At 38.0% G+C, this 125,015-nt stretch overlaps 5 protein-coding genes and 2 long non-coding RNA genes across 33 annotated transcripts; 3 read left to right on the top strand and 4 right to left on the bottom strand.

The window, feature by feature from the left end:
• Positions 1-8,712: 8,712 nt before the first annotated feature.
• On the bottom strand, positions 8,713-11,196 carry LOC119083747. Its single transcript, XR_005088925.1, has 3 exons — positions 10,978-11,196; positions 10,728-10,914; positions 8,713-8,881 (listed from the first exon to the last, which is right to left on the bottom strand). It is a non-coding gene; the product is annotated as an uncharacterized LOC119083747 (long non-coding RNA).
• A 6,868-nt stretch (positions 11,197-18,064) lies between these two features.
• Positions 18,065-19,677, top strand: LOC119083730. The gene is made up of 3 exons (XM_037193528.1): positions 18,065-18,344; positions 18,445-18,807; positions 19,406-19,677. The coding sequence occupies exons 1-3, from the start codon at positions 18,306-18,308 to the stop codon at positions 19,523-19,525; spliced, it is 522 nt and encodes a 173-aa protein (XP_037049423.1). The 5' UTR covers positions 18,065-18,305; the 3' UTR covers positions 19,526-19,677.
• A 2,180-nt stretch (positions 19,678-21,857) lies between these two features.
• LOC119083911 (deleted in azoospermia protein 2-like) lies at positions 21,858-22,583 on the bottom strand. Its single transcript, XM_037193723.1, has one exon. It carries the CDS (start codon positions 22,581-22,583, stop codon positions 21,858-21,860), a length of 726 nt encoding a protein of 241 aa, XP_037049618.1.
• Positions 22,584-39,873: 17,290 nt separating this feature from the next.
• LOC119083644 lies at positions 39,874-74,699 on the top strand. 23 transcript variants are annotated; one of them, XM_037193397.1, is made up of 11 exons: positions 39,874-40,170; positions 40,821-41,022; positions 57,540-57,653; positions 57,715-57,879; positions 57,947-58,377; positions 58,455-58,658; positions 61,147-61,620; positions 64,639-64,812; positions 65,131-65,255; positions 65,710-66,353; positions 66,387-74,699. In XM_037193397.1, exons 3-11 carry the CDS (start codon positions 57,552-57,554, stop codon positions 72,405-72,407), a joined length of 8,340 nt encoding a protein of 2,779 aa, XP_037049292.1. In that variant the 5' UTR covers positions 39,874-40,170; positions 40,821-41,022; positions 57,540-57,551; the 3' UTR covers positions 72,408-74,699. The 23 variants fall into 23 exon arrangements, with proteins under 23 accessions (XP_037049292.1, XP_037049294.1, XP_037049291.1 ...); XM_037193399.1 differs by having other exon boundaries at positions 65,710-66,419; positions 66,486-74,699; XM_037193396.1 differs by having other exon boundaries at positions 65,710-66,452; positions 66,486-74,699.
• Positions 74,700-79,709: 5,010 nt separating this feature from the next.
• On the bottom strand, positions 79,710-82,882 carry LOC119083741. Its single transcript, XR_005088919.1, has 3 exons — positions 82,634-82,882; positions 80,606-80,607; positions 79,710-79,720 (listed from the first exon to the last, which is right to left on the bottom strand). It is a non-coding gene; the product is annotated as an uncharacterized LOC119083741 (long non-coding RNA).
• A 3,490-nt stretch (positions 82,883-86,372) lies between these two features.
• Positions 86,373-109,090, bottom strand: LOC119083659 (major facilitator superfamily domain-containing protein 6). Of its 4 annotated transcripts, XM_037193438.1 has the most exons (13): positions 109,083-109,090; positions 96,471-96,474; positions 93,986-94,074; positions 93,758-93,896; positions 92,006-92,231; positions 91,740-91,923; positions 91,442-91,681; positions 91,181-91,368; positions 90,957-91,120; positions 90,586-90,889; positions 90,341-90,518; positions 88,829-88,885; positions 86,373-86,847 (listed from the first exon to the last, which is right to left on the bottom strand). In XM_037193438.1, exons 3-13 carry the CDS (start codon positions 94,047-94,049, stop codon positions 86,759-86,761), a joined length of 1,833 nt encoding a protein of 610 aa, XP_037049333.1. In that variant the 5' UTR covers positions 94,050-94,074; positions 96,471-96,474; positions 109,083-109,090; the 3' UTR covers positions 86,373-86,758. The 4 variants fall into 4 exon arrangements, with proteins under 4 accessions (XP_037049333.1, XP_037049332.1, XP_037049330.1 ...); XM_037193437.1 differs by lacking the exons at positions 96,471-96,474; positions 109,083-109,090 and adding an exon at positions 94,417-94,733 and having other exon boundaries at positions 93,986-94,300; XM_037193435.1 differs by lacking the exons at positions 96,471-96,474; positions 109,083-109,090 and having other exon boundaries at positions 93,986-94,733.
• LOC119083650 (importin-7) lies at positions 105,310-114,832 on the top strand. 2 transcript variants are annotated; one of them, XM_037193426.1, is made up of 12 exons: positions 105,311-105,539; positions 105,959-106,295; positions 106,363-106,936; positions 107,013-107,158; positions 107,229-108,026; positions 109,587-109,678; positions 109,925-110,056; positions 110,125-110,301; positions 110,506-110,982; positions 111,049-111,199; positions 111,282-111,425; positions 114,724-114,832. In XM_037193426.1, the coding sequence occupies exons 1-12, from the start codon at positions 105,450-105,452 to the stop codon at positions 114,777-114,779; spliced, it is 3,174 nt and encodes a 1,057-aa protein (XP_037049321.1). In that variant the 5' UTR covers positions 105,311-105,449; the 3' UTR covers positions 114,780-114,832. The 2 variants fall into 2 exon arrangements, with proteins under 2 accessions (XP_037049320.1, XP_037049321.1); XM_037193425.1 differs by having other exon boundaries at positions 105,310-105,539; positions 110,506-111,199.
• Positions 114,833-125,015: the final 10,183 nt, after the last annotated feature.

The raw sequence follows: 125,015 nt of genomic DNA, 5'->3' as shown, positions 1-125,015 counted from the left end.
GGCCTTTCTGCAGGCGTCCCGCTTGTCCGAAATGTCCGCAATTTTACACATTTGTCCGAAATTGTCCGAAATGTCCGAAATGTCCGAAATTTTCTTCAGAAATCTGACCGGATTTAAATATTGAAACTTATAAAAGACTCTACAAAAAAAAATCGCCTCGGCGCGCTTCATACATTTTTCAATTATAATTTCCATATACCAATTCTTTGTCTTAAAATTTATGAGGGAGTACATTAATTTACGTACATATGTACATATGTACAACCCTTTGAATATATTGTAATTAAGATTCGTCCATCAGTCAACAACAGTCATTCGCTAATTAAATAAGTGTTTTACTAAAAACGATTTTAATTTGATTAAATCGTTACTGAATTTGTTAAGGGCAGATTCCGCCAATAACGGTCTGTTGCGTTACAATTTTTAAGACTGAAAACTCTAGTTTCAAGAAAAAATCGTAGTTTTAGGCATTAGACTGATCCTTCTCTATTGCCTCAAAGTGTTAAAAATTTGATCTGAGGTAACTGGTCATACAAAACTATTGCAATTTGCGGAGGTCTGCATTTTCAAACCCTTATTCTACGGCGATCTCCGCTATCAAAATTTTTTTTCCGCCAACAACGGATTTGTTCCATAGTTTTTCACGCTCTATCGTCTAAAGCAAGTTTTTTTTCGTTCACCATAGAAACTCAGGCGTCCGCTGATAGACGATTTTACAGATTTTAAAATTTATCATCAGCGAACCGGCGAGCCGCCATTAACTTAAACTACTTTCATTTCACTCGTCACAATCCGAGCCTCCACATAGATATTTAATAATCGATGAGATAGACATGCTCTCCTGGTTCTTCAGGATAACTTTAACTTCTGAAGGCAGTCAAATTCAAAAAACTCTGCATCCCATATTGACAAATTTTTAAAGATTTTTTATTCAGTAAGGGAACTATCGATATTGTCGAATTTTTTAAGTTTCTTGGAACTAAATAAGAAATTTGCCTGCCTGTGGCGTATCGAGCTTCGAAAAGTAAAAATACGACTGATGTTTTGAAGGTCGACGTATTAGTAGGCATCTAGCACAAATTTGAAGTGCGAACAATAGTACATTACTAAACCAGTGTATAGTATGGCGTTTTACTTTACGAGCGAGGGAAAGGGTTTTCACTAGTGAGAGAAAGGCTACATTCCCTCACTAGTAAAGTAAAATACATTTCTAAGCATTAGTACAAAATTTTCGTGTTTTCAGTGACTTTCAAAATGATTTATAAAAAGTTTTAACTTTTTTTGGCATATGATACGAGACAAAGTGTCTTATAATTAGGTTCTCCATCGATAAAAATTTAAAAAAAAATTGTTTTTAACTCAATTGAAGTCGTCTGCGGTAAAAAAGTATGTTGCCTGGAAGTTCAACTAGTTTTATTTGAAGAAAGCCGTTCTAAAACTTTTTCTTTCTTTTTTAAATATTTTCAGCCAGGTTTCAGTTAACCCTCAAATTTAACAATACTTTTAGTAAAACATTTTTCAAGTCCTATATACCACTTAATGATCAATTCATGTCACGTCAAAATATACTCCAAACAAATTTTTGAGTTTAGAATTTGTCACCAAATTCTGCTGATATAAAACGTTGAAATTTGGTGAGGGAATGATTTTAAATGTCTCACAGACTATTCCTATTGCGATTCTTTAGTGAAAACTGGAAAACATTTGTCCGAAATTTTTTCTGGAAATGTCCGAAATTTTATACAAATTGTCCGAAATGTCCGAATTTCGGACAGGGCAAAATTTAGTGGGAGGCCTGCCTTTCTGTTAATTTTTCTTCGATTTAGAATCAAATTTCTTCTACTGAGGCCTTAAATCATTGAATCCATNTACGATGCCGTTCAGTTTTTACCATAGAATGAACGCGGTTTGGATTTAAATGCAGGAACAACGAATCATTACAAATCGACAGATAGTTAAGGCTGGAACAACGACAGAACGAAAATACATTGAAACTGAAGCGCCACTAACAGATTTTTATGGAAAATTATTAAATTCCGATTAAATGAATCAAACTGCTGTCGACACTCGTAAAAAAACCAATCGACCGAGAATGATTTGCGATAGTTTTGCCGTAAAATTGATCTTCTCATCTCTATCTCGAAGCTAGTATGCATATTATGAACAGCGCCTCATTGCCTAGATCGCCGCATTTTTCATTTCTCAACAACCTATTAAGATGTAGCACCGTTAAGCATCACTTATAAATCTTAAGTGAAGATTGTCCACTTAGGCAAAGAAGCGAAACAGGTGTACGATCGGTAAATGTAAATGACAGAATTATTACAATCAAAATCGACCTCAACGCCATTCCAGCAATTTAACAATAATCGCATACACAGCGTGTACACCGACGGTACACAGACGTAATAGAGTCATGTAATGATATATATGTGAATTCACACTGACTGAGTTGAATCATTTCGAATCGTTAACTAATTCACAAAATTATAATTTATTTCTGATGTTATGCATGCCCATAATTCCGACGCACATGTGGGCGGGTGTTTTTTTCTCGGTCGAACCGAAAAATATGGTCAATACGAATTTACATGCTAATAGCAAAACATTAGCTGAATCATGCAGATTAATGTTGTGCGACACATTTAATGAGTGACTGAGAAAATGCGTATTTATACACTCCATCGACTACACATTAAAAACATGACACACAAAAAAAAAACTAACAAATTAAATTACCAGAGACGTTTGCGCTCTGCATACCGACAATGTTCATCAAAATTTGGGGGCAGGCATGAGCGCCGCCGAAAATAAGCCGCCGATCAAGCCGCCGCCGGCCATTTTTGAGCAAGCCGCGCCGCAGCCGAGCCGGTGCCAAAAACACGGCTTGAAACGGCTGGAAAATGAAATAAAGATTTCGAAAGGTGAATGGGTGAAATAATTTTGAAAACCGAGATTCCTGTTGATCCTAAGCAGCTCAAGTACTTTTTGAATTTTTTTTTTCAAAATTAAGAAAATTTTGAAAATTTTCTTGAATTTTCATGAATTTTCCAGAATGGTATATTACGTCCTCGCTTCTAAGTTTGTTGTTTTGGCAAGTATGACCTTTGCGGAACGAGCCGAAGGCGCACAATCAGTTAATTCACAAATTTGAGAAAACTTTATCGATCTTTGCGAATTTTCTCGATTTTTTTTCTTTTCAATTTTTACTTGATTTTCGTGAGCTTTCGATTTCTTCTCGATAACCATTTTCTTAATGAGTTAAATGAGTGTACTGGAGCATGATTTTCCATTTAGTTCAAGTTTTGAGGCAATAAAACTTGACGTGTTAGTGAACCTTAGACTTAGAGACTTGCTTGTAACAAGACCAGTTCCACTTGCACTTTGAACAACCTAATCTACCTACATTTTCGCTTTCCGTACAATTTCATTTTCATGCTTACTAGTTCATTTTCCATGAATTTATCGAAACGTTTTTATTTTGAAAAAAAAAAGTTAAAAGGAACCTCCTGCTTGGTCGTTTCTTTACTTTAGTCGTTTTGTGTAAAAATTTCGCTTTTCTCCTCTCCATTTTGCTTACATTTTACTTTCAGTTTTCGTCGAAACGAGCAATAAAACTGTGAGAGATGAGTGAAGGTCAAGAACATTTTTTTTTTGCATTCCATACATTATCTTGATGCAAAACATTCACTTAACCACATGGATGATTGCATTGTAGCGCGTGAGAAGAGGTAAATGTGAATTTTAGTGAATATTAGTCATCAGTCAAAGACCCTTAAAAGAGTGAAAAGTGACGCAAGTCCCTGTGTGTATACTTCCAAAACAACTGACATCGTAGTAAGTGACGCAGTCCACGCTAGTACGCAAAAAGTTGTAACAAAAAAATTTAACACAAAAAATCAAAAAAAAAGTTTGCGTCACATGTGGCAGATGATTCATTCTCATAACATCTGCCACGCACATAAAGATATTCTCATATGGGGCTTTTATGGGAACTTTAAGGAGCCCTAGCTTCTAAACGAACACGGATACCACCATTTTATCTAGCATGTCTTAGAATGACGGCCAGAACCTACTCCCCGAATTTCAAAAAAATCCAATGAACTTTTAGGAGATCTGGTGTGCTTAACAGTTTTTCTTCATGAAACAAAAGCATCAATCTGTTCTGCAAAACAAAAACGGTTACGGTCTATATTCTCTCGTCTCATGTCAATGTCAATACAAGAGGAACGAAAATAGCAATTTTCTCCCCTGTACTGTCATCAGACAACGCGTCAACATGACGTCATCATCAAAATAAGGTTAATCACACCGAAAAAGAGTTGCTTCTGTGCTCAACACTTGTGTTACTTAAAACCAGAACATCAAAGTGACATACTGTCAAATCAGTATTAGCTTTCGAACTAGGAAAGTTGCAGCACAAAGGAAATTAAATCGAACGGGAAACAACGAAATGTATTGTACCGTAAACAGGTTGTAATCAAAATATTGCTTTAATATTAATGGGTAAAGTCTCTGTTAAAGCAGCTCGGACTGTATCTTGGATCAAGAATCAGTCAAAAACACTCAAAAGAGTAAAAGTGACGCAAGTCCCTGTGCATACTTCCAAAACAACTGATATCACTGGGAGTGACGCATTCTGCGCTTGTACGCAAAAACTGTAACAGCAAAAATTTGACCAAAGAAATTCTAGAAACAAAATTTTACCAAAAAAATTTTGCGTCACAAAGTGGCAGATGATTCGGACGTATTAGGACGTATTCTTGCCTATTTTAAAAAATTTCTTAAAAGTACTTTCCTCAACATCTGCCACTTGTGACGCAAAATTTTTTTGGTAAAATTTTGTTTCTAGAATTTCTTTGGTCAAATTTTTGCTGTTACAGTTTTTGCGTATAAGCGCAGAATGCGTCACTCCCAGTGATATCAGTCGTTTTGGAAGTATGCACAGGGACTTGCGTCACTTTTACTCTTTTGAGTGTTTTTGACTGATATCAGTTCTTTTGGAAGAATTAGTAGATTGAAAAGATAGAAAAATTTGAAAAATTTAAAAAATTTGAAAAATTTGAAAAATTTAAAAAATTTAAAAAATTTAAAAAATTTAGAAAAATTTAAAAAAATTTAAAAAATTTAGAAAAATCAAAAAAAATTTGAAAAATTTGAAAAATTTAGAAAAATTTAAAATAATTTAAAAAATTTAAAAAATTTAAAAAAATTTAAAAAATTTAAAAAATTTAAAGTCTCCGTTAAAGCAGCTGGGACTGTATCTTGGATCAAGAATCAGTCAAAAACACTCAAAAGAGTAAAAGTGACGCAAGTCCCTGTGCATACTTCCAAAACAACTGATATCACTGGGAGTGACGCATTCTGCGCTTGTACGCAAAAACTGTAACAGCAAAAATTTGACCAAAGAAATTCTAGAAACAAAATTTTACCAAAAAAATTTTGCGTCACAAAGTGGCAGATGATTCGGAAATTTTTTTGGTAAAATTTTGTTTCTAGAATTTCTTTGGTCAAATTTTTGCTGTTACAGTTTTTGCGTACAAGCGCAGAATGCGTCACTCCCAGTGATATCAGTTGTTTTGGAAGTATGCACAGGGACTTGCGTCACTTTTACTCTTTTGAGTGTTTTTGACTGATATCAGTTCTTTTGGAAGAATTAGTAGATTGAAAAGATAGAAAAATTTGAAAAATTTAAAAAATTTAAAAAATTTAGAAAAATCAAAAAAAAATTTGAAAAATTTAGAAAAATTTAAAATAATTTAAAAAATTTAAAAAATTTAAAAAATTTAAAAAATTTAAAAAATGTAAAAAATTTTGAAAAATTTAAAAAATTCTAAATTTAGGGAAAAAAATTGAGGCGAGCAGAGCTTACCAAAAGCGAACAAAGTACCACCATACAAATCCACACACACACACACACACACTAAAAGGTGTTCTTATATGGGGCCTATATGGGAACTTCGAGGAGCCCTAGCTCCGAAACGAGGCCGGTTCCCCCAAATTTTTTTTTCTGGAATGTCTTAGAATGACGACTAGAATCTACTCCCAAAATTTCAACAAAATCTAAAGAAGACTTTAGAAGATAGGAAACACGGACGGACGGACGGACTAACAAAGTAACGTAGGATTTTTTCATTTCGTTTAAAGTACTGAAATTGACCAAAATGTATGGAAATGGGGCTTCTTGGAAGATTTTTTGCGTGGCCAAATTTTAAGCTGCAAGAACGTGTGATAGCTCGTTGAACTCGTACGGACGCCTAGTTTTTTTTAATGGTAATTTGGAGTCATTTGTAGAACTTCAATATTTGCTGTATATATGGTTCTGCAGTCTACGACAAAAATTTTTTTTTTAAATTTTTTCTAGCAATAGGACTTGCGTCACGGGCGCTATGCTAACGCGCGCCCATGATATTAATTTTGATAAGCGATCCAGACTTTTTTTGTGTCTCTTTGCCGTTGTGAAAATGTTGGTTTACAGTTCATGGACTTGGACTACTCCTAGTGACCCTGATACTTCGATTGACAGTACACAACCAACATTTTTACACATTTGCTGAAATTGACTACAGCTTGACTACAAGCTCCAGTTAAAGAACGTTGCTAGTGCAGTTCAAATACGGAAAATGTCCGTGTCATTTACATTTACACCGGGACATGTATGGTAGCTCATCTTCGCAAAACAACATCTTCTCATAATTCGTTTTACACATCACATTCAATCATATTCGCACAGATCGGCTGACTATTAAAATTAATGGACACGAAAATAAAAACAGATTTAATCCGACGCTCCTAAATTAGTTACATTGAAAAATGTGAAAAAAATAATATTTTTTTGTGTACGACACTTCAGGTGTCGGTCGTGATTCTATTGATAAATTTGACTTGTATTTTGAATTTATCTGCACAAATATGGAGTGGAGGAATTGAGACAATTTCGAAATATTTTTATTTCTATTCCCAACAATTGACGGTATGTATAGACCGAGAGCGGAAAAGTTTGTTATGCCAGACAAGTTGCAAATTCAAAAATTTAAGTTGTACGCACGACAGAGCTCTGAACTTAAATTTATGATTTATAATTCATCCCATGGCCTTAATACGTTACGTGGCTGACATTTATACACTTTCGACAATCCCGGCGCTCTTGGAGCATTCCTCGTCCTATGATGGACTTAATGCAGTTAGAATATAATTGTGTCTCATTAAACAATTGTTTACAGGCCCGGTTTGAAATAAACAGAGACTAGAAGCCAAAGCTGTTTAAATAGAGTCTGCTGCAGATATGTGAAAGGACCGATGTCTTCCAAGCGCATACGACAATTTGCAAATATTCATGGCCATGAATAAATATGGTGATGACTTGTCGATTAGACACTGTCAGCGTGTATGGTTATACGATAAAAATTTCGTTTGCTAACAGAGAGAGTTGCGATGCATGATAAACAAATGAATTTGTCTACTCTCTGTAGACAGAAAACCTAAATGACATTGAAAAACCCATATTTAGTATTGCAAATAGTGAGATAAAGCACGAAGATGATTTGATGATGATGCCATTCAATTATCGCATTAGTCATGTCAGTTTTTCGTAACTGCATACAGGCAATCTTTGATGCTTTTTCTTAAGCAGCAGTGGTAGTAAGAGTTTATTCAGTTATTAGCCCCGTACGAAGTACAAAGGGGCTTTTGGGATTACGATGCCGTGTGTAATTGATGGAATTCGAAGCAGACGGTAAGGGCAAAGTGTTTGCCTACGTTCATAGATGACGAATCTGCAATAAAAATTTTGTCTGTCCGTCTGTCCGTCTGTCCGTCTGTCCGTCTGTCACGTCGATATCTTGAGTAAATCAAATCCGATTTCAAAAATTTTTTTTTCCCTGAAAGATAGTCGAAATAGTGAGGCTAAGTTCGAAGATGGGCATATTCGGGTCGGCCCTTCGTGAGTTAGGGCCACCTAAGTGATTTAAGGTCTTTTGGTGATATTTATGGCAAAATAAACGATGGAAATGTAAATGACACGGCAAATGATAGGTATTGTCAATACCAATCCAGGAAAAAAAAGTTTTTTAAAATCGGATGAGTGGACCGTGAGTTAGGGCCTTAGAAGTGAAATGCTACTAGGGCCCTATGTGTATTTTACATAGAACTCGAGTAAATTTCATTCGTTTTTCGTAATTTTTGTTTGATTTGGAAGGTAATCGAATGCCGAATAGAATGTTGTTGAAAAAAAATTAAATTTGGGTCCTTGGCCTAAGGCCGCTACTAGGGCCCTATGTGTATTTCACATCAGGGTTTCACTGATAAAAGTCCCCGTTTTTTTAAATGAAAGTCCACTATTATTATACATGTAAAAACAAAAAGAATGCAACCATTTTTAATATACGTTATGTTGGTTATTTTGCATGACTTGGGGCGATAAAAAATAGATTTGATTCCCTAAAAAATTCTTGATTGTGTTAAAATGACTATTCGTTATGAAGGCTCTTAATCTGCAACAATTCGTACAACTTAAAATGACTTTTTATCTGCAGTTCTCAAAGAGAAAAAAGATTCGAAAGAACGGTTTTATACGTTGTGGAGACTTATTAACTTTACATGGCATCTGAGGCACACCATTCACCTCCATCTTTTCGAAGCGGACAGGTAACCAACGCCATGCGAAAAACTTTTCGTTTTCAATTTCAACTCTACAATTTAAAGACAAACGGGTTGTAATTAAAGGTTTTTATTAATGTAAATGTCAGGAAAGGTGTATCGCCAGTAAAACCTGAGTCTTTTCTTCAATAACAATTAAATTAAAAAAAAATCAATTTAGTTTGTCTTCATGTTGTCCTGCTGTTGCCGTTTCCTTACGTCCGCAGTAAATAAATGCCAAAATCTAAAATAAAAGCGATTAAAATGGGAAAAACTGAGTAGAAAGGGGAAGGGACAAGACAAGTGATAGCTGTTATGGTATTCACGGGTTAATTTTTAATATGGACAATAACCAAAACCACAAGTCGTATTTTACCGTGAGCAACAACTACTGCCACGGATTGATTTCTAAAGTGGACTTCAATCAGATACCACGGTTGACAGTTGTTATTTTATGTGGTCAACAACTACTTCCACGGATTGATTTCTAAAGTGGACTTCAATCAGATACCACGGTTGACAGTTGTTATTTTATGTGGTCAACAACTACTTCCACGGATTGATTTCTAAAGTGGACTTCAATCAGATACCACGGTTGACAGTTGTTATTTTATGTGGTCAACAACTACTTCCACGGATTGATTTCTAAAGTGGACTTCAATCAGATACCACGGTTGACAGTTGTTATTTTATGTGGTCAACAACTACTTCCACGGATTGATTTCTAAAGTGGACTTCAATCAGATACCACGGTTGACAGTTGTTATTTTATGTGGTCAACAACTACTTCCACGGATTGATTTCTAAAGTGGACTTCAATCAGATACCACGGTTGACAGTCGTTATTTTATGTGGTCAACAACTACTTCCACGGATCGATTTATAAAGTGGACTTCAATCAGATACCACGGTTGACAGTTGTGATTTTATGTGGTCAACAACTACTTCCACGGATTGATTTCTAAAGTGGACTTCAATCAGATACCACGGTTGACAGTTGTTATTTTATGTGGCCAACAACTACTGCCACGGATTGATTTCTAAAGTGGACTTCAATCAAATACCACGGCTGGAAGTTGTTATTTTTTGTGGTCAACAACTACTTCCACGGATTGATTAATAAAGTGGACTTCAATCAGATACCACGGTTGACAGTTGCTATTTCATGTGGTCAGCAACAAACGCCACAGTCTAACGTGAATACAACAGCTATCACTTCAATTTAATAATAAAAGCAATTCGAATACGGGCGGGTTTAAGAAAAAGAAACTATTAAAATTTTAACAATAAACCACATATGACAATGGACGAAACGACCAACAAACAAAATTCCAGAATTCTGCGAATCCCACGGATCACGATGTGTGGTGTCCTACATTAAAGTAAATGTTGTAGAGACAAAATAGAAGTACACCTTTTAGTTGCTTACCGAGCCCAATTTTAAATATCGGTTGCGAGTTGTTAAGTCGTGATGCCAACAACTACTGCCTCGGATTTACTTCTAAAGTGAACTTCAATCAGATACCACGGCTGGAAGTTGCTATTTTATGTGGTCAACAACTACTTCCACGGATTGATTTATAAAGTGGACTTCAATCAGATACCACGGTCGGAAGTTGTTAATTCGTGTGGCCAACAACTACTGCCACGTATTGATTTCTAAAGTGGACTTCAATCAGATACCACGGTTAACAGTTGTCATTTTATGTGGTCAACAACAAATGCCACAGATTGATTTATAAAGTGGACTTCAAACAGATACCACGGTTGAAAGTTGCTAATTCGCGTGGCCAACAACACCTACCACGGATTGATTTCTAAAGTGGACTTCAAACAGATACCACGATTGAAAGTTGTTAATTCATGTGGCCAACAACTACTGCCACGGATTAATTTCTAAAGTGGACCTCAATCAGATACCACGGTTGAGCGTTGTTTTTCTAAGTGGTCGACTGCTGACGCTACTGACGCAAGTACTCCATCTAGTATTGAAGATCAACATTTTGTTCGTACCACAGATGAAAACTTTAACCATTGCAAGACGAGAAAGAAATTCAGTCTTTGACTGTGTTTAAAAGTTTGGTAATTACCTAGATTTAAGGAAATCACTGCGAAACTGATCGGATACAATGGAAGTGCAGTAGCGTCCCGAGCTCAGTCAAAGTGCAGTAGCGTCCCGAGCACAGTCACAGTCTGAACCAATCAATTCGACTTTCAGTTTTTCAATCTTCCCCAGGATAAGGACAGATTCCTATGTTGAAGTAAATGTCTTAGAGACTATAATCGAAGTACACGTTTAGTATAGCGATTCCATTGATTGCAAGACATCTTCATAATTACCAATCCATCTGAGAACGTGCGTCTAGGTGCTAAAAGTCTTAGATTTATGAGCGTGTCTGCGTCGTCTGCGTTTGACAATGACTTTTCACAATTTTTACGAAAGTTCAATTCTGGCTACTATGTTTCGAGATACCCGCATCCTATGTTTTTTTGAATTTAAAAACCAATAACATTTCACTGGTCTCAGGGTCAGCTGTCAACTATTCATGAATAAAAAAATTTGAGAGTTTAAATAACTTATAAATAAGTTTTATAACTCGAGTACATTTCATCCGTTTTTCGTAATTTTTGTTTCATTTGGAAGGTAATCAAAGGCCGAATAGAATGTTGTTGAAAAAAAAATTAAATTTGGGTCCTTGGACTAAGGCCACTACTAGGGCCTTATGTGTATTTTACATATAACTCGAGCAAATTTTATCCGTTTTTCGTAATTTTTGTTTCATTTGGGAGGTAATCAAAGGCCGAATAGAATGTAGTTGAAAAAAAATTAAATTTGGGTCCTTGGACTAAGGCCACTACTAGGGCCCTATGTGTATTTCACATATAACTCGAGTAAATTTTATCCGTTTTTCGTAATTTTTGTTTCATTTGGGAGGTAATCAAAGGCCGAATAGAATGTAGTTGAAAAAAAATTAAATTTGGGTCCTTGGACTAAGGCCACTACTAGGGCCCTATGTGTATTTCACATATAACTCGAGTAAATTTTATCCGTTTTTCGTAATTTTTGTTTCATTTGGGAGGTAATCAAAGGCCGAATAGAATGTTGTTGAAAAAAAAAATTAAATTTGGGTCCTCGGACTGAGGCCGATACTAGGGCCCTATGTGTATTTTACATATAACTCGAGCAAATTTCATCCGTTTTTCGTAATTTTTGTTTCATTTGGAAGGTAATCAAAGGCCGAATAGAATGTAGTTGAAAAAAATTTTAAATTTGGGTCCTCGGACTGAGGCCGCTACTAGGGCCCTATGTGTATTTCACATATAACTCGAGTAAATTTTATCCGTTTTTCGTAATTTTTGTTTCATTTGGGAGGTAATCAAAGGCCGAATAGAATGTAGTTGGAAAAAAATTAAATTTGGGTCCTTGGACTAAGGCCACTACTAGGGCCCTATGTGTATTTCACATATAACTCGAGTAAATTTTATCCGTTTTTCGTAATTTTTGTTTCATTTGGGAGGTAATCAAAGGCCGAATAGAATGTTGTTGAAAAAAAAAATTAAATTTGGGTCCTCGGACTGAGGCCGATACTAGGCCCTTCAAAAAAATAAAATTTTAGGGCGATTTGAAATTTTTGTTTCTTTTGAAAGGAACGTCGTACGGGGCTTCGTAATTGCGCTATGCGCAATTTGTAAGATGTACATATTACATAATAATTTTACTTTAACTACATTAACCGGCGCAATAGGCTTACGGTCAAAGTAGGGTGACAGACGCACTAGGGTCACGTACGCAATTGATATACGGGTTTGTACGGGGCTCAGTCGCAGCAAACGCTCCGACTGTTCTGATGGCTCGTTATAGATTGAAGATTGTAGATTTGTTCACCCGAGGGGAAAAAAGTGGAAATTTCATTTCGAGTGTGTTGTGTTTGTGGCCAGAGCGTAGCGAGGGCTACAATTCTCCGAGAAAATGAAATTTCCTACTTTTTCCCGATGCCAACACAAAGGCTCTAGAAATTTCAGCTGAGGTGAGAAAATTCCTGTTTTCTCACCTGCGTTGTCAATAAAGCAATAAACATATTGGGAGCATGTGTATAGTGAGGATTTATCAGAAACGATTACCGAATTACGAATATTACATCATCACGCTAAAAGTTCGTAACAGTCAGCGAATCTTTACAAAATGATAACTACAAAAAAGAGAAGGAATCCAATTCAGTTACCTCTCACAATGTTGTTGTGAGTTTCGCTGTAAGTGACCAGATAATTTTTAGCTTCAATTAAATATGCCGTAGCTGTGTGCCTTCAAGTGCAGTAAATTTTTACAAAATCCATTTCTAATCAGAGCTATTATCAATTGATAAACGAGCACTAAACATTTTTTTATTGCAGACGATATTATGATTTTTGCGTTGCGATAGTCGATAAATGCGGCTCATCAATCTTTATTGGCTGAGTTTGATTACAGTCGCATCCGTATTCGGGGAGGTTGAAATCTCGTTAAGAATATTTTCTCTTTGTTCGATAGTTCTAGTCGTACTCGACAAAATCTTATCGAGGTTTCATAAAAAAGCCAAATTAAACAATAGTTCACCGAGGGGAAACAAGTTGGAAATTTCATTTCGAAGGTGTCACTCGAAAAAATTAGATTTCACACTTTTTCTCGATGTCAACATCACATTATTCACAACAAAGGCTTACAAAGTTTTAGCGGAGGGGAGAAAATGAGTATTTTCTCGCCTGTGTTGTGAAATAGTTAATGGTTGACCTTCTCCTCTAGGTTAACAAATAACTATTTCACAACGCAGGCGATAAAATACTCATTTTCTCCTCTCCAATGAAACTTCGTAGTTTCCAACAAGAGTGAAGTTTGAAATTCTTTTTTTCTACCCGACATAAGGCATAAAAACCGTTTTTCTACACGAATTTGTTAATTTGTTACACCATTTTCGAAAACAAAAACAAAGACGACATTTCGGGGGGAGAAAATGGCTATTTTCTCCCCCGAAATGTCATCGGACAAAGCTTTAACAAAATGTCTTCAGAAAATGGCGCACGAATGAAAAATAGTTTGTCTCCTCAACACAGAAGAGTGAAGAGAGTTACAAAAAGGCTACGATGCTGTTGAGCCTTTTCACTGCTTTGCAACGTGTACTGACTACGGACCTGCCACAAAAATCAAACACAAAATGATTTATTCGTTCGAATTACGTTCACGATTTGTTCAACCAATAGATCCGAGGGATTAATAAAGCAATTAGAAATTTCGGTTAATGAATTCAAACTTGATTTTGACTCAAGGCTATGGAGTTCTAGAAACAAACAATTCAGCGGCTACCAACCATCAACAGTATGAACGTACTGAAACGACTATACAATGTACAGGAACAAGCACCGTTAATTAACTGATTTTGTAATTGATTTCACGGCAATGCAAAAATCACGACCATTTATGTTGCTGAACGAAAAATTAAAAAAATATTTTAAACTTGAACTATCGTTCGTGACTCATGTCATTTCTTTTACTGGTTCTGAGAACGCACAAATTATTAATGCCATGCATCCATTTAAATAATTCTCGCTGGTTTCGTCCATACAAAATGTTTACAAATATATTGCCAGCGAAAATAATAACTTCCGAAAGTAATCGAAAAAGTGATGATGTGTTCGAAATGTTAAATTGAATGTTTAACAATTTTAAGTAGCTAGTGTTCGACGTATTTTTTAATACGGGCAAAGAAGCATCGCTTGTATACGCAAGATAAAAATATTTTTATTGCAAACAGAAATGATGAAAGCCATCGACATAATTACTCGGGGATTAATTTCAATATTTTCCCTCTATGTCCCATGTCATGTTATAATCGACATTCATTTTATGCAACTCAGCATCATAATAGCAAAATTTGCTACGGCCACATAAAGTGCTTTGCGCTAGATGTCATAATCGTTATTTATGACATCGAGTGCAAAGTACTTTATTGGGCTCTAGATGTGTAACTTTGACACGAGAGCGCAGACAGTTGCAGACGAAAGCAATGAAAGTCTAGAACAGGTATGGTCAATCGGCGAATTCATCTTAAACACACTCACATTTTATGTGAAAATAATATGAAAATGAGTGCGTTTAAGTACCAAAATCAAATTTTTATGTCATCCGGGCGGGCAATGGACCATACCTAGGTATGGTCGATCAATAAAAGTGTAAACCAGGTATGGTATATTGTCCGCCCGGACCCGGAGGCACTTGTATTGAAACAATATGCTACGAACTTCAATTTTTCGTAAATATATCGAAAAATGTGTATAATTTGTGTATTTGCAACGAAATCGACTTATTACTACTATTCGTGGGTGAAATAACTAATTAAATCGATTATTTCTCGTTTTTCTCATAAATTTCACTTTATTCAGATTTTATAGTACAAAGTGTGCCACATCGACATCACAATTATTTTGTGAAAGAGTTCAGCTACTGTCATGGAATATTATGTATACTTATTGGTCAAGGTGTCCTCGACTCAACAGCACCGGTTGCAGTGTCTGCACTTGCTTCGTGGGCGACGTGGCCACTCTTAAAAATTCCATTCACAAATGTTATAAAAGTGATTTCAAGTGTATATCTGATCGGGACATGCCTAGTGTACTGGCAGTGCTCGACCTCCTCTACCACCTCATACCACAGGCTAAACAAAATCATTTGTCTCTCAGGAAATATAAGTTAAAAACCAAAAGGTCACATTTTCAATGTTAGACAATCTTGGCAGTGGTACCTTTTGGACCATCGGTTTCTTCGGTAGTTTTGTAGAGTTTTCAAAGCTCTACATTTCACTAGAACATTGTTTTCAAAAATGCTTTCAATTTTCCGAGTTATGACCATCGGAAACTTAAAGTCGTCCGGGGGGACTTCTTCCCGGGCTCCATCGGATCCATCAACCACATGCCCGGACACAGTTTTCAATGATTTACGTTTTCCGCACACAGGCTATGGCGGTCCTTAAAATTTGCAAAATTCGATACGCCCTAATGATCATGAGTTGCATAATTAACTATTTTGCACTTTAGTGACTGAATTCGATACTTATGCAGCATGCATCAGGCATGAGCGCCGACGGAGAAACCTCGGCGGCGGCTAGTCGAAAAAAATTTCTCGGCGGCGGCGAAAAAGTCGGCTTGAGCCGGCTTAAAACGGCTCGGCCGGAGGTGCCTTTTAACTTTTTTTTTTTAAATAAAAACGTTTAGATAAATTCATGGAAAATGAACTAGTAAGCATGAAAATGAAATTGTACGGAAAGCGAAAATGTAGGTAGATTAGGTTGTTCAAAGTGCAAGTGGAACTGGTCTTGTTACAAGCAAGTCTCTAAGTCTAAGGTTCACTAACACGTCAAGTTTTATTGCCTCAAAACTTGAACTAAATGGAAAATCATGCTCCGGTACACTCATTTAACTCATTAAGAAAATGGTTTTCGAGAAGAAATCGAAAGCTCACGAAAATCAAGTAAAAATTGAAAAGAAAAAAAAATCGAGAAAATTCGCAAAGATCGATAAAGTTTTCTCAAATTTGTGAATTAACTGATTGTGCGCCTTCGGCTCGTTCCGCAAAGGTCATACTTGCCAAAACAACAAACTTAGAAGCGAGGACGTAATATACCATTCTGGAAAATTCATCAAAATTCAAGAAAATTTTCAAAATTTTCTTAATTTTGAAAAAAAAAATTCAAAAAGTATTTGAGCTGCTTAGGATCAACAGGAATCTCGGTTTTCAAAATTATTTCACCCATTCACCTTTCGAAATCTTTATTTCATTTTCCAACCGTTTCAAGCCGGCTTGAGCCGTGTTTTTGGCACCGGCTCGGCTGCGGCGCGGCTTGCTCAAAAATGGCCGGCGGCGGCTTGATCGGCGGCTTATTTTCGGCGGCGCTCATGCCTGGCATGCATGTAATGTCGTTTGAACCGGTCCTCAAGAAAGAAGCCTTGCAAATCCTTTACCGCACTAGTGTGATAAAATACGTTCATATGACATTGCACACAGGCGGCGTAAGTATCGAATTAGCTCACTGAATTGCATGATACATTTTACGGAAGAATTAGGTAGTGAAACCTTTTTCGTGCATGTGCAGTGTGTGGTTGTATGAAATGTGTGTGTTGTAACACAATTTTTTAATTTGAAAACACCTAGTGACGAGAAGAATCCAATGTTTCCACCTATTTATTGCAAAAACAGAAATAACTTGAGCCATCAAAATGTATTTTAATCGCTTGAAGAATATTTTCGTTTATAATAGATTGCATATGGCATGGATGTTCCATATGGCATGCCATCGACAATCGAAGAAACGAATTCAACGCGACCGAGAAATTATTTTGAATTTCCAACTCTGTACATTGACAACTTGGTGAATGATTTTCGCTTGAGGCGACGATAATCAATTCAAATTGATGTGGTTGATGTGGTGCCTATTGAATTGCACATAAGATGTAAAAGAAAAGAAAAGTGTGAAGGAAACATAAATCGGATCTCTGAATTTTTGCAGATCATTTCGCATTAATTTGTTAGAGTGGAACCACTACTTGAGCGTGAAATTCGAGAAAAAACGTTTCACTTTCTTCGCTTTAATTTGGATGTTTTGTTTAGGTGATGAATATGTGATTCGCGCTAGCATAGCGAATATTACAATCGTAGTCAAAATTATTATTTATTTGTAATTCAATTGCTGGATTACGTATTGACGAAACTCTACTAGGAAAATTATGTTAGCAAAAGCTCTATTCACACCTGAAACAGAAGATTGTTTACGTACACCGGGGGATGTGCGTGCATTTGAGAAGTATACAAAGCAACTATTTTTAATGTATATCATACAGCGATAGGTGCGTTCGTGTTTATACACCGGAAATAGTACGTTACATTGGATGCTGCGAAAGTAATCCATTACATGAGGTAACAATTTTGTGATAAAAGCAAACACGCAAGCATAGAGGTAGACTACCTAGAGGAATTATGACCCGAAAATCATTAAAAAATTATATCACACACACCACTAACACGGAAACGTCAACTTTGCTTCTTTTGACGTTATGAGTCCCTTTACTTTTGACATTAATAGTCCCATTTTACTGTCTTTACACGAAGCTGTCACATTTAAATATATGATTTTTCATTTTAATTTGTCAGTTTGTTCTATTGAGATGGCCCTTGCTCTCAAGTGTGTTTTTGAGCTTCAGTAACTGTATTTTCGACTAATGTATAACTTCACGGCTATCAACTTGAAATTTGTAAATTTTGTTATGAATGTGCCTTATTTACAGTATTTGACATTGATTTTGTTAGTTTACAGTTTACACGAACTGTGTACTAGCCTTTATAATGATGTATTCATGATGCACATTATACACACTCGTTCAATCTTCAGTTCGATATAGTCTTTCGATTATGACGGGGTTCTTTTGTTCGAACTTATGGCGGGAAGTGTCAAATGATGGAGAAATTCTTTTGTGCAAACGTTTGACAGCTACCGCAATTTCTTCGTTCAAATTCAATTTTCCCTTCAAAACACTTCCCCGTCATAAAGGTCTATAGACTTACGTCAAAGGCAATTGCATTGAACCACCATTGTTGAATAGTTTTGTATTTATCAATTTACTATCAGTGTTATCCGTGTAAAGAAATGGCATTTCGAAAGATTAAAAACTATTTGGGGAAATGGGTAAGTGGAATCAAAGTACATTGTGTGTTTGTCCTTGCTCAATATAAATACGCGTGTCAGCACTTTTCACATTTTCTTTCAATTTGAATTATATTTCCAGATATATAGTCAGCACAATGACGACACCAACAAACTACAAACCGAGGTGGACGACCTTGGCATCCTTACCACCAACACCTTAGCCGATACCATTGACTGTAACACTGCAAACATCGAAGTTATGAAATCGATGCTGAATCGGTTCGAAACAGCCAACTCGGTGATGCAGCAGCAAATCGATGAACTGCAGGAAAAACTGAAAGACAGCTGCAACAAGGACAGCTGCAACAAGGACAGCTGCGCCAAAGTGCAAGAGGCGCTGACCGGACTAGAGACGAAGATCAAAGAGTCGCATTGTAATATTCTTTCGGTCCAACATCGGACAGTGATTGAGGAGGAGGCCTGCCTGATGCAAGAGAGATTTGTAAGTGGAATTCACATTGCATGTCGTTTGATGTTTTTCACTTGTACCAGGGTCGACTGTAAATTCTTTTTGTTGTTAGCTTCGTAAGTGGTCTTCACAGTGAGTGAAAGGGTCTGGCGTGTCACTTGATTGTTTGCTCGATTGATTGATCGAATAGGGCCCGTGCACGATCCCTAGAGATGCCGAATAAAGAAATTATTTCCCCATTGCCTGATTAAAAAATCGAAATTCAAATCGCAGTTGAACAAAGCTAGTAACGCCAATGAAAGTCTAGAACAGGTATGGTCGATCGGCGAATTCGTCTTAAACGCACTCACATTTTATGTCAAAATAACATGAAAATGAGTGCGTTTAAGTACGAAAATTAAATTTGTATGTCCTCCGGGCGGACAATAGACCTGTTTTACACTTTCATTGAGTAACGCAAGTGATTGTGGTCCTTAGGGGTGGCCGTTATATGTGGTCAATATCACTGCCGAAGTGAATTGATGTGACTCAAGTTGATATTCGTATTCTGCCACAAATCCATAAACATGTGAATATCTAAATGCGATAATTCTAATCTAATTCTGACTACTTTTTTCCTTTACTGAAATAGAAAACGCGCAACCCGAATTTGTTACGGAAGTGGACTGGTTTGATTTTATTTGCACTGATGTTTGGTTGGCTAGTCAAAAATAATTGTTTGATTGAAAAGATGAGCCCCAATGCCATTTAAAGTGTATTTTTTGTATACTCGGTGCTTGTTTTTATTATACCTTTGTTTAAAACTAGATTAGGATTTTTGGAGTGATCGGTGGATCGGTGATTCTTTGTACCGTTCTCCCGTTGCCTTTGTTGTAACGATAAAGAAATTACAAAATTTGTTTAAAACTGACTTATGTGTTCTTATTACACTTAACCTGCCCAAACTGTCTTCTCACTTTTCGGCCACAAAATTTCGAATTTGCCTTCACATGCTTAGTTTCCTTTTACCAAAAAAGTGTGAGAGACAAAATTGAATTTTTCCAATTTTTCCTTTGTTTATTTGACAGCTCGCTCTCTCACGGCTCTCTCACGGAGTACTTTTTGTTGAGTGGAATGGACACCGTGGTTTAAATATTTCATACGAAAGGTAAGGTAACAGGCATGAGCGCCGCCGAAAATAAGCCGCCGATCAAGCCGCCGCCGGCCATTTTTAAGCAAGCCGAGCCGAGCCGTGCCAAAAACACGTCTCAAGCCGGCTTGAAACGGCTGGAAAATGAAATAAAGATTTCGAAAGGTGAATGGGTGAAATAATTTTGAAAACCGAGATTCCTGTTGATCCTAAGCAGCTCAAGTACTTTTTGAATTTTTTTTTTTCAAAATTAAGAAAATTTTGAAAATTTTCTTGAATTTTCATGAATTTTCCAGAATGGTATATTACGTCCTCGCTTCTAAGTTTGTTGTTTTGGCAAGTATGACCTTTGCGGAACGAGCCGAAGGCGCACAATCAGTTAATTCACAAATTTGAGAAAACTTTATCGATCTTTGCGAATTTTCTCGATTTCAATTCTTTTCAATTTTTACTTGATTTTCGTGAGCTTTCGATTTCTTCTCGAAAACCATTTTCTTAATGAGTTAAATGAGTGTACCGGAGCATGATTTTCCATTTAGTTCAAGTTTTGAGGCAATAAAACTTGACGTGTTAGTGAACCTTAGACTTAGAGACTTGCTTGTAACAAGACCAGTTCCACTTGCACTTTGAACAACCTAATCTACCTACATTTTCGCTTTCCGTACAATTTCATTTTCATGCTTACTAGTTCATTTTCCATGAATTTATCTAAACGTTTTTATTTTAAAAAAAAGTTAAAAGGAACCTCCAGCCGAGCCGTTTTAAGCCGGCTCAAGCCGACTTTTTCGCCGCCGCCGAGAAATTTTTTTCGGCTAGCCGCCGCCGAGGTTTCTCCGTCGGCGCTCATGCCTGTAAGGTAAAATCTTAGAAATTGAAAGTAAATTGCGAACTTGCGCTGTATTGACACTCACTGATGTAAATTGATACTTGGTGTCAAATTTCACGGCAATTTCTTTTATAGAACTGCTGTGTTTCTTGTATTTTTTGCTAACTATTTTGCGGTCGCCGTGTAACCATAACTTGAATCGAAACAACGAAACAAGGCTTTGTATTACTGCGGATGTACGCGTTTCTTAAAAAATTCTTTTGATTTTCTATCGTATTGTCTGACGGTTGGAAGGACTGTGTGTGGCATGGCATATCGTGATTTGCACATTCAACAGATCGAAATTCTATGAACGCGAACGAGATGTTGATTCATCAGTTAACATTCGTTCGCCCAAATTTTTCTTTGATGAAAGAAGTAAATTACTCGTCACACGTGTACATTTTGCACGGCAGAAGAGACAATTATTATTGGAAAGTTTCTAATTAATTTAACAGTCCAAGCAAAAACCGATTGGCTTGACTTGATGTGTTTTTTCCCCCGAATTTCTTAACGATGTTGTTCAACTCTTCATCGTCGAATGTGCCGGTAATTAATTGATTGTTTCGTCATTGAACTAACGAATTACGGTTCAAGAATTCGCGATGTAAAAAAAAACATTCGCCTCATCGTCAGAGCATTAATTATCCACTTTCTACGCTCGAAAACTTTACAGCAATTTGGCTTTGTCAACAATTGATGCATACAAACTCGTCGTAATGTATGAGATGGATGGTAAAAGATGCAATACAGTCTTATGTAATGAAGTTTTGTGCGTAGTAGCACAACGCGCACATTTCGCAACAACCTCACAAGAATCTAACCTCACAGTTAACTTTGACAGATTTCACTGAGCGAAAAAAGTTACCGCCAGTGAAACAAATACAATTTCTGTACGTCCTCTAACATTCAATGAAATGCCCAAAAGTATGTGAAGTTAGTAAGACATCCGACCAATGTTTCGATCTGAGGTAAAATTAGGTTCGTCTTTCGACGTTTGTCATTAATATGCAGTTGAAAAATACCATCACACATCAGGGCATGGCAATGGGGTACTGGTTTGAATGTTCCGTTTGAATACTTCGTCTTTTACTTTAATGGTACTTGGTATGCCAATGGTACTTGGTATGCCAATGGTATTTGGTATGCCAATGGTACTTGGTATGCCAATGGTATTTGGTATGCCAATGGTACTTGGTATGCCAATGGTACTTGGTATGCCAATGGTACTTGGTATGCCAATGGTACTTGGTATGCCAATGGTACGTGGTATGCCAATGATACTTGGTATGCCAATGGTACTTGGTATGCCAATGGTACTTGGTATGCCAATGGTACTTGGTATGCCAATGGTACTTGGTATGCCAATGGTACTTGGTATGCCAATGGTACTTGGTATGCCAATGGTACTTGGTATGCCAATGATACTTGGTATGCCAATGATACTTGGTATGTCAATGGTACTTGGTATGCCAATGGTACTTGGTATGCCAATGATACTTGGTATGCCAATGATACTTGGTATGCCAATGATACTTGGTATGCCAATGATACTTGGTATGCCAATGATACTTGGTATGCCAATGATACTTGGTATGCCAATGATACTTGGTATGCCAATGATACTTGGTATGCCAATGGTACTTGGTATGCCAATGGTACTTGGTATGCCAATGGTACTTGGTATGCCAATGGTACTTGGTATGCCAATGATACTTGGTATGCCAATGATACTTGGTATGCCAATGATACTTGGTATGCCAATGATACTTGGTATGCCAATGATACTTGGTATGCCAATGGTATTTGGTACATTGCTCATATGTGAAGATACACTACGCTGAAGTCATATGGATTAGTAAGGAGACATAAGTCATTATATAGTACAACAATCGACGCACTAGGGCCTACTGAATCTAGATGTTGAACTAATGAAGGATTTCAGTCCATCGACTTTGCTTAGCTGTTTACTATCACGAATGTTGTGAATGCCTAACATTCATGAAATGAAAAGCTTGTAATACAATCAACAAGCGGCCTGTTAACTAAGTCGGCTGCAAATGAATCTGCTATCCAATTGTTCAGTACGTTCAGTACCAACAACAATGAAATAACAGCAACCAACTCTGTCGAATTGATATCACTTAAACAACATTGTCAGTGCTGCTGTATATTCCGACATGTCACGGTTCAGCAATCGCGTTGAACAAATCAAATTCGAATACATGTTGCACTTGTAATCTCTCTCTCTCTCTCTAGTTTTGTATACAAAGTGATTGATTAACAGCCAAACGTGCTAACATTTCGACGGGCAAAAACAACTGTATATCATGCAAATGACAATAACTCTTCTATTTTACACAATGACTCTCGTTTAGTTCCATATCAAAAATGAAACGATTTACACTCGTCTTCGTTGTACATTTGTGTACGTAACATGAACTTGTACCTATTATTATAGGAGTGAAAAGGTCAAGGACCTCGCGAATGTGTTAGCGCGAATCTGCAGAAGCAATGAAAGATACACAGAAGGCAAGTACTTTTTGTACTATCAACTTGATTAATGGAATTGGAATGTAGATAATTGGATGATAAAATCAGCGAAATACAAAGTTTTGCTCGGCTATATACACACACACCGCATATGTTACAACTTTCAACAATAAACGAACCTAATAACAACGGAAACCGCTAAACTTAACAAAATTAAATTAAAATTTCAAAGTTACTTTTCTGCCGTGATATAAATAGGAGAGCACATACACGGCCACTCTATTCTTATATCACTTGTATAGTCATTGTGTTCGAACATGTTAAACGAGCAAATTATCGATTATGTTTGCTGTTATTTAGAACAGCTAACCGTTTAACCTTTTAGAAACGGCAAGTGTACACCGCCGGAGAATCATTAAATGTGTTACTTCTGTTGTTCATAAAGTCGGCTAGTGTCTCCGACAATTTCTTTTCTGAACTGGTGTTAGAAGGCTTCGTAACCAATTCTTTCGCTAGGATCTTACCCTCAGGCTTAATCGTCATTTCCAAATTTCTAGTCATTTTCCCGCTTCTTTTCGTCTTTTCATTATTAATTTCTTCCAGCTAGGCTATTCCTGGGTATCGGGTTTTTCGGAAAAACAATTTCCCAGTTTCACACAAGAATACACATTTCCACACCCTGTCTCTGAGAATTAGGAATCTTCGTATTGGACAGTACTACAGCGCTGATCTAGAACTATTGACGATTGATGTCGTGGTGGTCCAAGCTGTACTAATTGAAAGAGTTAATAAGTGGATAGGGAAAATGTGAGCAAATTCAGAGTATCCGCAAAGCTTCTTGTCACTTTTCACGCTCATTGAGTTCTTATAGTCCCTCTGGTCAGCACCATGTTCTGCTTTATTAAATGTTTTCACTTGTCGCAGCCGTCGTGGCAAAGTCAACAATGGTTTTATGTTTGGCGAAGTTTTTGATTTTGTCTGAACTAAGTCGCACTCACACTGACAAAAAACGAATTGAAAATCTTACCTGCTGCAGGTAATTTTGTCTCCAGGTAACCTAAAATGGCTGCCACAACTGTACCTCATCATACAAAGAATACGGCCAAAGAACTTGTACAGACTGACCCATCTTCTATCAGTCTAAATAAGTTCTTTGAATGCGGACTGCAACAGACAACAAAGATTACTTGGAGACAAAGCTACCTGCTGTAGGTAAGATTTTCAACTCCTTTTGTCAGTGTACTTCTTATGTACATGGATAGTACGATACAACACTATGGAAAGCTTTCTCTGATCTGACTACACGAAAATTTGCTTCTGACCTCCTCTAACAATACGCGTTGATCATTCGTTTCGGTCAGCTTAAAATAATTCCATTTGCTTTCGTTATCTAGATGGAAGCGTTAACATTGGTGAAACTTATGGATTCTACATTTTCCACCAGTGAAACTGCAACCCCATATTTGGTGATATATACAGGCAGTTGCTGCCATTCATTTATAAAATGCAAAGACACTGTAGACCTAATGTAACGTTTTCTTATTTGTCAAACGAACCGGTCGCAAATGCATTTAAATGGAGTGGAAACCGCGTACGTTATCCATCATTAGATATGGATTTACAATGTAATCCGATCGAAACACACAGAACATTCAAGCGATTTTGGTGTTTTCGTTCGAATCAAAGCAAAGAAACATTTAATTGACTGGTTGTTGACTTATCAAAAGCGTTGCTATCACTGGTGTTGTCATGGTGTTAAGTCGTTCGTGTCATACATCAAATTCAATTAAATTTTTGTTTGTGTGAATGGAGAGTGTGGCTAGACAATATGAGCGCGGAGCTCTTATCAACGACAATTTCCCATAACATTTTGCTTAAATAACGAAATATATATTTTTCATCGCGCATCGGTCATTGTACTTCCAATAATTATATCCAAATGTTGTTATTTGTGCTTTTATACATACTGTCGTACCTACTGGTGTTATTATGATAATCGGTCGCTGTAATTTTGTTCAAAAAAAAAAACAATTTTTACTTTATACACTAGTTCGTTAATAGACGACGAACTCGTACAATTCGTGTTGAACTTGGCAACTTATGTATCTGTTCTCCATTTGGATGGATTTCAGAAGTTAATCCTTTGATAGGTTTATGTTTTCCTGCGGTATGTTACAACCTTAATCCACTTCTAGGTACTTCCTCTTTAAGCTACGCTTGTGTCAAGTGGAATTTTCGCTTGTTTTTAAGTGAACAAGTGAGGTCATTCACACCAGCAGCAGTTCGTTTATTTGATGAATTTGCAATTTTTGTAGATTGGTCATAAATAACACTAGGCCCCACCTTATGGGTGGGTCAGGTCCCTTGACTGTCTGACTGATATTTTCTCAATAGATTTTTGTAATTGTTACAAAAATATCACAGATTGATCTTGATATAAAGAAGCCCTTTGTCTTGTTTGGTCATAAATTGTTCGCTCCTTTTATTTTATTGAAAATCAAATTTCAGAATAAAACAAAGGGAGCTTATTTTCAAGGTTCTGAAACTTGCTTATTTCTACATTTTCAAACAAAACATAGCTAACGCCGACCCGTACGAAACACCTATTCGTATCAAAAGCCTTTACTGTGAAACTCGTCATTTCTTTTACTTCATTCTCTACTGAAATGCTATTCGCCCTTTAAAATCACTTACATTATCTTTCTTTGCCTTGTTAGCATATACAAATAAATTGCCGGAGGCAATATAGACAGCCCCGTACGAAGTCAACTTTCATAAATTCCTATTTAAACAGCTATATACCGCTATATTTACCTATATTTTCCTATAAATAAACATTTCACAGATGAATATGCTATTATATAGCTCTATATGCCTGTATATAGCTCAATATAGCTGTATATAGGTATATATAGATGTCCATATATGGAATCCATGAAACCCCTCACACTTAACACATTATTTCCATGTTAACAGAAACTCTCTAAGCATCATTTTTCCCACTTTATATCGTTTTACTAAAATCCAATATGGCCGCCGGCAGCCATTTTGTTAGGAGACCGGAAATAGTACCGACGCTTTACATTCGTTAATACCTTTCAAACAAAAAAAAATTCATGAAATTCGGTCAAAATTTTCTCGAGATATTGACAAAATACTCCACGTTCACTGTACGGCCGAGTAGCCAGATAAGAGCTCACTCCAAGAGACCTAGCTAACGCTCCGGAGAACATAATTTCAAAAACTTTTTTTCCCTGATTGGTACGGTCAATACCTATCTAATAAAGCTAAAACAGACGAAATATGTTCAAATGTGGCCGACCTACAAGCAAAAACTGCTTGCCGCCCTGTGCCTGTTCCACACCAAGGGGTCTAACTCACGAGTCGGTCATCCGATTTCCATAAACTTTTTTTTTATCGATCGGTATTGTAAATACCTTTTATTTGACGTATCACTTACAAGTGTAACGTTTGAATGTCCGGAGATATCTTCGAAAAACCGTAAAGCACTTATTGGGCCACAGCTCGGGAAGGGTCGATCCAAAATCACTCATCTTCGAACTTAGCCTGTCTTTTGACATTACCAAACGGGAAAAAAAAAAGAATTTTCAAAATCGGATGCGTTTTACTCAAGTTATCGTGCAGACGGACAGACGGACAGACGGACATTTTTTTTTCACTGATTTGGCATCTCTAGACAACCACAATAGGTTTCCCCTTACTCAGGGAGTCCAATTCGACGTGTTACGGACGTATGCGTAAACGCATAAGATCCCAGTACTTCGTACGGGTCTAAAGATGCTTCGATATTACTGTGTCTGCTAAAAGACGCTGTAATGAGGACGTATTTCTTGCTAAACTCCTGAATAAATTTAAACTCGTGTGAATACGGCCCTCGCTTCGCTCTGGCCGCAAAGCTCACACTCGTTGAAATTTTCTAGATTACAAGACTTTTTTAGCAAATAATTCCAATGGAATATTTACGTTCGACAAAGTTGTCGAATCAGCGTGGCTGAATGTTTCAAATGAAACGTCAAATATTTTCGATGTTCTACTGAAAATTGGCCCTATTTGCTTATGAATAAGGTATGCAACTCGTGTGATTACGGCCCTCGCTTCGCTCTGGCGGCAAAGTTCACACTCGTTCATTTTTTTTTTCTAGCATAGACAGCAAGTTTTTTCGGAATAAATCGCAGATTATTACTTCAGTATTTCGATTAACGAACTTAGCCCGAGTAATTTCAGTACAAACGTTTTTGGAAAGCTGTCTGGAAAATTACTCCGTATGATAAGTAGACTATATAGACAGATGATGATCTGGTTACCTTCACGAATTTCATTCGTAGTCGAATCGAGTCAAATAATATTTTTTTTAATCTGTTGAGGATTACTCAAGCTATCGTGCTATCAAGCGACGAGACAAAAATTCTTTCAAGAATATCTCTAAGATCATCTGTCCGCTATAGTCCATCTTCAAAATTAACTTCAGAAATTTAATTCCTCGTCGAATAAAAAAAAATGGAAATCTGTCGAAAACTACTCTAGCGACAAGACAAAAATTCTTTTGATAATATCTCTAAGATCAACCGTCTGTTATAGTCCAATTTCGAACTTAACCTAAAGGCTTTAATTCCTCGTCGATTAAAAAAAAGTTTTTGGAAATCCGTCGAAAACTACTCGAGTTATCGTGGCAACAAGCGGCGAAACAAATTTTTTTTTTTTGGAATATCTCTAAGATCATCGGTCCTTCATAGCCCATCTTCGAACTTAACCTCAGGAATTCAATTCCTCGTCGATTAAAAAAAAAGTTTTTGAAAATCCGTTGAGAATTAGTCAAGTTATCGTGTTAACAAGGAATGAACAAAGTGTGACAAACATTTTCTGCATTTAAGGTTTTTGGTCGTACATTCCATGTATTTTCAATCATAGTAGTGAACATTGTGTGACAAACATTTTAGAGTGTTTATCATTCGTAAGACCCATGACTTTCAGTCAAGGGAATAAGGGGAAGGAATGAAGCGATTGCCGATTGACGTGTCATGTAAACCGTAAAGAAAATTGATGGATGGGAGAGAGGTGACAGTGCTCCAGTTATAGTGTCATTTTTTTTTGTTCCATTGCTATGATGTTACCGTTTCTTCTCTGACTTCCCTTATTTCAAATGGCAAATGACAGAAGTCAGAGATAGAGCGGCTTAAATACGAAAGTGGGATTTATTACGTGTGCAAAACAGTAAAACCATTTTTTTTGTTTTTCTAGTGGTAGTAAGCCATTGGTAAGCCAGGAGTAAGCCAGTGAATAGTTTCATGCATGTAACGAAATGTAATTGATCTAGGGTAATTTTAGGCGGAAGGACCAGCAGTCTTTTGCCGGTTGATACACTAAAATAATGTAACAGATCGCAAGATAACGAGAACCGAATATTTTACTTGGGAAAAGACATGCAAGCACTTGAGGTGAGTATATGATTTGAGATCAATGACGACCAAAAGTGACAAAATAACGTAGAGGGAAAGGGAAGAGTGATAGAACCAACAGTGAGTTCTAGAATGGATTGCATCGCGTTTGATTATCAGTTGCACGTCATTCGCACAATTCGTATGTTAGGTAATCGAAAAGAAAAATGAAAAGAAAAACTGGCATTTCCACACAACAATTAGGTGTGTGTAATTTGCATTTTCAATTAGACCAGAGAAAAGTTATGGTCTTTGCCGCAACGGTAAAACAATTACGCGAAAAACTATATTGCAACCATTTGTGTAATATTCAAATCAGTTTTAACCGAACCGAAAAAAGAAACAATCTTCCGATAGTCGAAACGCTGAACATTTACATCATTTTTGTTATTTCCACGGTCCGTGCGATTTTTATGACCCGAATTTTCGAGCTGAGCCAATCGAAAGTGAAGTGACAACTGAGCGAACGAAACAGGTTTGCATTTCATTTCCATTCATAATTCAATCAGCACGACAATCTACACTGGCTGGTGGCTACACACACCGTGTGCCCAATGAGAGAGCATGGCAATATTGATTAATTGAACTATCACACAAGCGACCTGAATTAGGTAACGATTAAGCGATTTACGAAAAAAAAAATGTTTTTTTTCCCCATTGCGAGTACCGCGAGTACATGCAAAGACAGCGTAATAGCAGAAACAATGAAAATGTATAGAAAACATAAGTAATAATGCCGGTCGGTGTATAAATGATTTGCTTTACATTTCTGTTTCATAGAACACTTTCATTGTTCAACAGAATGGAACCGATCATTAAAAACATGACTGAGTGTGTACGGTGTGTACACAAGTGAGAAGTCGAGAATTTACATGGAATTTACACAGTTTTTTCATTGTTCTTCATTCAATGGACGGACAAATTACTTTTTAGTAAACATTTTCGGCACAATACTAATTTGGCTGAATTGTTGCAATATTTTTACTGAGATGTCTTTGGGGGTCGTCTTCAATACCATGTTCCCAAAAAAGAAGAAGTTTTCTTTTCGATTTTGCTATGAGCACATAACGCCTGACCTTAATTTTTCAAAATTGTATTTACACAGCCAGTCCACGCTCATGTTAGTTATATTATAAGTTCAAACCCTATGGCAGATACGTTTGTAAAATTCGGGCAAGGAATAAATACGGTATTCTATGGTAACATTGTTACCGGGAAATATTTTCGCAAAAAAACGAGCCATCAGAACAGTCGGAGCGTTTGCTGCGACTGAGCCTTGTACAAACCCGTATATCTATTGCCCCGTACGACGTTCCTTTCAAATGAAACAAAAATTTCAAATCGCCCTAAAATTTTATTTTTTTGAAGGGCCTAGTATTGGCCTCAGTCCGAGGACCCAAATTTAAAATTTTTTTCAACTACATTCTATTCGGCCTTTGATTACCTTCCAAATGAAACAAAAATTACGAAAAACGGATGAAATATACTCGAGTTATATGTGAAATACACACAGGGCCCTAGTAGCGGCCTTAGTCCAAGGACCCAAATTTAATTTTTTTTCAACAACATTGTATTCGGCCTTTGATTACCTTCCAAATGACACAAAAATTACGAAAAACGGATGAAATTTACTCGAGTTATATGTGAAATACACATAGGGCCCTAGTAGTGGCCTAAGTCCAAGGACCCAAATTTAAAATTTTTTTCAACTACATTCTATTCGGCCTTTGATTACCTTCGAAATGAAACAAAAATTACGAAAAACGGATGAAATTTGCTCGAGTTATATGTAAAGTACACATAGGGCCCTAGTATCGGCCTCAGTCCGAGGACCCAAATTTAAATTTTTTTTCAACTACATTCTATTCGGCCTTTGATTACCTTCCAAATGAAACAAAAATTACGAAAAACGGATGAAATTTGCTCGAGTTATATGTGAAATACACATAGGGCCCTAGTAGCGGCCTTAGGCCAAGGACCCAAATATAATTTTTTTCATCAACATTCTATTCGGCATTCGATTACCTTCCAAATCAAACAAAAATTACGAAAAACGAATGAAATTTACTCGAGTTCTATGTAAAATACACATAGGGCCCTAGTAGCATTTCACTTCTAAGGCCCTAACTCACGGTCCACTCACCCGAATTTTAAAAAACTTTTTTTTCCTGGATTGGTATTGACAATACCTATCATTTGCCGTGTCATTTACATTTCCATCGTTTATTTTGCCATAAATATCATCAAAAGACCTTAAATCACTTAGGTGGCCCTAACTCACGAAGGGCCGACCCGAATATGCCCATCTTCGAACTTAGCCTCACTATTTCGACTATCTTTCAGGGAAAAAAAATTTTGAAATCGGATTTGATTTACTCAAGATATCGACGTGACAGACGGACAGACAAAATTTTTATTGTGGATTCGTCATCTATGAACATAGGCAAACACTTTGCCCTTACCGTCTGCTTCGAATTCCATCAATTACACACGGCATCGTAATCCTATAAGCCCTTTGTACTTCGTACGGGGCTAAAAATTGGTTACCGAAAAATCAAACCTTTGCCAAACAAGCCACCGGGAAATATATGGACCGGGAAGTCCGTGTTACGTTTTTGGTTACCGGGAAAAACTTACTCAGTTACGGGGAACAAAACATTGTTTCCATGCCCGTCCAAAGGGTCTAAGAGTGTGTACCTCAGTCAGTGCCGCTTTTAGCTTTTGGGCGCCATAGGGCAATTGGAAAAGTAGGCGTCAATTTAGTAAGGCTAAATTTTTTTAAGGACATCGGGCGCCATTTTCTTTTGCTCCACTTCGGGCGCCACGGGCATTTGCCCATTTGGCCCATATGGAAAAGGCGGCACTGACCTCAGTGAAGCTTATTTACATTGTAGAGAAACCATCAAAACCAACAAAATTGGTGCCAAAGTAATCTCGTTCGTGGTACAGGGGATGTCAGTGAAATTTAGACAGGAATTTGCTTCAGCTGTTTTTGAACTGATCTACTCATAAAAATAAAAGTGTATTGTCAGGCAGGTGAGATGAATTCGGTTTCATACAAACTTAGCAGGTGCAACAACATGAGTCACAAGAAAACAAGACGAATGGCAAAAAACATAAATACAAACATAAATTTACCTGAAAGTCTGGTAATTTCCAGCGCCGGACTGGCTCAAAAAAGCCCTTCGTTCGTTGTATGAAGAAATTTTTGAAAAGGCTCTTCGTTGCGCTTTATCCATACAAAAACCAAAAGGTCATTCGGGAATCGCCTGGGGCCAGTTCGGTACTGGTAATTTATCTGATTCGCTGAGGGTTTTAATGCGTTTATAAATTTTGGGCACGAGAGGTCGCCACTAAAAAATTTATTTTTAATTTTTCTGTTCATGTGACAGCTATGGCAACTATGGCTTTATCATGAGTAATGGGCGACGGTTTTCAAACTAGGATAAAGTGGGTGAGACGAAAGGACCTTGGCCTTCAAGTCTTAGCAAAATGTTCTTCTATCACAATTTACCCAATCGGAACTCTCCTTTCATCCAGAATTGGTGAAGACGAAAGTACTTAGGTTAACTATGAAATTTGTGTGGACAACACAAGGTAGGTTCGACGTGAAAAAGAAAAATTATTTCGCAAAATTTTCTCGATTGCTACAAAACAAGAAAATCGAACGACGTTGCATCGCTGCATTTATTCAAATAAGAAATCAGCGCACGTAAGAGTCGGAATTCATGCATCAATAATAACATTAACAATACGAGAACGTAAACAACTCCAAAACGCTCATTTATTCATAACGAAATGCTGCTTAGCATATCACACAAACATGTGTGTAGCCGTCTCACAAAACTGTTTCAAGTGCTTCGCAAACAACTGAATGTGCACGGCATTGTATCAAATTTTCTCGTTTAATTTTATCTTTTTGAACGTTATTAAGAATGAATTGAGCCGTAGAGACGCATATTCGTTGTTTCTTTTTACAACAAATGAAAACGCAATAAAGCAATAAAAACGTCGCGCGAAAAAATTAGCAGACTTACACTGTTAAGGCTACAATGGGTGGAGGAAGAGAGATAGAGAGGATAATAATTGAACGATATAGTTCTTGGTTCGATTTGCTACACGTAATGCGACCATATAATGTTTCGTGTGGGCGCAATTTTTAAGGACAACCCGTAAATTCAGACGAAAATAAATAAAAGCATCGGAAACGAACGCAAAACCTTTATAAATATTTAACAGCAATAAATTCTCCGATTACTTTTATCATACATACACGCAACGTAAATATTCATTTTTATTTGCGGCACTAAGCCGGAGTCTTCAATCTTGTGCGTATGCTATACCCTGGGTAGGATTCACGTCATTATCATGTAGAAGAACAACAGAGTGAAATTGGAGATGCGTCTGTATCAACTTCCGAATACTGGCCAAGGTAAGGCATTTCACTTGCGTAGACGTTACTTTTACAAGTTTCACTTGTCGTTCGTTTCCAAGTCGTCCGAGATGTTTGGAGCGCACAGGGAGGTTGATTATAATGCTAAGATACCTAAGATTGTGCCACTTTTATGCGCCAGCTGGTCACTCTAATTAAAGTCTAAGAATTCGGCAACAGTGTGCTGTAGAATCTCGTGTGACTGAGAAGGTCATTCAAGACCATCCCATTAGTTATTTACGAAACAAGTTTCTTTCAACTTTTTTCGAAAATAGTTTTCGAATTCAAACCTTTTTCAGATGAGAGACGAGTAGCAAATAAGGTATTGTGTACGTTTAGGTAGCAACGCGAGTTTGAAATAAAATTCTTTTGTTTTCAGGCCTTTTCAATTGTTTTGGAATATATTGAGTTTTGACATTGCAAGTTGAATTGACAGCCGTCCGTTTTCCAAACCTTTTGATTCAGATACATGACATGACAGCTGGAAACTGAACAATGTAAAAGTTATCTAGATTACTCGATAAGGCACGGTGGGGTTGAACAAAACTTAAATAGTGTCGCCACCTCTGGTTTTTCTTCATGTTCTTATTGAGGGACTCGAGTATTATAAGGAAACACATTCCGTTCGCGGATCTATCCAGCCGTTACGGAGAACCGACACTCATGGCCGTGCGGGACGGACGAGTCAATTTGAATACAGATTGTTATCGCAACGGATAGAGGGACTAATTCTAAGCTAATTCGTGTTAAAATGGCTTCCCTCGACAACCTGACCACGTAACCACAGCCAGCTAAGGTCGAAATTTCGACATTTTTAAATCGTGATATGTCCAAGATGAAGAGAGTTTGAAACTCTTTGAATGGCGATATTGGTAGAGGATTCCATGCTCTATTAAACGCTGGGAATGGATTTTACAAAATTTGTCTGAATTGTGCAATTTTTAAAGAACAAAAATCCACAATCCTTGGCGAAACTTGGACTCCGCTGTAATAAACAGGTTGACCTTGTCTGCAACAAAAGAATAATGCCTGATCAGTCTGCAGTCTAAGCTTTACAACGATACCAGAGCTTGCCATACCAACCTCACAACAAGTGTATGCTACGGCATTTTGTTTGCAACAAGGTCACTCTACGACGAAATTTTCAATTTATCATTCATCTTCAAGTTCCCGTTCCTTTACGATGAGTGGAATTGTTATCCTTTCTTCATAGATTAGTGGTTTAAGTTATTTGAAGCAATTCTTACATTTATTACATGTGGTTCCTTATAGTACTCGAGTCCCTCAAGAAGAACATGAAGAAAAATCAGAGGTGGTATCGCGACTCTATTTAAGTTTTGGTCAACGTTCACTGGTGCCATCGTCAAGAGGATAATGACAGGTTTCAATAAGCCGTTTTTGTGGCTTTGCACCACCTTCAGTATTTATATACTTTGCCCTATACTACCCAACAACACATAACAAACTTAGTGCAAAAGGGATGAACGACTTTGTGAGAGAACTTCATTCGTTTACTCCTGCACCTCTTTTGCACTAAGTTTGTTATGGGTTGTTGGGTAGTATACTCGTTACTCGCAACTCGCTGGCATTTATACAGACAAAATTTAGGTTAGTAATTCAAAGGCAAAGTTCTGACACCATTTTCTGACGATATCGAAAGCGTCTAAAGGTTTAAAAAAACGATTAAGAAACCATAGTGTCAGTTGCATAGCGATTAGCGCGAGAAAAAGTCACACATTTTGCGCTAGCTGAAATTTCATTCGACTCTCCTCTCTCCTCTGACTAAAAAGGTCTAAAAAATCGCAAGAAACCCTAAAAATGAGAGTCTACACTGGCACCCGTTTTTCAAATGAATCACGACCAACGCTCCTTCGATGCAAAGTTAAAAGGATAAGAAGAGACAAACGACAGAACCAAAAATAATTTCTTTTTACAAGTTTGTGTCCTTGTTTATTACACTCGAATGGTATGTTTGTTATATGATGGTGGTTTATTACACCGTTCATTTTGAAGAGTCGATATTGAATAGGGCGTATCGAATTTTGAGAATTTTAAGGGTCGCGATAGCCTGTGTGCGGAAAACGTAGATCATTGAAAACTAATTCCAGGCATATGGTTGATGGATCCGAAGGTGCCCGGGAAGAAGTCCCCCCGGACGACTTTAACTTTCAAATGGTCATAACTCGGAAAGTTGAGAGTATTTTTGAAAACAATGTTCTAGCAGGATGTAGAGCGTTAAAAACTCTACAAAACTGCCAAAGAAACCGATGGTCCAAAAGGTGTGTCTGTCGAGGTTTTCTAACATCGAAAGTTCGACATTTTCGTTTTTGACTTTTATTTCCTGAGAGACAAATTATTAACTTTAGCTTTTGGCATGAGGTTGTAGAGGAGGTCGAGTACTACCAGTACACTAGGCATTGTCCCGGTCGGCGATCCATCCGAAACCACTTTTTCAACATTTTTGAATGGACTTTTTAAGTGTACCCACGTCGCCCACGAAGCCAGTGCAGACAATGTAACCGGTGTTGCTGAGTCGAGGTAACCTTGGCCAGTAAGTGCACATAATAGTCCATAACAGTAGGTGAACTCTTTTACAAAATATTTGGGATCTCGATGTAGCACATTTTGTACTACAAAATCTGAGAAAGTGAAATTTGTGAGAAAAACAACAAATAATCGTTTTAATTAGTTATTTGACCCACGAACAGTAGTAAGAAGTCGATTTCGTTGCAAATACACATTTTTCGATATTTTTACAAACGGTTGAACTTCGTGGTATACCGTGTCCATATAATGTGCAACATCGAGATCCCAAATATTTTGTAAAAGAGTTCACCTACTGTTATGGAATATTATGTGCACTTACTGGCCAAGTTTACCTCGACTCAGCAACACCCGTTACATTGTCTGCACTGGCTTCGTGGGCGACGTGGGTACACTTAAAAAGTCCATTCAAAAATGTTGAAAAAGTGGTTTCGGATGGATCGCCGACCGGGACAATGCCTAGTGTACTGGTAGTGCTCGACCTCCTCTACAACCTCATGCCAAAAGCTAAAGTTAATAATTTGTCTCTCAGGAAATAAAAGTCAAAAACGAAAATGTCGAACTTTCGATGTTAGAAAACCTTGACAGACACACCTTTTGGACCATCGGTTTCTTTGGCAGTTTTGTAGAGTTTTTAACGCTCTACATCCTGCTAGAACATTGTTTTCAGAAATACTCTCAACTTTCCGAGTTATGACCATTTGAAAGTTAAAGTCGTCCGGGGGGACTTCTTCCCGGGCACCTTCGGATCCATCAACCATATGCCTGGAATTAGTTTTCAATGATCTACGTTTTTCGCACACAGGCTATCGCGGCCCTTAAAATTCTAAAAATTCGATACGCCCTAATATTGAATTCAATGGGAAAATTATATCCATTTTTAACGAGACAACGAAATTCGTTCGAGTTTTGATTTATCGAAATTGATGTGTTCTTTACCATACGTTACATATAATGAGAGCACTACTCTACGTCAAGTTCAATATTTTTCGTTGAGTTTTTTTCCCTTCGATTAAAAACATTTCTCGCAAAACACCTCGGCGTATGCACACATGTTTCGTGTTATTATTTAATGACTCTACGACGGTTATTTTTCTTCAATAATTCTGGTGAACACAACAGAATGACTGTGTGTACAGAAATGTTTGTTAATTTTTTTTTTGTCTTTACCTACAGAGTGCTATTAACGTCTATCGAATTTAGATAAAAACAAAAATGTTCTTCGCTCAACAGAACCGATTCTTTAACAACCGAGTGACTTAATAATTGTTATTGTCAAGATCTCAAGGTTTTTCCTTCAGATACTTCAGTGAGACCATTTATGGCTATCCACCAGTCAGTTTTGTTCGTTCTTTTATTCAGAATATAGAACTTATACACAGAGATTATGGTCGAAACACGAGAAACAAAAAAAATGGAAAAAAATTTCCGATATTTACCTTATATTAATGGTGTGGATGTAGATCCGAGATGGAACAATGCCGTCGTGTGTAATGTTATTGTGTAGCAGATAAATCCATAAATAATAACACTTGAGGTATGTACGGCGCTTGACTTTTTTCTGCTATGTATCCGAGATAATCTTTTATATTGATGTTGGTTTAGTCGGCGTACGGGATGGTTTAAACTTTTGATTTTTTGTTTTGAGAGTTTTTGTTTCTTCTCTCCACCGAGTTCAATTTGCACAAAATTTTTAATATTTTTTTTCTTCGTAACTTTAACTCACCGACACAAAAGTGACTCAACTCGATTCCATTGAAATTTCATTAAAAAACTTGACATGAAGGGATAGGTCCTTCTCGTAATATTTAATTCACCACAGCACATGCGCCTTTGCACCTGAATGCACATACACAACACGAAATAATGTATAACACTCGATTATCGTATACACAATCGACGATGTTTCATTATATTCCATGTAAATGAATCGTGAATGGATTTTTCAACAAATCTTTTATCATTAAAAAAGTTTCACTTTTCATCAAATTAACAGCAACGAAAACAATAGCCGAATCCACTTGTCTTCGATATTCAACGATTTACAATATTTTCAACCGAATCAACGCCAGTGCACTATTCATTATTTCCATTTTTTTCCCTTCTTTTATTTACTCATTCAACACTCATTTATAGAGCACACACAGTGGATGAGTTCATGAACGGTAACCATATGGTTATTGTACATCATGTTCGTTCGCTGCTCGATCTACGAATAAAATTTTAACGATTTTTGTTCAATAGAACACACAGTGAAAATGTCAAAACAACGACGACTTCTGCCGAATGAATGTGTACGACTGACGTTCGCCAAAAAAAGATTCAGTTGATGTGCGGAGTAGGATAACTGGAGAAATAGTATAGAGATTTGTACGAGTGTGTGTGTGTGTGTGTGAATCTGTTAGAGTAACGATTTGGGAGGTGCAGGAAAGCACACTTCAATCATGGAGAACGGAGAAACTTTATGACTTTAAGGTAGATCATACATCCACCTACTTGGCACAATGACAAGAAAAGCGCAATGACCTCGACTAAAGTTTTTGCTTCGAAATATTATTTGATGTCCCATTTAGCGTTTGACTTATTAACAGGCTTTCTTCGCTTTCATGTTGTTGTGAAATGTTCGTTTCCCGCACCACGAATGGGAACACATTTTCACCGAGGTTTTGGTGTTGCCAGTTCATATGGGATTTATTTTCAATAAATTGTGTAATTCGATTCGAACTTTATGGTTTCTTTGTTTTGAAAGGTGAACGAATTTAAGTTCTTCGGACGAATTAACTCTTTTGAATCGACCTTTGTAATTATTCAAAGAAAAGGTGGTTGAACCAAAGTTCTGAAAGATGTATGAGCTACCGCAAATTTCGGTGTCACCGCCTTCGTTATCAACTCAGAGTTGGCTTAACCTGTTCTTTCAGAACCTTGGGTTGAACGAAGAATGATTATTGGATGCTCCCAATTTAACAAATTGGGAGGAATATAAACCATCTGAAAAATATAGGTTTCTTCCAAGGCCGTTCAAAATGTCAATCGTCATCCAAAGAGAAGCGAACACAACCTCACTTTGAAGTTTTAACGAACAAATTTGTTTAAGTTGCGGTTATGTATGCTTCTACGGTCGGTTGTTTTAGGTCTGTCAAAATTCGTTTTTACCGTACGATGGAAGAAACCTATGTTAAACCTGAACGGAATTTAACCTCTCCGATAAAAATATTGTAATTTGTCACGTTATGAAATGACAGTAAACAGAGTCACTGCGTTTCGTAGTTGATGCTATAGTTTCGACGGACTGGGACTGCGATTCAAGCGGAAATTATTTGATGACACTCAAGAAGGCGAAGATTTATAGACTTTAGTGGACTTATTTCATGTCAAACATTATTGGTACTACAAAAAGCGTCCTCTTATAAGTCGATGTAGGAGCCACTTGACCCAATCAGATTATAGTATAGATCAATGTCAAATCAAGGTTCTGAAAGAACAGGTTAAGACACTTACGAAGGCGGGTGAAACACAAATCTTGACAATGCAGACATGTATATTGTTTGAAAAGTCAACTTGAAAACAATTTTTTTTTTTGGTAAGTTGGAATCGTCATATAAAATTTTCCAAATCTGGTTGGCGCTACAGGAAAATTTTGATCACACCGCCTTCGTGATCAACTCGAAAGTGTCTTAATCTGTTCTTTCAGAACCTTGTGTCAAATGGCGATTTCTTCTTTTAAATATTCTCAAATAATCAGCTAACCTCAAAAAATGAAAATTTCATTTCAATTTTTTGACATTGTTGTTAGCTTTGTGAAAATGACAGCTTACTTGACATCTCAAACGACATTGATCTATTTGCCTTAAAGGGTTAAGAGTCACGTAAACAAAGCAAAAATTGAAAAAAATTCAATTTTGTCTCTCCCACGAAGTACGTTTTTGGTAAGTGGAAATCAAGCATTACTTGCCGTCTACATTTTTGCTCCTCTCCATCTATCCAACTTTAAGAGTTTCATTTTTATGACAGAAAAAAACTCCAAACCGATCCGAAACAACCCAACACAAAGAAAAACGAATCGAAAAACATCCGACAAATTCACTTCAACCGAAAACTGGAATACGGTAAATTATCGCACCGCTGGCAACACAAATTTCAACTGAACAAATACATAATCGCGTCCATTTGGATTTCGTTTAAATCAGTATACGTCGCCATATGTTGGGAGTAGCGTCTCACCGCGTTCGGTATATCGAATGTGCCACTTTTCGTTCGCTAAAGTGCGTATTTATCGCATCCATTTTCTAAAAAAAAACTCGAAATTTTACGTTTTTATGCACTAAATGGTAACGGTTATCATCGAATCAAGTGTTTCAATAAAGTGGTGGCATTTGCATTGCGTTAATTTGCATCTTATATAAACGAATGATGGGACAATTTTTTTGTGTATAAAAATATTCGTAGCGAAGTGTCTTTTTTGAAGTCACCACACACAGTGAGAGAGAAAATTTTTTGTTCATATTAACCAGTTTCGTGGTGTTCTACGTTTAAAGTTTCAGTGAAACACAACATTTTCAATTTGATGTTTTTTTCTTTCTTTCTCTATAATAATACTTGTGAATGAGTTGGAACACCCTAATCGAACAATACTGTGTAGCGATATTTTTGGTGCAATAACAATTTAAAATACCGGAATTTCGGAATAGATTTTTTTGTTCTCCGTTTTCGTTTTTTTTTTTATTATTTGGCTCGCAACAATTGGGGAATATTGTATTATACCGTACAACACTTTATTATGAGCCCCAATTCAAAATTTGTGTTTTTCTCTCTCTCTTCTTCTTCTTTTTTTGTTTCCTTAGTGGCAATAATTTGTTAAATGTGTGTATATCAAAGTCTATGTACGGAAAAAGCGTACTGTAGAGGAGACCTTTTTAAATAATTATTAGAGGAGTTTGCGTTCAAGATAAAATATAGTTCCACCATACAGAAGAAGAAGAATAAAAAAAAGCGCCACACTGATAATATACAACGTATGATGCATAGAGTGTGTGCCCCGTTAAATGTATTAGTGTCTATATGTTTGTGTCCCACATGAATGGGAATTTCTTTCCGATTTTAACTTTTGTTTTTAAATTTTACGAATAGTGTCATCGAACGGCATTTGATGAACAGAAACCCGCGTGTGGATTTTTATAAAATATTTATATACAAACAAAGTGAATGTGGTGCTGTAATACCATCCGTAGAGCGAACATGAACATTATTTTGGATCGCAATTTATTGTCAAAACATTTTGTCGTATTGTGCACTATACAACAAATCGGTGTTTATGTGAAATCATTTTAAGGTAAGCGATAGAAATGCAAACGCCCGTCTTATCACTTTACAGCAGTATAATATACATACCACAGGACAGGTTCATACCTTGTTATGATGGGGACATTGTGATGGGATCCTTTTTCGGTTTCTACAATATGTTTTTGATCAAAATGTGAAAATTGATGAGATTTTGATTATTGCTTCGGCCCTTTGCATTGATTCTGTGAATCTTATCATATGCCACGCGTATTTACATGTTGGGAAGGATACAAGAGTCAACTAAACTTGTCAATTAGGGCGTATCGAATTTTTAGAATTTTAACGGCCGCGATAGCCTGTGTGCGGAAAACGTAGATCATTGAAAACTAATTCCAGGCATATAGTTGATGGATCCGAAGGTGCCCGGGAAGAAGTCCCCCCGGACGATTTTAACTTTCAAATGGTCATAACATCGAACAGTTCAGCTACTGTTATGGAATATTATGTGCACTTACTGGCCAAGGTTACCTCGACTCAGCAACACCGGTTACATTGTCTGCAATGGCTTCGTGGGCGACGTGGGTACACTTAAAAAGTCCATTCAAAAATGTTGAAAAAGTGGTTTCGGATGGATCGCCGACCGGGACAATGCCTAGTGTACTGGTAGTACTCGACCTCCTCTACAACCTCATGCCAAAAGCTAAAGTTAATAATTTGTCTCTCAGGAAATAAAAGTCAAAAACCAAAATGTCGAACTTTCGATGTTAGAAAACCTCGACAGACACACCTTCTGGACCATCGGTTTCTTTGGCAGTTTTGTAGAGTTTTTAACGCTCTACATCCTGCTAGAACATTGTTTTCAAAAATACTCTCAACTTTCCGAGTTATGACCATTTGAAAGTTAAAGTCGTCCGTAGGGACTTCTTCCCGGGCACCTTCGGATCCATCAACCATATGCCTGGAATTAGTTTTCAATGATCTACGTTTTCCGCACACAGGCTATTGCGACCCTTAAAATTCTCAAAATTCGATACGCCCTATTGTCAATGCCAGAACTCTGGGATTAGATACCATTGACAATTTTCGGATCTCCATACACGTCAGCCAACGAATGCCAGGATAACTTGTCCTGCCTAATCATTCTCGGCTTCTAACTTTTTTCGACGGACCAACCGATTCAAATGTGGACCAATAAATGACTGTATACGAACCAAGCTTGTCAATGCCCGCTTTCTGAGTTTAAAGACCATTGACCATCTTAGACAATTTCAGGTCATTCCATGTCGTTACAAGAACCAATTCGCCATGTCAATGACTTTACAGAGGATTCCCATTTGGGTCATTCCATGTCAATACAAAAAACCAATTCGTCTCGTCAACGACGTTACAGAGGAATTCCCAATCCGTGTGAACTTGTCAATGCCATATTTAAACTTTTACAAATTCCGGACGTCTTTTCGTTGCTAACTCCACCAAACGATTCCTTACCAACGCTAGATTTCATCGAATCCCGTTTAACCATTGACGTTTTCCAGATAGATCCAACCGTCTAACAATCGGTTTTCCAAAGTATGAATAAATATATTCGGTGAATGGCCCATACGTCGTTCCTTGGTAATGCAAACATTTCTTTTCGTTGACTCGAACTTTCTTTCGTCGCCAATAGTCTCGGAATGCATTAGCCGTCTCAGGTATGACCAAAATTCTCTTCCGATTTATCCAAACTTTTCCAAATCCGCAACCGCACCGTCCTGTCTCGGTCGCCATGTCGAAAATTTTAGATGCTTTTGATTCTTCTTCGATGCGACTACGAATAACTTTGAAAATAAACACAAATATTTAGGGCATCCAGCCCGTTTCACTGTTGTATTTATTCTGATCGTTTTATAAGCTCGGCCCACTCCGACCACTTTCATTTCAAGAGGATGCTATGTTAACAATTTGGATTCCATACATTGACCATTCATACCGCTCGCTGACTAACCATTTTCTGGTAATAACATCGAATGGCGCTTTACTCACATGAAATATCGAATCTGTAGCATTTTACCATTTTGTGTTCACTAATCAGGAGAATTTCCACTTTAGACGCTACATTCACTTCTAATGCAAATTTGTTTTGTGATTTTCGTTAAGGAGGATCAAGCGGATGCGATATCCTTTCAATCCAATTGTGGAGTGTTGAAGTTGAGTTCTTTGAATCGTGTTGTCAAACTGCAACCGTGGAAGGTTCTCAACAAACGATTGTCCATTTTTGTGGAGTATGTAGATGGACACGAATTCAGGAGTTAATCTAACTTCATTTTCTTGTTCGTTTATTTTCAAAATTGTCTGCATTCAGTTCATTCCTAAAAAATCACTAAAGAGAACAATGGGCCCAAACAGACGCCACAGTAAAACAGCTAGTTTAAAAAGAAGGAGACGAGGCCTAAGCACATAGATCAATTAAAATGAAAACTTTTCTTGCCGCTTGCCCTGTAACTGTTTGTTAACTGTTATCCATGCGATTGATTTTGACTAAGGACCTGAATTATCTAGTAGCCCAATGTTTTGCCAATAAAAGTAATTCAATTTACATAATGCCAGGGTGTTTGTTCATTTGTGTTCATTTTCAAACAGTGTGCATTAGGTCACTTCTTTGACGTTTCAAAAATGAACCGCTCCTGCCTTTTTTATTTCACACCTGCCATGACGCGAGTTATAAACACATCTAGTGCCTAAAAAATCATTAATTTTCACTAGTCGATGACGAAAAGTGAAACTCTCGTTGCGTTCATTAAGAAAAGGTTGTATGCAATTCGGTGATAAATGTTTCTTCAGACACACAATGCGTATTACACAGTTATGCAACTCATTTATGCACAGAGCCTATCTCAGACAAACTTTGGTGAAATTTAGTGAAACCTAATAAAACTGTTTACATGAGTTTCGCTAAATTTCGCCAAATTTCACCAAAGTTTGAGAAGTTCACTAAGGCTGTTTTCATAAATGGTTGACATTTTACCAAGTTTTCTAAGATCATGATGGATTTATCTACAATTCAATAAATCTACCAAAATTTGACAAAATTAAAATCAGAACCGCTCTCCACAGATTACGGACGATTTCAATTGCAATGGGTTGTGATAAAAGTTCATGGTTTGACCGTCGAAACTGATCGCCAGCGCCAATGTCAACATTTTCTTTTTGATTTTTCACTTCAATGATCTATTGAAATTGTGATATAGACTCAATAAACCAATTTATTCAACATATACTACATGCCTGAAACATAAATAGTTTCACAAATTGTGTGTTTACTGAGCGTCATAGACCTGAAACGTCATTCTTCTTCTTCTTAAAATGGCGAAAATCACAACCCATTCAAAGAAAAATTCGTCATGCATTCTAGGAAAGGTAGGACGAAATAAAGTGGATTTTCAGTTATTGTTGTTGACGAAAAGATCGTTTATTACTGGCTGCGTCATTGTGCGCAGTCTTTTTCCCTTAATTTTAATAAAAATAAAACGATGAAAAGAATTTGGTGAAACTTAGCGAAATTAGAGAAACTTTTTCACTAAAATGTAGAATCTGACTCATCATCATAGTGTTCGAAAATAGCGAACTTTAGATGCCTCTGTTGCATAAAACTTTGTATTGTTAGACATCTAGTGCCTAGTAAAGCACTTTGCACTCGATGTCACTCAGAGAATTAATTCACCTCTGTATCTGTAACAACTGTAACAAGCTTTTCAGAAAATGGAGAGATTCTTTTGAAAAACAGAAGACCGAAATCGGACGCATTTTCTATTGGAATTTTTTATATGTGCCCAGTAAGGTATTCGACCCCAGAAGCCAAAACAACTTTCAAAGATATTCTTCGAAGCTTGTGTGGCTAGTGTGAGGTGATCAAAAAAAAATCTCCAGTTACACGAGCCGTACAGGGCCGTGTGGGGTGTCATTAGAAAGGTAATTGCATGTCCTTCCGGGGCAAATATCTTATTGGGTTAAAAATTCATCCACTCTGAGATATGCACAGTTGAAGTTTTCAACCAAAAAAAGACTGAAAACTGAAAAGACTGAAGTAGAGCTTACGGAAGATTGGCAGCATCTACGATTCAATATAAGCACTTAAACATTTCAACTTCTCATAATTCGTCGTACATGCTTCCAAATCCCAATAAGTCCCTATTTGCCCTGAAGTGCATGTAATTACCTTTCTAATGACACCCCACACGACCATGTACGTTTCGTGTATCTCGAGAAATATATATAAGAAAAGTGTAAGTTTTCAGTCTTTTTTCGGTTGAAAACTTCAACTGCACATATCTCTGTGTGGATGAATTTTAAACCCAATAAGATCATATTTGCCCCGGAAGTACATGCAATTACCTTTCTAATGACATCCCACACGACCCAAAACGGCTCGTGTAACCGGAGAAATTTTTGTAAGAAAATGTGTTTGTGTTCGGCACCCACCCATATCTGTAGGAATAACAAACTATCCAACATTATGATTCTGCAACGAATCTCTGCTGGCTGCATAGATGTTAAGTTTTAATTTTATGTCTATAAGCCTTCGACAAAGTTGATAAGTCGAAATTTATTCGTAAAATGGCCAAATTTCCTCTTTCGAACGCCGCTTTGTTGTGGTTTTTGTCGTACCTGGTCTCAAGACTGCAATATGTCGTTGTGGGATCTGAAAAGTCGGACGTTTTCACAGTTCTTTCCGGTGTGGGCCAAGGATCCATTCTAGGAGTCATTGTGTTCCTGATGTTTTTCAACGACTCTGACGTTCAACTACCCGGTATCCACAATCTGAACTTTGCTGACGACAAGAAAATGACTTCAATAATAAAATCTGAGGAGGATGCGATAAATCTTCAAGCAGCAATTGATATATTCTTCAAATGGTGTTGTGACAATGGAATGGAAATTAATAGAGCCAAGTCGAAAGTCATCACATATACGCTCAAAAGGAATCCCATAATCTACGACTACAACTTAGATAACCAACTAATTGAACGGACAAGCAGTAATCTTGACTTGGGTGTTCTGTGCGACTCAAAGTTTTCTTTTAACTCTCACTACGAATACGTGAAAAACAAAAGCAGATCTGTGCTGAATTTTGTTCTACGTCAATGTCGATATTTTGACGAGGATGCCATGAAAATTCTATACAAAGCCTTGGTACGATCCAACCTCGAATTTGCAGCCACTGTTTGGTCACCAGTCTGTGCAAGTCACCGAACCACAATTGAGAGTACGCAGAAGCAGTTTGTTATGCATCTTAATGGTGACTACCGCGACCGCGCTGACAACAACTACGTCTTGAGCCCTTACATCGAAAGATGTACGAAGTTCGGTCTGCAAACTTTGATCCGTCGAAGGGTGAATGCATGTGTTTTGTTTATTCATTCGCTGCTTACCGGGAAAATCAACTCGCCGAGCCTTCGTTCTCAAATAACGTTCACAACGAGAGCACTCAAAAACAACGGAATTATTTACATCAAAGGCTGTCGGAATGGTCGCGTCACTAATTCACCATTCAACAACGCCTGTAAAATGTTCAACGCCACATCATCTTCGATCGATCCGACTCTGCCACACGCTCAGTTTCGTACCGCTCTGCTTCGTCTACCTGACTCAACTTTTGGTTCATTCGTTCAACTATGATCGTGCCAGCCTAACATCAACTATTTCTACCTCTATCGACGAGCTTTCTGCGATAATCTGTTTCTTGTTTGTTTCTTATTTTTTCTAATTTTGACTCAAAATTTTTATTTTGTTAACGTAAACTTAACTTTTCTATTGTACAATTAATACTAATAGTCCACTTGTATTAAGCCGACTTTAAATGAATAAAGAATTGAAGAATTGAATTGAATTTCCTGGCATTCATACTTTCGAATGATTTGTTGTATCCTCGTCAGCTAATGACTGAGTTTCATTCCGCCGAAGTACTTTGTCAAAATTTTAGGAATTCGGTTGTCGTCAGTCAGTGGACGTCAGTGAAATTTAGACGTTAATTTGCTTCAGCTGCTTCACTCATACGAACAAAATTTCTTATGCGTCTTTATACCACTACCATTCGTGTATGTGTAACGATTTAACGCGTCTAAACATTTTCGTTTGTATGAGTGGACCAGCTGAAAAACAGATGACACAAATCTTGTCTAAATTTAACCGACGTCCCCGATTTTATGTCGGAAGTCGATTTCATTTTAATTTAATGTTTCACTTTAGAGATTTTCTAAAATTCCTCCAACATTCATACAAAATGCATTAACGGCTAGAAGGCACTAATTTGCATTTCCCGATTTTAATGAAAATCTTTTAAGGAATCCACAATCGACAAACAACCAATAGTCGATGTTGTATCACTTAGAAATCCCGCGGTATTCCATCAATAGTTTCCGTTCGAATGAAATCCAAAAGAGACAGAAAAGAAAACGTCTCCCAGCATTGATTTTCTGACCTATATTAATATAGCGTTTGCATATTGTAAGCGCTTATTAAACGGCTTTATTACACAGTAATCCACTTCTCCTTGGGGTAGATAACAGAATATTATACGTGAAGCACAAACGACAACTACTTCTGAAAATAGTTTCGGTCGTCAATTAGATTAGTCTCTGATATCCTGGTGCATTGTCGACATGTGTACGTACTCTATATAATTAATTGATCTCACAGTTTATAGATGAATCAATTCTTCGCTATCAAACGTCTTTGATGAAATTGTAGTAAAGTTGGGAGCATTGTTGCCTTTGAGTGCTTTCAAAGGCTACATCATGTTGCAGATAAGGTATGTGTGTCACTGACTTGATGAAATCAAACACAAAAATTGTCTCTGTTCTGTCTTAAAAGCCTTCATGTAACATACATCCCTGTACGAACCGTTCTACTAATAGTCAGACAATTGCACGATATAATGGTTTTGTGCAGATATTTTATGATCGACGACTCTGCGTCGCTAGCTGAGCTCATGTTTCACTCTATTTTTGCATGCTGCATCCGGTGTGGCTCCTTGACCCCTTATAACTCTACATTTTCGGAAATGACTTTTTTGGAATTTCTGAAAATGCACAATTAGCTGATATTACTGCTAACAGACAGGATGGCTCAGTGGTTATACGTACTAGCCTTGCATCACAGTGATACGGGATCGGATCCCGTGTCAGATAAGGGCCATTCATAAAATTCGCACGCAGTGTGCGGTCATTTTTCGACCCCCTCCCCCCCGTTTCGCACGCGATTTTCCATATAAAAAGTTCCAATTTCAGACCCCCCCTCCCCCCTTAAGGTGCGTGCGCACTATTTGAATGGCCCCTAATGTTACGTGTCTTCTACAAAATTTGATCGCATTGGTAACGCCCTAAAGCTCACTCATGGTTCATAATTTGGCGAGTTGCAGTGTGTTTGATAGCTGCAACAATGTACACACTGAATGACGTATGGCGTAATCCAAATACAGAGAGATGCTTATATGACGACTGGGTCGTTTCGACGGATAGAGGGAATATGTCGAATGATTTTGAAATTGGTTGAGAGAAAATGTATTGAATTCTCTCTCAAAAACCCAACTGTCATTCGACATATTCCCTCTATCCGTCGAAACGACCCAGTCGTCATATTAGCATCTTTCTGCCCAAGTACGATGAATTTGTGTGTCTAGCCTACATTAAGGCGACATGTCAATTAAGAACCGCCTACATTTAGGCGACATATCAGTTAAGCACCTAACTATCCTCAAAGAGTATTCAAGGCGTGGTTCAAAGTCACGTTAAGCCGGTGGTCCAAATTGAACCGGTGATATGAACTGTACAATGACATTTTCGGGTAACAAACCCCATTCGTTGTCTATGCAATAAGTGCGAGACATTTTGCGGTTTACTCTCACTTCTCACACTTACTACGCTTTTCGAGTCCTCACTTCCGGAATACAAGCAAATCTCCGACCCGAGGAGTCTCAATGTAATTGGTTTTCATACGGAAATGTTTTCGACTAAATTAGCGTAAGAAAGCGTAGGTCAAAACTGTACTGCCAATGTGCTGACACATTGTTTTGTCGAGCTCACGTTACACAATATGTTTTACTATAACGATTGTAACCGATAGCACAAATTTAACATGTTTGTTGTGATAACTTACATTTCATAAACGAAATTTAAAAACGTTTCGGAGCCCGAATGCTGCCAACAGTGTTGTCGCTCCACACTAACACATATTCCACACAATGATCTGCTCTGCCTAAACAGAATTTTAAATTTTGATGGAACGGGATGATTATGCCTGTGATTTTATCGATTTATTTATTTATGTAAGACGATTAGCAGAGTTTGTTGTGTTGGTGACCAACCAATGTGGTTGGCTGATGTTTTCGTTGTTTTAAGCGAATGTGTGTGATGTGGCTGTGCCAATCATTAAAAGATGATCGGTTCCAAATGAAAAATTCAAAAAGACAGACCAGTGATGTCGTTTCGACCGTAAACCGAACCGAAAAAATGTCTTAAACATAGCGAGTCCTACCAATGGTTGAACCATCGCTCACTGCTCACTGTTTAATGGTTTTATCAAAAATAAAACGAAAACGAAATTGAAGTAAAAAAAAGCCTCTCAATCACCTAGAACTCGTACGGCTGGTTACATTTGTAAAACACCGCTCTTCATTTCCACTTACATTGCCATTTACTGTCATAACTACGAGGTTCTGAGTGCTCGATTCATATTATTTTTGCGAAGTAAAAAGGGGGGGGGGAGAACGATTTTATGTTCTAACACAAGTTTTGAATTTATGTCGGATGAAAAAGCCATTGCGTCCGCGTATGTTGTTAGTGGATATATCTCTCACTATGTGTGGTTGGTGTATGCTTTTAGGTCTCATAAAATTATGAACTTTACCGGTTCGTACCGAAGGAGATGGAAATGGAGAAGAGGAATAATCCGTAAAGGTCACTAGTTTCTTACTGAACCCTTGAAGAACAGTGGAATAATTAAGCAGATTAGATTGGATGCTGCTCATCACATGAGGTAACAATTTTGTGATATAATCAAACTCACAAAAGGCTACGGCAACTGTCTTTTCGACAAGTGTAGAGCGTCGCCTTAAGCTTGGATATACAAAGACTCTTGTCGAAAAATAGTTGGCAAAGCGAATTACACGAGTTAGTTTGCTTAGTATCAAAAAGTTTTTTTTCCGGAGTAATGGAGGACGCAGCAGCATTCAAAGTATTCTGGTTTGCTACCTGTCCCACGCAACAGTTGATTTCCACACAGGAAAATAAGAAAATGAACTAAAAACAGTCATCATTTTCGCAGGAGGCAAATTGCTTTGTTACGGTCTGCTTTCGCATTGGGCAATTTGTAAAATATTTTGCTTATTCGTGAAGTTCTGCAGTTAGAATAGTTTCTCAACTTGTTTGTTCAAATTATGATAACTTGCTTGGTTAAAGGACATTTAGAAATTTCGATTTGGCATAGACGAGGCATACTGCAGACATTTAAAAAAATTTAATCATGCCCGGACTGGCATGGAAATAATGCTGTGTTTACCATTAGCAAGGTAACTTAGTTTCCTGGAAATATTTTCGTAAAAAACTGGAGACCGGAAAATTGAGCCTTCGCTGAACAAATGTGTATGAGCCAGGAAGCAGGCATGAGCGCCGACAGAGAAACCTCGGCGGCGGCGAAAAAGTCGGCTTGAGCCGGCTTAAAACGGCTCGGCTGGAGGTTCCTTTTAACTTTTTTTCAAAATAAAAACGTTTAGATAAATTCATGGAAAATGAACTAGTAAGCATGAAAATGAAATTGTACGGAAAGCGAAAATGTAGGTCGATTAGGTTGTTCAAAGTGCAAGTGGAACTGGTCTTGTTACAAGCAAGTCTCTAAGTCTAAGGTTCACTAACGCGTCAAGTTTTATTGCCTCAAAACTTGAACTAAATGGAAAATCATGCTCCAGTACACTCATTTAACTCATTAAGAAAATGGTTTTCGAGAAGAAATCGAAAGCTCACGAAAATCAAGTAAAAATTGAAAAGAAAAAAAATCGAGAAAATTCGCAAAGATCGATAAAGTTTTCTCAAATTTGTGAATTAACTGATTGTGCGCCTTCGGCTCGTTCCGCAAAGGTCATACTTGCCAAAACAACAAACTTAGAAGCGAGGACGTAATATACCATTCTGGAAAATTCATGAAAATTCAAGAAAATTTTCAAAATTTTCTTAATTTTGAAAAAAAAATTCAAAAAGTACTTGAGCTGCTTAGGATCAACAGGAATCTCGGTTTTCAAAATTATTTCACCCATTCACCTTTCGAAATCTTTATTTCATTTTCCAGCCGTTTCAAGCCGGCTTCAGCCGTGTTTTTGGCACTGGCTCGGCTGCGGCGCGGCTTGCTCAAAAATGGCCGGCGTCGGCTTGATCGGCGGCTTATTTTCGGCGGCGCTCATGCCTGCCAGGAAGTCAGTTTTAAGTTTTTTCACAACGCAGGCGAGAAAATAGTCGTTTTCACCCCTCCGCTGAAACTTACAAAGCCTTTGTTGTTAAAAACGATGTGTTTAACTCGGGAAAAAAGTTGGAAATTGCATTTTATCGGGCGATTTGTTGAAATGCAAGCTGAACAAATAACTACCAGGAAATTTTGACTCGATTATCGGGAAGAAAACATTATTTCCATGTTCCAGCCCGGAGGATTGTACGTCGTGACGTGCTTGAACACCACTTATTGTGCAGTTAAATTAACCTTTTATAAACGGCTAGGATGACATAACCGACATAATCGTTATGAGGTAGTGGGGTGACTAAAAATGAAAATGGGATACCTTCGTAGACTTAAAGACTCAAAAAGTAAACAAAATATTTTCTTTAAAATCAATTTTCCTGAGACCACTCTCTCCGATTGTGAAGTCTGTTTTCGAGTGAATTTCATTGATATTCCTTGATGGTTATTTGACGTCGATTCTACTCACATTAGTATAACATGTGAATTCTACGGATACAGACATGAAAGTGTGACACTAAGCTGACTCGATACACCAAAGTTAGAGAAAGGCAAACATGAGCAAAATCTCACCAAAACTATCCGAGATAGTCTATCCCTCGGCGATTCACCATATTTTTCGTAATGAATTACGATCCATAAAGTTCATGCCCAATTCGAAAGTGGTAAATTATTTTATTGGCCAATAATTGTCCGTCGTGCGGTCCCAATTACAAGAACATTTACATTTCCAAATGATTTTCGTTTCGTTTTTTTTTTCGCTCCATCAGCCCACCACAAATACCCCGGAAAAGTTGTTAAAAAGTTCATAAAACAATTTTTAGAGGAAATAATAAAGTGAAACGAGGATATTGGAAGGAGAACAAACGGAATGGTATCCTCAACGGACAGAGCAATAAATTTATCGCAATTTATATCCACGGCATTATACGAGGACGAATAAATCAATTCGAAAAAGTGCACAACTATTGTGCGAATACGTTGAGGTAGCATAGGAACAGTGCACAACACGAGAGTGGTATATCTTTACAAGAATTAGGGTGGTCATGGGAGATTTAAAGAATGTGACATGGGGAAATATAGAGAGAAGAATGAGAGTAAGAGGGACTTTGATTTTGTTTAGACGCATGTAAGGTTTGGAGTTGTTATTTACGTGAGAATTGACAAGGTATTTTCCGGGTCGTGTGAGCATTGTTGTAGCCAGCTAAGTTTGTCCAGGCATGGACATAATGCGGCATCCTGTAAATCTCGTTATCTGGGAAATTTTTTCGAACAAAATTTGGATGCCGCGAAATTGACCTACACACTGAGGAAAAAAAAAGTTCAAAATCTCACCTGTAGCCTGTAATTTTGGCTCCAAGTAATCTATAATAGCTGTGACAGCTGTATTTTTTGTACGCGGCGCTGCAGCTGTGGAAGCTATGGTAGATTAGCCAAAATTACCAGTTACACACGGTGGAGCTGAACAATATTTAAATAGTGTCGCGACAGTTTCCTCTAATTGTTCTTCATGTTCTTATTAAGGGACACGAGTACCATAAGTAACCACATTCAGTTCGCCAGATCCATCCAGCCGTGTCGGAGAACCGGCACACATGGCCATGCGGGATCAACGAGTCAGTTTGAATACAGATTGTTATCGCAACGGATAGATGGACTAATTCTAAGCTAATTCGTGTTTAAATGGCTTCCCTCGACAGCCTTACCACGTATGTGGTGTTGAATGTTGAATTTTGATATGTCGAAGACGAAGAAAGTTTGAAACTCTTTGAATGGTGATAGTGGTAGAGGATTCCATGCTCTTATAAACGCCGAGAATGGATTTTACAAAATTTGTCTCAATTGTACAATATTTGAAGAAGTTTTTTTTTCACCATCCTCGTGAAACTTCAACTCCTCTGTAATACACAGGCTGACCCTGTGTGGAACAAAACAATAATGCCTGATCAGCCCAATGAAAGTCTAGAACAGGTATGGTCGATCGGCGAATTCGTCTTAAACGCACTCACATTTTATGTCAAAATAATATGAAAATGAGTGCGTTTAAGTACGCAAATCAAATTTTTATGTCCTCCGGGCGGACAATAGACCATACCTGTTTTACACATTCATTGGATCAGCCTACAGTCTAAGCTTAACAACAATACCAAACGTGCCATGCCCGCGTCACAACAAGTATCTGTTACGACATTTTGTTTGCAGCAGTAATATCTGGAGTCGGTTAAAGCTGATTTTGCTGATTTCCGTGTGAGGAAAGTTACCTCAAAAATATGTGGAAATCAGCCATAACCGACTCCAGATACACGTAATCATTGTAAGAAATGCTTAAACCACTTATTTCTGAAGAATGGATAACAATTCCACTCATCCTAAAGGAACGAGTACCTGAAGATAAAGATAGATGATAAATTGAAAATTTTGTCGTAGAGTGACCGATTTGTTCCAAACAAGAAACTCCATGCTGATCTCAGCCAGTGATCTTGAAACCCGTCAAAAAGCTGAGGAGCGGAAGTGTAGAAAATTGTCTTCTTCATCAGAGTGGAGAACCGAAAAATAAACGCCGGCGTCTAGCCGTCCAAAAAATAAGTGGCGGCGACGGCTAAGTATGGCTTAGCCGTTAAAAAAGTTCAGGCGGCGACTGGGCCTAGCCGCCGACCAAAAAGGTCGGCTGGCGGCGGCTGGATGACAAATTTTTGTAATTTTCACGAATTTCTGCGATTTTTTACGAATTTTCGCTCTGTTCACAAGTTTTCGCGCTTTTAACGAATTTTTGCGCTTTTCATGAAATTTCAATTTACGAATCGAATTTTCGCAATTTTTACGAATTTTTACGATTTTCATTAAATTTGGGATTTTCACAAACAAAAGACCATGTCCATCGACAATATTTTCTACAAAATCTTGAAAATTTTCTTAAATTTCTCAATTTTTCTTGGAATGTTGTTTTGAAGAAAAAATAAAAAACTTACGAAAATCAAAGTAGAAAATATCTTAAAGATAGACATAGCAAGGGACATTAAAAGTAGGGGTACATTCTCAAGTGACGGTACTGTCCCAGAAAATGAATTTAATTTTGTTGGTTTGTGTCATCTTTTTTGGATAAATTATGCACCAGCCGCCGAGTTAGCCGACCTAAACCTCTGGCGGCGGCTTACGGCGGCTAGCTGCAATTAGCCGACCAAAATCTCCGGCGGCGGCGGCGGGTCGTTTTGGGCCTAGCCGCCGTTTATCGGCGGCTGAAATTTGGCGGCTCTCCAGGCTGTTCCTGATTCAAATTTAGTGGTTTTGAATCTATTTTCCCAATGGAAACTAAACAAAATTTCTCGATTCGATTGTCTAAAAAATTTATCGTTTTCTAATCGATTTCCAAAATATTTGAAATGAACATGAAATTTTCGAGAGAAAAAAATTTACAAAAATTTTCTAATGGTGACTAGACGTGTGCGCCGCCGAAAAAAGCTTCACGCCGATGCCTCGCCGCCGCCGACGAAAAAAGGGTCACGCCGCCACCGCCGCCGACGGTCATCTGTCGGCGTATCGCATTAGTGCAAAATAAACCAAAAATTCGAATTAGGCACGAATCGCTAGTATCAACTAGAGTGTTAAATAAACTAGATCGAAACTTCATAAAACTGTTCAATTGATTATAAAAATTAAGTGACTTTTCCTACTTCTCATCGTTTTGTAAATAGTTAATGTGTTACCCATACTGCAATGTATTTCTGAAGCTCACAAAATATGCAACGAGATGAGGATCTGGCATTTCTTAGTGACTTAATGACTTAGGGCCTTAGTGACTTTCTATTGAAAATTGGGAAGGGAAATTTTCCTGATGAAAGAAGCAAAGCCGGGGGAGGGGAACTAAGGATCAAAGATCTGAGTTCCTGTTTTTATTTTTGAAGCCTCCCAGTCTTCCAACCTACTGCAGCGGCTTCATAATCATACTTGGATGTAACACTCGAAAAATTACATAACTTCGAAAGGCACACAAGTCTCTCGGCTAACGAATTGTCCAAGTTCATTTGTATCTTGTACAGTATCGACTTAATCTAACCAACAAATTTCCCGTATATTAGTCTATGATTGGAAGTATCTTGCTGTACGCGAGCCCAGTATGAGGAAATTGTGCAGAAACGCACGTATCAATTAACTTCCATTCTAATAAACGTTCCCTATTCTAGCTAGACTTTGTTAAATTTATTTATTATTCACATCAAAAACGTAAGTAACAAACGAAAAAGGAACATTGCTGACATAAGTAGTAATTCTCTGGTCTTGACTCGTCATTATTAAGTGAATGTATGATTTCACAATTAAATTCGATGCCAAAATCAATTTAGAAAACGATGGCCTGATAAGGCTTTATCAATCCTGGAAGACATTTGTTGGCGACTACTTAAAATTCAAAAGGGTGGAAATGTAGCTACTGAGCTAAGTGAACGTTGAACATCTTTTCTCTACTTTTGGTTTTCAGCGAACTGAACCCATTTATATCGCTTGTAATTAGTTGTATCACGAAATCTTCACAAACTAAACAAGTTTTTGTCTCGACACGTCCATCAAAGGTAGTTCAAGTTCAAGATTCGGATAGTCAGAAGTTGAAGGAGTTAATTGACTGGGAACATCGGGGGCTTTTAAAGCTCTAAACGAGCCATCAGAACAGTCGGAGCGTTTGCTGCGACTGAGCCCCGTACAAACCCGTATATCTATTGCGTACGTGACCCTAGTGCGTCTGTCACCCTACTTTGACCGTAAGCCTATGCGCCGGTTAAAGTAGTTAAAGTAAAATTATTATGTAATGTGTACATCTTAGAAATTGCGCATAGCGCAATTACGAAGCCCCGTACGACGTTCCTTTCAAATAAAACAAAAATTTCAAATCGCCCTAAAAAAATTTTTTTTGTTGAGTATAAATACACATAGGGCCCTAGTATCGGCCTCAGTCCGAGGATCCAAATTTATTTATTTTTTTTCAACTACATTCTATTCGGCCTTTGATTACCTTCCAAATGAAACAAAAATTACGAAAAACGGATTAAATTTGCTCGAGTTATATGTAAAATACACATAGGGCCCTAGTAGCGGCCTTAGTCCAAGAACCAAATTTTTTTTTTTCAACAACATTCTATTCGGCCTTTGATTACCTTCCAAATGAAACAAAAATTACGAAAAACGGATTAAATTTGCTCGAGTTATATGTAAAATACGCATAGGGCCCTAGTAGCGGCCTTAGTCCGAGGACCCAAATTTATTTTTTTTTCAACAACATTCTATTCGGCCTTTGATTACCTTCCAAATGACACAAAAATTACGAAAAACGAATGAAATTTACTTGAGTTCTATGTAAAATACACATAGGGCCCTAGTAGCTTTTCACTTCTAGGGCCCTAACTCACGGTCCACTCACCCGATTTTAAAAAACTTTTTTTTCCTGGATTGGTATTGACAATACCTATCATTTGGCATGTCATTTACATTTCCATCGTTTATTTTGCCATAAATATCACCAAAAGACCTTAAATCACTTAGGTGGCCCTAACTCACGAAGGGCCGAGCCGAATATGCCCATCTTCGAACTTAGCCTCACTCTTTTGACTATCTTTCAGGGAAAAACAAAATTTTTGAAATCGGATTTGATTTACTCAAGATATCGACGTGACAGACAGACGGACAGACGGCCCAAATTTTTATTGCGGATTCGTCATCTATGAACATAGGCAAACACTTTGCCCTTACCGTCTGCTTCGAATTCCATCAATTACACACGGCATCGTAATCCTATAAGCCCCTTCGTACTTCGTACGGGGCTAAAAACCTCAAACTGTAGTTCTGTATGAAATCTTTCAGCTTCTGTGTTTCGAAAGTTGGTTTGAGAATCGACTGTTTCCATGGCAGTGGAGGTTGTGACAGTTCCCAGATATCAGGAACAAGCCATTTCGTATAACTAAACACATTTTTAAGTTATTATTCTAAATGTTCGAATTGCGTCCACTCTCTCTCTCTATCTCTCTCTCTCTCTCTGCCAGCTTTTATTCATCGGATCGAATTCCAATTAATTAATTTTTTTTTCTTTTCTTTCTTTTCCAGTGACTCTGACCAATGAATTTTCTCGACATACAATCATGGTGGGAGATTCCTTACATAGCTCATTTTTGCTCATTGTTTAGATCTCCGTTTAAACTGCCTGAATTTGATATTGAGGTTTGTTGCAATCTATTCACCAGTTCCGTTCCAATTTCGTAAATTCGTTGTTGACCAACAGGATTTAGAGGAAGCACTACTCGCAGACGGAACTACTGGCGACGTGCCATTACTAACAGATTTGATTGTTGCACTGTTGAAAGGATGTGACCTGGTACGATTGCAAGGAATAACGACCAGTAACTATCAGATGTTTTTGAGGCGCATCCTTCGGAAAAAGTGTAATGTAAGAACTTGGATCAGATATCGTTCGGTCCGGCTGCGATAACATTCATTTCAATTCCCATCCACAGGAATATAAGCTTGAGAATACATTCGACGAAGACATAGACTTTTATTCGCTTCCGTTACGTTCGAAGATTTTAAATTTACATTTACTCTGCGACATTCGCTTGGATTCGGCGGACGTTGGTCCCATATACAATTGTTTGGAGCCGGATAGTCTACGTATCGATCCGTTGGGTCGCGATTCGAACAATTCAACGTACTGGTACTTCCACGGAACGAGATTGTACCGCGAAGATACGGTGAAATCGGCAAACGGTACCGGAAACACATCGATATGGCAAGTGATTTGTTTCACTGAGGACGACTGGAATCGATTCACAAACACCTTAAACAATCGACGTGAAAACGAACGTGCCTTGCGTCAAATATTAGAGACAGATTTTTTACCCAAACTTCCGCTGCTGTTTCAGAAGAAGGAACGCAATCGACGACAAAAGTAAGTGTGTGGAATGGTTGTCGGCATCGCATTCAGCGCATGTGTAACACGCAAAATTATGTCAATATCGTTTCCAGGTTGATCAGACTTCGAACGGAAGCTTTGGCCCGACTAGCCGAAGCGGAACGTGAGAAAAAATATCAGGAACAATTGGAACACAAAAGACATTTCGAAGAAACAAAGAAGCGACGACAAGAGAGACGGAAAAAAGTTTCAGCTGAACTAGACTCGTTCAGCGTAAAAGACAATCGAGAAAGTCGGGCAGATCGAGCTCGTCGACGGTTAGTCTTGTGCAATTAAAGCTTAGCAACCCGAGGCAACTTTTGTTATGATTCAGTTCTGAATGCGCTTAAGTTTTTATTGAAACAACAAGTATGTATTTTGCATGGTTTCTATGTCTCGCCTTAATTGTTGTTTAGTTGTTATTGTTAGAGAGCGGCAATCCTGTAAATGGCGTCCATGAAGTATGATAACTCTGGGCGGAAATCACTAGTCCTCCAGATTTCATTTCAAAATTTCCAAAATGTCACGCCCAAAGTCTCTCACGGACTTTCGTCTACTTTCTTCCCAAAATTGAGTGCATGACACCATTTAAGGACTGCCGAACTTTATCTGATCTAAATGTCAAATTGCTCGTTGACGAAAATGTTGTTAGGGGTCATCGACCACATATTAAAGCCGTTCGAAAGACCACGGCTGAAACAATGTTTAGTTGATGCCATACAGGGTCGTGTGGGGTGTCTTTAGAAAGATAATTGCAGTTGCAAGTACTTCCGGGGTAAATTGTGTTAAAATTCATCCACACTGAGACATGTGCAGTTGTCGTTTTCAACCGAAAAATGACTGAAAACTTACACTTTTCTTATAGCAATTTCCCGAGGTACACAAGCCGTAGAAGGTCGTGTGAGGTGTCTCTAGAATGTTCATTTTGTGTTGTTTCAGGGCATGTTTAACTGTTCATGTTTCATCGCAGATGCTTCTAAACCCCCATAAGACTCTGTCTGTCCTGAAACATCATACAATTACCTTTCTAAAGACGACCTTGTACGTTAGGGCGTATCGAATTTTTAGAATTTTAAGGGCCGCGATAGCCTGTGTGCGGAAAACGTAGATCATTGAAAACTAAGTCCAGGCATATGGTTGATGGATCCGAAGGTGCCCGGGAAGAAGTCCCACCGGACGACTTTAACTTTCAAATGGTCATAACTCGGAAAGTTAAGAGTATTTTTGAAAACAATGTTCTAGCAGGATGTAGAGCGTTAATAACTCTACAAAACTGCCAAAGATGGTCCAAAAGGTGTGTCTGTCGAGGTTTTCTAACATCGAAAGTTCGACATTTTGGTTTTTGACTTTTATTTCCTGAGAGACAAATTATTAACTTTAGATTTTGGCATTAGGTTGTAGAGGAGGTCGAGTACTACCAGTACACTAGGCATTGTCCCGGTCGGCGATCCATCCGAAACCACTTTTTCAACATTTTTGAATGGACTTTTTAAGTGTACCCACGTCGCCCACGAAGCCATTGCAGACAATGTAACCGGTCTTGCTGAGTCGAGGTAACCTTGGCCAGTAAGTGTACTACAAAATCGATATTTTCGATATTTTTACAAAAGGTTGAACTTCGTGGTATACCGTGTCAATATAATGTGCTACATCGAGATCCCAAATATTTTGTAAAAGAGTTCAGCTACTGTTATGGAATATTATGTGCACTTACTGGCCAAGGTTACCTCGACTCAGCAACACCGGTTACAGTGTCTGCACTGGCTTCGTGGGCGACGTGGGTACACTTAAAGAGTCCATTCAAAAATGTTGAAAAAGTGGTTTCGGATGGATCGTCGACCGGGACAATGTCTAGTGTACTGGTAGTACTCGACCTTCTCTACAACCTCATGCCAAAAGCTAAACTTAATAATTTGTCTCTCAGGAAATAAAAGTCAAAAACGAAAATGTCGAACTTTCGATGTTAGAAAACCTCGACAGACACACATTTTGGACCATCGGTTTCTTTTGCAGTTTTGTAGAGTTTTTAACGCTCTACATCCTGCTAGAACATTGTTTTCAGAAATACTCTTAACTTTCCGAGTTATGACCATTTGAAAGTTAAAGTCGTCCGGGTGGACTTCTTCCCGGGCACCTTCGGATCCATCAACCATATGCCTGGACTTAGTTTTCAATGATCTACGTTTTCCGCACACAGGCTATCGCGGTCCTTAAAATTCTCAAAATTCGATACGCCCTATTGTACGTTTCGTGTACCTCCATATTGATCGTCACCAACCAGCCACACAAGCTTCGACGAATTTTTTTGAAAGTGGTTTTGGCTTCTAGGGTCGAATACCTTTCTGGGCACATATAAAAAAGTCGACCGGAAAATGCGTCCGATCTCGATTCAAAACATGTTTCGTGAAACTGAGGATCGCGGGAGATCAAGATTTCAATTTCAGTCGAATCTGACGTTTTCCGAAATCTTTTCAACAATAGATTGCCTGACAATAGCTTGGCACCTACAACGTAATGTTTCTGTTAAATTAATGTCTTCCAAGAAGTCGGTGAGCGCCGATCGATTTGTGGACTTTCCACAGATTTCATTCTTAGCTTCATTAACTGTCGCAATGAGCATTTGACGTAGAATCAGTTAAAAATTTTTTGTTTTGTCTGCCTAAGGAAATAAATTCCCCGCAGCTCATCATTTCCCTTAGTATCAATCACAACCACAATTTAACTAACACACAACTCATCTCTGACTAAAAACAAAATCTTTTCCAGATCACGATCAAGTTCCATTCAAAGTATAATCTCGACCCATGCCAGTTCATCTCCAACCGCCCACTCATCCGATCTTTTATTTCAGTCAAACGAAGACGTACACAACGTCAAACGGCTATTACAGAAATTTATTTCCAACAAAAACCACGACAAAGAAAATATCAACAACATAACACTGTCAACGGACAGCAGTGATACGGACGACGAATCAATACCGAACACAATGCCACCAACAAATAATACAAACGCTAAATTGCCCGGGAGACAGACAAATAATTCGCTATCATCGTTGACGGGAAACATTTTCATTCCGCCGTTCGAGAGCGGAGGCAGAACGGAGAGTGCTACGAGTGGCGGTAGTGATGGTAATGCTGGTGATGCTAGCAGCCGAACGAGTGACACAAATCCAAGTAGTCGTAATGAAACGCCGCCGGCACAAGCACCACGGAAAAAGAAAGCCAAAACATCCGATGTGTAAGTAGTTTTTGGGTAGAAGTCGGTGATGGGATCATCATGTGGTTTCTATGTAACTAATCGGTCATTTTTAGCGTCAGGAATACTAACTTAACAATTAGAAATTTAACATTTTAGAAACGGCAAGCGTTTCACAATACAACAACTAAATCAGTTACTTCATTTGTTCATTGTACATCCTAAGATGTGACACAAAATCTATTACTTCATTCGTTTGAACATAATATTTCACTATAAGACCATACATTGACAGTAGGTTAGGTCTTCACTTATGTTTATCGCTCTTGCGGATAACAGATGATTAGTCGTTTCTGAAGAGTTAACGAATGCGTGTAAAATATGTACGGGCATGTAAGTTCGTAGTGACTATTGTAGATCATAAATCTTTAGTCACTTCAATGAGATTATAAAATTTCCGAGTCCTAGCAGCATTTAACGCTGTCCAAGTCAACTAAAATCTGAATTAAATTCCCACGAAATCTAAAATTTTGAATTCTAATCGCTGCGAAGTTCAATTTTGACTCTTCAATTGAAATTGTGTCTCGGAGTGAGAAATTGCCGTGATCGGCTAGTGATCATTACATTTGATGTGTGCCAGTTGAGATCAAAGACTCTGTCCTTTCCTTCTGTCAAAGTGACGTTTAAAACGTCAAACAAAAAAAAAATATTTTAAGTAGACAGAAAATCGTTTATTTCTTTTAAATTCTATTAGAGAAACAGATGTTAGAGACCGACTATTAAGAGTGATATCGCCAAATCTTCAGGTGATTTTTTTAACTTTGGAAACAAGCGGTCTCCGATTTTGATGAGTGATAGCTCGTTGGATTCGTCTTTCAATTCTAAGAAACATGTGTCTTTCACTTTTTCTTAAAAAAAATTGTTTTCTGTGAAAAGCGCTCAAAAGTGAAGACATGTCAGAGGGTACCGAAAACAGTTTTTCGACAATGACTCAAGAAAAAATGATTTTAAATTGTTGTAATGTTGTACGATTGTCGGCCTTGAAATGACCTACAGGTAGAGTATACGCACCGCTTGGTGCTAGTTGATGACTAGAAATATAGTGAATGTTCGGAGAGTCCGCCTTCTCTGCAGCTTCGATGTTCCACGGAACTGAGTATGGGGTGTTGTAGCTGGCCTCACCCACTATCGTTGCAAATATAAATGAATCCAGTACTTTTGGGCTGCAAGCCTACAGAAGTCTTGGAAAAAAAAGTTGGTGCCAAAATGTAGATTGTTTCCTTCTTTCTGAGGGCCCAACTGCGTCTGGAACGGTTCTACGTGAGTATTTTTGTATCGTATACTATTCCTTTACCGTATACGCTTCGCTTTGACTCGAACATAGGTCGTTACAACATATCCAGTGTTAGTAATTCGTGTGAAAAATTATTAAATTTTTCTCGCAGGATTTTAGTCAAATAAAGTGTTAGCGTATAGCAAATGACCTCAGGACTTCGGAACAGTAATTAGTTTTTCAATTGGACCAATATTTGCTACGTGACAGGAGTTTGGAAAATACCGTTTGCTCCCACTTGATCGTATCGTTTTTCCAAACTCCTGTCACGTAGCAAATATTGGTCCAATTGAAAAACTAATTACTGTTCCGGAGTCCTGAGGTCATTTGCTATACGCTAACACTTTATTCGACTAAAATCCTGCGAGAAAAATTTAATAATTTTTCACACGAATTACTAACACTGGATATGTTGTAACGACCTATATTCGAGTCAAAGTGAAACGTATACGTTAAGGGAATAGTAGACGATACAAAATTACTCACGTAGAACCGTTCGAGACGCTGTTCTGGCAGTTGGGCCCTCAGAAAGAAGGAAAAAATCTACAATTTGGCACCAACTTTTTTCCAAAACTTCTGTAGGCTTGCAGCCCAAAAGTACTGGGTTCATTTATGTGCAACGATAGTGGGTGAAGCCAGCTACAACACCCCATACTCAGTTCCGCGGAACGTCGAAGCTGCAGAGAAGGCGGACTCTCCGAACATTCACTATATTTCTAGTCATAACTCTAGTGGATCAACTAGCACCAAGCGGTGCGTATACTCCACCTGTAGGTCTTTTCAAGGCCGACAATCGTACAACATTACAACAATTTAAAATAATTTTTTCTTGAGTTATTGCCGAAAAACGGTTTTCGGTACCCTCTGACATGTCTTCACGTTTGAGCGCTTTTCACAAAAATCAAATTTTTTAAGAAAAAGTGAAAGACACGTGTTTCCTAGAATTGAAAGACGAATCCAACGAGCTATCACTCATTAAAATCGGAGACCGCTTGTTTCCCAATCACCTGAAGATTTGGCGATATCACTCTTAATCCCAACTGTCACATGACAAAATTATGTTTTCCTTCGAATGTCATCATCGCCATCTTTATCTTACAAACGATTTTGTATTTAAATTTCAACGCGACAATAATTCCTTTGTCCTGATTTCTTTCGGAAGTAATCTGAGGTATACACTCGGTCTACCCTCGGTGTTAGCACAAATCCACCATGAATTCTGTCATAGATACGGCAGTTGTGGAAAACGGAAGAAAACGTTTCTTGTACATCAAGGCGATGTGAAATCATCTGCTTTGTGTTCCTGCTCTCTCTGCAGTACAAACTTTTTTAAGAAATAAAAGTTCCAAGTCAGGCTTGATCCATCCTCCAATTAATATGCCTCCCTACACTGTTTGCGAATCGTTCTTACTCCCTTAGCGTTGCAATGTAGACTGGAATTAGTTGATACAAACTTAGTACTTACATGGCAAACGAGAAATTAACAATTATTTTTTTCTCTCCCGATTTAATTCTTCTCCCTTATGTCTATCTACTACCAATTCCTGGTAAATCTATGGTAAATGATCAATCAATGGACAAAACCATAAATCATCTCACAACTGAATTTGCACCAAAACTAAAACAATCATCGTCTCACGCACGCTCATCCAAAATCTGTTTGTACATACTAACCGATCTAATCATATAACATCGACACCCGTGTGATGTGCCTAATTTAAATAAAGAAGTAGTTTCACATCAACATTGATTCCAACTCTCAGTTTCACCGAAACGGAAGAGGTGCTACAAATTGGCATGCACAAGGTGCTGGAATATGTGAAGAACCACAAAGATGCCTGGCCATTTATGGACCCAGTGGAAGAGGATATTGCCCCACGATATTATTCCATTATTCGAAGGTGCGTTGTAATTGGAATGGCAAAGGTTTTTTTGCAGCGAAAATTGTTCCCATCAGCTCTACTGATAAATTTGGGCGCACAAAATTCAGAATCGAATCGAGATATCGAATTTGGTTGCGAGTTATTTGACTGAATTCCTTTCAACATTTTGCGTTTGTTTGTTTGGTGATTTTTGTGTGATGTTTTCGTGAAATGTTTTCCGTTACGAACACTCAATGTCGTTGAGGGCACGCTGTGGAACAATTTTCTCCGAACAATCGATTGCGAATGATGATTTTGAATTTCGCGCCTAATTCCTTCATTTGATTTATCGTACAGGCCAATGGATCTGCTGAAAATGGAAGAAAAACTGGACAATGGCGAGTATCAGACGTTCAACGATTTTCGAAACGATTTCAAGTTAATCGTTAACAATTGTCGGTTGTACAATGGACAAAATAATGGTAAGTGGCATTGCTTAGATTACACTGGGAAGGGCTGCCAAAAAAATGACCAAAATCGTGTAGACGTCCTTTCTGAATGGTCTCCGACTGACAGTGGAGTACTGGTTACCAAAAGACCCTTCGGGGAAATCGGCAGGTAGTCCGTAAAATTCGTTAAAAACGCAAAAGGCCCTTAGGGAATCACCAGAATTCCCAGTTCGGAACTGCCGACTGACTTGGCATCCTCTATGACAAGTCTTTCAATCGTGTCTATTTAAATAATCAATCCACTGATTGAAGTTCCTTTAAAGTCAAAAAAAAATTCCGGTCTGGGGGTCCCAATAATTCCTTCGATTGCGCTATCGTCTGTAGACCATCGATCTCTATGAGAAAACAAACTTTCTGCCTCCTTGAACGTTGGTCTTCTGTCTAGAGCGAATTGATTCACAAAATGTTTCTCTTGCTTCTCCAACAGAATACACCGAAATGGTAAACAATTTGCAGTTGGCTTTCGAGAAATCAACGAAAAAGTACTTCGAACAAAACTCCTCCGACGAGGAAATCAACCTGGAATATCCCGATCTCAAGACAAACGTTTTTCGCGAGAAAAACTTCAACGCTAAAAATATGACGCCAAAGCAAGTGTTACTGAACGAGGTCAGTAAGAAACTGAAGGACACATTGAATGCAACGAGCGGCAAAAAGGTGGCCGGTGACAAAGCCGACAAAAATCGAACAACAACGAAATCATCCAAGGCAAACCGGGACGAGTCAAGGGACAAAGACACCGTGAATTCGACGCGTGGCGTTAAGCGGAAGAAAAAGGACAAAGACAAACGAAGGAAGAAAAAGCCGAAATTGGGGAAGAGTTCGAAGTACGAAAATTCATCGGATGACGAGAGTGGAAAATCCGATGAATCGGATGACGAGGACGAACCACCAGCCAAAGTAGCGAAGAAATCTGCAAAGGTAACTGCTGTTACACCAGAGAAAAAATCGAAACTGCTCGGAAGTAAGCACAAGAAAGCCGGTCTGAAGTCCAAACAGAAAAACAGTAAGAAGGTGGAGGCATCGAGTAATGACGAATCGGACGATGAAAGAATGGAAGTGGTTTCCAAGGTGAAACCGTCAAAAGCGGAAGAGGCTTCTAAGGTGAAACCATCAAAAGCGGAAGAGGTTTCCAAGGTGAAACCATCAAAAACTGAAGAAGTTTCTAAGGCGAAGGCATCGAAAACGGAAGAAGTTGCCAAGGTGAAGCCACCAAAAACGGAAGAGAAGAAAGCCGCAAAAGGTGTTGCAGTCAAAAATAAAAAGTTGAACAAAACGGAGCCTACAAAACTCAAGGCGGAGGAGAAGAAGAAAAAGTCCAGTTCGCATGCGTCCGTTGCTGTGCATAAAAAGGAAAGCAAACACAAAAAAGTCGATTCTAGTCATAGTGAGAGTGAGGATGAAGTGGAAGAAACGACCAAAGCCGTACCGTTGACAAAGACAAAGAAAACTAAAGTGGACAAGCCAGTGCCTCCGAAAAAGTCAACGAAAGTCGACAAAAAACCAAAAGTGCCATTGTCGGACAATGACAGTGAGAACGAGAATGATTTCAACTCCGATATGGGTTCGGATGGCGGTGTCATTGACTATCCAATAAAGAAGAAATCAAAATCCAGTTCCGCGAAAGTGAACAAGGAGGAGACGCCGCCAGCGAAGCTATCGAAGAAAGACAAACAAACGCTGAAAGAGAAGAAGAAAATGGAAAAGGAAAATCAAAACTTTAAATCAAAGCGGAAAACTGAGAAAGCGTCGAAAAAGGAGAGCAAAAAGGTGGCGAAAGCGAAAAGTGCGGCTAAGGCGAAACCGGACGAAACGGTGATAGAAGATGATCATCGGTATCGATCGTCTTCGCGTTCAGTGACGCCTGTGTTCACAGTCGATTTACATAAGAAATATTCAAAAAGTGCCTCCATTCCGGATACACCGGGAAAATCGAACTCAATCACTCGGGACAAGGATCTGATTTCGATGTCGAGCCGAAGCTTTTCACGCAGTGTAAGTCCGGCCGCATCCCACTACTCATCCAATCATTCAGTTAATTCGGTGGAAGACGAGTCGATATCGCCGTCAAAGTTGAAAACCAACAAACGATTGGATCGACCCATCACTCCCGATATTAAGGACAAATTCGATCTGATCAAAGAGCGTCGCAGTCGTAACGTGGATGAGAAATGGAATCAAATTGTCAAAGAAGCTGAAAAGATCAAAGACAAAACGGCATCGAATCAGACGTCCAACACCACATTGGAGAAGAATCAAAAGCTGAAGGAAACGATCGAGAAGCTGAAAGCCAAATCGAAGAATAAGAGCAGCAAGGAGAGAGCCGTATTGCTGAACGAGATTTTCGGCGCGAAACCACCGAAAGAGGTACGGGACGAGCGATCAATTTTCGAGCGACTGCGAGACACCAATGCTGATAAGCCGATCAAATCAAAAGCGGATAAAAATTCCAAAAACAAAGCGGACGAGTACAATTTCGTTGAAGACACCCTGTCCGACACAAAGCCGCCGAAGGAACCCGCCCAAACCAAAGCAAAATCACAGAAGAAATCGACGAACAAAGTGGCCGCTTCCAAGAATCTCAAATCAACAAATGTTGAAGCGCTAGACATGGAAACCGAACAAACGCTGAAAGACATTAATCGATGGCTGGAGCACACGCCCCGTTTTCCCGACTTCGGTTCGGCAAGCAACTCTCCGTCACGGTACAATTTACTGGACGACTTTGAAGCTGAATTTCGGCGACCTGATCAATCCAAAAATTCATCTCAATCAACGGTCGCTCCACCGTCATCGACGCCCTCATCAAGTAATGGTATTCCGAATGCTCCCGCTGCAGTTGCATCCAATTCGAATAACGATTTCAATTTGCTGAAAGAAACGCCAAATGTTTTCATTACTCCTACGGCGCCAACACCACCGCAACCGACACAAGCGTCTCCAACCGTTCCACCTAGCACGCCTCGTCAAACGATTCAATTGCAAGGCCTTCCTCCAGCTCCCGGCTCGCATAAACGTGATCCGAAAGAGCCGAAACGGAAAACGTTAAAGGAGAAGCTCACTTCAATGCCAAAGCGTAAAGACTTGCATCGGACCATTGAACGATTGCAGCCCGGCAAAACGAAAGGAAATTTGATTAGCAGCAATGTCAAATCGGATGACCAAAGTAATCCTGTGGGCACTGGTGCTGCTAAGCCGAAGGAAGTTAAGAATTCTTTGCTCCAGCCAACGACTGAATCTGGACCGAAATTGAGCCTTGGAAGTGTTTTGGACGAAACTGGTTTCGGTCTGGGGCAGCAGCATAATTTCAGCGATGAAAATGCTGCTAATTCCGTCAGTGCAATCGACGAAACGTCAAAGGACAGAGAATCGGACGACATGGAGATCGAAGAGATCATCACGTCCACGGAAATGCAAAAGGAATTGGCCAAAGCGGAGAAGCAAAAATTCGATGCACTGGAGAAGGAATCACCGATACTACCCACCAAGCCTTTGTCAACCGAAAAACCTTCGGCAACGCCTAATCTGAGTGCTTGGTTCAAGGCATTTGGTGCACCGAAGAAAACGAAAAAGTCGGAAGAAGACGATCAAACGTCTGCAGCTTCGATGGTCAATGCAAACGAAAACATTGAACTGAGCGGCGATGGTAAATCGTTGATGGAACAAGCAAATCTTCAGCCATGTTCACCGAGTGAACATCCACCAGGATTTATGCTGCCGACTCCACGAACCAGAAGAGCCAGCACAAACAGTACGGTTTCTGAACGCTCATCGTTTAGTCAAGATCCAGACAGTCCGCGAGTGGGTATCGATGAACGTATTGGTGGGGCCTACGGTGCAACGTATCCTTCACCATTAGGCGCTTCTCCGATTATGGCTTCACCAAAAGACGAGTTGCCGAAGCCATCGTCGCCGTATCCAATGAACGGGGCTATCAAAGTTGGATTTTATCAGGACACGACAACGAAAAGTAGTCCTGAAAAGAGTTGCAGTCCACGTGAACCACCGTCTCCGTACAATTATGCTCAGAATTTGTACTCATCTGCGTCAGCGTCCGTTGCCGCAGCATATGGCGGTGCCTGTTCGTATAACAATCCCACAGAGCCGACGCAAACGGCAACGTTAGGATTCAACAACAAGAACAAAACGCCTTCATATTACGATCAATACAAGCAGCCTCGATCTCAGGACTCGGACTACAATTCGTCGATGAGTCCGAATCCCAATTCACCATATCAGAATCAGCAACAGTCACCGTATCAACAACCCGAAGCGTCACCATATCATCAACCGCAATCATCACCCTACCAACAACCTCATTCACCGTACCACCAACAACAACAACAGCAACAAACGGCCAAAGCACCCGGTCAACAACAACAGCAACAAGCAACTCCATCCGAATCATCACCGCACAGTCAATTTCCACCACCAAATTCTCCCTATCAACAGCAAACATCGCCGTACCAGCAACCGAATTCTCCGATTGCAATGTCACACCATCTACAGCCTCAGCAACAAACAGCAGCTGCTCCGAATTTATTTGTTCAATCAACTGGCTTCTCACAAACGCAACAGGCGTCATCAATTCCGAAACCACCATCTACGGCGCAGCATCAACATCCAAGTACCAACTACCATTCGAACCCATCATCTCCATACTCTCAGCATGATCCAAATTCACCGTATGCTCAAGGACCAATGTCTCCGTACAACACACTTCCGAATTCACCGAAATCTCAACCACAACAACAACAACAGCAGCAGCAACAACAACCGAAACCAAATCACCCGCAACACGATTGGAATAACACGATGGGTCAACAACAACAACAACAACAACATCATCACCAAATGGATCCGCCAAAGATATCAAATCCAATGCCTGATCAGCTAAGTCATTCGTATCCACCAATGCCGGCTCACATGACAAGTACAAATAAGCATCCATCTGGCGTACATGGATATCACATACCGACGTATGCCAATCCGTATGCACCTCCTTCGATAATGGACCAGCTACGACCAGAAGATCCAAACGTTCCGAAACAGGCCGTATTCAATTCAGCTCACCAATCCTCGGCGCACTCGCCAAACAATGAATCGGGCGGAAATATTCCAACTGGCGCAAACATGACCGGCATGGACTCGATGAATGACAATCGACACATGAATGTCTTGAAACCAAACGAATCGTCGGCGTCTCCATCGAATCGTCACAATCACATGCATCAAAGTCCACGCGATCTGGTCAATTTAGGCTTTCCCGAGCAGAATCTGCCACAGTCGAAAAAATCAGCTGATAAGCCACTAAATACAGTCGTTTCGGATGCTCGTTCGTTGGAAACGCCGAAACCCACGCTGAATGCCGATCTTAAAGGTGCCAGTGAGGCCGTCAAACATCAACAGCAAGTGTTCGACCATTTGCTGGGCTTTTCGAAGAATCTCGGGTTCGGCAAAGGCATGGACATATCGACCAGCAAGGCATTGGAAATGTTTAATCGAGCGGCCACAATGGGCTTCCCGAAAGGTTTTCCAACGTCGGCCGGCCCGAAAAACGACGATCTCACCAAAATTTCATCGTCTTCCGCTGCTGATGGAAATTTCGCACGACCATCGACATTACATTCGGCTAGTCCGTCGCTGGCCAGTTCACAGAGTCAAAAGGCCTTATTCGACATGATCAATATGGGCTATCAACAGCCGTTGGTCGGACACGACAAAGCCATGCCACATGACATGGGCATTTCAAAGCCACTAAATATGGTCAACAATGCGTACAATCCGCAACAGATGCTTGCCAAAGGTGAATACGCAAACACAACCCCATCAGATCACTCGCAGCAATCGAAGCAACAACATCCTGCATCCATGAACTACGCTACCAATCTATCGTCGCAACATCCTAAGAGCGCCGCTAGTGAATTGAATGTGCCAAATCCTCGTGTGTCGGAACCGAATCAACAGCAGAAGCCATGCGAATTGAACGTTCCGAATCTACAACGGTACGACCTGAATCGACAGCCGCCTCATTCGAACATTGATCTGTCGAACTACAAGTCGTCGCCATACGGATCGCCTGGATTGGATCCGAATTCGTTGCGAATGATGGACGAAAGTCTGCTGGGTTTGCAGGGGACGCCTAGCTACTATCAAAAAGATATTCCGCCAGCTCACATGTACAGCAAAAACATTCCACAGACGTCGGCAAATCTTCAGCAAATGTTGAACAACAGCATGACCATGGCATACAATACGGCACGCGATCAACAAATTCAACAGAATTATCAACGGCACGCAACGCTTGCAAGTAATTTACCAGGCACAGCCTCTGCTCCAGTCGTGAATCCATCAGCTCCACAACATTACATGAATCCGATTCCCAATCAGCCGTTAAGTGCAATCGATCCGAAAGTGTCAAAACGAACGAAAAAGTCGAAGAAAGCAGCCACACCGACACCTACCGATACGATTCAAAACCAAATGCTACAGCACACGCAACAACAGCAACATCAGCAACACCTCCAACAACCGCAACAGCAACTCCATCAACAGCAACAAAGCCAAGGATTCCAATCGTATGCCGGTCTTAAGGCGAATCCATCAACCATGAAAAGTTCACCGACCACCGATCCGTCGTTAGCTTTGAAAACTGCTGCAGCGAATATGGTGCCAGGTAGTGCATTCAACTTCGGCCCAACACCGACCGGACTGGGATTGTATGGCGAACAAACGGGTTATTTGGACGAGTTTCGTGGCACTGGCAATCCGTACTACTTGCCTGGTCCACCACATCCATCGGCACATCGCAGTACCGGCGAAACGCCAGCCGATAAATTAGTTCAACCGCCAACGCCGTCGTCCACATATCATCAATTCCTGTCGCATCCATCGTCACGCACCACATATCCGTTTATGAATGCGCAACTGGATCCGAATTCACAAATTTACCAGCAGTACTTTCAACGGCAAGAGGAATTCCGAACGGCACGGTTGATGTTGAATCAGGGTCTGTTGAGCCATGGTGCACCGGCCGCTTATCCGCAGTCGGGCTATTTGGGAATGCATAAGTCGTCGTTCGATGCTATGAACCAGATGAATCGACCGTCATCGTGGTTTCCGTAAATTGTTTCCGGTATCAGGGAAAGCGTAAGTTGATTCGAAATCATTTTATCTTGTGAAACGTTTACAATTAAATTAATGAAAAGTGACACCAGCCTGCTCTGCGAATTCAGCTCATTCCCCTCGTCAGATTTTCGGTATAACAGACCCAGACCCAAAAGAAACCTCAATTTTCGTAGCATTTTCTTCGCGTAATCGCCTACACCTGTTGATATTACAGAGAAATTGTTGTTGCGAAATCGATTTCGATTTCTGAAAGAAAGTTTCAATTTTTCGCATACATCGTCTGGTGGGCTAATCGAGTCCTGTTAAAAATTACGAGGATCTGTCTTTTGATCCAGAGCGCGTCTCCTTTCCCTTGGCCCCACAAAACTTTTAATTTTCAAAGTACTTTCCTGTCGGGTCGGGTAGCACCTGAGCTCTTGCCCCAAGAGTCTTGTGTGACTCGGGTTTGAGTTCTTTTCGTGTCATTATCGGGGGATTCTTGTAACCCTGATCAAAACTGACAGACAAGAATTGCATATCGCATCGTAGCCTCTCCAATCTCCAGTTGATGCAATTGTTGCTGTCAATCGGAAATTGAAACTGGCATTTGTTCTCCACGAATTGAATTGTTTAAACGTCGCAGACAAAATTCCAGTTTCTATTTTCGCTTGCCTGCAACAAATTACAACGGGGACAAAGTCGATGAAAGGCGAATATCAACCGTTTTCCTATTTTCTAAATTGTTAAGTCAATTTTGAGTGAGCCGATGGCCCAAAAATGAAAACTCAAAGGCACAAACCAAATGGGAATGGGGTAAATTATCGAATAATCGTGTTGAGAGTTCCACAATATAAAGTGGTGGTGAATTTTCGTGATGAAGAGAGCTAGAATTTTACGGTATTTAAAATTTGAAATCAATTTGTTCAAATCAGGACTAAGATAATCGGGCTGAAAACTAGAAAGTTGTAATCAATTCATTCTAGCTTTGAGCTGTTGTTATTTTTCGCCAATATCTTGTATGGCGAATATTGGTGAACTTTTCACAAGCAAATTGCTGTGAGTTGCGGGAATGGAACAAGAAATCAACCTTTCAACCATTATTTTCGTAATTTATTATAATTACTTCAACTTGAAGTGTGCTGGAGTGGAGTTGAACGTTAAAGGTATTCTATTTGGAGGTGGTGCTCCCCTTTCATCTAGAAGAGTGTGGTGTACTCAAAGACTATTCTTACACTGGAGCTGTATTTGAAGAATGTTTTATGTAGACTTTTACTGACTTAATTAAAGAAAGCTATGCACGTCCCTGCTTGCACTAAATGCATCACATTAGAACTAATTTCCAGAAATTTTCGTAACGCTTTCCTCGCAAAATAATGTCAAGTTCGTCATATATTTGATTTAGCTTCGCTTCAAGCTTCTATCCATTTCTACATTTCCTGATGAGGTCTTTCCAACGGGTCCTCATTCACAAAAATCTGAATCTTTTAGACGAAATTTTTTAGAACCTGGGGAATTTTAGGACATATTTTTGACATATTTGTCATTTTTTAGGCTTTTTTTGCCAATAATTTCCCTCACTGATCGTAAATTTCGTCGAGTTCATTCCAAAGAACAACAATTTATTGAAATCGGACTACTTTTAAAGGAAATTTGAAGAAATGTTCGTTTAGAATTATCTCTTTTTTTGTAGCTCCTTATGTAGACCTTTCCAAAGTGCTTGAAATGAAATTCTTCGATTTTATATGTCCTAGTACTCGATTAAAACTAGGAAATAGAAACAACTCGGTAGGTCTCACAAATGTCCCCCCAAACTATCCATTTTCTGGACAATTCGTGAGTAAGACGACACATTTCTGTTGGTGAAATGGGAGCACCACATACAAATAAAATACCTTCCACGTTCAGCTCCACTAGATTCACACTACACTTCAAGTTGAAAGAAATGTAATAAATTACGAAAATATTAAAATATTGGTCGAAAGGTGATTTTCTTGGTTCATTCCCGCAGTTCTTTTTGAATTCGCACTTCGGTTGATGGTCATGTTAACCATTGCCCCCATTTTTCCTTTGATTTTGTTGAACTTTAATGTTTTTTCGCAATTTTTTTTTTAAATTATTTTAAATAAAATTCTTGTTACAATTCTATTTGCAATATATTTATTTCTGGTTATGTTGATGTGTTATTAAGTGCTAAAAGAATAGAAAAAGAAAATTTTACAAATTTTTACATTCCTAATACTTAAGCAAACAAATGAAATGAGACGTAAAAAATAGAAAATTTAAACTAAAAAAAGAAATAAAACTAAAGAAGGAGAAGAAGAAGAAAACACAAAGAACATTGGAACAATAATTTTTAGAAAATTTTATTTGAATAAAAATTTATTATAAATTTAAGGAAATAAAGAAAATATTTAGAAGAAGAAAAGAAAAATTAGATTTTTTAAATTAAAAGAAGAAAAGAAAAGAAAATTAAAAAAAAAATTATTGAAAATAGAACGCAGTTACCAAGAATTAAATTTAAATTTAAAACAAACAAAAAATTAAAATTATTTGTAAATGTTAATTAAATGTTAATCTAACAGTAAATTATAACTAAAAACAAAAACAAAACAAAATATTTTTTAGTGAACAAAAATTAAGATTTGATCTTCACACACAAATGTCACGAATTTTATATAAAACAAAAATTGAAAACGAAGTTTCAAAGTATATTGAGTGTGACATTTGAGCATTATAATTGCATCAGTTAAACAAAAACAATTTAAAAACTTAAAATGCAAAAAGAGAAACTTTTTTTATTACAACACCCTCTCATACATACATTCATTCATACACATACAGAGAGAAAAGTTAGATGGAGTAGATGGAGAGAGAGGAGCATATTTAGAAAATAATGAAAGATAAATCATCAATTATATTTAAAACAAAACAACAAAACAAAAAATTATTTATGTATAGTTTAGTAGACGTAATATACGCCCCAACGCCCCCCTTCATCCCCAAAACACCTGTAACAGTAAGCTTTTCACTGTAATGCTAGTTTGCAAATATGATTAGTAATTTTGTGTATAAAAAAAAACAACAGAAAAATATATTACAAAATAAATATAAAGAACAAAAAAGAAAACGGAATTTTCCTCTCGTCAAAGACCATGTACAACAACGATGCATTGAGCTTGGACCAGAGCCTAATATTTGAGAATCGTTTTTGAGAATATTTGGGAATTTAAGGAATTTAGGGAATTTTTGGGAATTTTTGGTAATTTTGGGAATTAATTCCCAAAAATTTCTTTTCTTTGCATTTTTATAATTAAATGCTCGTAAAAGATCAGGAAAAGTTCAAAAACCTTTAAAAACTATGAACAAGCAAAGAAAAACGAGCCGTCAGAACAGTCGGAGCGTTTGCTGCGACTGAGCCCCGTACAAACCCGTACATCTATTGCGCACGTGACCCTACTTCGTCCGTCGCCCTACTCTTACCGTGAGCCTATTGCGCCCGTAAACGTCGTAAAATTCTTATGCAATGTGTACGCCTTAAAAATTGCGCATAGCGCAATTACGAAGCCCCGTACGACGTTCCTTTCAAAAGTAACACAAACTACACTTCCCACTGATCAGTGATTTTGGAATTATCATTTTCACCTATTTATATTGATTTAAAAAAAATCCAAAATGGCGGCCGACGGCCATTTTGTTAGGAGGTGGAAAGTACAACGGCTGCTTAACATTCGTTAGTACCTTTCAAACAAAAAAAAAATCATGAAATTCGGTTAAATTTTACTCGAGATATTAACAAAAAACACCACCTTCACTGTACGGCCGAGTAGCCACATATAAGCTCACTCCAAGAGACCTAGCTCACGCTCCGGTAAACCGAATTTCATAAACTTTTTTTTTTCCTGATTGGTACGGTCAATACCTATCTAATAAATCAAAATCCATCTAAATCCGTTCAAATTTGACTTACCTACAAGCAAAAACGGATTGCCGCCCTGTACCTAGTTCACACCAAGGGGTCTAACTCACGAGTCGGTCATCCAATTTCCATAAACTTTTTTTTTTGTGGATAGGTATTGTAAATACCTTTCATGTGATGTATCACTTACAAGTGTAGCCTTTAAATGGCCAGAGAAATCTTTGGAAAACGTTAAAGCACTTATGGGGCCCCAGCTCTGGAGGGGTCGACCCAAAATCGCCCATCTTCGAACTTAGCCTCACTATTTCAACTACCTTTCAGGGAAAAAAAAATTTTTTGAAATCGGATTTGATTTACTCAAGATATCGACGTGACAGACGGACAGACGGACAGACGGACAGACAAATTTTTTATTGCGGATTCGTTATCTATGAACATAGGCAAACACTTTGCCCTTACCGTCTGCTTCGAATTCCATCAATTACACACGGCATCGTAATCCTATAAGCCCCTTCGTACTTCGTACGGGGCTAAAAATGGGATTTTTTTTGGAATTTTAGTGAACTTTTGAGAATTGGTTCCCAAATATTATGCTCTGAAGGATATAATTCTTGTCGATGTACTCGCACCAGCCAGGGCGTATACTCTACTTGTAGGTCTCTCCAAAGCCGACATTAGTACAACACTACAATAATTTAAGAGCAATCTACACTCCGACCCCCTATGAAATACATTTTTGATGATGACTTTTTATTCGATTTTTTTTTGAAAAAAGTGGCCTCATCGTTTGGTGTCAGAACATATAAGGTTTCGATAGCCACTGGAATTGTCCAGATTGATGTAGTGTACTGAGAAAAAATGAAAGTCTAGAACAGGTATGGTCGATCGGCGGAATTCGTCTTAAGCGCACTCACATTTTATGTCAAAATAATATGAAAATGAGTGCGTTTAAGTACGAAAAATCAAATTTGTATGTCCTCCGGGCGGACAATAGACCATATCTGTCTTACACTTTCATTGCTGAGAAAAGACTCAAAACTCCTAAAATTTGTGTTTTTTGTGATATTTTTTGGACTTTTGAGCTTTCTCGGCGTAGACAGCATCAATTTTGACAATAAACCGCGAGCCTTTGTCCATATTATTGTTATTTCAATGAACACATCAAAGACACACTGAAAATGTATATTGATATTGGAAAAGTGGAATTTGAAATTCTTAATTTCAGTTGAAAAAGCCGCTCCAATTTTCAAAAAATCTCGCGCTTGAAAAAAAAAACAATTTCGTGACTTAACAAATTGGGATGTTTTATTTGTTGACAGTTTGTTTTAATTGTGATCACCGAGTAACCAACCAAACAAACACTAACAAACAAAATATTCCTATCAGCTGACAGATACCTAATATCACATTTCGATTCTTTAGAGTTTCCGTACGTGAGTTCATCATGGCAGTGATTTTTGTAATTAAATTCTATAAAAAAATATAAAAAGTTTTTATTACAAAATTAAACTTTTATTAAAAAAGGCTCGCGGTTTATTCTGGTGGCTATCGAAACTTTATATGTTGTGGCACCAAACGATGAAACCACTTTTTTCAAAAAATATTCTAATAAGAAGTTATCATCGAAAATGTTTTTCATAGAAGGTCGGAGTGTAGACTGCTCTTAAAATAATTATTTTTGAGTTATAGCCGCAAAAAGGTCTTCGGTACCCTCTGACATGCTTTCACCTTTGAACACTTTAACCGAAAATTTAAAAAAATGTTCGAAAAAAATGAAAGATACGATTCTCTAGAATTGAAGACGAATCTATCACTCATTAAAGTCGGAGACCACTTGTTCCCCTATCACCATCACCTCCAGTTTTGGCGATATGCCGCTTAAGCTCAATTTACTGAATATATTATATTCAATATGTTCTGAAATATTTGTTGTGTTTTTTGGGAATTTTTGGGAATTTTTGGGAATTTAGAGAATTAATTCCCAAATATTAGGCTCTGGGTTGGACTCGAATATTTTGCAAAAAGAAAAGGTAAAACTGCTACTTGTTTTTTTCCACTTTTTTGAACTGTGGAAATCGAGAAGCTGTACGTCCACTGTTGAAAATACAACGATCTGACGGGTGCAGAGGAAAACCAGATTGACAGCAATTCGTAAAAAATTCATTTATTGAAAGCTTCAATTTTCCTGTCGTTGACAAAAATTCAAAATAAAACAAAAGGACACAAGAAAATTGATGAAATTCTTACATTTAGTTTCCCTTTCATACACTCGATTAGTTAAACGTTTTTCAAAATCATTCTGGCCGTCGATGGTCCAGATGTTGAAGGATTTAATGGAAAACACAAAAGCTAATGACCAGCACCTTCATTTTGATCGAACCGATCGAACACACGATATTAACAATTGACACACTAGATTGTGAATCGATCAGTGCTGCTAGCTTAATTCAGTGTTGCTCCACAACATTCACTGCTCCGATTTACGTCAAATTGTTAAAATTTAGTCAATGCCACATTGGGAGGACAAAATACAGAATACAGCATGTGTAAATAATGTGTATCCTTATCATTGGTATCCTTGGATTTGATTGAAAAACTAGAAAATCGTAAAAATAGCGAAATGAGTAACGAACAGGAATTAAGAATGAATTTGCCAAGGTATCGAACAACTGAGATTCAAGCCACATCCGATCCGAATGATTGATGGCTCTATAGAATCGTTAGTCTCCCCTGACAATTTTGTGGAACATCTTTCTGGTAATTTACTATTTTATCACGTTCAATGCGAAGAAAGACGATTAAGACTGTTTCCCTCCTTAATTGTTCTTTATGTGTGTCACATTTATCATTGGAAAGTAGAGACCCGTAGTAACGAGGTCTGATGGGTTTTTCGTTTTTTACTTGCTTTATGGCGGCAGATGAGCCCTTAGAAGTTCTCCGGCGTAGTCAAATTTTCTCAATTTCCTGTCACAACCTTGGCCAGCGAAGGCCAACGGCTTCCGTAGTATCGTTGGATTCCTGGTGGACTACTCTCTCCTATCCATTGTCAAACTTGTTTGGTCGCTGCTGTCCAAGAGATTCCGAAAGCGAAAACCATATACTGATTTTCGATGTCTAGCGCTTCCACACACGGACATTTCGAACTTTTTTGGGTATGTATCGCAGCGTCTTTCTAAGCACTACAAACCTGTACACTTCCAAATAAATCGTCTGTTTATTGGCGAAATAATTCAACTTTGAGTTCACAAATAAATATTTTTCAACATGCGACACAGCTCACCTTTACGACTCTACTGCCAAAAAAAAAGAGAACTAGAAAAAAGTGGTTCCACAAAATTGTCAGTGGAGACTAACGATTCTATAGAGCCATCGATCATTTGGATCGGATGTGGCTTGAATTTCATTTTCATATAAGCTGGATGAAGTTTTTTTAAGAATTAAAATGAGTATCCAACGGAAAGCGAATCGAGATCTTTGTGGGAAAATAGAAAGAAATCATTGTCATTGAACTGTAATAGTGATCTAACGAAAATTTTAGCTCGCTTCGCTCACGATTTGACGTTTTCAAAAATCGTTTATCGATTTTCTTCACTTCGGAAACGTTGAAATGCATTAGTAGCTTCAGTCAATATACTTTTTCCATGTCATGTTGAAGGAACAGAACTGAAACTTCTGGACATTTAATAGTCCGTTTTCGCGTTATTTCTCTTGCTTCTTACATTTTCATTCATCCGTAAGGCTAAGGCTCCATTCATAAAATTTTTCGCTCACTCCGCTCCCGCCTTTCTGATTATATGAAAAAAATTAAGATTGTTTGTCAGCATTAGAAATGTATGTCCAAACCAAAACATTTTTCATAAATTAAATTCTATTTTATGACCTCACTTCCGATCATAAACATTACAAAAATTCATGTCCGTCCATGTTTTATGACACTCGCAAAATTAAATATTCCTCTTCTAGCATTATCATGAAATTATGCGTTCAGGAGCCGTAAACACGATTTACATGGGTACGTTGTTATCGCTAACGACGACAATAGTTATTTACATCATTAGGCTTGAAACAATGAAATTGCAGTATAAGTGTGAATTCGCTCACCGAGAGAATTATTGTTAAATGGAAGTAATAGACTCGATTACTTGCTTGTCGTCTGTAACAGGGGTAACAGGTTAAATTAATGAAAAGTGACATCAGCCTGCTGAATTAAGTTTTTTTTTCTTTATCAGAATTTCGGATATAGCAGAAAGGTAGTTGCATATACTTTCAGGGAAAGTAGAGCTTACGGAAGTTTGGTAACATCTAAGCACTTAACATATCAACTTCTCATAATTCGTCGTAAATGCCTAAAAACCCCGATTTGCCCTGAGAGTATATGCAATTACCTTTCTAATGACACCCCCACACGACCCTGTACGTTTCGTGTATCTCGAGAAATGTCTGTAAGAAAAATGTAAGTTTTCAGTCTTTTTTCGGTTGAAAACTTCAACTATACATATCTCAGTGTGGATGAATTTTAAACCCAATAAGACCCTATTGGCCCCGGAAGTACAAGCAATTACCGTTCTAATAACACCTCACATGACCCTGTACGGCTCGTGTAACTGGAGAAATTTTGGTAAGAAAAGTGCAAGTTTTCGGTTTTTGATCACCTCACACTAGCCACACAAGCTTCGAAGAATTTTTTTGAAAGTGGTTTTGGCTTCTGGAAACGAATACCTTACTGGGCACATATAACAAAATCCACTGGAAAATGCGTCCGATTTCGGTCGTCTGTTTTTCAGAAGAATCCCTCTTCAAAATTTTTCGTTCTTTCGTGTAATCACCGTCTCAATTTAACGAAAATCCATTTGTCGCACTTACCATAAACCTTTGAAATTGCATTTATGACCCCGAATCTTGACGTTTATGGATAGTGAAATTGCTGTTGCGAAATCGAGCGATATTTGTTTCGAGAAACCTATCCGATTTGTTAGCATCGTGGTGGGACGTTTCCATCTTTCCTGTATAAATGTCCTCTGTCACTTGACGATCTTGCGCCCTAGCTGTGTTTAACCTGTCACTGACGGCATATTAAAAGCTTTACTGTTCAAACTAATACTTCATTTGATCGAAGATTTTCAGATATTGATTTCAGAAATCTTTTACTTCATTTGTTTAGAACATGCTTTTTAGGTCTTTTTTCTTTTAGAAAAAAACCCTACTGTGGACATTTCATCTGAGACGATAACAGCCTTGATTCAAAATTGCACTGCTAATCAACACCAGGCAAATAATAATTATTTGTTATCTGATAACCGATCGCTCATAGTTGGCATTGCAATTCGAAAATTTGGTAGTTGATAGCTAACTACCAATATTATAATTGACTACCAAACGTAATTTTCGGCAGAGATGTTAACTATTCTAGAGCTGCGCACTGACCGCCGAAATTATTCTGCCTGCTTGCCTATTTAAAGCCTGAATTTTTGGTAGTTGACTACCGAATTGGTAGTTGACTACCATGCTGATAGAAAGGTGAAAGAGATGTTAAAGCTGCCAGCGGACTTACGCCGTTTAGCACTCCGTTTACGAACGAACAATGGAAGCTCCTCCCATTTCTCATTGTTAAAAAGTAAACGAAGTAAGTGCGATTGCAGCTTAACTGTTTGAGAGCTGCACACCGACTGATGAAATTATTTAGGCTGCTTGCCTATTTATAATTCGATAATTTGGTAGCTGACTACCAAAGTGGTAGTCGAATACCAAATTGGTAGTTGACTACGAAACTGATTGGTGGAGATGTTTACTGTTCAGCAGCTGGATATCGACTGATGAAACTATTGTTCGTGCTTGCCTATTTATATCTCACGTATTTGGTAGTTGGTAGCTCCAGATTTGAGAAAATTGATAGAAAGAAAAAAGACCTCACTAGGCTTATAGCCGGTCTATTCTTGTTGCTATATAATGTCTCATTAGTCAGACCTTGTCGTTTATTATTGCTGTCGATAACATATACAATCCAAGTTAACTCTTCCGGTTTTAATGAAAAACCAGGGCCTATTTTAAGGAATTTTAATTACTAAAAATTACCAAAAATGTCTAAAAATTACTAAAATTACTGAAAATTACCAAAAAAAAATTGAGTTAAAACAGGCCCTGTGAAAAACCAAGGTAAGAAAACCCAATACTTCTTTCGGTCAACATTTTATTTCATCGCATAAATAAATCGGGTGCTAAATACAACCAAAGCTTAATACAAAAATACAAATTTAGTTAAACTAAAAGCATCACACCATTTCGTTCGCTTAAATTAACCTGCCTCAAACCGTTTCTATAGTTCTACCACAGAACGTGCGCTAACATACCAGAATATACAAAATTTTAAACTAAAATGAAATTATGGAGCCATGCCCCGAACAGTTTCAAATCAACAGTTTCATTGACCATACACAAGCAGGGAAAGATTCTTTTGGCATTTTTTTTAACGAATACTGGGAGTTATGATCGACCTTGGAGAGCCCGTTTGCACTCAACGTTTACGGTATGAGATCTATTGCTACCTTTAAGTGCCGTTAATTCCCCAATTTTTCCGTCAAAAACACTCAAAAGAGTAAAAGTGACGCAAGTCCCTGTGCATACTTCCAAAACAACTGATATCGCTGGAGGTGACGCATTCTGCGCTTGTACGCAAAAACTGTAACAGCAAAAATTTGACCAAAGAAATTCTAGAAACAAAATTTTACCAAAAAAAATTTGCGTCACAAAGTGGCAGATGATTCGGACGTATTAGGACGTATTCTTGCCTATTTTAAAAAATTTCTTAAAAGTACTTTCCTCAACATTTGCCACTTGTGACGCAAATTTTTAGCCCCGTACGAAGTACGAAGGGGCTTATAGGATTACGATGCCGTGTGTAATTGATGGAATTCGAAGCAGACGGTAAGGGCAAAGTGTTTGCCTATGTTCATAGATGACGAATCCGCAATAAAAATTTGGGCCGTCTGTCCGTCTGTCCGTCACGTCGATATCTTGAGTAAATCAAATCCGATTTCAAAAATTTTTTTTCCCCTCAAAGATAGTCAAAATAGTGAGGCTAAGTTCGAAGATGGGCATATTCGGGTCGGCCCTTCGTGAGATAGGGCCACCTAAGTGATTTAAGGTCTTTTGGTGATATTTATGGCAAAATAAACGATGGAAATGTAAATGACACGGCAAATGATAGGTATTGTCAATACCAATCCAGGAAAAAAAAGTTTTTTAAAATCGGGTGAGTGGACCGTGAGTTAGGGCCTTAGAAGTGAAAAGCTACTAGGGCCCTATGTGTATTTTACATAGAACTCAAGTAAATTTAATCCGTTTTTCGTAATTTTTGTTTCATTTGGAAGGTAATCGAACGCCGAATAGAATGTTGTTGAAAAAAAATTAAATTTGGGTCCTTGGACTAAGGCCACTACTAGGACCCTATGTGTATTTTACATTGAACTCGAGTAAATTTCATTCGTTTTTCGTAATTTTTGTGTCATTTGGAAGGTAATCAAAGGCCGAATAGAATGTTGTTAAAAAAAAAAATTAAATTTGGGTCCTCGGACTAAGGCCGCTACTAGGGCCCTATGCGTATTTTACATATAACTCGAGCAAATTTCATCCGTTTTCCGTATTTTTTGTTTCATTTGGAAGGTAATCAAAGGCCGAATAGAATATTGTTGAAAAAAAAATTAAATTTGGGTCCTTGGACTAAGGCCGTTACTAGGGCCCTATGTGTATTTTACATATAACTCGAGCAAATTTCATCCGTTTTCCGTATTTTTTGTTTCATTTGGAAGGTAATCAAAGGCCGAATAGAATATTGTTGAAAAAAAATTAAATTTGGGTCCTTGGACTAAGGCCGCTACTAGGGCTCTATGTGTATTTTACATATAACTCGAGCAAATTTCAGCCGTTTTCCGTACTTTTTGTTTCATTTGGAAGGTAATCAAAGGCCGAATAGAATGTTGTTGAAAAAAAAATTAAATTTGGATCCTCGGACTGAGGCCGATACTAGGCCCTATGTGTATTTATACTCAATAAATTAAAATTTTAGGGCTATTTGAAATTTTTGTTTTATTTGAAAGGAACGTCGTACGGGGCTTCGTAATTGCGCTATGCGCAATTTCTAAGATGTACACATTTCATAATAATTTGACTTCAACTACGTTTACGGGTGCAATAGGTCTACGGTCAAAGTAGGATGACAGACGCACTAGGGTCACGTACGCAATAGATATACGGGTTTGTACGGGGCTCAGTCGCAGCAGACGCTCCGACTGTTCTGATGGCTCGTTTTTGGTGAAATTTTGTTTCTAGAATTACTTTGGTCACTTTTACTCTTTTGAGTGTATTTGACTGATATCAGTTCTTTTAGAAGATTTAGTAGATTGTTATATTTAAAAAATTTAAAAAAATTGAAAATTTTTTTAAATATGAAAAATTTGAAACATTGAGTTTTTTTTGATAATTTTGAAATTTTTCTTGAAAATTGTAAAAAAAAAAAATTTGGATTTTTTTTTTTTGAAAATTTGAAAATTTTGAAGAAAAATATAAAAATATTTGAAAAATTTAAAAAAATTTAAATATTTTAAAAAATTTACAAAATTTTTAAAATTTTAAAAAATTGTAAAAATTTTAAAAAGTTTTAAAAATTTTAAAAAATTTTGAAAAATTTAAAAAGTTTTCAAAAATTTGAAAAATTTTGAAAATTTAAAAAAAAATATTTGAAAAATTTACAAAATTTTGAAAAATTTAAATAATTTTGAGATATTTAAAAAATTTTGAAAAATTTTTAAAATTTTGAAAAATTTTTAAAATTTTTAAAAAATTTAAAAAATTTTGAAAAATTTGGAAAATTTTGAAAAATTTGAAAAATTTTGAAAATTTAAAAAAAAATTTGAAAAATTTACAAAAATTGGAAAAATTTAAATAATTTTGAGATATTTAAAAAAATTTAAAAAATTTAAAAAATTTAAAAAATTTTGAAAAATTTTAAAAATTAAAAAATTAAAAAAATTAAAAAAAAAAAATTATTAAAAAATTAAAAAAATTTAAAAAATACTAAATTTAGGAAAAAAAATTGAGGCGAGCAGAGCTTACCAAAAGCGAACAAATTTGTTCTACCATACCCATCCACACATACACACTTAAAGGTGTTCTTATATGGGGCCTATATGGGAACTTCGAGGAGCCCTAGCTCCGAAACGAGGCCGGTTCACCCCAAATTTTTTTTTCTGGAATGACGACTAGAATCTACTCCCAAAATTTCAACAAAATCTAAAGAAGACTTTAGAAGATAGGAAACACGGACGGACGGACGGACGGACTAACAAAGTAACGTAGGATTTTTTCATTTCGTTTAAAGTACTGAAATTGACTAAAATGTATGGAAATGGGGCTTCCTGGAAGATTTTTTGCGTGGCCAAATTTTAAGCTGCAAGAACGTGTGATAGCTCGTTGAACTCGTACGGACGCCTAGTTTTTTTTAATGGTAATTTGGAGTCATTTGTATTTGAATTGTGGAACTTCAATATTTGCTGTATATATGGTTCTGCAGTCTACGACAAAAAAAAATTTTTGAAATTTTTTCTAGTAATAGGACTTGCTATGCTAACGCGCGCCCATGATCTGTTTCTCTAAAATAACGATAGATCGAAGTGCCTCCGTTCTTTTCATGGCCATTTTAGTTGCTTTTGTTATGTTTCTTTGATCTAAATCGATTACATTCGGATGGTATTTGAGAGAAGAAATTCTGAAACTTTTGGAATTTAATTTCCTGAAATAGGCCCTGCTTACACTGGATAAATTTCAATGGAGTGCACAATTCGCAACAGCTGATCTTTTACCAGCTGGTGCGCATGATATTGTTCGTTAACTGACTTACACGTGTGTGTGTTTATGTGTGTGAGTGAATAAACCGGCTAATGCATTACTGATATGAGCGATAGCATGAACATTAGCTGGTAAAATGCAGCTGTTGAAAATGCACTCCAGCGAAATTTACCCAGAGTAAGTCAAATCGAAGGTTCAAATAAAAATTAAATTTTCAATCATCAATAGCCTCACCGAGTTGAGTTTCAAATCGTGCAGCCTTTAAAGTCACGAAGTCTCTATAATTATGAGAAAGACTATCGCTTCGAGAACTAATCGTGGAAATTATCGACATGAAAGTTCACGGATTAGATACCAATTTCATTCACTACACTGAAGTACGATCATTCCATTTTAGTCGAACATATTCAGTCTATAACCAAACTGACGTTAGAGAAATCAATTGGTCTAGTCAACGAAACGATTGATTTGTTTTTGGTGGCATAACACACAAGGAAAACACCGACAACAATATCTCCGTCACTAAGTCACTATAAACTTACAAAACTAAATGTGAGCTGAATTCCCAGTGTACCTGGGGTCAGATATAGAAACACGAAAAGAAGTACAATCCCTACGTATTGTCTGGCATATGATCTTCATCTTCCAACATACTCAACGCATCGGTTGGCGTTTTGTAGTAGGCAGACGCACTGCGTGAACCTGAAAATTAAAAGAAAAGAAGAATTTTGTTTGAGTTTATTTTGTTTTTATCTCGGACTTTTATTGTGCGGTCATTGAGACAATCAGTCAGCGGTTCAATATATCAGCACAATCAACTGATCACTCATTGAACATGACGACGGTTTCAAGGCTGCGACACTCTCTACACATTCACAGTTTTACAAGCATAAAATTGACAAAAATTATTTTAATCTTATCAGCCAGCCAGCTGATCTTCGGAAAGTTAATTAGTTACAAAGTCAGTAGCGACGACGACAGTCGATTTCATGCAATTGTGTGATTGAGGTCGTCAACCGGTTCTTCTACACCGAGAGGAACAGGCACACTACTGTAAATAAGAGGTATGTGGGATGGAGTCTGAGTCTCAACAATAAATTTAGGCTCACCGTTGGTGACGAATAGCAGACCGAAGAAAATGTTTGCTTTAGTCGAAATGAAAATCTGTTTTTCTGAAGTAGGCAATGCTTCGGTGCTTTTGGCGGGAAGAAACCTTCAAAAAACTAGCACGTTTACAGAGAGATGGTATGCTGACATTTGTAGGGCTTAATATCGAAAATTGAAGAGGGGCAGAGCAGCAAATATGAAATCCTATTCTTTAGCAAATTTTATTGAAGCTAGTAGTGACTACATCTACAAGAGTTAGTCATCCGATCGCAGATGGTTAAGTTTACCGGCACAATTTCGACAAAGTTGGAATTCAACACAGTCTGATATTAGTCTCTGTGTGGTCATACGGAGCATTTTTCGTGTATTTATTACTTGAATAGTCCCTCCCTTGTGACTGCCAGATAAAATTCATTATCCGTAAATTGACTTCCAAATCAAACTGTAAATATGAGCTGAGCATGGTGCTACAAGCTGCAATACGCCGTACGGTTCCTTGACTACGCATTAGAACGAAGCATGCACCGAATGTTACAAATTACTCTCACGAAGTTAATGACCACTAGCTACCATTACTGAGAAAGTCACCACACTATGCTGAATTAGTCACAGAATTTGTTTTTAAATTAGAAAACATTTCCGGCGATGCAACCAGGGCCTATTATATGTGAAATTGCGAAATTAGAATTTCGTTAAATTTCACAAATTTCGTTAAATTTCACAAATTTCGTTAAATTTCACAAATTTCGTTAAAATTTCACAAATTTCGTTAAATTTCACAAATTTCGTTAAATTTCACAAATTTCGTTAAATTTCACAAATTTCGTTAAATTTCACAAATTTCGTTAAATTTCACGAATTTCGTTAAATTTCACAAATTTCGTTAAATTTCACAAATTTCGTTAAATTTTACAAATTTCGTTAAATTTCACAAATTTCGTTAAATTTCACAAATTTCGTTAAAATTTCACAAATTTCGTTGAAATTTCACAAATTTCGTTAAATTTCACAAATTTCGTTAAATTTCACGAATTTCGTTAAATTTCACAAATTTCGTTAAATTTCACAAATTTCGTTAAATTTCACAAATTTCGTTGAAATTTCACAAATTTCGTTGAAATTTCACAAATTTCGTTAAAATTTCACAAATTTCGTTAAAATTTCACAAATTTCGTTCAAGTTCGCAAAAAAGAGACCCTGGCAGTGCATGTTATTTGAGAAATTTAACGACGAAATTACGTTTTCGGTAAATTTCTGAAGATTTCGTTAAGTTTCTCAGGATTTCGTTCAGTTTTAACAAATAACAGGCTCTGGATGCAACCGATAAATTAACTCGTCGTTGGAGTGCTATACTACCACTTATACTACGATCAAAACGTTCCAGCAACTTTACGACTGAAGTTTCAACAGACAGAAACAAATCGAAATGTTTAAGCCCCGAAAAATCTCTCAACCTCGCGGCTAAAAATACGAATGGTGAAAGCATAATGTCTCTCACGGTTGAAACTTCAATCGTCTCATGCCAGTTGTAAGCACATTTTGTTTTAATGACAAAAGAAAAACGTAATTTTGATACCTTCGTCCGGTTTCTCAGACTGTAGAAGTGTTGCCGTTGTTGCGCTTGCTTTCAAAACTTTTCGTTTGTAAATGTTTACGAGTAAAAAAAAGTGAAAAATATTTTTTGGTTTATTTTTACAAATTTAATATCAAAATTCCAAAAAAAAAATGGGAAAACCTTATCTAAATGACCGATACACCAACAGGTTATAAGACAATAAATTGAGATAAATGGAGAGCATACATCGTCCGTTCTCTAATAGCCAATCACACAGTGAGCTTGAACGAAATGTTTGAATTTGAATCTGTTATCGGGGGACTTTCATCATGGTCGATATGGATTAGATCTTTCATTGTACCGAAGAGCCATTTTAATTAGAACAACGTTTTACGGTTCGTGACAAGCAGCTTCTAAAGAAGCTTCTACAGTTTTTAGAGGCTAAGTTTTGCCTAAAGCCAAGAGCTGACCTTCTAGGATATCCGAGTCATCATTTTTACATCATTATTCGATACCTAAGCACGTAATCTCCTGTTCGACCAGTCAAATTAAGACGAGCACAGTAAAGTAGCTCCTTTCAATAAATATAAGAGGCAGAGTGGCCACGTCTGCATCAGTTTATCATAAGACCACAGTCGAAATATTTCGGTTCTGTCACGTTTTTGAGCTCTAACATGCCCTGCTGGCGGGACATTTCCGCAAAGTCAAAATCGTTCAGAAAACGATAATTATCGTTTGTTTAACGTCAACATCTTTCCTGACGATATTGACCATGACCTATAGTATGTGTGGACCGAGTGTTATGTCAGCCAGCTTATTTCGTAAGAGAAACCCGAATAGTATCGAAATGGACACGGGTTGACATTCCATGAAAATGAAATTTGTAGAATGGAAAATCGATTGAGGGTCTGTGCTGCTAGGTCATCCGATGCAGACTTTTCAACCTATCTACGTTTTAACGCTCAAAAACGAAAGTGAGAAAACAAACATTTTGTCTCGGGTGAGTTTCAAGCTGTGACGAACTTATGAGGGGCAGACATGGAAGTGATGGATTCTCTGTCTGCATTGAACTTCTAAGTCAAGTCTGACATTAGAGTGGTGCATACGCTAGATGAGTTATTTCAAAGACCCGCTGGGCTGCACAGGCTGCACCCAGTTACTCTGAAATGACAGACTTTCTTTGACGACAATAACTTTGTTCCAGCTCACCTTAGCAAGAAAAGCCTAGGAAAACGGTTGCTCTGATTTCCTAACATAGAGAACCGATATGCACAGCTCAATAGGGTATGGATGGATATCTCATTCCTTCAATTATTCCAACACAAATTTCGATTTTTAACTCTGTATTAACACGAATGGACCGTAGAACCTCTTAAAACCACTACTTACGAATCTACCCGACCACCAAACACCAGACACATCAATTCGCTTTTACATTACCCGGTGCGGTCAACAACAAATCGGTTTTCGTCACCGTGACATTTACATCCGCACTATCAGCTTGAACCGCATTACTCTCACGTCTATCCTTACCGTTCCATCTCGATCGTTGCAGCAATTTCTGCAGACCGATGTGAACCACACAAAATATCAGCACCGCAATGCCATAGATCCGGAACGTACTGCTGCCACCGACTCTTTCGAACATTATGCCGCCGATAAAGCTGCCAGTCGATACACCAACGCCTTCGAATATGGCACCGACCAAACCCTGAAAACCAAAACTCGTTTCACTCTTCGGTTGAGCCGTAAAAACAATCGGGTGACGTCTTCTCTACCTGTAACGTGGCTTCTGTACCAGTAGGAGCGACAATACTAGCGTACGATGTCATCGTCGAGTAGAACAGTCCGAATGTGACACCATTCAGCAGTTCGATCGGCAAAACCCACCACGGGTTCGATAATACTGAGTAGAGGAGGAAACGAACACCGAAACCGATCAGTACCAGGCTCATTGCATGAATGTGACCGATTTTCCTCAATATCCAACCGGACAGAAAGAAGAACGGCAATTCGCCGCCGAAACATTGGATGGCCATTGCGAGACCTTGCAACGTTTTCATCCATGACGTTTGATTGCATCTGTGCAGGGAAACCATTTTGAATGTGAGGGGAAATGCGAAACGAAAATGTTCTGCGGCGTACTCACTCCTGATCGGCCAGATTCTCCAGATGCCAAAACAGGAAGTTCCATATCAATGCCGTGCACAATCCGATGACAATGCACCAAATGAAAAAGGTGAGAACCGGCGGCGACAGGAACAGAACTCCCACATCTTTCATTATGTTCGGTGATCGTTGCGTTTGGACATTCTGTAAATGAACCAAAGAATCATTAGAATGAGTGGCGCACAGTTTCACTTTTTTCTTTACTTTAATTTTCAACGAGAACCAGAAATCAAATGCCAATAGAATCACCACCATGTAGAACACGACGCTGTAATTCTTATTGATTTCACTACCGGAGAACCTGTCCACCAATAATCCAGCAATGACTGAAAAGACACCCCAACCGACCGATCCCCAAAGGCGTTGATTGCCATACAAATGACTTCGTTCACCTGCAATGTTCACAACGGAGTTCCGATTGAACAACTTAGTCTCAGCAACGCAACGCGAAAACATTTTCTTTACCCAACATCGAAAAACAAATGGCATCGCCTACGCTCACAACGACGGCCATTCCGGCCCAACTCAGAGCCAGAAATAGCAAAAGCAGCCAAAATTCCAGCATATTCACGACGTTGCTGTTGTTGATTTTCGTTTCGGTTATTGCCTTCATTGTGAACTCGTTGTTGCAGCTGCCCTCGCATTCCACTTTAAAGTATGCTGTGTCGTTCAGCTGGGTTGGACACGATATGTTATGGCTTACGTCTGCAAAATTGAAAAACTAAATTTTTTCGAAGTCTCGCTGATGAAGTGTCTAACGTACCTCCCACAACCATCTCGGCTTTTTTCACTCCGAAGAACAGGCAGCTCCCAATATTCTCGATACTATTCAAGCTGTTCGTCGTGTGCATGTTAAATTCCCTACGGTTACTATCACAGTCTACGTTGTTTTGCCACTTATCACAAATGTAGTCCAACATCCACTTGTCCGGCACTTGGCATGTGAACTAAAGGAAGAACAGACAAAAAAAAACGGGAAGATTCAATTCAAATCGTTCAACCATCCCAAACAAATGCTGGACCACCCACATCGCAATTGAATAACAAATCGGTTCCATTGTCTGGATGCTCTCTGACCAGGTCATTCAATACGCAATCTTCTACCGATCCGCAGTATCGCAGTTCGCTGATGCTGCTATGGCAATGAAGTTCCACCGAAGCCTTATGATTCAGTTCTGGCAGGAAGTTGATGGCGAAAAATGTGACCGCCGTCAATATCAGAAAGAACAGAAACAGCATCCGTTGCAATTGAAATCTGTGCGTGTGGAATGGAAATTTAGAGTTTCGTTATTCGATGGAACTGAAATGACATTCAAGGTAAATTGAGTAGACAATTCGATGAATAATTTCCCAGCCGGAGAGGATTGAAACAATTGAACTGAGCCAAACTCGTTCGCAATTGGTATGATTCAAGTTTTCCGCAAAATTCTAGTCAATAATTTCGTCGACGTCCGGTTAGAGAAACTCCAGACTTAGCCGCCTAGATTTATAAATGCAACGGCTGCAAGCGAGGTTTCCCTGATTATTTACTTAAATCTTACCTGGAACGTCGAGAGCTTCGAGAAGTTTACATTTAGTCTGGGATGGCAGCAAGGGGCTTCTGCCACTGTTTCGATCTGATGAAATGACTTATAAAGCACCAAAAAGGTGTGCTGTGCACCTAATAGTGTTGCTCAAAAATACCACATCTCATCAGGCCATGGCGCCGGTGCCAAAGCGATGACCGACCTCGAGATGTAGTCACACTTTTTTGCATGTAAAAGTTTAGCGAATCACAAGCGAAATGAAATACTACTGCGGATGTCTGGGATGCGTAAATAACTTGTTGCTCGACGGATATTTAAAGCTCGTAATTAGTTGCAACTATCGAAGATTGACATATTGACAAATGAGCTCGCAAATGAGTGCTATGCACAAACAGACGGTAGGTGCCAACTAGCTTTGGGTCTTCCCGATTACAATTCAATTCCCAATTGTGATAGGCTCGTGGGTTAGGGTTTTAACATGTTTCAAAATTCAAGTTGACCCGAACTGGATTTTAACCCGAACCGAAACTAAGATTTCACAATCGACCCGAACTTGACCTGAACTTATAATCAACCTGGGCTCAATCCTAACCGGATCCGAATCTGAATTGGCTCGACCCGATTCTGAACCGAGCCTGATCTTTTACTATCGCGTTTGACCCGAAAATTTCAGGATGGAACAGGTCGGGTTCGGGTAGCCCGAAAAATTATGCATCAGCAATCCCGAGTTCTCACGAAAAATGTGTGTCGGCCCTGAAATCTTAGTTGAAGTTCGGGTCAAAATCAGGTTCGGGTTACTGTCAGACCATTTAACATTTATGCCTTCGGAGCAGATTTCCTGCATCTGTCTCGTAAGCTTCATAATATATTCGAGGTTCCACAGGTGTTCCTGTCTATGGTGCGAAATGGTTTTTTGTATTTCATGTAACGGAAGTGCGTTTTAACAGAGTCTAATTCGGGAGGTACTTAAGGGACGTCTCGAAAGACTGAAGTTACTTTCGTCACTCATCAATTCAATTGACTCCACCTTCCATAGTGAAACAGCAATTACGACACCAAAATCCTATTAAGCTGTTACAGACGGCAATCATATGACCAGTTCTGTTATCGGGTCTATTACTTCCATCGATCAACGTATTTTCAAATCTTGTACTTCAATTGTTTTAACATGCATTTTACCATATAAAGGACCATATTACCCTGAGCCTGTCATTACTTTTGTCGAAGTTTTCGTTTTAACAGATGAATAACTTACCGATCGGCTATAGCACCGAAAATTGGCTTTGCCAGCAGTCCAACAACCGGTAGTATTGTGTAAATTGTACCAACAATAAATGAGGAAAATCCCAGCTGACGTATGAGTGTTGGCATAAATGGAACCACTGTCGACGTGCCTTTAAGATTAAGAGAAGAAGCACGAGATAATGCGCATCGAACAAAAGCACTCGTCCGATATAAATAGTACAATCGTCGATCGACCTACCGGCGTTGAAGAAAAAGTAATGTGCCTTCATCGGCAGCATTTCCTTGTCAATTTTGAACTTCATTCTGCTGACGATGTTCGACCCCTTTCTATTGGTTTCGGTTGGAATATTCGATGTAAAACTTCGATTTACAGAAACTGATCACAATGTGACGACACAAGCAATGGAAAAAACACTTTCTATTGTTCCAACGACCATAATTCCAAAATTAAACAAACGAAGTCTGGTTTCACGTTATCAGCGTTTTCAGTGTTCATTTGTATCACATTCAATTGTACTTAGTTAAACACACAGAAAGTATTCGGTTACAGATGCTGATAAGACAAAATAAAACTGAACGTTATCGTTCATGTTCTCAACAATTTACACACCAAAATTGGATGTGCATTTCATTATAAAATTTGTTGTTTTGCAAGATGTTGTAACCTACATTGCATGTATACACGCTCAGCTCATATATGCAATCACCATTAAGAGTTTAAAATGATAATTAATGGGGTTCTGCATTCAGAGGTCGTTTACACACATGTGTGTTACATCAGTTTACACTTTCACTGTTCAAGTTCGTCGGTTAACTATCCAGCGAAAAATCAATTTCACTAATTTATTTCGATTAAAGCGAATTTGTTGTTGTTTATTATTATTATTCCTCTTATCCAAGCAGCAATGACAGTTAAAATGTAATAAAAATTCTTTGAATAGAAAAAAAAACACGCACACGAGAGCCAAATAATACAGAATGCCGGGAGTGGGAGACACAAAAATATATGTCAAAAAATGCAACAACTATTGCGTAGGTAGTAGAACGAATGGCAGTGGTTGTACTGGAATCGAATGCATTTGAGAGCCGTCAAACAATGCAAAGCAAAGTATATCAACACCATCACCACTGAAGGTAATGCAGACCCTCAGCGGATCAGAGGTTTCATGTGAACTCAGAGTTTGTGTGGAATCAAATTCACCTCACGACTAGCTGCAACTTGACGCAAACGAACTCAATATGTATGCAACGTAACAAAACTCACCTCAATTACTAGGTCCCACCTTTTGGGCGGGCCAGGTCCCTTGACTGACACTTTTCTAAATGTATTTTTGACGTATTCATGAAAACTTGTCACATTTAATACATAATATATTTACTATATTAATGACTCCACGCAAATGACAGTAAAATTTGTCAATTTTTTTTTTCTTGGAAACCATCGAGGGTAAGGTGGAATTATTTTTGACCACTTTTTGAGCTCTCAATTTTCTTAAAAATTTTCAATTTTCAAGATTTTCAGTCAACCTCAAATCATAAATAAAATATGACTCGTGTAGATTACGACCCTCGCTTCGCTCTGGCCGTAAACTTCTCACTCGTATGAGCTGTCTATTATTCTGTTTGATTGCTTTTTTGTTACATCAGAGTAGATGCGAAGCTTGTTTTGTGAATGTGGAACTAGGACTTTTTCACAAAATAAAAACGTGCGATAGATGTTCTTCTCTTACACTTTTGCGTAAAAAAAGAAGTTCCCCGGTACTTAATATACCTTCACATGGTGACATGGTAATAAATGAACTTTATCAGTTTTTGGTTGATCGTTAAAAATAACTCAGTTTACCAATATTTTCGGTAAATTGGTACCACTCTATAATGGTAAAGGGATTAAAAATATTTGTAAAAGGAAAAATTTATTGGTAGACCGAGAAAAAATAATCCCTCGATTTCCCATTCATGAAACCTTCAATCGTGATTAAAACGTCACGACTCGTGTGAATTACGGCCCTCGCTTCGCTCTCGTAAATTTTTTACAATATTCTCTTTGATTCATTCAATTCCATGTATTTAAAAAAAATATTCAAAAATTAGTTGAGATAATTCAACTTATATTGCCTGCAAAAATTTACCTTTTTTAAAAATTTCTTACACTTTTTAATCAAAGTGTGCTCATTTGGTAACAGGCATTTTGCTGGCGTAAGATGTGGTTGTAAAGGGAATAAAATACTACCTACTTGATAAATGACAAACAACTTGATAGTTGTTAGTTGTTAGTTGTTAGTCAACTATCAAGTTGTTAGGCAACTATCAAATTTGTTAGTCAACTATCAAATTTGATAGTCAACTATCAAGTTGTTAGTCAACTCTGAAATTTGATAGTCAACTAGTTATTTAAAAAAAAAGAATCGTCCAAATTGGTTAAAAATTACTCAAGTTATCGTGCCTTCAACGATTTTTTGTTACCCACATTTAACGTTTTTCATAGCATTTCATACATTTTCAATTACAGTGAACCTTTTTGTTACCCACATTTTTTGGTATTTTCTGCAATGAAAGTAAATAGATAGGTATGGCCAAACGTTCAAATTTGTTCTACGGATTTGCATGGCGCCACCTCAAACGAACTCATTTCTGGTGCAAATTTCCACTAGAAATGAGTTCGTTTGAGGTGGCGCCATGCAAATCCGTATGTGCTCCGACTTGTATGGACTGACCATACCTACTTATCTACTTTCATTGATTTTCTGGTGTAAGACCCTGACTTCCAGTCAAGGGATTAACAACGATTAGGTGTGAAGCTGATATTTTCCTTACGCATACTAAAAGGCTTTCACACGAATTGTCTGGAAAATGGATAACTTCCTATGATATTTCCGAGAGAGAAAACCACTCTTTTGTGATCAACATGGTTAAGTGTCCATTCCACTCAACAGAAAGTATTCCGTGAGAGAGCCGTGAGAGAGCGAACTGTCAAATAAACAAAGAAAAAGTTGAAAAAATTCAATTTTGTCTCTCACATGGAGTACTTTTTTGGTAGGAGGAAACTAAGCATAAATCGCAGTTAATCAGCAACATGATTTTTGTGAATACGTACGGGTAATCAGTGATTATAGGGTGGGTCGTAGTTTCATTTCGTTTTTATTTTAAAAGGCCTGGCTTAGGCTATACTTACAATTGACCAAGGAATCCGAAACAGCTAAAAAAAATTTAAAAAATTAATTTTTCCCCTGCCTTCTAGCCTCATTTTGATTTTCGGTGAGTAGCATGAAATTGCACACATTGTTGACTGATATCTCGGGCATTTGAAAACAGAAGGCATTACTGCTAACTGTAGTTAATAGCTGAGCAGTCCAGCTATAAAATACCATGAGAACGTTGTTGACCTTCGCCTTCACTCGGGCAGAGTAACTCTGTCAGTGTTACCGACTAAGACTTTTCGACAAAAAATTTCAGCTTTATTTGCAAATACAATCGACAAATCATGACATAATACGTCGTGTGAGGTATGTCTGAACAGGTAATCTCATAGAGAGTCCATTGCAGAGACGTTTGTTGAAAACGAGTTGAAAAAACTCACAGGAGCTAAGTTTTCGAAGCCCAAAGTTGGCAACTTTTTGTTAGAGTGAAAAGTCAAATGAACAAAAATCGACGAATTTACGCTTATTTGCTCAGAAAAGTGTTATTAAGGGTGAATAACTGAACTGAACTGAACGCCTTATCGACCTCAAAAATCTGCAAATAGTTCTAGCAACAAACAAAGTTGATGAAGGTCGGTTGAGTACTTCCAGAGATATGGTAGTTACGCCCTTAAGCAATGTTTCCTAGTATAGACTTGACGGCTGTTTAAGGTTAAAAAATTGTACCCACCTTCCGATCCTCTCCTTAAATTCTTATTTGTGAGAATGACATGGTCTGGTCTGTATATGTTGGGGTGAGTGTTAAAAATGGAAACCAATTCCGGAAACCGGAATTCGGAAATGAATCAAGCTCCAATCTGGAATCGCAGTCACTCCGTTTAGCACGCCGTTTTAGGTCAGTTTTAGGGGAGGTCACGCAGATCGCCATTTTATTAGATACGCGGGAACACACCTTTTCCATACAAACAAATTCACCAAAATTGAATTTGTATGGTGTGGTGAATTTTTTGTATGAAATGTGGTGTGTAACCCGCGTATCTGCATCTGCGTGACCTCCCCAAAGTATACAGCCTTGGTTTTAATAATGCGCATGCGCATTGCGCAGAGAGAGAATTTTCTCTGTGCGCATGTGCATTTTCTACACGGAGACCCTAAACGGTGAGCTGCGTTTGGGCCTCAACAGATGGCATTCCTTTCTCTGTATTGGTGAAACCTGTTGTGATCAAGGCTGTATACTTTGGGGAGGTCACGCAGATCGCCATTTTATTAATTTTATTAGATACGCGGGAACACACCTTTTCGATACAAACAAGTTCACCAAAATTGAATTTGTATGGTGTGGTGAATTTTTTGCATGAAACGTGGTGTGTAACCCGCGTATCTGCATCTGCGTGACCTCCCCAAAGTATACAGCCTTGGTTGTGATTTCTCTTTTGTCTTTTGTTTGCCTTTGACTTCACCATGTCACCAATCGTCGCCGAATTGCAAATTGAGTTTAGCCGCTCATAATTTGTGTGTGTCATCAGAACTCGTTTTAACGACACTCACTAAATGTCGGAAGTATTAAATTAGACAGAGTAGCGTTTCTACTCGAACACAGAGAGATCTGCAATCTACAACTCTCCTAAACAGAGAGAGTAAACAACACCAATCTTGTTGTAGTGAATTGCTGCATTAGAAAGTCACTGGAAAGATACGTTGGAAAAATTGAAAAATTTTAATTTTGCCGATGTGGAAGTGACCTGATTTTATGAATGAAAAGAGGCGACTATTTTGGCATACGTCGCACAGTGTTCCAAAACGTTACTGCCACATTCATAAATCTATTTTTGACATCAGTACGTCACTTTGCGACCCCTTTATGTCCGGAATTACCCTACAGTAACAGTAGACTTTCGAAAAACCAAGAAAAATTTTTGTTGGTTTTTTGGGTTTTGGAGCCCATTTTCCCCGTGGGGGGTTGTAAATTTTCCATGTTAAATATAAAAATCCTAAGGACGTTGCAACTTGCATTGAGACACCTCAAGCATACTCCTTATGGTATTTTCTATGTTCCCCTGCCTCTCGCCTTCACTTACTACTGCAGAAATGTTAGAGACAACGATTTTATTTCATGAGGCTTTTTTGAATTTTTTTGGTTATTGATGAAAATGTGGAATAAGAGATCTGTTTTACAGCGATTGGTGAGCAGGTAGGTTCGGGAACATAGAAAATACCATAAGGAGTATGCTTGAGGTGTCTCAATGCAAGTTGCAACGTCCTTAGGATTTTTATATTTAACATGGAAAATTTACAAACCCCTCACGGGGAAAATGGGCTCCAAAACCCAAAAAACCAACAAAAATTTTTCTTGGTTTTTCGAAAGTCTACTGTTACTGTAGGGTAATTCCGGACATAAAGGGGTCGCAAAGTGACGTACTGATGTCAAAAATAGATTTATGAATGTGGCAGTAACGTTTTGGAACACTGTGCGTCGTTGTTTAAAGGCATAGTAATGAAAGGAACTTCCATTTTGCCATCAGATTTATGATCTTTATTGAAAACAATACCGAAACCTTTGATCGTGAAATTTGTTCAAATTTTCAACCTAACAAAATGGATGGCTTACCTCTTTGACCGAAATGTTATTTTGATACTAGGTATGTAATGTACGCTGGAAGAAAAACTGTTATTTCCAATAAATTGTGAATATGTTAAGAGAACTTAAATGTTAGATTTTTCTACATTTCTTTTTTATGTTTGTTCGTTTTTTCCATTCAAAAACTTAAATAAATAAATAAATTAGACAATAAAAAATTCAAAATATTCAATACAATTTTCCTCTCTCTTTCTCTTTCCATTTTTAGACCCGTACGAAGTACAGGGGTCTTATAGGTTTACGCATACGTTTGTAACACGTCGAATTGGACTCCCTGAGTAAAGGGAAACCTATTGTTTGATTGATTGATCCATTTATTCATCATGAAATAATGCGGTTTACAAGAAAGAAAAATCTTAAACCTAAACAAGAAATTATTGGACTCCACTGTGCATAGCACCTTGAAGGAGTTCACAAAAGAAAATAAAAAAAAATTCTCGACCTTGAAATCATTTTACACTTGCTTTCGCAAAAAAAATCATGAAATGTTATTATAAAAGCAATAATAAGAACGATAAGAATGAGAGCATCATTCTTCTTGAAATACACGTGAAATATCAAATTAAAAAAATTTTAATTAGCCGACAACCGATCAAAAACGTAACTAAACTTTCAACGAAATTTTCTATAGCTAAATGAAATGAATTTATAATCAGGTCACTTGATGATCAGAAACGTATATCGATGGCTGTCGTTGCCGTTGGTAGAAGATTACTGAAATCCAGGAGATTGATACAAGAAATACACTGCCGTAATACGGAACTCCAAAATGTGATTTCAGTTTTCAGCTGAGTTTGTGTGTTTAAATTCCAACTTCAAACCAACGACGATTGGAGTGCTTCAGTTGTGTCGTTGATAACCAGCATTGTCATACAACAATGGGACCAAATCATATGTGAAGCGTATGGCGATGAGACAATGTAACTGATACGTATGAAATTCCTTTGATGAGTGTTGAGCCGCTCATAATAACCAGAAAATAGACGACATCGAATTGTTTCTTTGGTAATTTCCAAGAAAAAACACTGCAAATGCACACGTTCAGTTACACATTCAAAATTCCATGTTGACAGCCAACAATGAACAATATCCGTAGAACAATGCAATATGTGGCAATGTGGTCGAATGGAATTCTCTCGATGTTGATTGTATTTGAGGTTGCAGAAAGTTGTTATAATTATCCGGAGAAATGGTTGTCGATATTAATTTTCCATTTAGGGTGCTCGGTCAAATTAAATGCTTATGACTTAATCAACACTGCATAAATTAATACTTTTACAACCGAAACGAAATGTGTGTAACAACGCCCGTACTGGACGTCTGCACTGTACGACCACCATCTGCAAACTGCCATTTGTGGTTGTCTAGAGATGCCAAATCAGTGAAAAAAAAATGTCCGTCTGTCCGTCTGTCCGTCTGCACGATAACTCGAGTAAAACACATCCGATTTTGAAAATTCTTTTTTTCCCCGTTTGGTAATGTCGAAAGACAGGCTAAGTTCGAAGATGAGTGATTTTGGATCGACCCCTCCCGAGCTGTGGCACAATAAGTGCTTTACGGTTTTTTGAAGATATCTCCGGACATTCAAACGTTACACTTGTAAGTGATACGTCAAATAAAAGGTAATTACAATACCGATCGACAAAAAAAAAGTTTATGGAAATCGGATGACCGACTCGTGAGTTTGACCCCTTGGTGTGAAACAGGCACAGGGCGGCAAGCAGTTTTTGCTTGTAGGTCGGCCACATTTGAACATATTTCGTCTGTTTTAGCTTTATTAGATAGGTATTGACCGTACCAATCAGGGAAATTTTTTTTATGAAATTATGTTCTCCGGAGCGTGAGCTAGGTCTCTTGGAGTGAGCTCTTATCTGGCTACTCGGCCGTACAGTGAACGTGGAGTATTTTGTCAATATCTCGAGTAAATTTTGACCGAATTTCATGAATTTTTTTTTGTTTGAAAGGTATTAACGAATGTAAAGCGTCGGTAAAATTTCCGGTATCCTAACAAAATGGCTGCCGGTGGCCATATTGGATTTTAGTAAAAGTGAAATATCTTGGTAAAAATGGTACTTAGAGAGTTTCTGTTAACATGGAAATAATTTGTTATGTGTGTGGGGTTTCAGGGATTCCATATACGGACATCTATATATACCTATATACAGCTATATTGAGCTATATACAGGCATATAGAGCTATATAATAGCATATTCATTTGTGAAATGTTTATTTATAGTGAAATATAGGTAAATATAGCGGTATATAGCGGTATATAGCTGTTTAAATAGGAATTTATGAAATTTGTCTTCGTACGGGGCTGTCTATATTGCCTCCGGCAATTTAGTTGTATATGATAACAAGGCAAAGAGTGGATAATGTAAGTGATTTTAAAGGGAGAATAGTTTTTCAGCAGAGAAGAAAATGAAGTAAGAGAAATGAAGAGTTTCACATTAAAGGCTTTTGATACGAATAGGTGTTTCGTACGGGTCGGCGTTAGCTATGTTTATTCATTTATTTGGGAAGTTTTGACTGACTAGTAAGGCAATAATTAAATTATTTCATTTTCGAAAATCTTAAGATTTATTTCTCCATTTGATATATATGTTCCACACACTTTTATCTCCTTTTTTCGTCGTGTTTTTTCTTTGTCAAAAACAAAACAAACACTGTTATCAAAAACGGATTCCATATCCGCATCGAATTCTGTGACCAGTCTTAAACTAATCTGTCATAGCCATAGACACGACTATGAATCGAAAGAGAAACGTGTACAGTTGTGTGAAGCGAAAATCAAGAAAATTTACGTGCCGAAATCGCACAATATAAAATAGGAATCCACATAACCGGCAAAACCTGTTGGCTGTTGGTACTTTATCGATTACTTCTATCTTCGTTTCTTCATTATTCGCATCTATTTCTAATGAAAACTTGAAAATCGAGCCTTCACTTGCAAGCAGTAGTATTGCTGTTTCGTTTAGAGCCAAGTGGTCAATGATTTTGGATTCCTTCGACGATTCACTGCTTACAATCCAACACTCAATACTTGTGTATCCAAACTTCTTGAAATAGATTTTTTCCGGAAATAATTTAAAAATACCGCCACACGCCGATACGATGCCACGTATGTTTTCATTTTCGATTGTTGAATGAAATTGTTCAATCCTCTTTACAGCGATATTCATCCGGTGCCAATTAAGCGTATGCACATTGGATGAATCTGTCTCTAAACATAAGATTGCTGGATGGTTTTTTTCGTATTCCGCGTAGACCACCTGGCGTTCAATTCCACTTGATGTATTTATTCTCCTAGGAGAACGAATCAGTGTTGAATTTTTCCTTGTGAATATTCCAATGTTGTTACCGAATTGAACAATATAAAATTGTGGCTATCCTTGTTGGAACATGTATTCCGTTTCTGTTAAAATATGGACGCTGATAAGATGACACTTGTATACACGAATCATCGTAACGCAAAACTTTAATTAAAAGCCACCAATATGTGATCTGCGATAGAAAAAAACAGAATTCCACAAATGTTAACGACGAATTCCAATTAATTAACATGTTATGATAATTTTCACCTTTCGGTTCGCTGATGACAGTACCCAACGATGTTATATTATATTTCATGTTCTGTTCGCATATGTTGAATGTTTCACCACTGTCATTTATAGTAATTGGTTTTAACATTGATCCTCTAGATACCACTAAATCAGCTGTACAGTTCCCAATGAACCTCCCAGTCGTCAGGTGAGACATTTTCGTGTTTTTTTACAGTAATGAATTGAGAAAACTGAAACGAATACTATGACTGAAGCAGCATAATTGCGGAGGTAGTAGAAGGAATGACGGTGGTTGTATTGTACTGGAATCGAATGCATTTGAGAGCCGTGTAATGCAAAGCAAAGTTGTATATAAAAACGCTGAACATAATGCAAACCCTCAGCGGAACAGATTTATTTTGGATCCCGTGTTTATATCCTTTGCGGATCCCCTACTTCAGGTGAATTTACACACACGGAATTTTGAAAACCGACTCATTTTCTGTTTTCTGGTTTACTGGTTTTTTGTGAATTTTCCAGGTATTTTTATACGGAGAAATCAAAAATTCGAGTAAAACACAGAAACAGAAAATGTGTCGGTTTTCAAAATTCCGTGTGTGTAGTTCCGTCTGCATATTGAATTTATTTGCGTGACGCTACAGTAGGAGTGAGGTGAATTCGATTCCACACAAACATGTGCAGCAACATTAGTCACAAGAAAATATGATGATGGTAACTCCAAAGTATATAAACACTGAAGGTAGCGCAGATCCGCAAAAAACATGCGAATCCCTACTTTGAGGTGAATTTATTGCATATCAATACACATGCGTACAACATGCTGTAAATATATGTATTGGCGTCATACGAAATTCACCTTAAAGTCGGGATCCGTATTTCTTGCTATTCCCTGAGGGACTGCGCTACCTTCAGTGTTTATATACTTTGGGTAACTCGGCATTTTCAATGCCTTTAGTATTTACATGTAGTGTAGTGGACCTATTCAGTAGATTACGTTCTGCTTTAAGAGATGGGTATTTACATCTCAGGTCCAAAGATGCCAATACACAATGTTGGGATCTTCTCAAGTATGGACACTACTTCGAATAAAATCAGATTTAGAAAAGAATAATTTAATAAACTGAATCTCTCAAATGCACAATTTTGAATGAATATCTTTCTTCAGTAAAACTACTGTGATCATTAAAATCAATTTGATTGCTTTGATACAGCAGCTTTAACACACAATTCAACATAACACTCTGCATAAAGTTCTGTATGAAGCCGAGTGGAAACCTCCGGAAAGCCATGGTATGTTACACTGTACCAGAAAGGTTGACTTTGACTTTCCGTGTATTTATATATTGACCTTTCTGGGTCTCGATCTCGATTGATGCGTTTTTATTTGGCTTTTTCGCGCATTGTTGTTCATGTTGTTACATGCGAAAATGCCTAAAAACCATCTCGTGTATGTCGGCAGTTTTGTTTTCATGAGTAAACCAGCTGAAAAACAGCTGAAACAATTAATTTTACTGACGTTAACTGTCGACAGTCAAATGGATAAATTGTTATTTGTCCATCAAAGGAAAAAAAGTGGGAAATTTCACCCGAGGTAATGCAGTTTCCAACTTTTTTCCCGTGGTCAACACAATGTTCTTCACAACAAGCTCCCGATACTCAGCTGAGGTGACAAAATGACTATTTTTTCGCCTGCGATGTGAAAAAATTCATTTGACAAAATGAGATTAGTTGACGTTTACTACTTCTCTTTACATAGAAATCCCACACACTTACGCCATTCACACGACAGCTCGTTAAATGAACTAGCATGTAAACGAATACCCCAAACATGTCACGCAGTACTAGTTTATACTGAAAACTACAAAAGCGTCATATTCGGCTACAGAAAAATAGCTGACAAGTAGAGAAACCGCCAACAAAAAACGTGTCCTATTGCAGCTTAGCTCTCAGCCACTTTAAAGAATTTATAGAAACGAATGCTGTCAAGTGCAGTTGTGCAAAAAATCATTAAAATACTCTCAGCCCACAGAAATGTTAATATTCTGTGTACTAAACATTTCTATCAATCAACTATACAATCCCATGCAAACCTCTACTCAACGCTAAACACGAAATTTTCGAATTGAATCAAACAGATTGCGCGCTGGCGGCCATTTCCATTCATCATCTATTACACTTTCCCGGTGTAGTTGCCGCATTTTCTGACTTATGACGCATGTCGCACGACATAGACTAAAAAAAGCAATTTCTGGTGGATGCCGCCGAACATATTACATTTGCAATCCGGTCACATTTCAGTGTGTCTTTATTTTTATAAATAAATTATTTTTGGATCGTAGTGCCGTAGCAGCAATTAGAAACGAAATGGACGCCAGAAATTTGATCGAATTATTGGAAATGACCACCAATCCGGATCCCGTAAACATTACACAAGCGGAGGAACGGCTAAGTCAGGTAACACCAAAAAAAAACCTCGAAACGAATGTGTTGCCATGTGCTTTGGGATTTAAAAGTGATTTATCCGCTGGCCAATGGAATGGAAGTGATTGCGGAAAGACTGTTTACAATGTGAATGCTGTGAATGTGCAAATTTGTTCCGGCAACAGAATGTGATACAATGCACGGAGCGGCAAATCGACCGTTTTACACGAAATTTTTTTTTTTTGCTCACGTCACACGATATTGATTCGAAATTCATCAATTCCACACCGGTGTGTGCTGGAATGTTTTCCGGGAAATTTATTTTTGATCGAAATTGTCATGAACGACGGTTGTATACATTCCATTCCCATTGCAGTGTGTTGGCCGGGTGTTGTGTGCGGAAAGTGTGTATTCGATGGAATTTGGCTGAAATTTGATTTGTGTTCTTTCAGATGAAAAAGATCATCGAATTTGCGCCGACACTGCTGCGAATTGTGATGCAAAATGATCTGGGCATACCGGTACGACTGGCCGGTTCGATTTATTTGAAAAATTTGATCGTTCAGAATTGGCAAGATCGTGAAATTGAAGTTGGTGCGCCCGTCGTTTATTCGATACACGAACAGGATCGGGCGATCATTCGCGAAAATATCGTCGAGGCTATCGTACTCACACCGGAACTGGTACGAGCCCAGTTAGCACAGTGTGTCAATCACATCATAAAGTACGATTTCCCGGGCAGATGGACACAAATTGTCGATAAAATCAACATCTACTTCCAGAATCCAGGTACGTAAAGCGTTGTACGAGAGACCCCGGATGAAATGGGCGTCAACGAATTTTTCGTCTCTTACAGATTTCAACGGATGGTCGGGAGCATTGATCTGCCTTTATCAATTAGTCAAAAATTACGAATACAAAAAGTCCGAAGAACGAACGCCGATCAACGAAGCCATGAATCTGTTGCTGCCTCGAATCTATCAACTGATGATCAATCTGATGACCGATTCGACGGAACAGAGCGTTCTGCTGCAGAAACAAATCCTGAAAATCTATCACGCCCTCACACAATTCTCACTGTCACTGGACCTGATATCGCAAGAAGTGTTCTCGCACTGGATGGAAATCTGTCGACAAGTGGTCGATCGGCCAGCGCCCGATTCGTCGCATGTATCCGAAGAGGAGCGTCCCGATTTGCCATGGTGGAAAGTGAAGAAGTGGGCCCTGCACATTTTGGCGCGAATGTTCGAACGATACGGCAGTCCGGGCAATGTGGTGAGTCGGGAATATCAGAGCTTCGCCGAATGGTATCTGCCGACGTTTACCAATGGCATACTGAACGCTATGCTAAAGGTGCTCGACCAATATCGTAACAACATTTACGTGTCGCCGAGAGTTCTAACGGAGATTTTGAATTACATCAAAACATGGTTAGTGTCACGGTTCGCCCGGCCGGTCGTTTCGAACACTTTTTTTTTCGTTCTCATTTCATTCCAATCGTTTCAGTATCCTGCACGCATACTCATGGAAACTGATCAAACCTCACATGTTGGCCATCATTCAAGACGTCATCTTTCCGATCATGTCGCACACTGAAGCGGATCAAGCACAATGGGACTCCGATCCGTACGAATACATTCGACTCAAATTCGGTAAGTTTTGCCCAGCAAATCAGTCCCGTCCGAGAGCGCCAAACTGAAATTCACCTTTCCGTCCCGTCAGATGTGTTCGAAGAGTTCGAGACACCGGTTCCTGCAGCTAGAAATCTGTTCCACCAGTGCTCGAAGAAACGGAAAGGCATTTTACCAAAAACGATGAATTTCATCATGCAAATCATCGGCACACCGAATGTGGACGCCAAGCAGAAAGACGGTGCATTTCACATGGTCGGCACGTTGGCCGACGTTCTGCTGAAGAAGAAAATCTATCGCGACAACATGGAACAGATGCTGACCACGTACGTGTTCCCCGAATTCCAAAGTCCGTACGGTCATTTGCGAGCGCGTGCCTGCTGGGTGTTGCACAGTTTCAGCGAAATCAAATTCAAGAATCAGCAAGTGCTCGCAGAAATCATGCGACTGACTGCGAACGCACTGCTGACCGACACCGAGTTACCAGTGAAAGTCGAAGCGGCCATTGTCATCCAAATGTATCTATCGTCGCAGGAGAAGGCGGCCCCATTCTTGGAACCACAGATCAAACCCATCACACTGGAGCTGCTGACCATCATACGTGAAACGGAAAACGATGATTTGACGGGCGTCATGCAGAAAATCGTTTGCACGTACACGGAACAATTGGTGCCGATAGCCGTGGAGATTTGCCAACATTTAGCGTCGACATTCAGCCAAGTGCTGGAATCGGAAGATGGATCCGAGGACAAAGCCATCACGGCTATGGGCTTGATCAATACCATCGAAACGTTGCTGACCGTCATGGAAGAGTATCCGCAAATCACGAACCTGTTGCGGCCGATTGTCATGGGTGTGGTTGGGCATGTGTTTCAACACAATATCCTCGGTAAGTGGAATTTTGAACAATTTTTAATGAAACAAAAGGTGGATAAGAGAGGTGCTAGAGAGATAAAAGTCAAATCAAATTTTGCGTTCGTTCTGTGGTCGAACTTGTGGAACTGGGGAATCCGGCGGACTTTTTCCACTATGAGGTGGACATTGTCCTCCGGGTGATAAATTATCAATCGATTTAGTCAGATCTGCGCCGTCTACGACTCCCTACGTGTCCTAATCGCCACTCGAACCAGCTCTACCTCGTAGAACTTCCTCGTGAGCTTTTTCAGTTTTTTCCGTGGAATTGTTGGTCCACGGTTATCAGTGAAAATCGGCCGTTTGTTCAAGGCTTTTCTTACTACATCGGAGACATTTTCAATCACCAAACACTCTGAAGTCGGACATCCAAACACTCATCCCCATTCCATTCAAAATTCTTGATTTGATTTGTTCACAGACCTTACAGCCTTTTTTACGACCAATAACAAGTGCAGGCTTAACGTGACTTCCTAACCACGCCTCGAAGTATGCAAATAGTCTCTGAGTAAAGTCAGGTGCTCAATTGATATCTTGCCTAAATGTGGGCTAGACGTATGAACAGAAATTCATCGTCATTGGGTTACGTCATACGATTTGTTCCGTGAGCATCGGTGCAGCCACCAAACACACTGCAACAACCCAAATTATGAAGCTTAAGACGTTACCAATGCGATACCATGCATACGTACGGTAGCGCTCAGGGGTTGCGTGCTAACCTTCCGGGCTCGATTCCCGTGTCAGACAATTCCGCGTGGAGTTTTTCTAGCAATTGTGTCACATTGGTAACGTCCTAAAGTTCACTCAAGCTTCAAAATTTGGCCGGTTGCAGTGTGTTTGGTGGCTGCAATGATATACACACTGAAGGACTTGTATGACGTAGCCCGAATACGATGAATTTGTGTGTCTATCCTACATTATGGCGACATGTCAATTAAGAACAGCCTACATTTAGGCGAGACATCCAATTTGCACATAACTTCCCTCAGAGAGTGGTTTTGAAGTCTCATTAAGCCGGTGGTCCAGACTGCACTGGTTATTGTCTGTAAAACTCTGTTAGTGAGGTCTCTAAACGAATTAATCAAATTTTGATGACTTTTCGGTTGCAAAACCAAACCAATCCCAATGATGTAACTCCCCGTCCGCTGATCGGTCTCGTTTCGCGTCAGAAATGTTTATCGTCCACTTCTTCTTCTTCTTAATCAGCCCTTTGATATCCACTGCTGGATGTAGGCCTCCCCTTTTATCTTCCATCCACTGCCATTTGCTGCCAGTTTGTCCCCACCATTCGCTTGATCGAGTTGGTCCATCCACTATTATACGTTATTTTCGTGCCTGTGGCATTATCCGCTACTTCCAGAAGGTGGTTCTGACGTCTCGTGGGTGTAAGCGGCATCCTGAATGTCTCGTGATTGTTGATGTAACGAATTGTAAAAGAAAAACCTGAGAACGCAATTGACGCGACGAAAAGTCCATCCCCTAAATGCTAACGATCGACAAACTTAGACATTCACTCGAAACGATCTCTTGTTCACAGAATTCTACGAAGAAACGTTCTCGTTGGTGTACGATTTGACGACCAAAGTGATCACACCGGATATGTGGCAGATGTTAGAACTAATTTACCAGGTGAGTGTCTGCAATGAAAGTACAGAACAGGTATGGCCGATCAGCAAATTCACCTTAAACGCATTCATAAATTATGTCAAAATAATATGTAAATGAGTGCGTTTGAGTGCGTAAATCAAATTTTTATGTCCTCCGGGCGAACGATCGACCATACCTGTTTTACACTTTCATTGAGTGTCTGCCGAAACGGCCACAATCGGGAGATGATCTCCATCATCGCTGATGAACGGCTTCAATGTTTTGCAGGTTTTCAAAAAGGATGGCTACGACTATTTCGTCGACATGATGCCTGCCTTGCACAATTACGTTACCGTAGACACACCCGCATTCTTATCGAACCAAAACTATATTTTAGCCATTTTCGATATGTGCAAATCGGTAATGTGTGACGGCCACACCGGCAACGGATCGATTGGACTAATGGTTTTCGGTTTCTTTTGGTTTAGATTTTAACTGGAGATCCGGGTGAAGATCCAGAATGTCATGCAGCTAAACTGATCGAGGTCATTATTTTGCAATGCAAAGGACAAATTGACAATTGCATTAGAAGCTTTATCGAATTGGTTCTGGGACGATTAACACAGGAAATCAAGTCCTCCGAACTACGCACCATGTGTCTTCAAGTAAGTTCTGAACTAGCTGGCGATTATTACTGTTTCGAGTGTCGAGCCACTGGGCATACCATTTGAAGTTTTGGTAAAAGTTTAGCAAGTGGGTGAACATCACCTTGATCACCATTTGCATGTACAATCCACAAACTCCATATCCATTTTTCCAAGCACCAACTGATCCACTGATCGCCAAAACTTTTTCCCATTTCTGTCCAGGTTGTGATTGCAGCTATTTACTATAATCCTCAACTTCTACTCCAAACGCTTGATCAAATCCAAGTGCAAATGCAAACGCAAGTGTCCGAACCACTCGCTTCACACTTCATAAAGCAGTGGATTCACGACACAGACTGCTTTCTGGGCATACACGACCGGAAGCTGTACGTCATCGGCATCTGTACGCTGATGTCGATGGGCGACGAAAAACCGGCCGTGTTGATGGAATTGGCACCAAAGATTTTACCATCGTTGATGTTGGTATTCGAGGGTCTGAAGCGTGCGTACGAGGCTCGCGCTCAAGACGACGAGGAGGAGGAGAGCGAAGACGACGAAGACGACTTTTTCGAAGGTGAAGCGCTGTCCAGTGATGAGGATGAAGTGGATGAATTCAACGAGGGCTATCTGACGAAAATGAAAGGTCTTGTGGAGAAAAAGGCTGGCGAGCACGGTATCGAAATGACGGCCGAAATAAGGGTAAGAGTTCCGGAGCGTGTCGCATTTTCCCGAACTGACGGAAATCTATGTTCCACCCAAAATCAGGAAGAGGACGATGATGATGATTCCGATGCGGATGATGACACCGACACCGAATTGGATGAAACAGCACTGGAAAGCTATACCACTCCGATTGACGACGAATCGACCGATAATCCGATTGACGAGTTCGTTACGTTTCAGCAAGTGATGACAAGTAAGTCGACCACTAAATCCTAGTGGCCCATTTGGTGCGGCGTTTAAAATTGCTAATGTCCAATCCGTTGTCCGTGTTTCAGTTATGTCAACGCAAGATAAAGGATACTATTCGTTGTTGGTGAACAGTTTGAGTGCGGATGAGCAACAAAGTTTACAAAGTCTTATGGTACTGGCCGAACAGAAGAAAGCACAAATTCAATCCAAACAAATTGAACGACAAGGAGGTAAATCGGAAAAGAAATTTTTTGTTTTTGTTTTCTCTGCCGGATCAGCCGCCGCACCAGATTTAACGTGAAGTTAAGTTTATGTGTGACGTTGCTAATGTTGAGTCCCTAATTAATGATCTTCCACGACTACACGGATGGCTGGTTAAACCATCTGGTCTCCAGCCATCACTACGTGGCAAAGGTTCACGGGTGTTGGGGAATCCCGCTGAGATGAAAGCAATCGAGAATATATTGCTGACCTTGGCGTGCGTGGCATATTTACCAATCATTTTGTTACATGAGAGACCGTGGTTTCCCGTCGAGCAATTTCCATCTAGTGGTCCCCATGATGCCGACATTGATTGAATTTTACAGAAAAGTGTGTAACTGCGGACGAAAGCGGTTCGGAGTTAAGTTCAGTGTTTGCTGTCTCTCATGCCTGGATGAGAGGTGCGGGCAGTCATGAGCGCCGCCGAAAATAAGCCGTCGATAAAGCCGCCGCCGGCTATTTTTGAGCAAGCCGCGCCGCAGCCGAGCCGGTGCCAAAAACACGGCTCAAGCCGGCTTGAAACGGCTGGAAAATGAAATAAAGATTTCGAAAGGTGAATGGGTGAAATAATTTTGAAAACCGAGATTCCTGTTGATCCTAAGCAGCTCAAGTACTTTTTGAATTTTTTTTCAAAATTAAGAAAATTTTGAAAATTTTCTTGAATTTTCATGAATTTTCCAGAATGGTATATTACGTCCTCGCTTCTAAGTTTGTTGTTTTGGCAAGTATGACCTTTGCGGAACGAGCCGAAGGCGCACAATCAGTTAATTCACAAATTTGCGAATTTTCTCGATTTTTCTTTCTTTTCAATTTTTACTTGATTTTCGTGAGCTTTCGATTTCTTCTCGAAAACCATTTTCTTAATGAGTTAAATGAGTGTACCGGAGCATGATTTTCCATTTAGTTCAAGTTTTGAGGCAATAAAACTTGACGTGTTAGTGAACCTTAGACTTAGAGACTTGCTTGTAACAAGACCAGTTCCACTTGCACTTTGAACAACCTAGTCTACCTACATTTTCGCTTTCCGTACAATTTCATTTTCATGCTTACTAGTTCATTTTCCATGAATTTATCTAAACGTTTTTATTTTGAAAAAAAGTTAAAAGGAACCTCCAGCCGAGCCGTTTTAAGCCGGCTCAAGCCGACTTTTTCGCCACCGCCGAGAAATTTTTTTCGGCTAGCCGTTTCTCCGTCGGCGCTCATGCCTGGGTGCGGGAAAACAGGAAAAGTAGGGAAATGCGCGGTTCAAAGCCGATGAAACATCAGAATAACTCTTACGTCAACAACTATTTTTAAGAAAGAAAATCTGCTTTGTTGACTACTGGTGCAACGGATTGATCATCAATTTTGAGCAGAAACTCGCAAAGATACTGGCTAATATGATGTCGAAACCAAGCGAAACGAAACACAAAACTGTTCCTTGAATCTTACTTCAAACTACTCTCGAAAATCGGGTACAGGGATCAGTAGCTACTTGCAAGAAAGCACGCAAAACAGGGCAAAACAACGAGTTTTTGATCGAAATTGATGACAGAAACATGAAATGAAAGGTATTAAGGAGACCAGTCATACGCAAAAGTTTCATCAACAAAAATTGACCCAAAAAATTTGTGAAAGAAAATTTTACAAAAAAAAATTTGGGTCACAAGTGGCAGATGATTCGGATTTCTTTCGTTTAAATTCTTTCAGTACATTTTTCAACCATTTTCCTAACAATACATTCCTCAACATCTGGGACCTGTGACGCAAATTTATTTTTGTAAAATTTTCTTTCACAAATTTTTTGGGTCAATTTTTGTTGATAAAACTTTTGCGTACGACGCACAATGCGTCCCCTTCAGCGATACCAGTATTTTGTAAGTAAGATAAAGGACTTGCGTCACATTTACCCTTTAAGGGTTTTTTGAATGTTATTACCACTTTTGTAAGTATGTCGTTTCGACAACAACATAAATCTTATGGAAATTAAAAAATTCTAGAGAAATCAGTCTGAATACCAAAATCTAGAAATCAACCTTGAAACACTTCACTCATGTCGAATATAGCCCAAATCCATCGAAAAATCCGATGGAAGTTAAGAAGTGCCGGAGGAATCATCTGTCATCCCAATATTTAGGAACCAGCCTTGAAACACCTCACTTCTATCGAAAATAACCCAAATCCATCAAAAAATCCGATGGAAGTTAGGTAGTGCCAGAGGAATCATCTGTCATCCCAAAATTTATAGAACCAACCTTGAAACACTTCACTCATGTCGAATATAACCCAAATCCATCGAAAAATCCGATGGAAGTTAGGTAGTGCCAGAGGAATCATCTGTCATCCCAAAATTTAGGAACCAACCTTGAAACACTTTACTAATGTCAAATATAACCCAAATCCATCGAAAATCCGATGAAAGTTAAGAAGTGCCGGAGGAATCATCTGTCATCCCAATATTTAGGAACCAACCTTGGAACATGTCAATCATGTCGAAAATAACCCAAATCCATCAAAAAAACCGATGGAAGTTAAGTAGTGCCAGAGGAATCATCTGTCATCCCAAAATTTAGGAACCAACCTAGTGGAAGTTAATACTTAATGATCCACACAATTTCCAACAAGAAACACATCCCACAACATTGTGCACCATTCACCACATTACCATCCATGTCATGCAACAAAATATACACACACACACACAAATTGGCTTCTATATGGCATTTGTATGAAGACTTTGGAGAGCTCCAGCTCCCAAGATATGGATTTTTTCCAACTTTTGAAAATTCTTATTTTTGGGCCATTATTAGCCTATAACCAAAATTTCAGGAAAATCTATAGAAACGTTTAGGAGTTGCTGGATCCACTTTTCCATAGGAACCAACTAGCATTATATGAAAATTCGAGATTTTGCTTTTTTTCATACAAAAATCAAATCAATATTTCGAACTTCAATATCTCGGCCAATTTTGAAGCTACAGTAACGTGTGATAGCTCGTTGAACTCGTATGGATATCTCCAGATATCTTAGTTTAGGGGCCATTGGAGCCAAGGAGGAGAAGTCAAAAAACATTTTAAAACATTTTTGGTAATGAACTCGCGCCGTCACACTGTTCGAAACGAAGTTAAATCAATTAAATTCAATTCGCTAGTTGGACCCGTACTCTTTCTGCATTTTGCTATTCCTATATAAGACAGTTGTGTAGGTCATGACTTACTATTGCTGTTAACGTCGTTTCTATAAAGTCTAATGCAATTTTACTGATTTTTTTCGCGTTTGTTTTGCAGGTTATGCATTTTCGCAGCACACCATTCCAACATCATTTCAATTCAACAAACCCTAATCATCACTCAGTTACTGTATACCAAAAGGAAACCCAATTTTTGTTTTAGATTTTTAAAAGAACCATCGTAACCCATATTATTGTGTAGATAAGTTAAAACTCTATTTCCCCTCTCTTCATTTTAAATTTTCATTTTTTTGCTAATTTTACACATAACGAAGGAGAAGAAGAAAATTTTCACATTTTTGAAATTGTAAAAAAAAAAGTTTTTTTTTTGTATTTTCTTTTAGCATATTTTTGCAAGTAACCTATTGCGATGGCACCCCTCTAAGTGGGGTGTTATAAGTTGCCTTTTATTTTATTGTTTTGTTACAAATTATCGAATGTACGTTGACAGTTAAATGCGAGCAAAGTACATTCGAATTTACCTAGTGAATGTTGAAAATAAAAAAAAACAAAAAAAAAGTGGAAAAGAACACGAAAATGGAAAAACAAAATAAAGTTGAGCGAAAAGAATTGCGTTGAAAAAATTTGCTGTGTTTTCATTTCGATTCAACGTCATCGATCACCGTTGCCTGTCCGAGGTCAAGCCATCATGTGGGAGCTACTCACTTTATATTTGAAAGTCGTACATATTGGTATCCATTGATATTATTGTTCTTGGTGCAGGGGACCAATTCTGAGATGATTAATGGGAAAATTATTTCTGAGGAGCGAGAAGACTGGAAAAAAAATTGCATAAAGATCCTCTTGCTAAATTTTGACTTCTGCACTTATCGGTTGTCTATAAATTAACTACTTTGGTGAATCCGCCGATGAATCTTATGTGAATTTTCGATGAATCTTTGGTGAATTTTCGGTGATTCGCCGATGAATATTTCGTGAATTTTCGATGAATCTTCGGTGAATTTTCGATGAATTTTCGACAAATCTCCAGTGAATTTTCGATGAATCGCCGATGAATTTTCGATGAATCTCCGATGAATCTTTAGTGAATTTTCGATGAATCTTTGGTGGTAGACGTGGTAGATGAATCTTCGGTGAATTTTCGAAGAATCGCCGATGAATTTTCGATGAATCTTCTGTGAATCTTCGATGAATCGCCGATGAATCTTTCGTGAATTATCGATTAATCTTTGGTGGTAGACGTAGTAGATGAATCTTCGGTGAATCGCAGATGAATCTTTAGTGAATTTTCGATGAATCTTTGGTGGTAGACGTGGTAGATGAATCTTCGGTGAATCGCCGATAAATCTTCTGTGAATTTTCGATGAATCGCCGATGAATTTTCGATGAATCGCCGATGAATTTTCGATGAATATTCTGTGAATCTTCGATGAATCGCCGATGAATCTTTCGTGAATTATCGATTAATCTTTGGTGGTAGACGTGGTAGATGAATCTTCGGTGAATCGCCGATGAATTTTTCGTAAATTATCGATTAATCTTTGGTGGTAGACGTGGTAGATGAATTTTCGATGAATCGCCGATGAATCTTTCGTGAATTATCGATTAATCTTTGGTGGTAGACGTGGTAGATGAATCTTCGGTGAATTTTCGAAGAATTTTCGAAGAATCTTCTGTGAATCTTATATGAATTTTCGATGAATCTTATATGAATTTTCGATGAATCTTCGGTGAATCTTTAGTGAATTTTCGATGAATCTTTGGTGGTAGACGTGGTAGATGAATCTTCGGTGAATTTTCGAAGAATCGCCGATGAATTTTCGATGAATCTTCTGTGAATCTTCGATGAATCGCCGATGAATCTTTCGTGAATTATCGATTAATCTTTGGTGGTAGACGTAGTAGATGAATCTTCGGTGAATCGCAGATGAATCTTTAGTGAATTTTCGATGAATCTTTGGTGGTAGACGTGGTAGATGAATCTTCGGTGAATCGCCGATAAATCTTCTGTGAATTTTCGATGAATCGCCGATGAATTTTCGATGAATCGCCGATGAATTTTCGATGAATATTCTGTGAATCTTCGATGAATCGCCGATGAATCTTTCGTGAATTATCGATTAATCTTTGGTGGTAGACGTGGTAGATGAATCTTCGGTGAATCGCCGATGAATTTTTCGTAAATTATCGATTAATCTTTGGTGGTAGACGTGGTAGATGAATTTTCGATGAATCGCCGATGAATCTTTCGTGAATTATCGATTAATCTTTGGTGGTAGACGTGGTAGATGAATCTTCGGTGAATTTTCGAAGAATTTTCGAAGAATCTTCTGTGAATCTTATATGAATTTTCGATGAATCTTATATGAATTTTCGATGAATCTTCGGTGAATTTTCGACGATCTTCGGTGAATTTTCGATGAATCTTCGTTAAATTTTCGACGATCTTCGATGAATTTTCGATGAATCTTCGGTGAATTATCGATGAGTCTTCGGTGAATCGCCGATGAATTTTCATGAATCGCAGATGAATCTTGGGTTAATTATCGGTAAATATATGGTGAATTACAGATAAATCTTCGGTGAATTACTGATGAATCTTTGGTGAAGAATTGCCAATGAATCTTTGGTGAATTGCCGATGAATCTCCTGTGAATGCCTATGAATCTTCGGTGAATTTTCGATGAATCTATTCTACTTAACATATGAAACTCTTATGATTCACCAATAAATCTGTTTTGAGACTTTGCGTAAAAATTGTCTTTTCTCAGATGGTTCGTGGACCTCGCTACGCTCTGGTCACCAAAGACTACCACACTCGAAAAGCAAATTCTCAATTTTCGTCCTTGGTGAACACATAGTATTCCCATTTAATCCGTGGCAAGGTTAATACGAAACATGACATCTATATGCTTCAAGCATCTTATCCATTGTAATAACGTGCTCGCATCACTTCTGTTTTCGATTAGCAACTAGTCTGTTAAATCCAGTGTTCTAGAAAAAGGCACCATTTATAATGCACTTTCGGACAAGGCCTCTAACGACGTGTAACCAGTAACTTCATTCACGTATCGATTCGAATTCGGTCTCTTCGTAAGATCAATTTTCAAATGATGATATCTGAAGCTAATGGCAAAGACAAATTCAAGTTCAACGTCCCGTTCTTCGATTGGAACGCTGACCACCTATATGGAATGACGTCATTTACCAATGGCCATGCACCTTCAAACCGTGATTTAAATACGCACAGTACATTCAACACTCAAATAGCAGAAATAAAAATAAAATCCAACGACATCACACTGTACCTACATGCCACTTATACGCGATCTCAGTATAGTGCACGATCAAATGCATGTTACAAATTAAGATGGAAACGAAAGACACATATGGAACAGCAGAAAAACGAATGAGTTATTACATCGAGTCAATGTGTGTACCAAACCACGGAGTACCAAAGACAATGATTAAGAGTGAAGTTCAAAGCATAATGAACAACAACAAAAATCTGCAAAATTCATGCCTCTTGTGCTGAAAATGTGTACCGCGTACGGTGTACCTATGACTGCGTTAATTTTTACTTTCAATTTTTCTGTTTAGTCAATGTCATTGTCACATTGTAAAACTGGTACGGCTAGATGATTACAATCACCGGCATAACTTACCATGCAATTGATTTAGCTTGCGAAAAATTGTTTATTCAATTCATGAGTTCGATTTTTTGTTCGCTTTTTTTTTGCATTTTGTCACAGAGATTACAGATGCGTATTTTGTGCGATGCGATTTTTTCAACTGGTGGACGGATATTGGAAGGAATGACAAATTCGTATCCGTAAAACCGATCAGTCAATAAATTTGCTGAAGGCCAGGTTATGGTCTCATATATCGCACAGATGTAAGGGACCATAACCTGGCCTGAATGTGAGCTCGACGGACCAACCTTGTTTCCGTTTTTGCCGTTAACTCATTTAGCAGGTCAATACCGAAAATTTAATGCAAAAAAGGTCAGCCCCATATTATTAGAGTACGAAACGGTGTTGGTGTCCTCGAATACAAAAAAAATTGCTGAATTGTTACTGACGAATGACAAACGTTTATAGGATTTTTGAAATCAATGATCAAGTAGGAAATTAACTTGCGTTTCTACGAAGCCAAGTAAACCTTGCCTATACATCCAACCTGGTGAACGTACAGTACACATATCTGAGAGTGTTTGTCACGAGACTTCCCAGAATTGATGAGAAAGGTATAATTCTGCCTGCGTCATCAGAACTATTCCGAGTGCGAAGGGAGTCCTGAACTTTGTAGAAACGTCAGCGTTGTTTGTCCATCTCATCATTATGTGATGACCTTATATTAGCGAGATGTTGGGAGAGGTGACGTTTCTACACGGTCGATATTACGACATTGTGACTGATCTTTCAGAAGCGGCTAATAATCTGTTAGCGATAACGACGACAAAAATAATGACAAGCTCTGGGTAATATGGTCCCTTATGTAGTGAAATTAATGTTAAATAATTTGAAGTACAAGATTTGAAATCAACACTTTGATTGCTGGAAGTAATAGACCCGATAATATCACTGGTCATATGCTTGCCGCCTGTAACAGGTTAAAATGATTTACCCAAGACGATAATATTTATCGTGTAAAATTTTAAAATATTGCCTGGACGATATCGTTTTTAGAACGATAGTGGCGCTTTTTGGACTGTAAAATCGTCCTGAACGAAAATATCTGCTGGACGTTTTTCAGGAATTTCTTTTCAAAACGACATTATCGTTTTTCTAACGATAATATCGTTCCTGACGATACTGACCGTGTAAAAATGTTCCACCATCCTTTGTTGACCTTGGAAAGTTAATGAGTGTCTTCCTTCGATAGAACAAATTCTGAAATCGTAGGACTTCGTAGAACAGCAGTGTTGGCATTATCAAGCACTACAGGGCTTATTATTGGTAATTTTTTTAAAGAAGTTTTGAGAAATTTAGGAATTTTTCAGAATTTTTAGGAATTTTTCAGAATTTTTAGGAATTTTTCAGAATTTTTAGGAATTTTTCAGAATTTTTAGGAATTTTTCAGAATTTTTAGGAATTTTTCAGAATTTTTAAAGAATTTTTTAAGAATTTTTTTGTTTTTGCTGTTAACAAAATTCATGCAATTCATTTGCTAATTACGGTTATAAAATCGAACAATTCAAAATTTAATTTTATCGGATGAAGTTGTGTCTGATACTACCATTAATTTATGTGAAGACTCTTAGGTGGGTAAGGTCGCTTGACTGAAGACTGAATAAGTTTTCCAATAATTGCAGTCCCAGTTTTCTTACCATTTTTAAATAAGCTGGTGTTTTTAAGAACACAAAATTAAAGACAGATGAAAAAGCGATACAAGACGGGTCTATTAGCTACATCATTAATTGTGTATCTCTTTTATTGCCACTGGCCGTTTGGAAAACTCAAAATTAATTTAATTTTCTGAAGAAATAAAGAGAGCTGTGAGTTGAAGGTTCAGAATGATATCAGAATGTATCACCTTACATGTGAACTTCATTAAATGAGTCCATAACCACCTTATTTGATATTGGATATTGGACTGGTTAAACTTTATTTCCGTTAAAATTGGAATTGAAAAACTGTCTCAAAAATCTTTCGAGTAGGTCGACTTACCCACATATTTGACATCGTAAGGAATACAAGCCAGATAGCGAATAGGGCAAGTATGGTATTTTTGGAAAGGTGCGGTTTCAGACTATGAGATGTAGTAGCAACTGAAGCTTTTCCCATCAGTGGATGAGCTAGACATGACCAGAAAGCTTCCCGATGGTGAAAAATTAGTGAAAGTTGTCCACTCTCAGTTTTTTGATATGTGAAATGGGATGTGCTAGCCTTCATTTTAAGCCAATAAAATAAAAATTGGTTGGGGTGCTCATTGACAAAACCATAAAATTGGACTTTGATGCCTCACACTTACTCACAGCTACAACCTTTCGACCCGACGATACTTTTATTAGAATCGTCTGTCAATTCTCTACAAACTACCATTAGATAAACCATCGGGGTAAAATTTTCTGAAATAGTCATGATTTTGAAATTTTGAAATTTCCTTAGAGTCGCCCCGAGCCGGATAGCACCATAAACGTCCGGAAACAAAAATGGTGTGTCCGATTCCAAAAAATTTTCACCATATACGAACCTAACCTCATGATTTCATTCTCCATCGATTAAAACCAAAATTTTGAAAATCAGTAGGTAAAGAATTACTTGAGTTATCGCGGTAACAAGTGTACGGATGTTTTCTGTATTTAACGTTTTAAGCCAATGTAGAACATTTTCAAAATATCATATTGAACTTGTCGTTACGGACATTTAAGGTTATTTTGCATAAACCCTGACTTTCAGTCAAGGGAGTAAACGAAAAATTTAATCATATTACAGTCGAAGAAATATAAGAAACTGGCAATACAATCCAATCAATGCTATTTATCCCACATTCATTACCAATGTTACGATATTTATGTATGTATATGTATTATAACTTGTAAATCGCATGTAAAACCGAAATCTATTTTTCTTCGACTGTAAATGCAAAATATTTTTTAAGAATTTGTAAGAATTTTTTAAGAATTTGTAAGAATTTTTTAAGAATTTTTGAGAAATTTTAGAATTTTTTAAAAAAATTTTAAGAATTTTTAAGAATTTTTAAGAATTTTAAGAATTTTTTAAGAATTGTAAGAATTTTTAAGAATTTTTAAGAATTTTAAGAATTTTTTAAGATATTTTAAGAATTTTAAGAATTTTTTAAGAATTTTTTAAGAATTTTTAAGAATTTTTAAGAATTTTTGAGAAATTTTGAGAAATTTTAGAATTTTTAAGAATTTTAAGAATTTTTTAAGAATTTTTTAAGAATTTTTAAGAATTTTTTAAGAATTTTTAAGAATTTTTAAGAATTTTTAAGAATTTTTGAGAATTTTTAGAATTTTGAGAACTGAAATTCCCAATAATAAGCCCTGCAAGCACAGCAATTTAAATAAACGATGCAAAAATGTTGAATGTCAATTTCATTCAAGAATTTCGAGTTGAGAATAGTGAACCTTTTACAACCGGTATTCGCGATAGGTTCCTTAAATCTGCTACTTCATTTGTTAAACGGATGTTCTAGTGTTTTCACCATATAAGAGAACACTAACCGGAGCTCATTCCTTATTATCGTCATCGTGGTCAAGTGGTCAACTGTTTCTGTAGGTATAAATAGAAATGTTATTCGATTCGCTTCTGAAATTGAAGTCGTTTAAGGAATTAGAAGAAAAACGACCGTATCAACATCGTTTTTACTTGTAAAAAAGCGAAACAGACATTTTTGTCACATATCTGCGATGGCATGCCCAAACCCAACCTTGATAAATAAAAATAATCCGACAAATTGTTTTAAACAGCTCATCATCTTTAGGATCTTACCAAATGGTAATTTGTGTCTAATTTTAGTTACAATTACAGTTTTAAATCGAAGTAGAATTCTAGAAGAAGAAAAAACGGTAGGGACAAAAAAACACTCTGAAATGTCGTTGTTAGACATGATGTCCATTTTTGATATCTATTTGAAAAATGTCTATTACTAATTAAACAATGACACATCCATCACGAAGGCATATAATCGTATGGTTTTCATCGTTTTTTCTCGCTGTGCTCAATAACTCAAAGTTAAAGAAAAAATCATTTTTTTCTTCCATCTAAACTAGTTTTTTGTTTGAGTTAATTTAATTTAATTTTTTATTTTCATTTAAAAACAAAATGTATTTTACACAATAAAAACTGTGAGTAAGATACAATGTTCAAAGTGTAACTATGCGAAGGGGAAAAGAACTCCTGAAAATCGTGTGACTTTAATCCGTTTTCCCATCAATTCTGACGATTTATTGGTCAAAACAAAGGGATTTGAAGTGAAACATGATTAAGAGCCATGGATACTTAGCTGAAATTATAGTCTACATTTGGGCGTTTCGTATTGCATTTTCGCTGATATCTTTTTACAAAAATCCGGTTTGGAACATGTGAGACAACAATAATCACCACAAATTCATAAGTTTTCAATTAAAAATAGATTTTTTCTGAGGAAACTCAGCATTTCATGCAAATCTAGACATAACTGGGTCAAACTGCTACAAACAAATTTTATTGAAAACTTACGCATTTGTGGTGGCTTTGTCGTCTCACATTTTTCAACAAGGATTTTTGTAAAAAGATAACAACGATAGGAAACGCCCGAATGTAGACTCTAATTTCAGCTTAGTATTAATGACTAAAGCCTGGGAATGGTTGCCACAGCTGGCAGCGTCGATCTGTTAGATGATTATATGCATCTTTCAGGGGCGCCGACTTCTAAGGACAAGCGAGGCTCGGGCACCACTACTCGAATGATGAGCACCACTACATCTTTCCAGTTTTACTTGAAAGAGCACCACTACTCCCAGATTCGCTTGTTGTATGAGCACCACTACTCCCAAACACAAGTCGGCGTCCCTGGCATCTTTCGATGCTCTGCATTTTACAATGCCGTTCCAAAATAACACATCTATTCAGGCCAACGAAAAACCTCTAGGAAGTTTGTCATACCTCTTGTACACAATACACACGTGCACATCTGGCGAATCATAAGCACAATGAAGATAGACTTTCAGTTAATTCACCTAGCAGATTACGAGGACACTCTATAACTGACGCTCTGCTAAAAGAACGTGGCCAGATCACTTTTTACAGTTTTTTTTGGATCAAGAGTTTGGTTGCCAGACAGCTACAGTTTCTCTTACCTTTTTTATACGTGATGCGGCTGCTGTTAATACTGTTGCTACTGTTAAAATGAGGCCATTTCAAGTTTGGCCTAAGAGCATTTTCTGGAGCTGTGAACCCCTCGGCATTCATAAACGTACAAGAACATCGTTTTAAAAAAAATTGGTAACGATAAAAATCCGCTGAAATGTCTACTAAAACGCCAAGTATTAATTATAGATCCAGTGATTTAATTGTGTATCTAATCGATTGTGGCAATACACAACGAAGATAATGTCCAGTGAAATTATCGAACAAAACTCTGAGAGCCTTCTGAATGGAGAAATATTTGCAGCCTTAGGCCTCAATTCGACCTTTGAATCATCTATACGAAATTTTGCAAAATTAAAAACGAAAATCGAGTCCTTAAATTCGTCCTTACGATAAATTGTACAGACATCAGAAGTCAAAAAATATTGGAAATTGAACTGATTAAACGTTGGAACGTTGACAAACCGATTTTTCTCTCAAAAAATTCTTTTCAAAAAAGTTGCCACAAGAATTCTATTATTGATTGGCATCTATCCTCCAATTAAAATCTAAAAATGTATTATTCATTCGACTATAACATCTACCTACTTAAGCTATTACAAATTGAAGACTTGATCGCTTGGTAATTATGTATACACAAAATGCAAAAAAAAACGTTTTTCTGAGCTGTGAGATAGGAGCGACGAATAAATAATCACACGAACAAAGTGATCGAAAACCGGCACAAAAGTGAAAATGAAAAATCGACATCGATCTTCCGTTCAAGTCCTTTTTCGCGGTAATTGGAACGATAAGTTTCGGTAACGAAATCGAAAAATGAAAAGCACAGACAAAACATAGCACGTACGAACGGTCAATGCGTTATGTCCTGCGTGCATATACATAATTAAATAAAAAGATTTTTACTTCGATCTCAATTCGAAACAAAAAAAACTATGAATTAACAATCACCTATCCGGTTAATGAAAAATAAAATAGGAAAAAAAAAACAATTATTTCCCATTAAAAACCAGTTTTCTCATGCTATAAAAACGTAGAGCATTTATTTCATACGAAAAAAAAAAACAAACTTCACTGACTAACGTTTGTGTTACCAAGGCTTAGGCTTTAATTCTAAGATTAAATTCTTGTGTTCGGTTTTTTGTTCAATCTTTTTCTACAATATCCTTGAAATAAATTGCATGACAGTTGTTATAGCTGCCACACTGTTCTGACTCAATTAGAATTGAAATGCTAATTACATTTATGCAAAAAAGGACGCCATTTCGTGGAAAGTTTGCTGAAAAATCGATGTTTTTCTGCCAATTTTCTGCGTTCATTTTCGTTTGAATTGCAGAAACTTTTACGGACATTTTAAAGACGGAGATTTTTTTCGCCTTCCGTTCGAATATTAAACGGTAGACCTATTGTCTCGCCACACACACCAGACGTTTGGTAGACAAAATGTGTAAATTAATGCATTAAAATGACCAATCATTTGTATACATTGGGGGCTTTGTGTGCCGTTTTACGTTGGAAATGTTTTTTTTTTTATCTTTCGCTTTCAGTTAATTTGTAAAATCTTATGTAATCT

Source organism: Bradysia coprophila, unplaced genomic scaffold (assembly GCF_014529535.1).
Source record: "Bradysia coprophila strain Holo2 unplaced genomic scaffold, BU_Bcop_v1 contig_70, whole genome shotgun sequence".
Taxonomy (NCBI): domain Eukaryota; kingdom Metazoa; phylum Arthropoda; class Insecta; order Diptera; family Sciaridae; genus Bradysia; species Bradysia coprophila.
The sequence above is the reverse complement of the archived record's forward strand: the minus strand, read 5'-3'. Positions and strand labels throughout refer to the sequence as shown.

Coding starts and splice junctions, on each gene's coding strand:
- LOC119083730 (XM_037193528.1), top strand. CDS start 18,306: ATGGCATTTCGAAAGATTAAAAACTATTTGGGGAAATGG. Junction 18,345..18,444: donor AAAACTATTTGGGGAAATGG/GTAAGTGGAATC, acceptor TTATATTTCCAG/ATATATAGTCAGCACAATGA. Junction 18,808..19,405: donor GCCTGATGCAAGAGAGATTT/GTAAGTGGAATT, acceptor TTACTGAAATAG/AAAACGCGCAACCCGAATTT.
- LOC119083911 (XM_037193723.1), bottom strand. CDS start 22,583: ATGTACCAAATACCATTGGCATACCAAGTATCATTGGCATACCAAGTA.
- LOC119083644 (XM_037193391.1), top strand. CDS start 57,552: ATGAATTTTCTCGACATACAATCATGGTGGGAGATTCCTTACATAGCT. Junction 61,621..64,638: donor AAAGCCAAAACATCCGATGT/GTAAGTAGTTTT, acceptor ATTTAAATAAAG/AAGTAGTTTCACATCAACAT. Junction 64,813..65,130: donor TATTATTCCATTATTCGAAG/GTGCGTTGTAAT, acceptor TTTATCGTACAG/GCCAATGGATCTGCTGAAAA.
- LOC119083659 (XM_037193438.1), bottom strand. CDS start 94,049: ATGAAGTTCAAAATTGACAAGGAAATGCTGCCGATGAAGGCACATTAC. Junction 92,232..93,757: donor TTCGGTGCTATAGCCGATCG/GTAAGTTATTCA, acceptor CCACACGCACAG/ATTTCAATTGCAACGGATGC. Junction 86,848..88,828: donor GTCTGAGAAACCGGACGAAG/GTATCAAAATTA, acceptor TTTAATTTTCAG/GTTCACGCAGTGCGTCTGCC.
- LOC119083650 (XM_037193425.1), top strand. CDS start 105,450: ATGGACGCCAGAAATTTGATCGAATTATTGGAAATGACCACCAATCCG. Junction 105,540..105,958: donor CGGAGGAACGGCTAAGTCAG/GTAACACCAAAA, acceptor GTGTTCTTTCAG/ATGAAAAAGATCATCGAATT. Junction 110,302..110,505: donor TACGCACCATGTGTCTTCAA/GTAAGTTCTGAA, acceptor ATTTCTGTCCAG/GTTGTGATTGCAGCTATTTA.